The sequence below is a fragment of the Stenella coeruleoalba genome, assembly GCF_951394435.1.
Source record: "Stenella coeruleoalba genome assembly, chromosome: 16".
Classification (NCBI taxonomy): domain Eukaryota; kingdom Metazoa; phylum Chordata; class Mammalia; order Artiodactyla; family Delphinidae; genus Stenella; species Stenella coeruleoalba.
The window spans coordinates 73,408,827-73,540,217 of record NC_137162.1 but is presented as its reverse complement, the minus strand read 5'-3'; the positions used below and the strand labels follow the sequence as shown (position 1 = coordinate 73,540,217).

At 40.7% G+C, this 131,391-nt stretch overlaps 2 protein-coding genes across 4 annotated transcripts; one reads left to right on the top strand and one right to left on the bottom strand.

Annotated features, from left to right (window-relative positions):
* Positions 1–5,217: 5,217 nt before the first annotated feature.
* Positions 5,218–6,012, bottom strand: LOC307175114 (phosphatidylethanolamine-binding protein 1-like). The gene has a single exon (XM_079899990.1). It carries the CDS (start codon positions 5,930–5,932, stop codon positions 5,369–5,371), a length of 564 nt encoding a protein of 187 aa, XP_079756116.1. The 5' UTR covers positions 5,933–6,012; the 3' UTR covers positions 5,218–5,368.
* Positions 6,013–22,395: 16,383 nt separating this feature from the next.
* LOC307175093 (uncharacterized protein) lies at positions 22,396–122,502 on the top strand. 3 transcript variants are annotated; one of them, XM_079899949.1, is made up of 8 exons: positions 22,396–22,742; positions 24,411–24,529; positions 47,384–47,614; positions 48,108–48,285; positions 49,297–49,417; positions 104,597–104,745; positions 121,327–121,427; positions 121,808–122,502. In XM_079899949.1, exons 3-8 carry the CDS (start codon positions 47,560–47,562, stop codon positions 121,918–121,920), a joined length of 717 nt encoding a protein of 238 aa, XP_079756075.1. In that variant the 5' UTR covers positions 22,396–22,742; positions 24,411–24,529; positions 47,384–47,559; the 3' UTR covers positions 121,921–122,502. The 3 variants fall into 3 exon arrangements, with proteins under 3 accessions (XP_079756075.1, XP_079756074.1, XP_079756076.1); XM_079899948.1 differs by lacking the exon at positions 22,396–22,742 and having other exon boundaries at positions 22,979–24,529; XM_079899950.1 differs by lacking the exons at positions 22,396–22,742; positions 24,411–24,529 and adding an exon at positions 42,736–46,659.
* The last annotated feature ends 8,889 nt before the right edge of the window (positions 122,503–131,391 follow it).

Below are 131,391 nucleotides of genomic sequence, written 5' to 3'. Positions count from 1 at the left end.
TCTGTTTCTGGAGAGAAAATGCAAGTAGCTAATCTGAGGCAAATATTCAAATTATACCCCCCCCCCAAAAAAAAGACTTCAGAATTTAGGGACTGAAACCAGGTCCAAGAAGACATGTTCATGCAATCCACTAAGAGGGCCTCTGAGCCATGGGGGCTTTTTTTTTTCTCGGTATGCGGGCTGCTCACTGTTGTGGCATGGGGGCTTTTTGATCCCCTCAGCAAGTCTGACAGTTCTCCAGCATTCATAAATGATGCAGTAATCTTTGAGGCCTTCTGTAATGAAAGAATAGGGCTTTGGCCTGATGATGAGCCTTCCCCTGCTCCTAGGGAGTCCACTACAGTATCTTTTGCAGGTGAGCACCAGCACAGTCACATGTTGGCCCTCGTCCACAGTAAGGGTTGGGGTAGCTCAGACTGGTGTCACAGATCCCAGACCTTTTCCACAGATAGCCATCTCACCTCACCAACTGGAGGATGCTTGCGCACACCCGGTCCACTTGGACCACCTCCTCAGCCGCGGGGCTTTAGAGGCCTCCACCTTTTCTTTTCACCTCTGTGTCCGCAAAAGTGTCTCACCTAAGCTCTGAAATCGAAAAAGACACATTTGTTCGATTCTTACGAGTACCTGCACCGAGGTGCACCTCTACTGTCTGGTTTAAAAACAGTTGAGGGACTTCCCTGGTGGTCCAATGACTAAGACTCTGCCCTCCCAATGCAGGAGGCCCGGGTTCAATTCCTGGTCAGGGAACTAGATCCCACATGCTGCAACAACAACAACAAAAAATCCCTAAGGGGGCTTCCCTGGTGGCGCAGTGGTTGAGAGTCCGCCTGCCGATGCAGGGGACACGGGTTGGTGCCCCGGTCCGGGAAGATCCCACATGCTGCGTAGCGGCTGGGCCTGTGAGCCATGGCCGCTGAGCCTGTGCATCCGGAGCCTGTGCTCCGCAACGGGAGAGGCCACAACAGTGGGAGGCCCACGTACCACAAAAAAAAAAAAAAAAAAAAAATCCCGTATGCAGGAACGAAGATCCCGCGTGCCTCAACTAAGACCTGATGCAGCCAAATAAATAAATAAATATTTTAAAAATAAAGTGAAGTAAAAACAATTGAATTCAGCACAAATGAAAATCACCCCAAGATGTATCCTCTTACAGATTGACCTGCCTGCTTATTTCCTGTTGTTAATATAAACAGATTATTATCACAGATTTAATACCTTTCAATAAGTATTTTTTTAAGTTTTAAAAAATAAGCTCATCTCTGGAAACCACTCGTCCACAACAAATGGTACAGAGGTTTGTATTGTCTAGAATTTTACAACTGGTATCCCTTGAAAGAACAAGTTTCCCTTTAAGCTTTGATACCCCCCTCCCCTTCTTTCCCAGGAGTGCGCCTGGATAGGAAGGATCACCAAGGCTCAGAGGAGGCTCTTACTCAAAATCCCGTTATCTGTCAAACAGCAGTGGCAGTAACAATAGTGAATATGTACTGCACCTTCACTGTGCTTTGCACTATTAGGAGTACTTAATCTCATTTAAGCATCATAGCAACCCACCAGTAGATGTTACTATTATCATCACCACTTAGTAGAAGGATACAGAGGTATAGAGTTGTTAAGGTAACTTTCCTAAGGTCACTCAGCTTGTGGATAGCAGGTCTGACCATTGGGCGAAGGCACTCTATTTCCAGGGTCTTGCACTCGTTAAAATGCTGCACTCTTAAGTGCAGTGAGAGATAGGTCTTTCAGGCTGGCTCCCAAGCCCCTTCTCTGCCTCCCTTTCCCATCTGAAAGAAGGAAAGAATGAAGTGAGAAAACAATTGAACTGCCCAGCCACAGTATAGGTCCAGTCCAAATGTAATGATTCTCCTTTGGTGCTGTAGTAGCCAAGGATGAAGGATAAGATAACCTAGGTGAGATGCCAGCAGGCTCAGCGGTCACAGCCTTGTGTGATCAGTTTTCTTGACCAATACAGAAAAATGTACCTTTGAAGCAGCACCAATGCTTATTCAAGAAGTAAGTCACAATAGCCAGGACATGGAAGCAACCTAAGTGTCCATCAACAGATGAATTGATAAAGAAGATGTGGCACATATAGACAGTGGAATATTAGCCATAAAAAGAAACGAGATTGAGTTATTTGTGGTGAGGTGGATGGACCTAGAGTCTGTCATACAGAGTGAAGTAAGTCAGAAAGAGAAAAACAAATACTGTATGCTAACACATATATATGGACTCTAAAAGAAAAAAATTGTTCTGATGAACCTAGGGGCAGGACAGTAATAAAGACACAGATGTAGAGAATGGACTTGAGGACATGGAGAGGGGGAAGGGTAAGCTGGGATGAAGTGAGAGAGACATATATACACTACCAAATGTAAAGTAGATAGGTAGTTGGAAGCAGCTGTATAGCACAGGGAGATCAGCTTGGTGCTTTGTGACCACCTACAGGAGTGGGATAGGGAGGGTGGGAGGGAGATGCAAGAGGGAGGGGATATGGGGATATAGGTATGCATATAGCTGATTCACTTTGTTATACAGCAGAAACTAACACAACATTGTAAAGCAATTATACTCCAATAAAGATGTTAAAAAAAAAAAGTCACCACCACAGAAGTCTGGACCCCTGGGTTATTTGCAGTTCTTTTCAGATACTTTTCAGTTCTTTCAAACAGCACTTCGTGTTAAACAGTAAAAGAGGGGTTATGGCACCTAATGAGTTTGATGGTTACTTGCTTGAATTGGTTTCCTTGCCTCACCAAAGACTGCAGGGGGACTGGGTGGTACTGGGCAGTGTTGTGTGGCTGCCCTTACTTTGACCATTTCCACAGCAGGCCTGGCCAGCAACAAGGCCTGACTTAAGCTATGTCTAGCTCTGTCACCATGCTGAGTTGTCCCCCTTTAGCTTGATAATGGGCTTTCCCCACCAGAAATATGTACAGTTAGGCTCCTTCACTTCTGCGGGGGCCTCAGGAGAGGCAGAAAACTTCATTTGCATCAAGATGTGCTATTATGTGTCAATTATATCTCAATAAAACTAGAAAAAAAAAGATGTGCTGGGTGCAGGTCAGCTTGCAGCTTTTCTCTTTCTCATTAACCTCCATTTTATAGAAATCATGGAATATTTAAAACATACAGAAAATTACAGATATTGTAAAAATCTAAGAGATAATGCCATTTGATATATTGACTACTTCCTTTCATTGTTTTTGGACCAAAAATTACAGATAAACCAGTGTCTGAGGTGCTTTTCAACTCTTCAACTCTTTAAAAAGCAGTGATTTGAATTCCCTGGTGGTCCAGTGGTTAAGACTCTGCACTTCCACTGCAGGGGGGCACAAGTTCAATTCCTGGTGGGGGAAACTAAGATCCCACATGCCCCGTGGTGCAGCCAAAAAAAAAGCAATTAGTATAATACAATTTTTTTTTTTAATTTTTGGCTGTGTTGGGTCTTGCTGCACGCAGGCTTTCTCTAGTTGCAGCGAGCAGGGGCTACTCTTCGTTGCGGTGCGTGGGCTTCTCATTGTGGTGGCTTCTCTTGTTGGCTCTAGGCATGTGGACTTCAGTAGTTGCAGCATGCAGGCTCAGTAGTTGTGGCACGCGAGCTTAGTTGCTATGCAACATGTGGGATCTTCCCAGACCAGGGATCGAAGTGGTGTCTCCTGCATTGGCAGGCAGATTCTTGACCACTGCGCCACCAGGGAAGTCCTATAATACAATTTTTGAATGATGAAATATTTCAAAAATTGAGAAAAATTTTGAAGATAATATGTACGTACAGTGTGGAGTAATGAAGTCTTGAGAGCAGAAAAGTAACAAAATGTGTAGTCCATTTACATATTTTTTTAAAGACTCTTGCTTCCTGTAGTATAGTTTGTATGGGTAGGTGTGTGCTATCTTGATCCAGTTTTGAGGCCCTAGCTAGAAGCTGGTCAGTTCCTCTTCTTGAACAGCCCATTAAGTCCATACCACCGAACACCACCCTTATTGGGCTCTCACATTCTGGGGCCATCGTATGCTCACCCTAATTGCCCCAGGACTAAATATCAGACAACCAGGGACAGCCCCTGTGCCCCAGAACCTTCTGAAATTATTCAAATTAGCCAGTCCTACATCTGTTTGCTATCTTTCCTTCCAGCAAAACCACAGTAAAGATGCTTGCCCATAGTTCCCCCTTGCTCTGCTGTGAGACTGACCTGGTACTTCCCTTGAGCGGTCATGGGTGGCATACTGTGTCCTCCCCTGAGAGCTGTGAGTACAAAACACTGTAAAACTCTTTCCGTTTTTTTCTCTTGATCTGCATCTGACGGAGCCATGCCTCATCCGAGGTAATATGGTTAAAACAGCTCCTTCCCACTGTGCCTTCTAGTTCAAAACCATCATGGCTGTGTAGGTGGGAGGGAGTCTGTCACTAAATTCCACGCATCTGTCCTCCAGTGCCCCTGAATACTAGCACCTTCTGGGGAGCAGCCCCTCCTGCCTCTGGTTCTTCACAGCAGAGTTTGTGCTCCCCAAGGGCCAATGGGCAAGGAGGCCAGGGATGGCAAGTGGTTCTTTTTTTTTTTTAATAAATTTATTTATTTATTTTTGGCTGCATTGGGTCTTTTTTTTTTTTTTTTAACTATGCAATGTTTTTATTCAACTACAAGCAAATAGCAGAATTAACACAACATTCAGCAACTCCAGACCGGCTTTTCTTACACTGAAGAGTGATCAATTTAACAGGCACAGACTTCCAGATTTCTGATGACCTCTCACTCAGCCCTGCAGCTCATCTAGATGGCCAAGCTTTAACAGCAACTCTCTCCCTATTGCTTTTTTCAGTATTGCTCTTTAAAGGAGCCAGAGCAAGACACTGACACCCACTAACCAGCCTGAGATGTATCACATGGTGGGCTAGTGGACGTGCCGGCCCCTTGTTGTCTTCGTGAGAGACAGGGCTGTGAAAACACATGCCAGAAGATGCCGTCACAGACAATCCTGGGCTCGGGCTCACAAAGGCAGAGGCAATCAACCCTTTCTTTTTTTCTACCTCCCTTAAAGATTCTTTGATGCCCTGCTCTAATACTGCAGACCTGGTCTTTTTACCAGAATTTTTTTCTTCTTTAACGTCTGGGTTGTTATTCTTATATTAACATTTTGATGACCCCATCCTAGTACCAAAATATCCCCCACCAAAACGGAGTTCAAATTTGATCAAAATGTAAACCCCCTAGAATTACAGAGGACAGGCAGAAGGAAAAGTCACCCTAAACCTAAATCTGACCGCTCAGGGGTCAGGCAGGGGGAAGAGGAGAAATCTGCATGCATCACTAAACTGAAACACTGCTTGGGAACTCTGGGACCGTGTCCATCTCCTGGCTTTCCTCTACTTCCCAGAAAGCTGCTCGTACAGTTTGGGCACATAGTCATCCCATTCGGCCTGGTAACACGTGCCAGCCACCGGAGCCCCGAGCTCGTACTTTTTGCGGAAATTTGCCACCTTGAATTTGCCACGGTGGTCTCCAGATCTGTTGCTGAGAATGGGCTCATCACACTTCAGTGGCCTGTCCTGCTCGTAAACCAGCCAGGTGTAGCGGTGAAGGCCTGTGCCCTTGCGAGGCCCAGAGCCCACATAATCGGAGAGGACCGTGCCACTGCTGATGTCGTTGCCCTTCATGTTGACCACCAGGAAATGATGCCATTCCCTGTATTTGGGGTCCTTCCTGCTGGGAGCATCCGGGTCTGTCAAGACCAAGGTATACAGTTTACCTGGATCAAGGCCATCCCATGCAATGCTGGTGGACCGGTTCTTAACCTGGGTGGGTGTCAGCACTTTGCCCAGCTCGTCAACCTCCGCCCCGCCGTATTTGACCTGCCGCGGGTGCTGCGGCCTCTCGTCCACTTCCTGCAGGCTCAAAGGCCCGGACCACTTGCTGAGGTCCACCGGCATCGCGAAGCCGAGAGGATCGGACAGCAGGGAAAGCTGCAGGAGGACTCACGCAGGGTAGCAGCCCAGACTCCCAGCAGTCTGCAAGCGGTACAGAGGCAACTCTGGGTCTTATTTTTAAAATTCATAACAGAAAATATTTATTCAATATTAAGCACAATGGTATTTAGTACAAGTGAATGCTGGTACAAACTTTTTCTTTTTTAGTCTTGATATTTCAGATTATCTTTTTTTTTAACATCTTTATTGGAGTATAATTGCTTTACAATGGTGTGCTAGTTTCCACTGTATAACAAAGTGAATCAGCTATACGTATACATATATCTCCATATCTCCTCCCTCTTGCGTCTCCCCCCCCATCCCACCCCTCTAGGTGGTCACAAAGCACCGAGCTGATCTTGCGTTGGGTCTTCGTTGCTGCGTGTGGGCTTTCTCTAGTTGCGGCTAGTGGGGGCTACTCTTTGTGGCAGTACGCAGAACTCTCATTGCAGTGGCTTCTCTTTATTGCGGAGCATGGGCTCTAGGTGTGCGCGGGCTTCAGTAGTTGTGGCACCTGGGCTCAGTAGTTGTGGCTCATGGGCTCTAGAGCACAGGCTCAGCTGTTGTGGCGCACGGGCTTAGTTGCTCCGCGGCATGCGGGATCTTCCCAGACCAGGGCTCAAACCTGTGTCCCCTGCATTGACAGGTGGATTCTTAACCACTGCGCCACCAGGGAAGTCCATTGGCCAGTGATTCTTGAGCCTCACTCCATGTGGGAAAGATGTTAGGAAAGGACAGAAGTGTGGGCCCAGGCCATGTGGGTTGCAATCCTCCTTCTGAGAGCTCACTAAATGCTAACGATTTTCATTACCTATGTTTTTGTCGGAAGTTTGCTTTTCTATCACTTGGGATTTCTTAAGCAGCAATGTGTCCTAACATTTTCATTTTGACCACTTTATTTATGAAAAGATAAACCCCAAGTTTTATCGTGGAAAATGGAACAAATTTGAGATCTTTATCCTCATAATAGGAGTGCTCAATAATGTTGACTTTGAAAGTTTCTGACCTACAACAGATGAAAAAGGGGGATTGGGGTTTGTAAGTTAACAGTCAGTTGACTAAAGTGGTTTGATGTGTGGGTGGTAATGAGAGAGACAGAGGAAGAAAAGAGAGAGAGAGAGAGAAGGAAAGGATAGGACTTATTCCTCTTCTGTATAGTGAAAGAGAAACCAAAACTTTTCCTGCATCACAGACAGCCTCATATGAGGAATCATTAAAACTACCTAAACTCTTGCTCTTGTCAGGGTATCCCAAGAGGCAGGCCACATCGGGCGCTATAAAGAAACCAGGGGTGGGCTTCCCTGGTGGTGCAGTGGTTGAGAGTCCGCCTGCCGATGCAGGGGACACGAGTTCGTGCCCCGGTCCGGGAAGATCCCACATGCCGCGGAGCGGCTAGGCGCATGAGCCGTGGCCGCTGAGCCTGCGCGTCCAGAGCCTGTGTTCCGCAACGGGAGAGGCCACAGCAGTGAGAAGCCCGCGTACCACACACACACAGAAGAAACCAGGGGGACTTCCCTGGTGGTGCAGTGGTTAAGAATCCGTCTGCCAATGCAGGGGACACGGGTTCGAGCCCTGGTCCGGGAAGATCCCACATGCCGCGGAGCTACTAAGCCCGTGCGCCACAACAGCTGAGCCTGCACTCTAGAGCCCATGAGCCACAACCACCGAGCCCACGAGCCACAACTACTGAAGCCCGCGCACCTAGAGCCTGTACTCCGCGAGAAGGCACCGCAATGAGAAGACCGCGCACCACAACGAAGAGTAACCTCCACTCTCTACAACTAGAGGAAAGCTCCCATGCAGCAACCAAGACCCAACACAGCCAAAAATAAATAAATAAAATAATTTAATTAAAAAACAAAACTATGGTCCCTCCTCATGCACATTCTTAACTAAATGGATCAACTTAACCACAGATAATTTAGCACTCCAATGGCCATTAAGAGAAACTTCTGACCTCCCCAAACTTGTTTTTCTCAGAATGAAATTAGAAGACTGTGGCTCTAAAATTAAACCGATTGAATGGGATGCATATTTTCATTGGTACCTGGAGGCTTCAAATGTATCCAAGATTCTAAAATTGCCACTTTACAAAATACCATTTCTAAATTAACCAAGGTGAAAAAACAATTGAAAGAGGACCATAAAAATCCTCTGAGGCCTCTTTTCCCCCTTCCCCCATCCTCTTTGTCTCTGGAGCCAGCTTCCTCTTTCCCTTCTGTACTGTCCCCGACTCCTCTATACACTCCACTTCCTTATTCTAATCCCCTTACTGAACTTTCCTTTTTCTCTGAACCTTTCCATGTCTCCTCCTCTCCTGAACCTATTAAAATCTGCACCTCTTAAATCAAACCCTCTGAGGATCGAAATGCTAAGCCTTGACTAACACAACATTGTAAAGCAACAATACTCCAATAAAAATGAATTTAAAAAATGCTTTAATTAAAAAAATGCTAAGTCTCTAATTTCTTATGTTCACTGTACTAAAGCTGAACTATGAGCCATGGTCAAAGATTTTCCCGAAGTAACTGAGGATCCCCAGAGATTTGCTGAGGAATTTAATACAGTCATTCAAACGTATCAACTGGGCTTCTCTGAGTTATATCAACTAATTCATATCCTTGTCAGTAAAGGCCAGGCCCACACTGAATGAAAACTGCCAATTGAGATGATCCTGAGAAATCTTTAGAATTACAACCTGGGGACAAAGAAACCCCTGTCGCCTTATTATCAGGCTCATGGAATCACCGAGTGACACCATTTGGCAATTCTTAGGACTTGCCCAAAACCAGTTGATCAGAATAAGATTCAAGCTTGTATCCACAAGCCCAATGAGCTCATGCATGATTATTATACAGCCAGCTCCAAATCGTCTTTAAAGAAAATTCTGGTCTTCCTTTGGGTGCTGAATCTACTTGAGTTGCCTTTAAATCTATGTTGATTAACAGGCTGAACTGAGATCTTTCTCTTCTAGTTAAAAGGACCAGGATATAATGGGAAATTATGTCCACTATAGATTTAGTTAGTTTAGAAACCCAACTCACCCAAACCCTAGATGATTCAACTTAAAGGAAGACTACTAAAATCCTTAATCTTCAATTCCAGAATTGGAGGTCTCTAAACAAAAACAAAATCCTTCTGGTGTCCATGATAATTTCTAAAAGCTAGGACACTGGAAAAATTACTGCTACAAGTTTCAGTACTCCAAGCGCCTTCAATCCTCTAACCAGCCTTACCAATGTCCTCAACCCCAAGGACGCTGAGGAACTACAGGGGATTTCCCCACTTCTTTCTCTTAATTGACTTGAAGAAACTACTCTATAGATTGGGGGCAAATTTCTTTCTGTCCTTTTTGCACCAGAGCTACACTCTTGGTGCTCAGCCCCACTACCATTAAAAAGCCCCTGCCTCAGAGTACTAAAATGCTTCAAATAGTGGGGGTCTCTAATAAACCTCAATAGGTTTTTATCTCTAAAACTATCCCCTTTTGCTTAGGCCCTCTAAGAGGTACTCACTGTTTTTGCCTTTGTTCCTCCACCTCTATTTACTTATTGACCCAAGATATCTTAGAAAAATAACATGCTGGAATTTCTTTCTCCCAAAAGGGAGAAACAATTCTAGAATTTGAGAGGAGCAACCAAAATAGCCAATTAGGTGAATCAAATGGCCCTTCAGCTGCTTTTTCTTTTCTCCATCTCTGACCTGGAGCTAATTCCAAGAACACTAATAATTGGTCCCTATTCGGTCAGCTACCACTCGCCTTATGGGCAAAATCCTCAACTGATATTTGCAGTACCCACATGCACCTCCTATTAAGATCCAAATAGGTCCCTCAAAACTTCTCCACAGGATTAATCAATACCCCAAAATAAAGAGGCCCTTCAAGGCATTAAACCAATAACATAAGGCCCAGGGCCTCATTACCCCCTGCACCAGTCAGTGCAACACTCGCATTTTACCTGTGAAGAAACCAAATAGTTGTGGACGGAGGCTTGTCTAGGACCTGCGAGCCATAAACAGTGTTGTCATCCCTCAACACCCTGTTGCCCCAATCCCTATGCTTCACTAGCCTCCATCCCTACTGAGAGCAAAATTTTTGGTGTGATTTAATTTCTGTAGTGCTTTTTTAAAGTATCCCAGTAGATAAGTCAATATAGTATCTTTCTGTCTTTACTTGGGAAGGCCAGCAATATACCTTTACAGGAATGCCCCAGGGTTTCACTGAAAGCCCTTCTTATTTCTCACAAACTTCATTTATTTATTTATTTTTTGCCACACCAGGCAGCTTGCGGGATCTTAGCTCCCCCACCAGGGTTGGAACCCATACCCCCTGCAGTGGAAGCACAGAGTCCTAACCACTGGACCACCAGGGAAGTCCCCTCACAAAATTTAAAGGCTGGTCTGGGACTTCCCTGGTGGCACAGTGGTTAAGAATCCGCCTGCCAATGCAGGGGACATGGGTTCGAGCCCTGGTCCGGGAAGATCCCGCATGCTGTGGAGCAACTAAGCCCATGCGCCACCACTACTGAGCCTGTGCTCTAGAGCCCGCGAGCCACAACTGCTGAAGCCCCCACATCTAGAGCCCGTGTTCCACAGCAAGAGAAGCCACTGCAAGGAGAAGCCTGCCTACCGCAACGAAGAGTAGCCCCCACTCATCGCAACTAGAGAAAACCCACACACAGCAATGAAGACCCAACACAGCCAAACAAAAAAACAAACAAGAAAAAGATGATATCTAGATGCTTGATCTAGATGATATCAAGTTCTGTGGAGGCTCCACTTTAATAGAATGTGTGGATGACTTAGTTCTCTGCTCCTCATCTTAAGCCTCCTCACAAGAAGAAAACACCCGTTTGCTGAAACTCCTAGCCAAAAAAGGGCGTAAAGTCTCTAAGGAAAAAATTACAATTTGTTCAAATTCAAGTTTGATATTTAGGACATCTATTCTCAGAACAAGGACTGCATCTAGATCCAGACAGACTTCATGGAATCTTGAACTTCCCAAAGCCCCAAATCAAATGCAAACTGCAATGCTTTCTTGGATTGGCAGGCTGTTTTCTCAGCTGGATTCCCCCAAATTTCCCTTACAGCCCAACCTTTATATCCCTTGTTAAAAACTACTAAACCTGACTCTTATCACCTGGGAAGATTCAGGTGACAGGACTTTCCAAATCTTAAAGGAAAATTTAATACCTTCCCCTGTCCTTGGACACCCCAATTATCAACTTCTTCTCTTCCTTTTTGTGTATGAAGAAAGAAGGGAATGCCCTTGGGGTACTCACCCAAAAGTATGGGATCACCACTGACGCATAGGGTATTACAGCCAACAACTAGAACCTGGAACCTGGGGATACCTCCTAACCCCCACCTCAGAGCTGTACCTGCTACTGCCCTCTTTGTAAAGACTGAAGAAATAGTCATGGGATCCTCTTTAACTATCTTTGTGCCACATGCTGTTGAATCTCTTAACCCTCATCATAATCAACATTTTCCAGTAAGCCATCTCACTTCCTATGAAATTCTCCTGTTAACTGCCCCTTAAATCACTTTTCCTACTTTAATAACTTTAACCCTGCTACTCTTCTCCCCTCTTTTACAGATGACACACACACACCCTACTCCCACCCCGTGACTGCTTATAGGAAATGCCCTTAGATAATGTTGACCTCTCATGGTTTACTGATGGTTCTTATTTAAAAGATGAACATGGTAACTATCGTGCTGGATATGCAATGTCAACTCTTCTTTAAGTAACTGAAGTGGCACCTTTGCCTTTGACTACTTTGGCCCAATAAGCCAAACTATGTGCACTCACATGGGCCTGTATCTTAGTCAAGGGCAAAACTGCCAACATGTACACTGACAGTAGCTATGCCTTTGGCGTGGCTCACAATTTGGCAACGTTATAGAAACAGCATGGCTTCCTTACTTTCAGCAGAGATCAAATTAAAAACAGCCTTTATGTTCAGGAATTATTAGAAACCATATTATTACCTGCTGCTTTGTCTATTATTAAGGTTCTGAGGCATGCTACGCTTGACTCTTTAGAAGCTAAAGGAAATCACCTTGTTAATATTTCCGCAAAAAAAAAAGCTGCCCTTTTGGGACCTCCCTGGTGGTTCAGTGGTTAAGGCTCTGCGCTTCCAATGCAGGGGGCTCGGGTTCGATTCCTGGTCGGGGAACTAAGATCCTGAATGCTGCACAGCATGGCCAAAAAAAAAAAAAAAAAAATGCTGCCCTCAAAGGGTTATTGTCCAAAGGAATTTGGACCCTTCTGAATGTTGGATCTGTCATCAGAAAACCCAATCTGTCCATGACAGCCATGACCCTTTAGTCTTCATCTCCACTGTGACAGCTAACTATAGCCACACCCCTTTGGATATTTTTCATCAAGTCAGAACTTCTACAACCAGATTCCTGTACTTTGCTTTGACCTCTTCCATGTCATAGCTCTCAATGCAGCTAACCATACCTATTCCACCTGTACAGTTCTCAACACTAGGTTAGGTCTGCTTGCCGTGGCAAAACAACTCCCTTCTGTATGGCCTTTGAGAACAAAGTCCACAGAACATGATGGTTTCTCCCTAACTGTTCACCAAACACCACTGACCCACTGAAAGGGCTAATAGAATAATCCCAATTAATGGCACTATTAATAATCAAACCCTAGCAGTAGTCTTACATGCACCACCTGATCTTATCTTTGTAACAAATGGGCCTCCTGATGGGCTTATGAATGTTTAGACAGTTGGCAGATTGGAGGCCAATGCTAGTTACTAGTATTTTGAACTGTCCCCTTGGACATTCATAATAAATCTGAAGTCTCCCATTGGTCCTGTCATTCATCTTCTCCATTAAACCTTCATTGCCACCTTAAATGGGAATTCCCAGGAGGTATACATGACTCTAGATTTGCTTTCATTGGAAGGGCACTTATTCATGCCAGTGAACAAATGAATAGAAATCTCTCTGGAGGAACTTCCCTGGCAGTTCAGTGGTTAAGGGAACTAAGACCCCACATGCTGCACAGCGTAGCCAAAAAAAAAAAAAAAAAAAGGAAGAAAGAAAAAAAGAAGTCTCTCTGGAATTGGGAAAACTTGCTGATTCTCCCAATAAGGCAATAGCAGCCCAACAACAATTACTTGACTCATAGGCCAGAGTAGTTTTGGATAATTGCTTAAATCTTAATTACCCAGCATTTGTGTGATTGCAAACATCACCTACTGTGCATGGATAAATTCTTCTGGAGAAGTAGAAACCCCATAGGCATACCTTAGATATATTTTGGGTTTGGTTCTAGACCACCGTAAGAATACGAATATTGCAATAAAACAAGTTACATAAATTTTGATTTCCCAGTGCATATAAAAGTTATGTTTAGGGCTTCCCTGGTGGCACAGTGGTTGATAGTCTGCCTGCCGATTCGGGGGACACGGGTTCGTGCCCCGGTCTGGGAAGATCCCACATGCTGTGGAGTGGCTGGGCCCGTGAGCCATGGCCACTGAGCCTGCACGTCCGGAGCCCGTGCTCTGCAAAGGGAGAGGCCACAGCAGTGAGAGGCCCGTGTACCGCAAAAAAAAAAAAAGTTATGTTTACACTATACTGTAGTATGTTCGGTGTACAATGGCATTATGTCTAAAAAACAATGTACATACCTTAATTAAAAAACACTTTATTGTAAAAGAATGTTAACCGTCGTCTGAGCCTTCAGCGAGTCATAATCTTTTTGCTGGTGGAAGGTTTGAAATATTGTGAGAATTACCAAAATGTGACATAGAGACACAAAATGAGCACATGCTGTCAGAAAAATGGTGCCAATAGACTTGGTCAATGCAGAGTTTCCATAAACCTTCAAGTTGTAAAAAAAAACCCTCTATATCTACTAAGCACAATAAAGTGAAGTGTAGTAAAATGAGGTATGCCTGTACATAAAGTTAGGGAACAAGCATATTGGCTACAACAAATTTCACTGACAATCCATGGTCCTTTGATTTGCTTTTGGCTTAAAATCCCAATTTTTAGTGGTCTTTTATTGATATAGAAATATTCAGTAATTTACACAATATTTTAAAAATTATTTTTATCAGTTTCTAAGTTACTGTGTAAGATTTAACTTAATGTACCAGTTAATGGTCTATCAGAAGATTATATTCTTCTGCCTGGAAGTCTTCATTAAGAAAAAGGAGATTTTTGGGGGGGGGAACTTCCCTGGTGTGCAGTGGTTAAGACTCTGCACTCCCAATGCAGGGGATCCAGGTTCGATCCCCGGTCAGGGAACTAGATCTCACATGCATGCTGTAACTAAGAGCTTGCATGCCACAATTCTAAGGAGCCCATATGCCGCAACTAAGGAGGCTGCCTGCTGCAACTAAGACCCAGCGCAACCAAAATAAATATTTTTAAAAAAGGAAAAGGACTTCCCTGGTGGTGCAGTGGTTAAGAATCTGCCTGCCAGTGTAAGGGACATGGGTTCGAGCCCTGGTCTGGGAAGATCCCACATGCCACGGAGCAACTAAGTCCGTGTGCCACAACTACTGAGCTCTGCGCTCTACAGCCCGTAAGCCACAACTACTGAGCCCACGTGCCACAACTACTGAAGCCTGTGCGCCTAGAGCCTGTGCTCTGCAACAAGAGAAGCTACCACAATGAGAAGCCCGCGCACCGCAACGAAGAGTAGCCCCTGCTCACTGCAACTAGAGAAAGCCTGTGTGCAGCAACAAAGACCCAACACAGCCAAAATTAAATAAATAAAATAAATTGATTTAAAAAAAGGATATTTTTTGATGTTTTATAATACAATAATATCAAAACAAAACTCATTTAAAAAAAACTTGTTTTATTATGGAAAATTTCAAAACTACAGAAAAATAAAGAGAATAGTATAATTTAAAAAAAAGAGAGAGAACTGACCAACAAAGATGAAAATGCAGCAAATAAATGAAAAGTGATAATGCTGGGAGTGAAACTGGAATTGAGTATAAATGGAGTTACAGAAGAACTAGCTAAATGGGGGAATGTTGACACTGCCGCTGTTCAGGAGACTAGATCTGCAGCCAGAGGAACCTGTTGAAGGGGAACTGATCAACAGAAATGAGGAAAGACCCAACACAGTCAAAAATAAATAATAAATAAATAAATAAATTTTTTTAAAAGTGGAAAGGATACAATGTTGCAAGCTGATCCAAATTTATAAAGGCGTATGACAGTTCACCAAGGCATTGAAAAAATGCTCGTTCTATTATTTGTAAATTATACAATGAAAAGAAGAAGCAAGCATTCTTCAGACTACTCTTGGAAAGTTTTTACAAATAAAACACTTTAGGGAATTCCTTGGCGGTCCAGTGGTTAGGACTCCGAGCTTCCACTGCAGGGGGCACGGTTTGATTCCTGGTCGTGGAATTAAGATCCTGCAGGCCACACGGAGTGCCCAAAAAAAAAAAAAAAATAGAAAAAGTTAAAAAAAACCCCACTTTAACGCAGACATAGAGAATGGACTTGAGGACATGGGGAGGGGGAAGGGTAAGCTGGGATGAAGTGAGAGAGTGGCATGGACATATATACAACTACCAAATGTAAAGTAGATAGCTAGTGGGAAGCAGCTGCATAGCACAGGGAGATCAGCTCGGTGCTTTGTGACCATCTAGAGGGGTGGGATAGGGAGGGTGGGAGGGAGACGTAAGAGGGATGGGATATGGGGATATATGTATACATATAGCTGATTCACTTTGTTATACAGCAGAAACTAACACAACATTGTAAAGCTACAATAAAGATGTTAAAAAAAAACCCACGTTAATGCTTAAGTTTTCTAATAAGCTATAGAACACAAAATAAATATCATTTTTTGTATTGTTTTAATTTCCCAATACACTTTTTTTTTTGGTGTGGGGAGAACTAGCTCACCTTTTAATTGAGAGTGTGAGAAGGAAAGAGTAAACATGTTAACTTTAGCAGCAAGAATGCTGCTCTAAGGATTATGAAAGGCAAGTTGGCTTTTATCCCATTTGATGCCAATATATGTGTATACAAGTCATAATCCACAAGGAGTGTTTAAGGGCAAAAATGTAGCTTCTTAGCATACAACAGCTAATGAGCATTTGAAAAATATTTGAACTTGGAAATTAAATAAAACCTTAGTAACAGGGCTGTGTGCGAGTCTGGTGATATCTGCTCAAGGACGGCCCTATGCTGGCACCAGAAGAACATTGCTTGTCTAGGTGTTTTTATACTGCAGAGCTGGTTGGAAGACAGGTTACAACTGGAAAAGCCAAAGAAAAGCTTCCATTAACTTCATCTTATTTTAGGGTTCTGGTTCTTGGAACGCTTCAGCTTCCATCTAAGAATGTTGGTCTGTGTCTTCCAAACGGAGAATATTTTTCTTGATTGAGCTTTTCTTTTTATTTTTATTTTATCTCCACCACTTTATGAGCTCTTTCAGCCCATCACTTTTTCCAGAAATCCTGGAAGAGGACCACCACAATTACTATTCTGACCATCAGTGCACAAGCTGAGCCGATGGCCAGAGCAAGGAAGTGGATCTCAGAGACACGTACAGTGTGCACGATGCTGAGCCAGATCTCCCCTATCAGCACATCAACATCACGTGGGTTCTTCACCTTGCAGGTTTATGTCCCACTGTCATCAAACTGCAGCTTACAGAGGATGATGGAGACATCATACCGGCTCGGGGTTCCCATCCCAGACCACCCGGTCCTTGAAACGCCCACTCATGGGTTTGAAGGGATCCACATGGTAGTCGAAAACAAACTGCTCAGACACCCCCACCTCCAGGTCACTGTTAGTGCATCAGCCATAGGGGCAAAGCTGGAGAAAGTGCACAGAAGATAAAGAGAATTAAATTGTCCTGTTCTTGCGTTTAGAGAGTGTACCATAAAGCTCAGGGAATTTTATTCTCTTTTTTTTTTTTGTTTGGTACGCGGGCCTCTCACTGTTGTGGCCTCTCCCGTTGCGGAGCACAGGCTCCGGACGCGCAGGCTCAGCGGCCATGGCTCACGGGCCCAGCCGCTCCGCGGCATGTGGGATCTTCGCGGACCGGGGCACGAACCCGTGTCCCCTGCATCGGCAGGCGGACTCTCAACCACTGCGCCACCAGGGAAGCCCAGGGATTTTTATTCTTAAGAATAAAAATTCTCGGGAGTTCCCTGGCAGTCCAGTGGTTAGGACTCCATGCTTTCACTGCCGAGGGCCTGGGTTCGATCCCTGGTCTGGGAACTAAGATCCCACAAGCTGTGTGGCGCAGCCAAGGGAAAAAAAACGAATAAAGATTCTCAGGAGTCACATGTAACTAAAGACTCTGAGAATAGAAAATTTGATTAAATCACGTAGTAATCAAATACAAAGATTACTACAAAAACAATACAGCTCCAGTCAATCCTTGTCTAAAATATATTATCAAGCACCTGTGAGCAACCCTAAATTGTACTGAAAACCACAGTACACTTAGGCCCTAGAGGGAAAGTCAGAAGCAAACCTTGATAATGCTTTCTGTCACTCCTTCACCCTAAGATTTTGAATGTCTGTGCTCTTCATAAATGAGACTTTATAAAAGCTGCTTTTAAATTTCAGACGTTGGATCACAGTAAATTCAGTGTGAAATAATCCACTGTGGGATAAAAGTTCACAGGGGTGACAAATGGAGTTAAGGGAGTCTCTGGTGCCTTCCTTCTGAGAAATACTACACCCACAGTTACAGTGGATGGCTAGCACCTCAGAAGGCTACACTTCCTCTGTATACAAGTGAAACTGCCTCAAGGAAACAGAAGCTTTTTTTCTGAAGTGATTAGTATGAGTACCACACCTAAGACTTAAATAACAGGTTCTAACCCCTCCAGGTGGAGTGAAGAAAGGCAGTGGCTTAGAGCAGGGACAGAGCCCCAGGGCAACCCTTTCAGAGTGGTAGCTGAAGATAGTAGGATTTCTGGTTCTCTTTTCCCTTCATCTAAAGCTGCACTGTGTGATAACGGGGCCATTTAGCCACATAGGCTTGTTGAACACTGGAAATGTGGCTAGTATGACTGAGGACCTGACTTTTTACTTTGTCAAGTACACAACATAACATTTACCATCTTAAACATTTCTAAGTTCAGTAGTGTTAAGTACATTTGGTATTGTGCAACCAATCTCCATAGTTCATTTTTATCTTGAAAACCTGAAACTCTCTGCTTATTAACAACTTCCCATTTCCTGCCTCCCCCCAGTGTCTGGCAGCATCACCATTCTAATTTCTGGCTCTATGAATCTGACTACTTTTGATACTTCATGTAAGTGGAATCACACAATACTTGTCTTTTTGTGACTGGCTTATTTCACGTAGCATAAGGTCCTCAAATTCATGTTCCAGAATTTCCTCCCTTTGTAAAAAGGCTGAGTAATATTCCCTTGTCTGTATATACCACATTTTGTTTATTCATTCATCTGGCAATGGACACTTGGGTTGCTTCCAACTTTTGACTATTGTAAATAATGCTGTTATGAACATTGGTGTACAACTATCTCTTGAGACTGTGCCTTCAATTCTTTCAGTTACATATCCAGAAAACAGAACTGCTGGATCATATGGTAATTCTTTTTAAATTTTTTCCACAGCAGCTGCAACATTTTACATTCCTATCAGCAACACACAGAGTTCCAATTTCTCCACATCCCTGCCTTAATGTGAATTTAAAACTCATAATTCAGTTATGGAAAAACTTTTAAGTATGTTTGGAACAACATGGATATAGGAATCTGCTTTTTCAACTCTAAATTTTATGAAATCTAAATATACATTAAGTATTCCTAATAAAAATTAAAATTCCTGACTTAAAAAAATATATGGAGATGTGCTGTAGGTGGAAGACACACACCAGGCTTCAAAGAATAAAAAAAGAACATAAAATGTCTCATTGATAATGTTATATATTGACTACATACGAGATATTTTGGATATGTTGATCCAAATAAAACTATTAAAATTAATATTACCTGTGCTTTTACTTTTGTAAATGTGGCTACTAGAAAAAATTTAAATTACATTTGCAGCTCACATTATATTTCTATTGGACAGCACTGCTATAGAGGTAGCTACTACCACTCGTACCACATAATGAAAGGCATCAGATTCTGGAAGACAAGCTCCTTCTGCAGTCCAAATTGTTTTAAGTCAAGCAAGCTCTTTTTTTCTTTTTTTTTAAAATAAATTTATTTATTTACTTTTGGCTGTGCTGGGTTTTCGTTGCTGCGCGCGGGCTTTCCTTAGTTGCGGCGAGTGGGGGCTACTCTTCGTTGCGCTGCAGGGGCTTCTCATTGCAGTGGCTTCTCTTCTTGTAGCACATGGGCTTCAGTAGTTGTGGCACACGGGCTCAGTAGTTGTGGCTTGCAGGCTCTAGAGCTCAGGCTCAGTAGTCATGTCGCACAGTCTTAGTTGCTCCGCCCGCACCAGGGTTCGAACCCGTGTCCCCTGCATTGGTAGGCGGATTCTTAACCACTGCGCCACCAGGGAAGTGCTCAAGCAAGCCTTTTTCAACCTCTCTTCTGCCCTTGACATCTATATGTATCTTTCTTTTACTACAGGAGGATTACCTGAATGAAAATTTCTATCCACTGTTACTGTGAAAAGCTGGGCTATTATACTTAGTCCCTCAGTGACTATCTGGGGTCCAGGCTTGAGTATCCTATATTCTCTGTTTTGTTGGTGTATCATAGCCTGATGCCTTCCATTACAGTATCAATTAACTCCTGTGCCTGCGTCATGGCTGGGGGCTGTGTGACAACACCACACCACAGAAAGCTCAGGAGATGTGTCCATGTGTTTGCAGAGTCGAAAGAGGCATTTTAATTTCTTCTTCTTCGACTTGACAGTGCTTCCTTGACACAACTTCTCCTCCTGTATCTTTGTGATTCTTACCCACTTACAGCTTACTTCCACTCTGAAAGCAGTCAGGAATCTTACTTTTGTCTATGTGATGACAAAATAGTGGGGCAGGACCTAGACCAGGTGTGGTCACTTTCAGTGACTGTGGCTACAATCCCAGAGGGATGGAGGGGAGGGGAGGGGGGGCTATGGCGGGGCCCCAGGAAGGAACCCTGAAATGTCAGGTAGGGAAGATCCAGAAGCTGGAATTGAGGCAGAAGAGCTGTTGTGACTAGAGCTGTTGCTCTTGACTACACGTCTTCTCATTTCTGTTGCTCATACTGGGGTCACTCTAGATACAATAACCATCACCCCAGTTCAAAGCAAAAATAATCCTTCTCCCTAAAGGGTAAATTGGGCATAAGCTTTTTTTTTTTAATGTTTTTTAAAAAATTTATTTATTTGGCTATATCAGGTCTTAGTTGCGGCACATGGGCTCTTCATTGTGGCGTGAAGGCTCCAGAATGCACAGGCTTAGCTGCCTCACAGCTTGTGAGATCTTAGTTCCCCGACCAGGGATCAAACCTGTGTCCCCTGTATTGGAAGGTGGATTCTTAACCACTGGACCACCAGGGAAGTCCCTGGGCATAAGCTTTTTTTAAATAAAATTTTTATTTTGGAATAATTTTAAGTCTACAGATAAGTTGCAAAGATAGTACAGGGAGCTCCTGTATACCCTTTACTTTTTTTTCCTGTATTTAATGTCTATATAACCATGTCACATTTGTCAAGACTAAGAAATTCACATTGGTATAATACTCTTAATTAACCTATAGACTTTAGTCTGATTTTACCGTTTATGTCCTTCTACCGTTCTAGAATCCAAACCACAATCCCACATGGCATTTAGCATACAAGCCTTTCATATACCAAGATCTTGCCCCATTTTATCATTCACATTAATGTTTGTTTTGATTTCTCGTTAGAGTATAGGCTCTAAAGTTTTGTATGGCTATGTATAATTCATAAATATAAGTTTATTCATACTGGTGATGCCCACCAAAGACTACCGAAACATAGTTATGGTCAAACAATGAAGGGTTAACTGCTATAGTGAGGGAGACCTGACACTATGGGCAACCATGCATCTCAGGAAATGGGTGTTAAAGAGGGCTTATTATATAGTGCTTGGGCTTGTGTTAGGTGATTTGGGGGCAGGCCCAAGGAAACAGGGGTCTGCTCTGGTGCTGTCAGAAAGCGGGGCAATTCAGTGATTCGCTTAATAGTTTTTATCTGGAAAGCAAGAAAAATGGATCATCACTGAAGCAATAGTCATTCATGTTAGCTAGGGAAGGGATGTTTGGTCATCTTTTTGTGGTTGCAGTGTCCATCTGTTTAGGCACGATTAGTCTTATTTTCTTCACCTTCCATCTCGTCAGAGATCTCATCTGACATCAAAATTCCATGACGTCGCTTATGTGTATCAGGGCATTCAGGCCAGCTACCAACGGTAGCTCTGGGGGCTCCTTTACTTCTTAGAGCTGAACCTGATCATAATTAAGATGGAAAGCAAAAGGAGATTGCTTAGCAGTTTTTACTACAGGATATGACAACTGTTGGAAACTGACACTGCTAATTCGACACTGTACATGTGCTTAACAAATAACTCGTCGCCAAGGGCTGGAAAGTTCGATCTGTCTTTTTCAGAGCAGAAACACGGCTGGTTTGGATGTAGCAGGAACTCAAATGACACTGAACTGGCGTACGTGTTTCTTCCAGAAGTGAAGGTCTTAGTGGTGGCATCCTCTGCCCCAGCACTTTGTCTCTGAGGACCAGGCCTGAACCGAAAGCCCTGCGGACCTGAAGCAAGGGTCACCAACCCCCTGGGGCCGCTACCAGTCCCTATCCTGTTAGGAACCCGGCCACACAGCAGGAGGTGAGCGGCAGGCAACGAAACTTCATCTGCTGCTCCCCATCGCTCACATTACCGCCTGAACCATCGCTGGAATTACTGCCAGAACCATCCCCCCCACCACTCGCATTACCGCCTGAAACTCCACCCCCCCAAAATTGTCTTAAACAGTCCCTGGTGCCAAAAAGGTTGGGGACCACTGGTCTGAAGGAACAAGCCGAGGGAGCCAGGCGAGGTCCCGTGACCCTGCGGAGCAGCGACCCAAGACCTGACAGCACAGCCTGCGGCCGCTCCTCAAGTTCTGCCTCTAGAGCCGCCATTAACGGTCTCCGCTGTTCCCGGTTCCCTCCCTCCTTCTCAACAGGAAATGAGTCTCATTTCCTTCTACCACGCTGGTCTTCAATCCAGGCGTCGTCTGGGCTCACTGTTTGGGGGACTCTCCCAGTCAGCAACTTTAGAAGCTCAGGCGTGCCTCACAAGCCCTTCCCTACCCCCGAGGAGGGATCACGTAGATCCCTCGCCTCCCGTCCCAGCAACGCCCGGCTCTGCAAGCCCCGGCCCCGCCCTGCGCCTGGCCGACCAATCCCCGGCTCCGCTCCGGATGCGTCACAATGGCGCCCTCGTGGCCCCGACCCCGGACGCCCTCCTCGGAGACCCCGCCCCGGCGCGGTCTTTGCGTCCTTCCGGCTCGCTTTCGGAAGTAGGATTGCGCCGCGTCTTCCTGGAGAAGAAGGTGGGGTTTGGCGAGAACCCGGAAGCGGGGCGGGGGCGCGGGTTCCTGGGGCTGTAGTTCCCTGATGCTTGGGCACAGGACCGACAGAGGGCAGAACACGCCGAGAGCCGAAGGGCTTTCGGAGGCGATGCATGCGCACGACGTGCGGGAGTTGTAGACTCCGGCCAGCCGAGCTCCTGACCACGCCCCTCGGAAGCCTCGCCCAGGGGTTTCCATGGTGATGTTAAACCAGCCTCAACTGCGACTGCAGAATTTGCCGCGTTTCACCCTCCTCTAGGTTCGCAGAGGGATAGGGACGACCGAGGTGCCGGATGTGGAGAAGAGCGGGAGCATGGAGACTCAGAACCCTAAGTGAAGGGTGGGACGGGGGCGGGACAGAAGGGGACGAGTTTGGGGAAAATCCCTTTTTTAGGGCAGGGATGTCTGGGAGTCCTGGACGGGTCCGCATCCTAGGACCCGGGGGTATGAGAGGTCTGCGCCAACATGTAGGGACACCTTTAAGGGTGTAGACGTGGTTGGAAGAAAGCTCTTTTTACTTTAGTTTGTTTTATTTCTTAAGGCAGTACATTCACATAGTTAAAGACTCACAAACTTGCAGAAGGCTTTATTACTCAGAAAATTTTCTCCTACCCATTTCCTGTACTCTGAGGAAATGTTTTCAAACCTTTGAATTTTTCTTCTCCAGAAGTTTTATTTCTTCCTTTTGTATCTGCATCTCTTCTCTGTATTTTTCCTTCATCAGCTTCACTAAATTTGAATACTTCAATCTGAAATATTTCCTGATTGATTTCCTTTGCCTCCTGGTCACACTTTGCTGCAGCATGTGTGTAGTCAGCCATTTGCTCTTCTCTTTTTCTAGTCATACCCTTGACTACATTTTGCACTGGTTCCTTTTTGACATCTCATTTTGGAATGAACCTGAATTCAGCAGGTTGTGGGAGTGGGTCCAGGGCTTTGTCTCACGCTCTCACATTTTTCTTTATTATAAAGATTTGATTGTAGTTATGTTTTCCCACTTTAAAAATATGACATATACGAGATATATTGTAAAACATATCTCGAAGGTGTAAAGAATACAACTCAATCCGGGATCTGTGTATCCACCACTAATCTTAAGATGTAGTACTCTACCCGGTCCCCTTTCCCATTAGATCTGAACACTGCTCTTAGTGGTCATAAAGGGAGGAATAGTAGGAATGAAGCTGTCCTCACAGTGCTTGTAGTCTGCTATATAGCATGTGGGCTAGTTTCAAACAAGGTGTAATTCTCTTAGAACTTGTTTCCTCCTCCCCTGTAACATGGCATAATCTTAGGCTTAAAGGGAGGCTGTATGTGAAGCTTGGGCAGTTGGTACAGTGATTGCTGACTGGTATTTCTGTATTTGGGAGGGATTTATCAACGGCTTTCTTGACTCTTGATTGAAAGTGTTCCTTTTTCCTAAGATCTGTTACCAGTAAAGCTGCATTCATCTGTGACTGTGGATCTATAGAGTTGGGAGGGAAACTTTATGGGAAGACACAAGCTAAGAGATAATAGGCTCTTTTATGTGGAAACCTTGACCTTTTGTGGGTTTTTTTGTTGTTGTTGTTGTTAATGTTGGTACCTGGCATATAAGTGAACCAATAAAAGACTCCTGGATGTAAAAAACAAAGAAAGAAATAGAACTCCACCTTTTTTCTTATGACCCTTTGTGTGATCCCGATCATCACAGCTCCCCTCATCATTGTCTTGGATTTTATGTTTGTCAATTACTTGCTTTTCTTTATAATTTGATTAAAATTGTATCCCACAGAAAAATGTATTGAATAGTTTTGCATGTCTTTGGATTCTGTATATGTTGTTTTCATACTTTATGTTTTCTTCTGTGCCTTTCTTTAGTTAAGACCTTGTGTTAACCTTGTCTTTACTTAAGACCTTGTCTTAACCTTGTCTGTTGTCTTCACAGGAGTATTCCAAGACCAAGCGTAAAGCTCGAACCCATGTCCCCTGCATTGGCAGGTGGATGCTTAACCACTGCGCCACCAGGGAAGTCCCAATTTTTGCTGTTTTATAGTATTCCATTTAGTAAGTGGTCAACAACTTATTTCTCCAGTATTCTGTTAAGTGACTTATATGTAGGTTGTTTCCAGTTTTTGGTATTATAAACAGTGATGCTTTGAGTCAGCACATATCTTCTGGGGCACATGTGCCAGACTTAGTATTGGGTTCTATACATGTAATGCAATGTCATGTCATTGCATGAGGGATATTGCTCTACTGTTCTTTTTTTATGTTTTTGGTATAAGGGTGTACCTGACCTCATTAAATGAGTTGGGGCAGTGTTTCCTCCTCTTCCACTTTCTGAAAGATATTGTTTAAAGTTGGTTTTAATTCTTCTCTAAATATTTGGCATAACTTTTCAGCAAAACCATCTGGTCTAGAGATTTTGGGGAGAGTTTTTAAATTCAATTTTAAATTTATTATTTATTTATTTAAAAAATCTAAGTACAGTCACTATTATATGTTTACAGCTCATTTTTAAATGAATTTATTTATTTGTTTTTGGCTGTGCTGGGTCTTTGTTGCTGCATGCGGGCTTTCTCTGGTTGCAGCAAGCAGGGGCTACTCTTCGTTGTGGTGGGTGGGCTTCTCATTGTGGTGGCTTATTTTGTTGCGGAGCACGGGCTCTAGGCACGTAGGCTTCAGTAGTTGTGGCACACAGGCCTCAGTGGTTGTGGCGCACAAGCTTAGTTGCTCCGTGGCATGTGGGATCTTCCCGGACCAGGGCTTGAACCCATGTCCCCTGCATTGGCAGGCAGATTCTTAACCACTGCGCCACCAGGGAAGTCTGCAAATTCAATTATTTAATAGTTATAGGGCTGTTCAAATTATCTATTTCATATTGGGGGAGCTGTGGTAGTAGCTTTTTGAGGAGTTGGTACATTTCATCTAAGTTGCCAAATTTATGTGAGTAGAGTTCTTTATAGTTTTCCCATATTACCCTTTGAGGTTGTTTTGCCAAAATTGGAGTATTTTCGGTCATTATTTGTTCGGATACTTTCCAGGACCACACTCTTTTTTTTCCCTCCTGGGATCCCATGATGTGAACGTTAACTCTTTTGTTATAGTCCCACAGGTTCTGGAGGCGTTGTTCACTTTTGATGCTCTATTTTCTCTCTCATTCAGATTGGATAATTTCTATTGTTCTTTATTCAAGTTCTCTGACGTTCCCCCCTCTGTTGGCTCCATTCTGCTTTTGAGCCCATCTAGTGAGTTTTTAATTTTGGTAATTACATTTTTCAGTTCTAGAATTTTTACTTGGGTCTTTAAATCTTCTGTTTCTTTGATGAGTTGTACCTTTTCACTTGTTTCAAACATGTTCATAATTGCTCATTGAAGCATTTTTGTGATGGCTGCTTTAAACTCCTTGTCAGATATTCCAAATATTAGTGTTCATGTCTTCTGGTTTCCTTTGTTTTTTGTTTGTTTTTGCCACGCCACGTGGCTTGTGGTGTCTAGTTCCCTGATCAGGGATCAAACCCAGGCCCCCTGCAGTGGGAGTGTGGAGTCTTATCCACTGCACCACCAGGGAAGTCCCTGATGATTTTTTTTGATACTGGACACTTTCAGCATTTTCATGAGACTCTGGCTCTTACCCAAATCTGCTCTTTTTAGCAGGTTTTCTCTGACACCACACTGGCAAAGGAAAGGGAGATGCTACCTCATTACTGCCAGGTAGGGTGGAAGTTCAGGTTCTCCATTCGGCTTCTGTTGACTGTCTGGGGATGGGCAATGGGAGAGGTGCCTCATTCTAGGGAACTGGGGCGGCTGTCAGGTTCTCTACTGGACCTTCAATGACAGCAGCTTGGCTGGGAGGGTGAGATGTGTGTGTTGCAGTCTGGTGAGGGGAAGTCTAGGCTTCCTGTTGGGCCTTGGCTGACATGGGTGAGGGTGGCATCACACTTTTTTTCTGTGGAGCTTGGCTGGAGTAGGGTAGTTATTGTCCAAAAGTTTTGTCTTACAAGGCTGCCCCTTTCCTCATCCTTTGGCTCAGAAGAGCAGGCTTCTCTTAGCACCCATTGATGTTTTCATACTGCTGCCTTCTCAAACACCCAGTGTAGAATACATGAGGCAAAAAGAAAACCCAGGAGCCCAATGTCATGTCATTTCTTGGGCCCCAAGATCCCTTCTTGGTCTGCTGTTTTCTCTCCACCTTGTTATGTTTATTTATATAATATTCAGGATGTTTAGCTGTATTTAATGGGAGGAATATGAAGCACACCTTCTTTATCTTGTCCTGAACTGGAAGGTTTGCCTTCGGTTTTGAAAGGTATTTTTGCTCTCTCTGAAATTAGAGTCTGACAGTTTTTTCTTTCAGGACTTTAAAGATGTCATTCCACAGTCTTCTCTGTTGTATTGTTTCCAGTGAGAAATTTGATGTCATCCTTATATATGTTCTTTATTTAACATGTCTGTTTTTCTGGCTAAGATTTTTTTAAAATCACTTGTTTTGAGCAATTTGATTCTGATGTTATTTGGTGTCTTTTTTTTTGTGTTTCTTTAGGTTAGGGTTCATTGAGCTTCTTGGAACTGTAGGTTTATAGGTTTTTTTAAGTGTGGAAAGTTTTAGGCCATCATTTTGTTACCGAACAGAGTTCGTGTGCCTGATGCACAGTGAGGCCAAACAAATCAAAATGTTGGCGTTTGGAGCAGGGAAAGGTTTATTGCAGGACCAAGCAAGGAGAACGGGTGGCTAATGCTCAAAAGCCCTGAACTTCCCTATGGTTTTAGGGGAGAAGTTTTTATAGGCAAAATTTGGGTGAGGGCTGCAGGGTGTGTGACTTTTTTGATTGGTTGGTGGTGAGGTAGCATAGCTGAAATTCAGTGTTTGTGCGCTGGTACCGAACTGAATCTTGGAGACAGAGTTTTGGGCAAAGTACAAAAGAATAGCTTTATTGCTTTGCCAGGCAAAGGGGGCCACAGCAGGCTAATGCTCTCAAAACTGTGTGTCCAACCCGGAGGTGGTAGTGAGGAGTTTTATAGTAATGGTTCACAGAGGAGGGCGTGATCAGCTTGTGGACGTTCTTCTCATTGGTTGGTGGTGAGGTAATTGGGAGTCAGCATCATCAAACTTCTGGTTCCAACCTGTCTGGGGTCTACGTGCTTGTGGGCAGCATACCATTAACTTCTTCCGCCTGGTGGGGGTTTTGGTATCTGCAAAACAGCTCAAAGATATTGTTACGTGTATCCCTTGATGGGGAACCAGGACCCTGCCCCAAGGCTGCACTATTGTTTCTTGACTGCTCCTCCTCTTGTCTGAATCCCCTCCCTTCCCTGATTAGCAGTTGTTTGAACCTGCCCTTTGGAACTCAGGGAAGGTCATGGAGGCTGAATGAAGCCTATTTCCTACAAATAAGAAATGGGGGACACAGAAAGACTTTTGTGCCTGGGAGCCCACAGAGTCCTGCTCAGTTACAAAACCAGGATCAGATTCCAGAACCAAGAGATTAGAGTAAAGAACATCATCCACCTGGAGTCTGAAGTTCATCCTCTGCCCCCTCAAGCTGCACCACATGGCTTGTGGGATCTTAGTTTCCCAGTCGGGGATTGAATCCATGCCCCCTGCAGTGGAAGCAAGGAGGCCTAACCACTGGACCGCCAGGGAATTCCCCCAGAACCTGTCTTCAGCAAATTAAAATAAGAATCATCTGCAAAACACGTAAAATGCAAATTCCTGGGTGTCTCAGTAGGTCAACAAGAAGCTCAAATGATTCTGCTGCAAATGAAATATTGATTGTAATTTGAGAAATACCAATGAGACTATCAGAAAGACCAATTTAATGAAGAATCAGCAGGCTCCTAGGAGATATATTCTCTCGTTTTAGGACGGATTTTTTTTTTTTTTTTTTTTTTTTGGTGTGGACCATTTTTAAAGTCTTTATTGAATTTGTTACAATATTGCTTCTGTTTTTTGTTCTGTTTTTTTTGGGTCCAAGGCATGTGGGTTACTAGCTCCCTGACCAGGGATTGAACCTGCACTCCCTATGTTGGAAGCCGAAGTCTTCTACTGGACAGCCAAGGAAGTCCCTAGGACAGATCTTAATATATGAATGGAGATTGGGGTTATCTACCAGGAGTAGAGCCATACCAGATAGATCTTTAGCTAGTCCTATCTGAAAAAGTGGTTGTTGATCTGGTATAGTTGAGAGGGAAGGCTGGCAATTTCCCCCTTAGAACATTTGGCTTTTGTAGACACTTTGATTGTCATGACTACGGGCAGTACTATTGGTATTCAGTGGATAGAGCACAAGGTTCCTGCTAAACATACATTGTGCAGGATAGTCCCCCAAACAAAAAAATTATCTGGTCCCAAGTGTCAATTTTGCTGCTGTTGAGAAAGCCTACTCTAAATCCTGTGTTGCCTGAAAACTGGGTTCTCCTCTTGGTGGGTGTTGAGTCAAAAGACACAACCAAGCCAAAGATCGGGAGAAGGATTTATTACTTGCAGCAAGTGAGGAGAACACCGGGGATCTTTCCCAAAGCACTGTCCCCCTAAACAGCAAAACTGGGAAAGTTTCAAGCTAAGGGTACATGCATATCCTTGAAGGGGCTTGAACAGGTGAATTCGGCATAGAATTGGGGCACAGGGTGAGAAAGTCCAAACTTCAGTTAATTGAAGTTGTGAAGGTCAGAAAAGGTCAACATCATCATCCCTTAGGTTCCAGTTGAGCTGGTGGTTGAGCTCTCAAGCGGGGTTTAAATTCAGCAAAGCAGTTCAAGAAAGTGCCTCAAGCTAATCTTTGTCATTGAAACAGAACTGGGAGACTTTGCAACTGATTTACTATCTTTGCTATTGTTATCTCTCTTGCCTGATAACAGGTTGTTCTTTTGTTCCCTTAAATCATTATTACTGAGACCTGTTCAAGGGCAAGCATTGTGGCCAGGCTTAGATTCCAAAATGGCTTAGGCCAAAAATGGCTTCTCTTATGACAAGAAAGCCATGCCTAGTTCTTTTTCTCCTGGGATCCCCTACCCAATCTTCTTACACCTGGACTAAGAAAAGATCTTGGAATAAAGAGAAGAGTAATTGCTGGCAAGATTTAAGAGACATGGCTAAAGTAGTTCTAACTCATTTTCTTTGGGAGTTGCTACCGTTAGCAATACCCACACCACCACCAAAAGAAATACTAAGCTTTGTGGCAAGAGAAGGATTAAGGGAAGAGTATACAATGGCCCAGGAAAGCCCCAGGAGCTCCCCTTACATCTGTGCTGTGAAGACTGATCCACGTTGATGACTATTTGCATGGTCTTGGAGGTCCTTGTAGAAAGCGACCAGCAAGGAGAGCTTGTATGTGTAAAGCACTTAGGTTTATGAAGCACTTATACATTCCTTAGCTTCTTTTCCTTGGGAGGTAACCAGAGTATATCAGTTTCTTGTGGCTGATGTAACAAATTACCACACTTGACAATTGAAAACGATAGAAATTTATTCTCTGATAGCACTGGAGGCTAGAAGTCTGAAATCAAGGGTTTGGTGGGGCTGCAATCCCTCTGAAATCTTTAGGGGAGAATCTGTTCCTTGCTTCTTCCAGCTTCCGGTGGCTGTCAGCATTTTTTGGCATGTAGTAGCAGTATTTCTCTCTGCTCTGTCTTCTTATCAACTTTACTTATGTGTATGTTTCAAAACTCCCTCTACCTTTCTCTCACCGGCAAACGTGATTGCATTTATGGTCTACTCAGATAATTCAGGATAAGGTTCTCCTCTCCAGATCCTTAATTTAATCAAGTCTTTTGCCATGTAAGGTAATATTCATGGGCCCCAGGGATTAGGATGTGAACTTTTCCTTCAGAAGAGTACAATTCAGTCCACTACACAGGGCAACAGCGACCCCCATTTTACATTATTTTACTAGGTCACATGGCTAATTAATTGTGGAATTTGGCTTTAAGCCCAAATCTTAGTCCCATCTTTTATGACTATACTGTAAATCATAACAAGAAACAAGAGTGAGAAAGATAATAGCTAAGGCACAAAAGGAGAACAGAGGAGAAATAGAGAAGTAGAAAATAAAATTAAATTGCAGACTTGAGATTTTGGACAGTAAGACAAAAGAAATACTGCTGTGAAAAAAGGCCAGTAGATGAGCCCAGGGGCAGTTGCCATTAATGAATAATTACTGCCCTCTGGGGGTTTTCTTTGTCACCACACCTGTGGGTTAATGTTTCAGGCCGGGAACTATCTACAGTGGAGATAATGCTACCATTTACTTAGAACAGTGGCTCAGTGCCTTGCAAATAATAGCATTTCATCCTTGGAAGGCACCATAGGTACCAGCCATGGTCATCAGTTAACATTTTTGTGCTTAAGTTCCATAAGGACTGTTGATTTGATATTTTTATAAACCTTGAAAATAGTTATTTGCCAGATGACTAATACTCTCAAACAGTAAACTGTGTAGCTCTCATTTTTTCTACTCCTTGTGTACCGAGAGAGAATACTATTTTCATACTAGCTGTTATCAACTTTGGGTGCACTTTAGAATCACCTGGGGAACTTTAAAAACCATGATGTTCCTGCCCACCCCAGATCAATGAAAGAGGAACCTTTAGGAACAGGACCGAGAGAAGGGGTACTCAAATTTTTTCCTACTATTTTTTAATTTTCACATTAACATTTTAAAATTGATACCTAAAATTTTATAAGTTTAAAGAGTTGTAAAGTATTAAATTTCTGGCATATTGTAAATATTGACTTCAAAAGATAAAAGTCACATTACTTCTTTAAATAATAGGTTGTAATTACCATGGTGCAACATGTAATAAACTTCTTACCAGTGGGAAATTTCCCATCATTCTTTTCCATTCCACTCCCTCCATAGAATTTTATCCTACTAATATATTTTCATGCTTTAGTGTCTTTTATGACCGTCTCATAATTCTCTGGAGCAAAAATATGTATATAAATTTGGATTGAACTTTTAAGATTTCCTGTGTCCACAGGCTTTAAGTACTTAACGGTTCTGGATTGTGGGATCATTATAATACCTATTAAAACATAATTAATAAAAGCAGCATTAATATATTACAGTTTTAAAAAAATTTTATTGGAGTATAGTTGATTTACAATGTTGTGTTAGTTTCAGGTGTACAGCAAAGTGAATCAATTATACATGTACATATATCCATTCTTTTTTTAGATTCTTTTCCTATATAGGCCATTACAGAGTACTGAGTAGAGATCCCTGTGCTATATGGTGAGTCCTTATTAGTTATCTATTTTATATATAGTAGTGTGTATATGTCAATCCTTATCCCCCAATTTATCCCTTCCCCCTGGTAACCATAAGTTTGTTTTCTACATCTGTGACTCTACTTCTGTTTTGTAAATAAGTTCATTTGTAACCTTATTTTATTTTATTTTATTTTATTTATTTATTTTTTTGCGGTACACAGGCCTCTCACTGCTGTGGCCTCTCCCGTTGCGGAGCACAGGCTCCGGACGCGCAGGCTCAGCGGCCATGGCTCACAGGCCCAGCCGCTCTGTGGCATGTGGGATCTTCCTGGACCGGGGCACGAACCCGTGTCCCCTGCATCGGCAGGCGGACTCTCAACCACTGTGCCACCAGGGAAGCCCTGTAGCCTTTTTTTAGATTCCACATATAAGCGATATCATATGATATTTGTCTTTCTCTGTCTGACTTATTTCACGCAGTATGACAATCTCTAGGTCCATTATATTACAGTTTTGAGGGGACAAAACCTAAATTTCCTTCACTAAGTGAGAGGATAGGGATTTACCTGGTGGTCCAGTGGTTAAGACATGGGCTTTCACTGCTGTGGACCAGAGTTCGATCCCTGGTTGGGGAACTAAGATCCCACAAGCCATGCAGTGCGGCCAAAAAAAAAAAAAAAAAAAAAAGGATAAAGTAAATATGGTATATTTATACAATGGAATGCACAGCAATAAAAAGGAATGAAATACTTATATATACATTAGTATGGATGAATTTGAAAAGCATCATGCTGAGTGAAAGAAGCCAGACAAAAGAATATATACTCTATGATACCGTTTCTATAAAAATCCTAGAAAATGCAAACCAAATCTGTGGTGATAAAAAGCAGGCTTGTAGTTGCTTGGGGCTGGCAGTGGAGGGAAGCACGGATTGTAAAGGGTTATTGGAGAACTCTTAGGGATGATGGAAATGTTCTGGAACTTGAGTGTAGTGGTGAGGTCACAGGTGTAATCATTTACCAAAATTCATCGAATTGTACAATTTAAATTATACATCAATAAGGTCGACGAAAATGTATTCCAAGTTGTTGTTTTTTTAAAATATTTATTTATTTATTTGGCTGTGCCAGGTCTTAGTTGCAGCACGCAAACTCTTAGCTGCAGCATGCGGGATCTAGTTCCCTGACCAGGGATGGAACCTGGGCCCCCTGCATTGGGAGTGTGGAGTCTTAGCCACTGGACCACCAGGGAAGTCCCTGTTCTAAGTTTTAATAGACAGTAAACAGTACACTTTTATTGGAAATATGCAGAAGAATAAATCCCTACTCAGGAATTAAAAGAGACTAAAAGTCTCTCTTTATCTCTCTCTCTTTTTTTTTTTGGCTGTGCTGTGCTGCTTGCGGGATCTTAGTTCCCTGACCAGGGATTGAACCCGGGCCCTTGGCAGTGAGCGTGTGGAGTCCTAACCACTGGACCGCCAGGGAATTCCCAAAAGTCTCTCATTTTTGAACCAAAGCCTATTTTGAATAATAGGCTACTGTAGATTCACACCTTCCCCCACCTCCCCATTTCCCTATCTGATCTCATTTCCTGTTCTACCCCTAACTCACCTCATTCCACTCATGTCTCACCCATATATGCACATTTGTGGGGTGTGCTTCTCTTCCTTCCTTTAAGTCTTTTCTCAAATGTCATCTTTCCAGGGAAGCCCGTTCTGAACACTCTCTGAACTGGTAGTTTCCATCCCTATACTCCCATCTTTTCTATCCCTTCTTATTTTTCTTTATTCTGTAGACATTAATTCCTTTAAGTACTATATAATTTACTCATTATGTTTAGTATTTATTGCCATTAGGATATAAACTCCATGAGGGCAGCAAACTTTCTTTTGTTCTCTTTTGTACCTGGAATTGTGCCTGGCCCATACTTAGCCCTTAGTAAGTGTTGAATAAAAGAATGGATGAAAGTAGACTTAAAATGGAAGGCTTTCAGGTTAATACATATTTGGGTCAATAGGATCTCTCCTTAAACATTTTAAACCCTTCTCGGGATTTCTATGGGGGTACCCTGTCTGAAACAAAACCAAAACCAAACAACCTTCAGTTCGAAGAGGTTGACTCATTGTTTTTGAGATAAAACAAACAGGTTATATGGAATTCCATGGTGGTCCAATGGTTAGGACTCTGCGCTTCCATTGCCAGGGTCATGGGTTCGATCCCTGATTGGGGAATTCAGATCCCACAAGCTTCGAGGTGCGGCTAAAAACAAAACAAAACAAAAAACAAGCAGGTTATGAATACTATGGAATTCAGGAGTACTCAGTATAGCCATCTGATGAAGTAACACAGGGTCTTGGATTCTCCAAAGCTCAGTGCTCACTCTTCTTCCTCACAAGGAGAGTGCCAGACTTAGGAGGAAAAGTAAATTTGAGGGAAAGTAAATTTAGGATGGTTGTATAGGAGTGTTGAGGTGCCCAACTTGAAGTAAAATACCATTATCTGGGGGAACAAAATTTGTACAGCCTCTAAATAGATGGTTCTTCATATGAACTGAAACAGCAGACCAGATGTGAAGCAGAATAGGAGACATCTCTGAAGCAGGAGGGGTGCGGCCAAGGATGTTGAACTTCCTACGGGGCTTCTGTTACATTTCTTTAAAAAAATTTTTTTTTGGTATTGTAATTATTGGTTGGATTTTATTTTCCATCTTGATATTTGTTTTCTTTTTCTTTCTTTCTATTTTTTTTTTTTTTTCCACACCGTGTAGCATGTGGGATCTTAGTTCCCTGACCAGGGTTCGAACCTGTGCCCCCTGTAGTAGAAGCATGGAGTCTTAACCACTGGACCGCCAGGGAAGATTACATTTCAGCTCTGTTACATTTCAGCTCCTTCCTTGTATAACATGAGAACTTTGCGCTTTCAGTCACATCACTGAAACCTAGTTTCTCAGAGCCTTTAATATTTTCCAAAGCAGAGGAACCTCCACCTTTGACACAAAAGTGTCATAGCTTAGGTAGATTTCTATACTATATATGTTAAGCACCCAAAATCTGTACATGGACATAAAAAGTCAGAACTGGGTCAGGAGAAACTGGCCCAGCTGTGAGGTTATTGTCAGCATTTAAAGGGCCTACTGAACTCTGGAATAGATCAAGTAGACAACAGTCTCTAGGAGGTCAGACCCATTAGCCCAATTAAGGGTGGGATGAAGATGAAATGTACAGTATTCAGAGGGAATGGAGACAACAGGCAATACTCAGAGACAAGTAGAAGCAACAGTTATGCCTCAGGAAGCCAGTTCCTAGGTTTCTAGGGCAAAGGCTGGGCTGCATGTCAAGAAGGGTGGGGTGCAAGCAAGGACCCCAGTTCCAGCAGAACTATCAAGACACAATGTAGTTGTAGGGACTGACCTGGAGCAGTGTGATATGTAGGGAAGATTCTTCTGACAGCGCTGGGGAGGCCACTGAGCATTCAGATTTTGAGACCACTTAACTCTTGAATTAGATAGTATGGGGAGATTTCAGTTGAATATGGATTTCAATTAGGGTCAGAAGTCTAACTTTGACAGCAATACTGAGAGTCAAAATGGCGTTGTGAGAATAGCACTTATAGTCTTGTTTGAAGATTAAATTAGTTATAAAGCATTTAGAACAGTACCTTACGTAGTGAGCACTACTTATCAGGAAACGGGTCTTATGTAGAACAAAATTTTTGAAAATGCATTGTCTAAGTTCTCACTCATTTAGTATGTAACATTGTACTTTCCTGAATAAAATATAAATTTACGGGACTTCCCTGGCGGTCCAGTGATTAAGACTCTGCTCCCAATGCAGAGGGCATGGGTTTGATCTCTGGTCGGGAAACTAAGATCCCACATGCCGCATGGCACGGCCAGAAAAAAAAAAAAAGTATCTAAATTTAAGAAGTTGATATTTTAAAAGTATTTATTTCATTTTTGGCTGCTTTGGGTCTTAGTTGCGGCACATGGGATCTTTGTTGCGGCACACGGGATCATCCTTATAGTGCACGGGCTTCTCTCTAGTTGTGGCCCGTGGGCTCCAGAGCGCACTGGCTCAGTAGTTGCAGCACATGGGCTCTCTAGTTGTGGTGCGCGGGCTCCAAAGTGCATGGACTCTGTAGTCGCAGCACATGGGCTTAGTTGCCCTGCAGCATGTGGGATCTTAGTTCCCTGACCAGAGATGAAACCCGTGTCCCCTGCATTGGAAGGCAGATTCTTAACTACTGGACCACTAGGGAAGTCCCCAGAAGTAGATTGAGTAATTTGAACTTTTAAAATTGTAAGCGAGGGCTTCCCTGGTGGTACAGTGGTTAAAAATCCGCCTGCTAATGCAGGGGACCACGGGTGCGAGCCCTGGTCCGGGAAGATCCCACATGCAGCGGAGCAACTAAGCCTGTGCGCCCCAGCTACTGAGCCTGTGCTCTAGAGCCCGCGAGCCACAGCTAATGAGTTCGCGTGCCACAACTCCTGAAGCCCGTGCGCCTAGAGCCCGTGCTCCGCAACAAGAGAAGCCACCGCAATGAGAAGCCCACGCATCATAACGAAGAGTAGCCCCGGCTTGCCACAATTAGAGAAAGCAGCAACGAAGACCCAACGCAGCCAAAACTAAAATAAATAAAAATTTTAAATTGTAAGCGAAACTGTGAATCTTGATGGATTTGAAAAATATTACACGGCTGATGAAAAGAATGATGAGAGTGGTATAAGAAAAACGTATAAATGTTGCATATGTATTTACACTTCTATTTTATCTGAATCACATCTAAAAATAACAAAAGAAGTTAAGTAAAAAACAAATGGCAAAGGACAACTAATGAAGGAATAGATTTAAAGAAAAGAAATAAAGGTAATCGACAAAACAATGAAGCTACGATACTCATGCATTATGCGCGTGAACTACAGTATATATAATACGTAGAAGTGTATGAATGATCATTTAAGGGAATATCTATCTCATGTTGTTCACTGAGAAGAAAAGTGTCGTCATCTAAATAGAAGTAGTTAAAACATCCTTAAGCCATAAACTGGGCAGCCAATTGTTTTGTGCTCATAAATCCAGCTTTCCATCTGTGAATAACTCTGGGTGACCAGCAGTTACCTCTGTTGGATTTCCATTTTAATTATTAGAAAATGATATAGATAGCCTCAAGCTCAAAAGGACCAAAATATGAATATTTGTGGAAGGGCTTGTTTCTGTGAACAAATTTGTCAGAGAACAATAGCCAAATTTTAGGGCTCTTTTGAGCTTGAACTTGAGGCTAAATGGGTTGGCTGGGTTCCCCTCTCATAGGTCCTCATCGATTCAGCACAGTGAGAAGACTTTAGTTCATCCCAGATGCTGGTTCTCTGGTTACTATAGCACAGTTTCTCAGAGACTGGACCAAGGATCTGCTGCATCAGAATCACCTTTTGTGCTTGTTAAAAAAAAAAATGCCAGTGGGCCAAAGACCTTAACAGATACCACACCAAAGAAGATATACACATGGTAAATAAGCCCATGAAAAGATGCTCCTCATTATACGTCTTCAGGAAAATGCAAAATAAAACAATGAGATATCACTACGTAACTACTAGAATCTGAAAAGGCTACATACTGTATGATTCCAACTACATGACATTCTGGAAAAGGGAAAACTATGGAGACAGTTAAAAGATCAGTTTCCAGGGTTTAGGAGGGATAAAAAGGTAGAGCATAGAGGATTGTTGGGGCAGTGAAACAGCTCTGTATGATATTATAATGGTGGATACACATTATTATACATTTGTTCAAACCTATAGAATGTGCAACACCAAGACTGAACTGTAATGTAAACTATAGATTTTGGGTGATAATGACTGATGTGTCAATGTTCGTTTATCAGTTATAACAAAAGTACCACTCTGGCAGGGAATGTTAATAATGGGGGAGGCTGTGCATGAGTTGGAGCGGGAAGTATATGGAAAACCGCCATACCTTCCTCTCAATTCTGCTGTGAACCTAAAACTGCTCTAAATAGAAAGTCTATTTATTATTAATTAATTAATTAATTATTTATTTGGCTGTGTTGGGTCTTGGTTGCTGCGCGCGGGCTTTCTCTAGTTGTGGCGAGCGGGGGCTCCTCTTGGTTGGGGTGCACGGGCTTCTCATTGCGGTGGCTTCTCGTTGCGGAGCGTGGGCTCTTGGTGCGTGGGCTTCAGTAGTTGTGGCTCGCGGGCCTTAGAGCACAGGCTCAGTAGTTGTGACACACGGGCTTAGCTGCTCCGCAGCATGTGGGATCTTCCTGGATCAGGGATCGAACCCGTGTCCCCTGCATTGGCAGGCGGATTCTTAACCACTGCACCACCAGGGAAGCCTAGAAAGTCTATTTAAAAGACAAAAATCCCTTCCAATTCCAGGGTCCAACCCCAGACCTACTGAGTCACAATCTCTAAGGATAAATCCCTTGGGACTTCCCTGGTGGTCCAGTGGTAAAACTCCGTGCTTCCACTGCAGGGGGTGTGGGTTCGATCCCTCATCAGGGAACTAAGATCCCGCATGCCGCGCGGTGGTGCAGCCAAAAAAAAAAAAAAGGATAGATCCCTTAAATTTTCATTGTCAGCAAGTAACTCAGATGATTCCTATGCCCACTAAAATTTAAAATCTACTTCACTAGAGGACATAGATATGCTTGTTCCTCAGATGAGGCTGCCCAGTTCAGGAATAGCTCAGTACCCAGCTGGGTGATGTGAAGGCATCAGAGGCTGACAACAAATACTTCCTTCCAGCAAATACTCTTCCCCCCTCTTCCTTGCTTTATTAACCTCAAATGGTCGTGTAATACACATATTATTCTGTAGCTTGATTTTTTTTTTTGCTATTGTTTTGCATTTAGCAATGTATTGGGACATAGAGAACTTTTTTTTTTTAACTGCCCTGTATTCCACTGTATGGCTGTACCATAACTTTTATTTATTTATTTATTTAAAAAATATTTATTTTCTTTTTTTATTTTCTTGATTTTTTAGCTGCGTCAGGTCTTTGTTGCGGCGCTCTGGCTTCTCTCTAGTTGCGGTGCGCAGGTTTCTCTCTAGTTGTGGCGTGCGGGTTTTCTTTCTCTAGTTGTGGCGCACAGGCTCCAGGGTGCATGGGCTCTGTAGTTTGCGGCATGCAGGCTCTCTTGTTGAGGCCCGCGAGCTCAGTAGTTGTGGTGCACGGGCTTAGCTGCCCCACGGCACGTGGGAACCTAGTTCCCTGACCAGTGATCAAACCCGCGTCCCCTGCATTGGAAGGTGGATTCTTTACCACTGGACCACTAGGGAAGTCCCCCATAACTTTTAAAATATGTTCCCTAATGATGGTTCCTAAACATTTGCCATTACAAAAAATGCTGCCATAAATAATCTTGTACATTCATGTATGTACATATCATTTTGCACCTCTTTGAATATATCTGGAGGATAAATTCCTCCAAGTGGAATATGCTGGATTAGGAGTATATGCATTTGCAGTTTCCATCTGTGGTGCCAAGTTACCCTCCATAGAGGTAGTACCAATTACATACCCACCAGGAATATGTGTGTCCTACATTATTTTTTAATGGCTGCGTATTATTCTATTGTAGGGATTACCATAATTTGTTTAATCTGTCTACTGTTTGTGAACATTGAAATTGTTTCTCTATCCCACATTTCTTTAGCTCTCAAAGCCACACTATTTGATTGTCCTATGACTAAACTACCCAGCATGAAGGATTTGACAATCTTGGGAGGATCCTTGTGGTTGACTTATTATTGTTGTGATTATCGTAACAACAGCACTACAGACTTCTAAGTGTGTCTCCACCTATGATCTCACTTCTGTGGTTAGACCTCACCTCTAGCCCCTGGGAATTTCTTCTGTGAACCCAGCAGGATGACATCCCTTAAGTCAAATTCCAAAGCTTTGAAGCAGATCAGCAGATCAGGGCCCCCTAATGACTGATTACACACAGCTCTGACCCTACACAGCTTCAAGCTTGTTGTTTTCTGCAGCCTTTCATCCCTGCATCCTGAAGATGAGTCCATTTCTTCCCCAGTGGGAAAGCAAACAGTGGAGTGGGAAGAGTGGTGATGCATGTCCCCCAGGCTATGCAAAGGGGGAACACTCTGATCTCTGCAGTGACTTGTTTGCAAATGCCTTTCCCTTCATGCCAGAGGACCCAAGAGAGAAGTGGGAGTGCGGACAGCTCTGGCACCTGGAAACTGAAGTTTTATCTGCGTGAAGCAATACACGAAGTGGTTTCTGCTCAGCATCTTCAGCTTGTTGTATTTTAGTACTGCTGTAGCCTCAAACTTGGATAGTTTCATACTGTTTGTGAAAGAGTTCTAAAATATTTAGAGGTTCTCAGAGATAGTGGTCTTGGGGTGGAGACACTTCTCCGAAAAGAGTGCTACAATTCCAGCCATGATGGCCTTTTCTCGTTAATCTCCTTGTTTTCTCTATCCTGTATCCGGTTAGAAATCAGAGTGAGATTGAAATGCTACTAGAAATTATTTTGGCCAGAGACACATGAATATTTAATCCTACCAAAGAATAACCAAGAAAGGCATATAGTCAAGGAAGGTTAGCAGAGGAAAACAGAGTAACACTTGATTGGTAAATTTGCTTTTGGCCCCTAATCCCAATATAGACAACTCACATGAAGTTGTCTATAAAGAGGAGGCCTATTCCCACCCAACTTCACCATCCAAAGATCCCAAACCATAGTACTGGTGTACCATGAAATGGCCATGAAGAAATAAGACGGAAGAGAAGGATATGACTACAACTTACTTCCTGTGAGCATGGACCCAGGACCTTATCACTTTAGCAGCTTGGAAAGAAGACAAAATAGGGCTTCCCTGATGGCGCAGTGGTTGAGAGTCCGCCTGCCGATGCAGGGGACACGGGTTCGTGCCCCGGTCTGGGAAGATCCCACGTGCCGTGGAGTGGCTGGGCCCGTGAGCCATGGCCGCTGAGCCTGCGCATCCGGAGCTTGTGCTCCGCAACGGGAGAGGCCACAACAGTGAGAGGCCCGCGTACCACAAAAAAAAAAAAAAAAAAAAAAGACAAAATAGCCACACTTCTATGGATGCACTATTGGGAAAAAGCATGTCCTAAGCAGGGAGAAGGTAAGGGCACCGAGGCACAAACATACTTGCTATGCCCAAGGGACAGCTTCTAATCCATGGATTTTATTATTTAATCCATGATTCTAGCAGGTGTTTTGGATTGCAGTTGATAGCTGTGGACTTAATAATTTTAAACGTAGCAGCCTTCATTTCTTGGTTGCACCAGGACTGTTAAGCACTTTGTTTTGTTTTGCTGACATACACTTATTCCTCTTGGCATATAAAATTCTGAACATCAGTGATATCATTCTTTTCCTAATCACCAACTGTGATGGTGGTATGGTCGGGGGGGACCTTGTAAAGATACATAACAAAGCAAGAAAATCAAATTAATACTGGCAATAAATTAAATACTTTGTTGGAAGTCTCTCGGGTTCATAATTTGTGTAAATGATTTATAATTTAATTGATCATCTGCTTTCCTGATTATTACATGAACCACAAGGAATACTTAAAACTACCCCACTCTGTTATGGAGAAAAAAATAACCCATATCAAGAGGTCTGAGTCAATAATATCTTGGCAAAACTTGATCTGAATGTCAATTGGCCGCATCATTTGGAAGCAGTTTTGGTGTCCAGTTCAGTGGATTTTTTCCAGTTTCCATGAAATACAGATATCCATAGCTCTTCATCCTGGAAAACTGCAGCTAGATGTGTTCTGTTTCAGCGTTTCTCAAAAGTAGTTTATTCCACAAACATTAGAGGGCAGCATTTGATAGGGATTTCAAAAAGGCCGAAAATTCTCCACATCAAACCCGCCTGAATGCTCCATTGGGCTAGGCTTTTCTTTCTTCTTTTCTGGTTCCACTTTGATTTCAAGCCAGGAAATGCCTTTCCCTGTGGCTTTCACTGTCCACTGTCCTCTTCTTCCTCAAGGGACACAGCGAGCTGGCTGGGGTTCATAGTGGATTAGTGCTCAGCATCTCTTTTCCCTCCTTTTAGGATGGGGCCAAAGGAATGCCAAAACTCTATCTCCCAATTCCCTTATAGTTAAGATTCCAGATGTGATTTAAGTTTGTCCAGTCAGATGCGCTTTTGGGATATTTGAAAGACGGATATGTACCTGGAGGGGCACTGTTGCTGCTTCTGTTTCCTGCAGGCAAGCCTGGTGCGGAGGGGTTGGGCTTTCTGGAGTAGCATGACCATGTCCAGTCACTAGCTTCATGGGGGTCATGGCGAGGGGTCTGAACATGCAGTTTTTGCTGATGCCAGTGTAGCAGTGTGACTTTGAAAGCAACAGCAGCAGCGGTGGGGCATTGTGATTCCGATTGCTTTGGGCTGTGAGTTTCTGTAGCTAACAGTTCCAGGGCAGTTTCTGATCGTATCTTCTTGATTTTACCTGGTTCCTTGGCAGACAGTTCTGTTGTCTGGGAGCCATTTCTGGAGGCGTTGCCTCAAATTTGCTTCTCCAGATCTTCCAGATTTTTCCTTTTTTTTTCTTTCATTCATTTATTTATTTAATACCTGTATACATGTAGTAGTTTCAGAATTGTTTATGTACACTTGTCTTTAGACTTGCAGTTTCTACTCATTCCCCAAGTTACTTAGGTCAGTTCTCTTTACCCCCATACTCTTCCATGAGATTTATCATAGTTTATTTATTTATTTAAAATTGAAGTATAGTTGGTTTACAATGTTGTGTTAGTTTCTAGTGTATAGCAAAGTGATTCAGTTTTATATATATATATATATACACACACACACACACACACATACACATATGCATATATATGTGTATGTATATATATTCTTTTTCAGATTCTTTTCTTTTTTAAAAATAAATTTATTTATTTTATTTATTATTTTTGGCTGTGTTGGGTCTTCGTTGCTGCACGCGGGCTTTCTGTAGTTGCAGCGAGCGGGGGCTACTCTTTGTTGCAGTGTGCGGGCTTCTCATTGCAGTGGCTTCTCTTGTTGTGGAGCACGGGCTCTAGGTGCCTGGGCTTCAGTAGATGTGGCTTGCGGGCTTCAGTAGTTGTGGCTCACGGGCTTAGTTGCTCCATGGCATGTGGGGTCTTCCCGGACCAGGGCTCGAACCTGTGTCCCCTGCATTGGCAGGCGGATTCTTAACCACTGTGCCACCAGGGAAGCCCCCAGATTCTTTTCCATTATAGGTTATTGAATATAGATCCCTGTGCTATACAGTAGGTCCTTGTTGTTTATCGGTTTTATATATAGTAGTGTGTGTCTGTTAATCCCAGACTCCTAATTTATTCTTCCCCCCGCTTCCCCTTTGGTAACCATAAGTTTGTTTTTGCTGTCTGTGAGTCTATTTCTGTTAAATAAGTTCATTTATATCATTTTTTTAGATTCCACATATAAATGATGTCATATGGTATTTGTCTTTCTCTGTCTGACTTACTTCACTTAGTATGATAATCTCTAGGTCTATCCATGTTGCTGCAAATGGCATTATTTCATTTTTTTTATGGCTGAGTAATATTCTATTGTGTATATATAGCACATCTTCTTTATTCATTCATCTGTCGATGGACATTTAGGTTGCTTCCATGTCTTGGCTATTGTAAATAATGCTGCTATGAACATTGGGGTGCATGTATCTTTTCAAATTAGAGTTTTTAAGTGTTTTATACTCACCCAATTCTCTGCATTTCTTAAATGCCTTCCTGCTTAAAATAGCTAAACTGGTTTCTGTTTTTCTAAAAGTGACCCATGAATGATACATTGGCTGAAGGTAAGCAAAAGCTACAGCCCAAGAATAACACTGTCATCCATATCTCTATGATCTTTGTAGCCTTCAGGTGAACAGATGAAAAACCACCATGAAATCTCAGGAGTAATGAGTTACTTCTTCCTGTGTTCCTTGCCCCACTTCTAAAGTACATAATTATATCCCACCACTGCTACTATTATAATGGATGTGAGGTGGTAATCTCTTGGACTGCATGTTGGCAATCAAGCTCACAGCCATAATTCATTCAAAAATCGTTTACCAAGCAGATGACAGTGAGCCAGTCTGGAAAGGCTTGTTAGGAACTAACCACACTAACATTAGTGTAGTGTGGCTTCCCAGGTCCCACAGACCCACTGGCTGATGCATTCTGATATCACTGGCTTAAGGAATCTACAGATCTGAGGATGCCTGCCAAGTTCCTCAACTATTCTGCATACTTTCCTTGTGAATGAGGCACAGCTGGGATGGGTTCCCTGACATTATCCACACACTAGTATGAGAAATATCTAAGCCCTTTCGACCTCATAGGATTGGCTGTAAACAAGACACATTCTACTTATTTATGCTTTTCAACAACTGCTCTTCCAGTCCAAGGGCACTTTACATGAATATGCAGTATACCAGCCACTCTTAGAATGACATTGTTACTCCAGATGGTGTATCATATACAGAGTCTCTGGTAAGTGGATTCTTTACTGATAAATGTCCAGATTTTCACATAAGATACTTGATAAGATTTCAAACTGAACCTACAGTGTACAAAATTAACCTCAGAGTTTGATTTTCAGGGAGTCACAAACTGAAATTCCTCAATTTTCTATGACCAGTATGCTACGAGAATCCCTAACTTTTGTAGCTGCAGGGTTGAGATTGCTATAAGAATGAGAAAAGGAATCAGAGATTTCCAAGTACTCAATCTCTCTTAAAAACCCACCATTGAAATTTCACTGCATAAGGAAGCCCTCTACCTTCTTTGTCCATAGAAACTGTTTTTTGCCATCCTGAGAGCTCCCTTCCAGGAGGAAGCTGATACTCCCCCCTCACATCTGCTGTCAGCAGGCCAGGCACTAGGACCAGGTCCCATTTTTCCCTGGGGTCATATGCAAAACCAGACATTTCAAAAGGAAGTTTATGTTTTGAAAACATTGCAAGAATTGCTTAATTTTTATCAACCAAAAAAAATAAAAAGCAAACTTTTTACAAATTGATGTTGAGCCTATTTGGCTCAGAAGCACGGCTGATACTTTCAGATGGGGTTAAATTTGTTTCCAGGGGTGACAATTCCCTGGTCTTTACCCTACAACTTGCTCCCTGGAACCAATTTTCGTAACTGTTAGGATTCTTCAGTTGTAACAACATAAATCAACTCTGGATAACTGGATTGTTGTAGTGGTTAATAGCTTAGGCTTTCCTAAGGTACAAATTCTGACTCTCTAACTTACTAATTGTCACTGGACAATCAAACTAATCTCCATTTGCTCTCTGCAAAAGGGAATAATAAAAATACTACATACTTCATAAGGCCTTGTGAAGAACAAGTGGGAAATTACATTTGAAGTTTTGGTACATGGTAACAATTGGGTAGATTTTAATTATAATTTTATTTCTAGCTGGCCCTTCATTTCTTGAAAGAATCATAATGATCATTAAATAAATCCCTGCTGCCTCTCACCCTGGAGTCCACCACGCAGAGTTGTTGATGTAATAAATAAGTTGTTTCCGAATGAGCACTTGTACTTTGCAGTGTCAGCCCTCGTGGCGTTAAATTTGGAGCTTATGCTTGAAATCGTTTGTGTTAGTCCTAGAGTGAGCAGACCTTGACACAAAGTTGGGAATGCAAGAGGTTTATTGGGAGGTAATAAAAGAAGTGGGATCACCTTCAGACTGTGATGTAAACTCTGGTGGCAGCGAAGGGAGAGGAGGAGGAAGCAGGATTGGGGAAGGAGAGCCTCAGACTGTGATGCAGAGATGACAGAACTTCAGCCAACCCAATGCGGAGCTCTAGAGCAAAGATTGCTCTTAGAGGAATATGCAGAAATGGCCAGGCCCTGATGTCCCTGCTGTGCTGTCATTGGCTGGGGGATGCCTTGGAAGAGAATGGTTTCAGCCTGGAAGTTAATGGCAGATCCCAAAAGCATGCACAGCTGAGGCTGCCAGCAAGTTCTTCCTTGAAGGGAGTTCTGAGTGGTCAGCCTCTATGGCTGTCGTGGTCCACCCCTTGTGCTGCATGGCAGCAGCTTCTCTAGGGTTTCAATGAGCCTCTCTTCCTAATGGCGAAGTTATGGGTTCCAGCTGGTATTCACTGTTCCCCTCCGGTGTCCATTCTAAATTCCTCTCTCCCTCATCTACCCCCTCTCTGTCCTTAGTGGCTTATCGATTGGTTTGACACCCATGTGCTAATTCTAAGGACTCTGAACCCCTAGGAACCATACTCTTCGTCTTCTCAGATCAGGATGGCTGCGCTTGTCCATTTACAGTTACGATTGGACAAGGGAATAACCAGAAGTACCCCAGTGGGTCACCTGAGTTCCACACATATTCCTGCCTGTCCCAGTTGTGTCACAGCAGCCCTGCCTCCTATGGATCGAGCTCAGTAACTCCTGTTAAGGCAGTAACTCCTGTTCTTGCCTGCTGGTCCTAAATATAAAGAGACCAAAGTTCCCAGATGGCAGCCGTGTCTTACAGATTAATGGAAAACTTGCTATGTCCCTTTGCAAGGGTATGTCCCCTTTTGGAATCAGGACCTGTAATCCCGCAGAGCCCAGAGCTGTTTGGACAGAAAGCACAAAGTCCCCTGATGGGTCATTGCAAATGATGTTAAGTGGGGCCACTCCTGCTTGGTTCCTGGATCCATGAATTCTTCCTGTTGGGGATGTGGAATCAATAGGTCTCTGATTCAGTGTGTGCACTGCATCCTGGAGGATGGTACCCCATCCTTGCAGAGTATTACCTAGGAGTTAGTACTTCTGTAGGTCATTTCATTATTCTAACAGGTTGGCAGCTTCTGGATGGAGCAATATATGATATGACCATTGGAGCTCATGGTCTTGGCCCCTCCCATCCCTCCTTCTTTTCCCTACCTGATTGGATGCTATACTGTGTAGGGCTTTAAGACTGTGGATCAGGTGCTCCCTAGCCATGCCCTCCAAATCTGTTCTAGGTAAGTCATATAAGTGACAAATAACACAATATTTGTTCTTCTGTATCTGGCTTATTTCACTTAGTATAATGTCTTCAATGTTCATCCATGTTGTAGCATGTGTGAGAAGATGACTTTTTAAAAAGCTTTTTTTTTTAAAAAGCTTTTAATTGAAGTATAACATACAAAGAGAAAAGTGAGTAACTCCTCCCAAGTTGAACACATCAGGGTAAGCAGCACCTAGATAAGAAACCTAGTAACTGGCACCACAGAAGACCCCCCATGCTCCCTTCCAGTCCTAACCCCAGTGATAAGCTCTATCCTAACTTCTAAGAATACAGATTAATTTCACCTAGTATTTAACTTTATATAAATGAAACCATGCAATATTTATTCTTTTTCTGTCTGCTTTCTTTTGCTCAGTATTATGTTTGTGGCATTCATCCATATTGTTGTGTATAGTTATAGTTTTTTTATTCTTGTTGCAATATATGAATATTCTCATTGCTATGTGTGAAGAGTCTCATTCTGTTGTATGAATATACCACAATTTATTTATCCTTTATACTGTCGATGGTACTTAGGTAGTTTCTGTTTTTAGCTCTTATAAATGGTGCTGCTATGAACATTCTTGAACATGTCTTTTGGTGAACCCATGAGTAGATTTATATTATTTATATGCATATGTAATATATGTTGAATATATGGTATATAATGTGAATATGTAATATGAACCTATATACAGGTTTCCCCTGTTATCTGAAAGCAGAGTATTCTTATGAAACCTTTTGTAAGCCAAAATGGCGAAGTGAAGAAACAATTACCTAAGGACACATCTTGCTAATGGATGCACAGGATAAATGGAACTAAAGCACAGATGCTCACAGACACAGTTCAAAGCTATGGCAGCTTGATGCTGAGATGCTGAGCGTAGCTCCCAGGGAAGGAGCTTGGCGGGGCCACTCTCATTACTCAGGTGAGCACTGCCTCTAGAATGGCTCCCTGTAAAACAAACACTGAACACTGTTTTCACTTTTCACCTTTTTTTTTTCAAAAGCAATAATCCTCTTCAGATTTCTTTCAGTTAGCAAAAACAGGTACTAATGTAGCTCTTTCATTAAAGTGAAGGGGTATAAAACAAACTTTCTAAAATGGGGGATATCTGTATATGCAATATACATACTCATTCAGTGGAAATGCTGGGCCACAGGGTATGTGTATGTTCAGCTTCAGGAGCTTTCCAAAGTGCTTTACCCGTTTAGAAAGGATCACATTCCAGCAGAGGCCCGAAGGACAAAGGGGGATGGAAGCTGCATTGAGATTTCTCTCCTAACATCTCCACGGCTGTTCTGCCAAAAAAGTGTCTTTTCTTAAAGTGGTTAGACCAAACGGGAGAAGTCCCCCACCTCCTTTCTGCTGTGGTCTCCCAGTGACACTTTGGTGAGAGGAGCCTCTGTCATTTTGGTCAGACTCAGGGCGACAGGAGATGATGACTGATGACTCAGCCTCCGTGGCTCCACTTCCCAGAGCTCCACTCACCACATCAGTAAGCCTGGCACTGAGGGGGAGACAGAATCACAACACGTGTTGCTGTCCATTCTCGCAGAGATGTCAAGAGCCAAGGCCCGAGAAGAGGAGAGAACTGGGGTAAATACGTCAGTGGGAAAAAGACCAAGCTAGGGACCTGAAATTCATGTCTAAAGAATTAAGTAACAGTGGCAAATGAAAACAAAAGGCCCGACTGCTAAAATAACCCATGGTACCTGTCTCAGATTCCCAGGCATCTCTATGTTTTGGGGAGGTCTTGGGACTCAGGGCTTGGCCAAATGTGTGGCCTGGGAGGAAAGCCATCAATAGAAGTTGGAATTTGGGCTTTCTTCTCGACAGAAATGAAAGGAGGCAGAAAAAAACAAAAAAACAAAAACCTGGCCACAGTAATGCCTGTAAATGGTGTGTGGGTGTGAGGCCCTGCCTCTTTGTCCTGGTTCAGGAAGTATGAACAAAACTAGTAGAAATGGGTCATTTTGGGAAAAAGTTTCCAGTGTGAAAAAAGAGTATAGTTGCTTTGCCCTCCGATGTTTTATTAGAGTTTCCTCTGGGTACAGAGAGATGCCAGTGTGCTGTTTTCAGATGGTGCTCATAAAGTCCTGTCTTTTAAAGAAAAGAAACAGTAAAAATGATTGGTGCGTCAAGGTGAGGTTTCCTTTTACACACATGTGGCCACAAGTGGCTGATCCTTTTCTGAACTGCATGCAGTGTCTTTAAGGTGGCTAAGCAGGTGTGCAGCAAACTGCCCTTAGTCACAGTGCCCAGGGCTATAAAGGGCTGAGTCTTATGCCAAAATCTCTTTTGGTTATTTTTCTTTATTTAGTAGGTACAAAAAGTGAGATTTTGAAAGTAGCACAGGCTCATCATTTTGAACTTTAGTTGAGTGTTCATGTTTATAGATTAGAGCTGTAGATGTAGAAAGCATTAAAGACTGGAATGTATATATCCTGTCACAGTTGTGTGTATGTGTGTTCTAAGAAAATTTCTTGTATGAGATAAGTCTCTTCCATTTATTTGTTTTCCCTAAGAGTTTTCTGGGAAAATAATGGTTAAATTAGCTAAGAAAATTCTGATTAGTTGAGTTTCACTTATATCAGTTTCCTTCTATAGGCATAAAGGAAAGAAGAAAGGGATAAATGGCCCATTTAAACATGGGGCCCCATGTGGTCCAGTCTGTATGACATGTCACATTCAACTAACCACAGGTTTGACAACTGAGACAAATCAGAAGGTAATTCATACATTTACTGAGACTCTCAAAGAATGTCAAAAGAGTAGAAATCCTTAAAATTATTTCTTCATCTCTTGTTCTATTTCCCACCCACTCTAAAGTTCTTTCCAAAGACTTTCTCAACTCATCAAATCTCTTTCTCATCCCTGCATGCACTCAGAGTTCTTGTCTTTCCCCCCTTTTTTCTCCCCCAACAAAGTAAGTTTCCACCCCCCCCACTTCTAAGGTTAAAATTATATGCATCCTCAGTTTGTCTATTGTCTTCTAATATTCAGATCTTTCTTTTTAAAAATTTTATTGAAGTATAGTTGATTTACAATGTGTTAATTTCTGCTGTACAGCAAAGTGATTCAGTTATACATATATATATCCTTTTTCATATTCTTTTCCATTATGGTTTGTCACCGTTTGTTGAGTACAGTTCCCTCTGCTATACAGTAGGACCTTGTTGTTTATCCATCCTCTATATAATAGTTTGCATCTGCTAATCCCAAACTCCCAGTCCTTCCCTCCCCTTCCTGCCTCCACTTTGGCCACCACAAGTCTGTTCTCTATATCTGTGAGTCTGTTTCTGTTTCATAGGTATGTTCATATGTGTTGTATTTTAGATTCCACACACAAGTGATATCATTTGGTATTTGTCTTTCTCTTTCTGACGTACTCGCTTAGCGTGATAATCTCTAGATCCATCCATATTGCTGCTAATGGCATTATTTCATTCTTTTTTATGGCTGAGTAGTATTCTAGATCTTTCTATTCATTGTTCTGATTAGCTTCACAGAAGTCCTGGAGACAAGCACACAGTCACAGAGGGGCAAAGTTGTAAACTCTTATACATTAATGGTTTTGGTGCCACTTGCTCAGTAATTTTTAATATAATCCACGTAACAGGAAGGGATGAGGGAAAGGGTTGAAATGTGGAACAAGATGAGCACGGCTTTGAGCAGAGAAATAATTCTGCCTAGACCCACCTCTTCCCCTCCTGTGTTGACATCACATATGCCCATACTTTTCCCTGGAAGCCCCATTTCTTGAAACCTGATAATCATAAACCAATAAACCATCCCCTTGGAAATGTGGCTACTTTTTGATGGTTATTTGATCAGAAGAAGAAACCTAAAAGGGAGAGAACAGAACTTCAAGGTCAAGTTTAGCCATTTCTCTGGTATCTCATGTCTAATGCCTGAGAGTTTCTTCATTAAGACTCATTTCTTTATTAAAATCAAACAGTATCTGGACTTTCCTGGTGGTGCAGTGGTTAAGAATCTGCCTGCCGATGCAGGGTTCGAGCCCTGGTCTGGGAAGCTCCCCTATGCCACGGAGCAACTAAGCCTGCGGGCCACAACTACTGAGCCTGCGCTCTAGAGCCCGGAGGCCACAACTATTCAGCCTGCGCACCTAGAGCCCGTGCTTTGCAGCAAGAGAAGCCACCGCAATGAGAAGCCCGCGCACCACAACAAAGAGTAGCCTCCACTCGCTGCAACTAGAGAAAGCCCGCGCGCAGCAAAGAAGACCCAACACAGCCAAAAATAAAGGAAAAAAACCATATAAGTATATGATTTGATAAGATAAAAGCATGACAAAAAGTTAGACTAGAAAAAATACTAAATACATACTCAATATATACTCAACATTCCTAAGAGATTGTCAGATAAGAATTTTTATAGTGTGACAGAACAAAAAAATACTTCCTCAATGACTAGTATATTTAGAAAATTTCCATGTCATTTGTACTTGTCTAGAAAGAGCTATTTCAAAAGCATCTAGCTGTCTTGAGATTAAACTTGTCTGCCCTTGGAGAAAGAAGCAATTGCCTGTTCACTCATTCATTAACTCAAAATATATTTAAATAGAATTCACCATGTACCAAGCACAGTATTAGGTACTAGGAGTAGGACAGAGAATAACATGGGGGACTTCCCTGGTGGCGTAGTGGTTAAGAATCTGCCTGCTAATGCAGGGGACACGGGTTCGAGCCCTGGTCCGGGAAGATCCTACATGCCATGGAGCAACTAAGCCCGCGGGCCACAACTACTGAGCCTGTGCTCTAGAGCCCGCCTGCCACAACTACTGAAGCCCATGTGCCTAGAGCCTGTGCTTAGCAACAAAGAGAAGCCACTGCAATGAGAAGCCCGCGCACCGAAACGAAGGGTAGCCCCCGCTCGCTGCAACTAGAGAGAAAGCCCGCGAGCAGCAACGAAGAGCCACGCATCCAAAAATAAATAAATAAATAAATTTATATACATAAAAAAAGACTAACATGGTCCTTACCCTCAGGTAGCTTACAATGTAATAGGGAAAGCAGACATTGAGTAGGTTATTACTCATTCAGACATTGAATGTGTGCATTGAGAGTTATGATGGAGAAGTACATGGTGCTATTGAAGCTAGTCAGTCAGGGAAGGCTTTAGGAAGAATATGATTTTAAATAAAAGAGGACAGAGTTGCCTTCCTTTCTTTGGCATATTAAACCATATGAATATCTGTTGAGCGATCCAGGTGCTACTGCTGCCACCTCTGGGCATGTCTTTCTCCTTTGCCTGAAAAGAATACATTAACCTCAGATTAAGCAAAGAGCTCATAAAATGCCTGATGGCACACCGACCAATCAAAACATACCAAGCATTCTTCTCCAGAGGATTGGGAAAGAGATTCATTTTGAAATAATTATCTGGCAATAGGTTCAACCTGAAAAAAATAAACATGAAGCCATAATTATTTTTCAACAGAACTAGAGACATTCATCCTAGTTTTTGAAACTGTATATCTATTTCAGAGCACTGGAAGCTCAATACTATGTTTTATGTTCTAAGGGTAAAAACATGATGTCTGTTTTATTTCACAACATGAATTGAAAGCATTTGTGGGACACGATGTTGTTTTGGTTCAATAGATTGTTCAAGGTTCCTTAGGAGTTTTATCCAGTAACTGCTTTCAGCTTTAAGATATTAATGTTTCCTTTTGGTTTTCAAATCCAAAGACTGTGTAAGCAGATTTTTCTGTTTTTGATGCCTTAGTCTACTGCTAGGGTGGTTTAAGGTCATCAATCACATAACTGAGAGTAATAAAGAACTCTGGCTAAGAGTTTTTACACAAATAAAACTTGCATTGGTTTGAGTAGGGATGGAGATTATTCAAGGATTGCGGGAATAGCTTGGAGTCAAACCTCAAAAATGTCCCAGGTTTGCAGCTCATGCGCTGGTTGGGAAGGCTGCCCCTCACGTTAATTCAGGTAGGATGCTGGCCAGGCTCAAGTTAGGAAAATGAGAGGACCTGATGGGAACAATAAAGGGATTGATACCCTTGGGCTATTCAGCAAGTCTTGGGAATCTTTTTGCCAAGAAAACCTGCTCTCTCTCCTTTCTTTCTCTGGGGATCCAAGTCCAGGGTTTGTGTTTAGGAACACAATGAACTAAGTCAAGTTTGTCATAGACTGTTTTCTCTCAGGACCCTTTTCCCCTTCCCGGATCTGTTATTTTTATCTTCCCGTGCTCAGAATTTTCCTACTGCCCTATAGAGGCCCAGAGTTCACCACTGTGGAGCCCTATTTGGTCTGCCCTACTTGGCCCAATATTGCTACCTGTTTTGGTATTTTCCCCCCAATTTTACACTTCCCCACTATTTCAGTTTCCTATTGTTGCAAACAAGTTCCTACAAACTTAGGGCTTAAAACAACACAAATTTATTATTTTACACGTCTGGAGGTCAGAAGTCTGAAATGGTCTCATTGTGTTAAAATCAAAGTCAGCAGGGCTGTGTTGCTTTCTGGAGACTCTAGGGGAGAATCCATTATCCTGTCTTTGCTAGTTTCTATAAGCGTCCTTTCATCTTCAAAGCCAGCAATGGCTGGTTGACTCTTTCTCGCATGATATATCTCTAACTTTGCTTTTGTCATCACATTCTATTCTGACTCTTAACTCTCCTAGTATTTCCCTTTCCAATCATAACACTCTTCCATACCATTGGAGGTAACCATTGAAGTAACTTTTACGGGTTCATTACCTTTTCATTTTAGTTTTGCCACCCAGTTACATATACCTAAACAATATATTTTTATCTTTGAACTTTATATAAGTGAAATCACACACTACCTATTTTATTGTGGTTGACTTTCTTTCTCCACTTAAAATTTTTTTTGAAATAAACTCAAATTTATAGAAAAGTTGAAAATATGGGTCAAAACTTTTTTTTTCCTTGCACTATTTGAGATAGATTGCTAACATAATGCCCCATCATTTTAGAATTTTTTAGTTCTTTTATAAACAAGAACATTCTGCTGCACAACCTCAATGCAACCATCAAAAGCAGGCAATTAGTCTTGGTGCAGTAACATCTACTCCTTAGATTCCATTCAAGTTTTGTAAATTGTCCTGTTAAAGTCATATATAGCTAACAGACCCCATTCAGAACCACATGTTGCATTTATTTGTCCTCTATCTTTAGTCTCCTGCAATCCAAAATAGTTCCTCAAATTTTCCTTGACTTTCAGGACCATGACACTTTTACAGATTATAGGTCAGTTATTTTGTGGAATGTCCCTTAATTGAAGCTTATCTGATGTTTCCTCTTGACCAGATTTAATTTATGCATCTTGGCAGAAAAACTATAGAAGTGATATTATGTTCTTTGCATTCTACCAGGTGGCACATAATTTCAGTTTGTTCCATATTGATGTTGTCCATTTTGGTCATTTGATTAAGCTAAGTCTGCTAGGCTTCTCAGCTGTAGATTTACTCTTTTCCCCTTTATAATTAATAGATATTTTATGGGAAGATTTTTTATGATATTGAAGTACCTCATTTAAATATACCACAAAACTTTCAGCTTATTCATTTTAAAATGTATATTAAATTTGGGTCATGGTTTCCAATTTTACTCAATGGGTTATAATGCTTTAATATATTACTTATTGTGATGCTCAAATCATCCCAGACGGGGTCCCTTCAAGATAGTTCTTTGCCCCTTTGACATATCACCATCATTCTTTGAGAAATTTCTCATTTTCTGGCACAAGAAGAAAGAATGTTCCAGGATTGTCTTCTACTTTCCCTGCCTCTACCCTGGAACCAGCTATACCTCTGAGAAATTTAACTCCAAGATTCCATTTAATGGATATTTAGAGAACAAGATCCGGGCACTATGTGTGCTCACTGCTACTGAGGGTACTGCTGCTCCCATGCCCTTTTAGTGGACACAGCTCGAGAGTATATGTATGTGTATACATACATTTATATGTATATATGCATATATACCTCATATGTATATATATAATATTCATACATAACAATATTCATTTATATCTGTATTTATTTCTCTATCAATCTATGTGTTAAAAACTATGAGTCCACAATGATAACTCTAATTTTAATTGAATACCACAGGGTTTATTCTAGTTTTCCCTTTCCATATTTTTACTCCCTTTCTCTGAACAATTAGAAAGCTGCTTCCCATTATTCTTAACAAATTTACTTAATCGATGAATCCTTTTTGTACAACCAATCTCCCATCACAGCTGCTGGTCCCTCCCCTACTTTTCTGCTCTCATCATTTTACTGGTGCTCTGACACCATGCAATGGGCCTGTGACCACCCTTATGACCCTTTGTAATCCCTCCAACTTGCTCTTTCCTAAGCAACCACTTATTTCTATCTCAGTAGATTAGTTCAAATTTTCCATTGTAAGTGGAATCATACAGTGTGTACTCTTTCATTCAGCCTAATTAATTTAAGATTTATCCATGTTGTTGTGTTACTAGTTCATTCCTTGTTATTGCTGAGCTGTATACCATTGTATGGATATATAAAAAATTTGTTTATCTGTTCACCTGTTGATGGACATTTGTGTTGTTTCCACTTTTTGGCTAATAAAAATAAAGCTGCCATAAACATTCATGTGCAAGTCTTTGTATGGATATATATCTCCTTTTCTCTTGGGTATATACCTATGAATCAGATGACTAGATAATATTATAGGTATATGTTTAACTTCTAAAGAAACTGCCAAAATATTTTCCAAAGTGGTGTACCATTTACATTTCTACCAGCAGTGTGTGAAAGTTTCAGGTTTTCTACATCCTTGTCCAAACTCAGTAAGGTCAGTCTTTTTTTTTTAAATAAATTTATGTATTTATTTATTTTTGGCTGCATTGGGTCTTTGTTGCTGCACGCGGGCTTTCTCTAGTTGCAGTGAGTGGGGGCTACTCTTAGTTGCGGTGTGCGGGCTTCTCATTGCGGTGGCTTCTCTTGTTGTGGAGCACGGACTCTAGGCACGCAGGCTTCAATAGTTGTGGCTTGTGGGCTGTAGAGCGCAGGCTCAGTAGTTGTGGCGCACATCCTTAGTTGCTCCGCAGCATGTGAGATCTTCCCTGACCAGCGATCAAACCTGTGTCCCCTGCATTGGCAGGAGGATTCTTTTTTTTTTTTCATCTTTATTGGAATATAATTGCTTTACAATGTCATGTTAGTTTCTGCTTTATAACAAAGTGAATCAGTTATACATATACATATGTTCCCATAGCTCTTCCCTCTTGCGTCTCCCTCCCTCCCACCCTCCCTATCCCACCCCTCTAGGTGGTCACAAACCACCTAGCTGATCTCCCTGTGCTATGCGGCTACTTCCCACTAGCTATCTATTTTACATTTGGCAGTATATATATGTCCATGCCACTCTCTGGCAGGAGGATTCTTAACCACTGCACCACCAGGAAGTCCCAAGGTCAGTCTTTTTTAATTTTAGCCATTGTAATAGGTATGTAGTACCTCATTGTGCTTTTAATTTGCATTTCCCTGATGACTAATGATGTTGAACTTACTTTCATATGCCCTCTGTATATCTTCTTTTTTTAAAAAAATATTGATTTATTTATTTGGCTGTGCTGGGGCTTAGTTGCAGCACGCGAGATCTTTGTTGAGGCATGTGGGATCTTTATTATTTTTTTAGTTGTGGCATGTGGGATCTAGTTCCCTGACCAGGAATGGAACCCAGGCCCCCTGCATTGGGAGTGCGGGGTCTTATCCACTGGACCACCAGGGAAGTCTCTGTATATCTTCTTTGGTGAAGTATTTGATTAAATCTTTTGCCTAATTTTTAGTTTTGTTGTTTGTTCTCTTATAGTTGAGTTTTGAGAGTTCTTTGTATATTCTGGTTACAAGTGTTTTATCAGGTATATACTTTGCAAAGATTTTTTCCCAGTATGTGGCTTGCTTTTTCATTCACATTTGTTAATTTCATTTCATTTTCATTCTTTCATTTAAGAATGTTTCTTAAAGAGCAAAAATTTTTAAACTTTGATGAAGTCCAGTTTATGAATTTCCTTGTTATGAATTATCTTTTTGGCATCATATCTAAGAAATCTTTACTTAACCCAAGTTTACCGTAAGTATTTAATATTTTTGCTGCTGTTATAAATGGTAAGCCGTTTCAATTTCAATATCCAGATCTTTGTTGCTAGTATATAGGTGTAATGCTATTTAGTTCCTCTCCATCATGTTTGGAGGCACATAATGACTGGTTTCCCACTCTTAGTCATGCTAAGATTTTTAAAAAAATAAATTTATATTTATTTATTTATTTGTTTTTATTTTTGGCTGTGTTGGGTCTTTGTTGCCGCGTGCGGGCTTTCTCTAGTTGTGGCAAGCGGAGGCTACTCTTTGTTGCAGTGCGCGGACTTCTCATTGCGGTGGCTTCTCTTGTTGTGGAGCATGGGCTCTAGGCGCGCAGGCTTCAGTAGTTTTGGAACGCTGGCTCAGTAGTTGTGGCTCACGAGCTTAGTTGCTCCGCAACATGTGGGATCTTCCTGGACCAGGGCTCGAACCTGTGTCCCCTGCATTTGCAGGCAGATTCTTAACCACTGTGCCACCAGGGAAGTCCCAGTCATGCTAAGATTTGAATTGAGATAGTGTAATCAATATGATCTACAGTATCCATGAAAATGTTACCCATCAACCTTTCACCTAATATTTCTGGACCAAAAAACATTGCCTAAATGATCTATTTTCATTAGGGGTTGCAAACTGATGATATTCTAATGCTATTGTTTTTCTTGCATTTACTAGCTGTGATTCATTTATAAAGAAGAAATTTCCTTGGTCATTTATTTTGTTAGCCTGAAGTAGTGTATCAGGAAACAATATAAAAACTTGATTCTTTTTTTTTTTTTTTGCGGTACACGGGCCTCTCACTGTTGCGGCCTCTCCCGTTGCGGAGCACAGGCTCCAGACATGCAGGCTCAGCGGCCATGGCTCACGGGCCCAGCCGCTCCGTGGCATGTGGGATCTTCCCGGACCAGGGCACGAACCTGTGTCCCCTGCATCGGCAGGTGGACTCTCAACCATTGCGCCACCAGGGAAGCCCTGATTCTTTCTTTTTATTGATCATTTTTAGAATAAAGATTTCATGCTCTAGCAACTTCTAAAAGTGATGAATGAGGACTTCCCTAGTGGTCCAGTGGTTAAGAATCTGCCTTCCAATGCAGGGGATGTGGGTTTGATCCTTGGTCAGGGAACTAAGATCCCACGCGCTACAACTAGTGAGCCTGTGTGCTGCAACTACAGAGCCCATGTGCTCTGGAGCCCACATGCCACAACTAGAGAGAAGCCCACATGCCGCAACAAAAGATCCTGTGTTCTGCAAATAAACCCGTTGCAGCCAAAAATAAATAAGTATTAAAAAATAAAAATAAAGTGATGAATGAGTTTTTATTTTTGGATTATCATTATGAACACATGTTTTTGTATATATTTCACATACTTCAGCTTATCAAGGCTATTATATTTTAGATGCTGGAATTGTCCCATCTTGGCCAGTATGAGACCCCTTCTAATTGGCTCCTGTGTTCTTTCAGTATGACTCTAGTAGTAACTGATAACTTTCTTGCTTTCAGGCCAGACAAGATGTCTCAGATTCATCCTGCATATTTCCTATTACAGATTTGGAACTGCCATTTCTATAAGGTGCCCTGGGTCCCTTCTTAGAGAAATGGTATAGAGAGATCACAATCTAGATGCTAGGGGCACTTATTGCTCTGGGATTGTCATTGTTTCTTTCAGTGGTGAATGTTCATAAGCAGAAGTATTTAATTTAATTTTTGTCAAATTTATTAATTTTTTGGGGGGTGTCGTGCCACATGTCTTGAGGGATCTTATTTCCCCAACTAGGGATTGAACCCGGGCCACTGGAGTGAAAGCACGGAGTCCTAACCACTGGACTGCCAGGGAATTCCCCATATTTTTCTTTTTTTAAAAAATTGATTAATTAAATTTTGCCTGCGTTGGGCCTTCGTTGCTGCAGACAGGCTTTCTCTAGTTGCAGCGAGCGGGGCCTACTCTTTGTTGCGGTGCGCAAACTTCTCATTGCGGTGGCTTCTCTTGTTGCGGAGCACAGGATCTAGGCGTAGGCTTCAGTTGTGGCTTGTGGGCTGTAGAGCGCGGCCTCAGTAGCTGTGGCACACAGGCTTAGTTGCTCCATGGCATGTGGGATCTTCCGGGACCAGGGCTCAAACCCATGTCCTCTGCATTGGCAGGTGGATTCTTAACCATTGCGCCACCAGGGAAGTCCCCCGTATTTTTCTTAATATTAACCTTATATTTTTTGTGTGTGTCTTGTTTGAGAATATTTCCTTACCCTGAAGTTCTAAAAATGTTCTCCTATATCATCTTCTAAAATGGTTTATTGTCCTGCCTTTCGTACTCAGTGCCATGAGCTAACTGGAATTGATTTCGTTGCATGGTAAGTGTTCCAATATCATTTTCCTCCTAAATACTGCTCAACTTTCCTGTCATTATGTATTGAAAAGTTCACCCATTTCTAATTACTCTGCAGTACTACCTTTGTCCTAAATCATCTATCCATATATGTGTAGGTCAGTTTCTGGAGCACACATACTTTATGCTATTGGTCTAGTTGTCTGTCTGTGCACCACTATTATAGTTTAATGTCAATTTCCAGTAGAGTCAATCTTCCAACTGTAATTATTTCTTGTGTATTCTAGGCTTTTTGTATTTTATACATATTTTAAAATTGGTTTGTTAATATCTCTCTGAAAACCTATGGAGATTTTTATTGGATTGCATTGAAATTTTAGATAAAATTGTTGAGAACTGTTATCTTTATGCTTTTGCATCTTCCAATCCATGTGCATATACCTCTTTATTTCTTTAGGTCTCTTAATTTTCTTTATTAAAATTTTGCAGTTTTTGCTGTATAAATTGTAAAAATCTTAAGTTATAGTTATTCCTAGTTACTTAATATTTTGATATTATAATAAATGGAATATTCTTTTAACTTCTGTTTTCTAAATGTTTGCTGCTCATATACAGAAGTAACAAAAATTATTGTATAAGTTTCAGGTACAGCATTATAATTTGATATCTATAACACTACAAATTGATCACCAGCACAAGTCTAGTTACCATCCATCACCAACAGTTGACCCCCTTTACCAATTTCATGCATCTCCCAGTTCCCTTCCTCTCTGGTAACCACTAATGTGATCTCTGTATCTATGAGTTTGTTTTTGTTTTATTTTACTTGTTCATTTTGTTTTTGTTTTAGATTCCACATGAGTGAACATATATGGTATTTGTCTTTCTCCATCTGACTTATTTCACTTAGCATAATGCTCTCAAGTTCCATCCATGTTGTTGCAAATGTCAGAATATCATTCTTTTTTATGGGAGAGTAGTATTCCATTGTGTGTGTGTATCACTGTCACATCTTTTTTTATACGTTCATCCATCAATGGACACTTAGGTTGTTTCCCTATCTTGGCTAATGTAAATAATGCTGCTGTGAATGTAGGGGTGCATATATCTTTTCATGTGTTTTGTGTAAACACCCAGAAGTGGAATAACTGGATCATATGGTAGCTCTATTCTTAATTGTTTTAGGAATCTCTGTACTATTTTCCATAGTGGATAAACCAATTTATAGTTCCACCAGCAGTGCACTAGGGTTGCCTGTTTCCCACATCCTCTCCTACATTTGTTATTTCTTTCTTTCTTTTTTTTGGTAAAATGCCATTCCAACAGGTATTAGCTGTGAGGTGATATCTCACTGTGGTTTTGATTTGCATTTCCCTAATGATTAGTGATGTCGAACATCTTTTCATGTGTCTGTTGGCCATCTGTATGTCTTCTTTGGAAGAATGTTTATTCAGATTTTCTGCCCATTTTTAAATTGGGTTTTTTTTGGTTAAGTTAATGAGTTCTTTATACCTTTTGGATATTATTCCCTTATAAAATGTACGGTTTGCAAATGTTTTCTTCCATTCAGTAGTCATCTTTTCACTTTGTTGATGGTTTCCTTTGTAGTGCAGCAGCTTTTTAGTTTGATATAGTCCCATTTGTTTATTTTTGCTTTTGTTTCCTTTGCCTTTGTAGTCAGATCCATAAAAACATCACTAAAACAGATGTCAGTGAGGTTACTGCCTATGTTTTCTTCTAGGAATTTTATGGTTTCAGGTCTTACATTCAAGTGTTTAATCCATTCCTAGTTAATTTTTGTGCATGGTGTAAGATAGTGGTCTACTTTCATTCTTTTGTGTGTGGCTCTTCAGTTTTCCCAACACCATTAAATGAAAAGATTGTCCTTTCTCCATTTTACGATCTTTGCTCCTTTGTCATAAATTGTCCATATAATTGTGGGCATATTTCTGGGCTCTCAATTCTGATCCATTGATTGGTGTGTCTGATTTTGTGCCAGTACCATACTGTTTTGATTACTGCAGCTTTTAAGTAGAGTTTGAAATCAGGGAGTGTGATACTGCCAGCTGTGTTCATTTTTCTCTCAAGATTGTTTTGGCTATTTGGAATCTTCTGTGGTTCATACAAAATTTAAAATTATTCATTCTAGTTCTGTGAAAAATGTCATAGGGATTTTGATAGGGATCATATTGAACCTGTAGATTGCTTTGGGTAGTATGGATATTTTAACAATATTAATTCTTCCAATCCATGATCATGGATTTCCTTTTATTTGTGTCTTCTTTAACTTCTTTCATCCATGCCTTATAGTTTTCAGAGTACAGATCTTTCACCTCTTGGTTAAATTTATTCCTAGGTAGTTTATTCTTTTTAATGCAATTATAAGTGGAATTACATTTTTTTCTCTTGCTTATAGTGCATTATTAGTGTACAGAAATACCACAAATTTCTGTATATTGATTTTGTGTCCTGCCATTTTACTGAATTCATCTGTTATTCCTGAGAGTTTTTTGGTGAAGTCTTTAGGGTTTTCTACATATAGTATCATGTTATCCATAAATAGTGACATTTACTTCTTTCTTTCTGATTTGGATGACTTTTATTTCTTTTTCTTGACTAATTGCTGAGTCTAGGACTTCCAGTACTGTGTTGAATAGAAGTGGTGAGAGTGGGCAACCTTGTCTTGTTCCTGATTAGAGGAAAATCTTTCAGCTTTTCACCATTGAGTATGATGTTAGCAGTCAGCTTGTCCTATATGGCCTTTATTATGTTGAGGTATTCTCTATACCCACTTTGTTGAGATTTTTCATCATAAATGGATGTTGAATTTATAAAATGCTTTTGTTTTGCATCTGTTGAGATGATCATATGATTTTTGTCTTTCATTTTGTTAATGTGATGTATCACATTGATTGATTTGCAGATGTTGAACCATCCTTGCATCCCACTTGAATGTGGTGTATGATCTTTTTAATGTATTGTTGGATTCGGTTTGCTAATATTTTGTTGAGTATTTTGCATTTAGGTTCATTAAGGATATTGGTTAATAATTTTCTTTTTTTTTTTTTTTTTTCCAGTATCCTTGGCTGGTTTTGGTGTCAGGGTAGTGCTGGCTTCATAAAATGTGTTTGGAAGGTTTCCCTTTCTTCAGTTTTTTCTTTGAAAGACTTTGAGGGGCTTCCCTGGTGGTGCAGTGGTTGAGAGTCCGCCTGCCGATGCAGGGGACACGGGTTCATGCCCTGGTCCGGGAAGATCCCACATGCCGCGGAGTGGCTGGGTCTGTGAGCCATGGCAGCTGAGCCTGCACGTCCGGAGCCTGCGGGAGAGGCCACACCAGTGAGAGGCCTGCGTACCAAAAAAAACAAAAAACAAACAAACAAAAAAACTGTATGAAAGACTTTGAGAAGGATAGGTATTAAATCTTCCTTGCGTGTTTTGTAGAATTTGCCAGTGAAGCTATCTGGTTCTGGGCTTTTGTTTGTTGGGAGATGTTTGATTACTGTTTCAATTTCCTTACTAGTAATTTGTCTATTCAGATTTTCTATGAAATAACAGATTTTTGTATTGATTTTGTATCTAGCAATCTTGCTAAACTGAATTAATAATTTATTTCTAGATTATTTTTGTATTTCTATATATAAAATCATATCACCTGCAAATAATGACATTTTTGTGTCCAACCCTAATATATTTCTTTTTTTTGAATTTTATTTTATTTTTTTATACAGCAGGTTCTTATTAACTATCCATTTTATACATATTAGTGTATATATGTCAATCCCAATCTCCCAATTCATCATACCACCCCCACCGCTTTTCCCCCTTGGTCTCCATACGTTTGTTCTCTACATCTGTGTCTCAGTTTCTGCCCTGCAAACCAGTTCATCTGTACCATTTTTCTAGGTTCCACATATATGCATTAATATATGATATTTGTTTTTCTCTTTCTGACTTATTTCACTCTGTATGACAGCCTCTAGATTCATCCACATCTCTACAAATGACCCAATTTTGTTCCTTTATATGGCCGAGTAATATTCCATTGTATATATGTACCACATCTTCTTTATCCATTTGTCTGTCGATGGGCATTTAGGTTGTTTCCATGACCTGGCTATTGTAAATAGTGCTGCAATGAACATTGGGGTGTGTGTGTCTTTTTGTATTATGATTTTGTCCGGGTATATGTCCAGTAGTGGGATTGCTGGGTCATGTGGTAATTCTATTTTTAGTTTTTTAAGGAACCTCCATACTGCTCTCCATAGTGGCTGTACCAATTCACATTCCCACCAACAATGCAAGAGGGTTCCCTTTTCTCCACACCCTCTCCAGCATTTATTGTTTCTAGATTTTTTGATGATGGCCATTCTGACTGGTGTGAGATGATATCTCATTGTAGTTTTGATTTGCATTTCTCTAATGATTAATGACGCTGAGCATTCTTTCATGTGTTTGCTGGCAATCTGTATGTCTTCTTTGGAGAAATGTCTATTTAGGTCTTCTGCCCATTTTTGGATTGGGTTGTTTGCTTTTTAATATTGAGCAGCATGAGCTGTTTATATATTTTGGAGATTAATCTTTTGTCTGTTGATTCATTTGCAAATATTTTCTCCCATTCTGAGGGTTGTCTTTTCGTCTTGTTTATGGTTTCCTTTGCTTTGCAAAACCTTTTAAGTTTCATTAGGTCCCATTTGTTGATTTTTGTTTTTATTTCCATTTTCTAGGAGGTGGATCAAAAAAAATCTTGCTGTGATTTATGTCAAAGAGTGTTCTTCCTGTGTTTTCCTCTAAGAGTTTGATAGTTTCTGGCCTTACATTTAGGTCTTTAATCCATTTTGAGCTTATTTTTGTGTATGGTGTTAGGGAGTGTTCTAATCTCATAATTTTACATGTACCTGTCCAGTTTTCCCAGCACCACTTATTGAAGAGGCTGTCCTTTCTCCACTGTACATTCTTCCCTCCTTTGTCAAAGATAAGATGACCATATGTCTGTGGGTTTATCTCTGGGCTTTCTATCCTGTTCCATTGATCTATATTTCTGTTTTTGTGCCAGTACCATACTGTCTCAATTACTGTAGCTTTGTAGTATAGTCTGAAGCCAGGGAGCCTGATTCCTCCAGCTCCGTTTTGCGTTCTTAATATTGTTTTGGCTATTCAGGGTCTTTGTGTTTCCATACAAATTGTTAAATTTTTTTGTTCTAGTTCTGTGAAAAATGCCAGTGGTAGTTTGATAGGGATTGCATTGAATCTGTAGATTGCTTTGGGTAGTGGAGTCATTTTCACAATGTTGATTCTTCCAATCCAAGAACATGGTATATCTCTCCATCTATTTGTATCATCTTTAATTTCTTTCATCAGTGTCTTATAATTTTCTGCATACAGGTCTTTTGTCTCCTTAGGTAGGTTTATTCCTAGATATTTTATTCTTTTTGTTGCAGTGGTAAATGGGAGTGTTTTCTAAATTTCTCTTTCAGATTTTTCATCATTAGTGTATAGGAATGCCAGAGATTTCTGTGCATTAATTTTGTATCCTGCTACTTTACCAAATTCATTGATTAGCTCTAGTAGTTTTCTGGTAGCATCTTTAGGATTCTCTATGTATAGTATCCTGTCATCTGCAAACAGTGACAGCTTTACTTCTTCTTTTCCAATTTGGATTCCTTTTATTTCCTTTTCTTCTCTGATTGCTGTGGCTAAAACTTCCAAAACTATGTTGAATAACAGTGGTGAGAGTGGGCAACCTTGTTTTGTTCCTGATCTTAGTGGAAATGCTTTCAGTTTTTCACCATTGAGGACAATGTTGGCTGTGGTTTTGTCATATATAGCCTTTATTATGTTGCAGAAAGTTCCCTCTGTGCCTACTTTCTACAGGGTTTTTATCATAAATGGGTGTTGAATTTTGTGGAAAGCTTTCTCTGCATCTATTGAGATGATCATATGGTTTTTCTCCTTTAATTTGTTAATATGGTGTATCACGTTGATTGATTTGTGTATATTTAAGAATCCTTGCATTCCTGGGATAAACCCCACTTGATCATGGTGTATGATCCTTTTAATGTGCTGTTGGATTCTGTTTGCTAGTATTTTGTTGAGGAATTTTGCACCTATGTTCATCAGTGATATTGGCCTGTAGTTTTCTTTCTTTGTGACATCCTTGTCTGGTTTTGGTATCAGGGTGCTGGTGGCTTCGTAGAATGAGTTTGGGAGTGTTCCTCCCTCTGCTATGTTTTGGAAGAGTTTGAGAAGTATAGGTGTTAGCTCTTCTCTAAATGTTTGATAGAATTCGCCTGTGAAGCCATCTGGTCCTGGGCTTTTGTTTCTTGGAAGATTTTTAATCACAGTTTCTATTTCAGTGCTTGAGATTGGTCTGTTCATATTTTCTATTTCTTCCTGATTCAGTCTTGGCAGGTTGTGCATTTCCAAGAATTTGTCCATTTCTTCCAAGTTGTCCATTTTATTGGCATAGAGTTGTTTGCAGTAATCTCTCATGATCTTTTGTATTTCTGCAGTGTCAGTTGTTACTTCTCCTTTTTCATTTCTAATTCTATTGATTTGAGTCTTCTCCCTTTTTTTCTTGATGAGCCTGGCTAATGGTTTATCAATTTTGTTTATCTTCTCCATGAACCAGCTTTTAGTTTTATTGATCTTTGCTATCATTTCCTTCAGTTCTTTTTCATTTATTTCTGATCTGATCTTTGTGATTTCTTTCTTTCTCCTAACTTTGGGGTTTTTTTTGTTCTTCTTTCTCTGATTGCTTTAGGTGCAAGTTTAGGTTGTTTATTCGAGATGTTTCCTGTTTCTTAAGGTAGGATTGTATTGCTATAAACTTCCCTCTTAGAACTGCTTTTGCTGCATCCCATAGGTTTTGGGTCACAACAGATTTCTGTGCATTAATTTTGTATCCTGCAACTTTATGAAATTCATTGATTAGCTCTAGTAGTTTTCTGGTGTCATCTTTAGCATTCTCTATGTTTAGTGTCATGTCATCTGCAAACAGTGACAGTTTTACTTCTTCTTTTCCAATCTGTATTCCTTTTATTTCTTTTTCTTCTTTGATTGCCGTGTCTAGGACTTCCAAAACTATGTTGAATAATAGTGGTGAGAGTGGACATCCTTGTCTTGTTCCTGATCTTAGAGGAAATGCTTTCAGTTTTGCACCATTGAGATTGATGTTTGCTGTGGGTTTGTCATATATGGCCTTTAGTATGTTGAGGTAGGTTCCCTCTATGCCCACTTTCTGGAGAGTGTTTAAAATAAATGGTGTTGAATTTTGTTGAAAGCTTTTCCTGCATCTATTGAGATGATCATATAGTTTTTCTTCTTCAATTTGTTAATATGGTATATCACATTGATTGATTTGTGTATACTGAAGAATCCTTGCATCCCTGGGATAAATCCCACTTGATCATGGTGTATGATTCTTTTAATGTGTTGTTGGATTCTGTTTGCTAGTATTTTGTGAGGATTTTTGCATCTATGTTCATCAGTGATACTGGTCTGTAATTTTCTTTTTTTGTAGTATCTGTCTGGTTTCGATATCAGGGTGATGGTCGCCTCATAGAATGAGTTTGGGAGTATTCCTTCCTCTGCAATTTTTTGGAAGAGTTTGAGAAGGATGGGTGTTAGCTCTTCTCTAAATGTTCAATAGAATTCACCTGTGAAGCCATCTGGTCCTGGACTTACATTTGTTGGAAGGTTTTTAATCACAGTTTCAATTTCATTACTTGTGATTGGTCTGTTCATATTTTCTATTTCTTCCTGGTTCAGTCTCAGAAGATTATACCTATCTAAGAATTTGTCCATTTCTTCCAGATTGTCCATTTTATTGGCATAGAGTTGCTTGTAGCAGTCTCTTAGGATGCTTTGTATTTCTGTGGTTTCTCTTGTAACTTCTCCCTTTTCATGTCTAATTTTATTGATTTGAGTCCTTTCCCTCTTTTTCTTGATGAGTTTGGCTAGTGGTTTATCAATTTTGTTTATCTTCTCAAAGAACCAGCTTTTAGTTTTATTGATCTTGGCTATTGTTTTCTTTGTTTCTACTTCATTTATTTCTGCTCTGATCTTTATGATTTCTTTCCTTCTGCTAACTTTGGGTTTTGTTTGTTCTTCTTTCTCTAGTTCCTTTAGGTTTAAGGGTAGATTGTTTATTTGAGATTTTTTCTGTCTCTTGAGATAGGCTTGTATTGCTATAAAATTCCCTCTTAGAACTGCTTTTGCTGCATCCCATAGGTTTTGGATCCTCGTGTTTTCATTGCCATTTGTCTCTAGGTATTTTTTGATTTCTTCAGTGATCTCTTGGTTGTTTTGTAACATATTGTTTAGCCTCCATGTGTTTGTGTTTTTTCCCTATAATTGATTTCTAATCTCATAGCGTTGTGGTTAGAAAAGATGCTTGATATGATTTCAATTTTTTAAAATTTACTGAGGCTTGATTTGTGACCCAAGCTGTGATCTATCCTGGAGAATGTTCCGTGCACACTTGAGAAGAAAGTGTAATCTGCTGTTTTCGGATGAAATGTCCTATAAATATCAATTAAATCTGGTCTATTGTGTCATTTAAAGCTTGTGTTTCCTTATTAATTTTCTGTTTGGATGATCTGTCCATTGGTTTAAGTGAGGTGTTAAAGTCCCCCACTATTATTGTGTTACTGTCGATTTCCTCTTTTATAGCTGTTAGCAGTTGCCTTATGTATTGAGGTGCTCCTATGTTGGGTGCATATATATTTATAATTATTATATCTTCTTCTTTGATTGATCCCTTGATCATTATGTAGTGTCCTTCCTTGTCTCTTGTAACATTCTTTATTTTAAAATCTATTTTTTCTCATATGAATATTGGTACTCCAGCTTTCTTTTGATTTCCATTTGCATGCAATATCTTTTTCCATCCCCTCACTTTCAATATGTATGTGTCCCTAGGTCTGAAGTGGGTCTCTTGTACACAGCATGTAGATGGGTCTTGTTTTTGTATCCATTCAGCGAGCCTGTGTCTTTTGGTTGGAGCATTTAATTCATTCACATTTAAGGTAATTATCAATATGTATGTTCCTATTACCATTTTTTAATTGTTTTGGGTTTGTTTTTGTAGGTCCTTTTCTTCTCTTGTGTTTCCCACTTAGAGAAGTTCCTTTAGCATTTGTTGTAGAGCTGGTTTGGTGTTTCTGAATTCTCTTAGCTTTTGCTTGTCTGTAAAGCTTTTGATTTTTCCATGGAATCTGAATGAGATCTTTGCCGGGTAGAGTGATCTTCGTTGTAGGTTCTTCCCTTTTAGCACTTTAAGTATATCATGCCACTCCCTTCTGGCTTGTAGAGTTTCTGCTGAGAAATCAGCTGTTAATCTTATGACAGTTCCCTTGTATGTTATTTGTCATTTTTCCCTTGCTGCTTTCAATAATTTTTCTTTGTCTTTAATTTTTGCCAATTTGATTACTGTGTGTCTTGGCGTGTTTCTCCTTGAGTTTTTCCTGTATGGGACTCTCTGCACTTCCTGGTCTTGGGTGGCTATTTCCTTTCCCATGTTAGGGAAGTTTTTGACTATAATCTCTTCAAGTATTTTCTCAGTCCTTTCTCTCTCTCTTCTCCTTCTGGTACCCGTATAGTGCGAATGTTGTTGCGTTTAATGTCCCAGAGGTCTCTTAGGCTGTCTTCATTTCTTTTCATTCGTTTTTCTTTATTCTGTTCTGCAGCAGTGAATTCCACCATTCTGTCTTCCAGGTCATTTATCTGTTCTTCTGCCTCAGTTTTTCTGCCATTGATTCTTCTAGTGTATTTTTCACTTCAGTTATTTTGTTGTTCATCTCTGTTTGTTTGTTCTTTAATTCTTCTGGATCTTTGTTAAACATTTCTTGCATCTTCTCAAACTTTGCCTCCATTCTTTTTCTGAGGTCCTGGATCATCTTCACTATCATTATTCTGAATTCTTTTTCTGGAATGTTTCCTATCTCCACTTCATTTAGTTGTTTTTCTGGGGTTTTATCTTGTTCCTTCATCTGGTGCATAGCCCCCTGCCTTTTCATCTTGTCTGTGTTTCTGTGAATGTGGTTTTTGTTCCATAGGCTGCAGGATTGTAGTTCTTCTTGTTTCTGCTGTCTGCTCTCTGTATATCATATTTCTTTGTCTTGCTTAATAGTTTTGGCTAGGACTCCTAGGGCAATGTTGACAAGAAGTGGGACAGTGGCATCCTTATTTTGTTCCTTATATTAAACAGATAACTTTCAGTGTTTCCTCATTAAAACTTGTTTACTTATGGGTTTTTATTTTTATTTTTGAAAATATTTATTTATTTAGTTTTGGCTGCGCTGGGTCTTAGTTGCGGCACGTGGGATCTTCATTGAGGCATGTGGGATCTTTAGTTGCAGCCTGCGGGGTCCTTAGTTGCGGCACGTGGACTTCTTAGTTGTGGCATGCATGTGGGATCTAGTTCCCCAAACAGGGATCGAATCCAGGCCCCCTGCATTGGGAGTGCAGAGTCTTACCCACTGGACCACCAGGGAAGTCCCTGCTTATGGATTTTTAAACTTTATTTTTATTTATTATTTTCACATAAGGAGGATCCATTCTATTCCTAGTGTGCTGAGCTTTTTCTTTTTAACTACAAAAGAATATTGAATTTCCCCTTTTTTCTCCGTCTATTGAATTTTTGTTTTTCTTCTTGAACTTCTTAAAATGGCAAATTACATTGGTTGATTATTTTCAAGTGTTAAACCAAAACACAGTGTGAATTGCTGGTAAAAACCCTTCCTGGTTTATATCATTTAGCTATACTGCCAATTCAGGTTGCCACTTTAGTGGGGTTTCAAGGATGAGTGAAAGTAGGTGCATGTTTTCAGTGTGCCATCTTTACATGCAAGTTAGTAGTCAGTAATTTTTGCCAGCTGATTTACTATGTTGGCACCTTCACTTCTATGCAGTATTCCTTGCCACCCTTCTACCCCGAATCCTGCCATTGCTATTTGCATTGCCTTCTGGTTGTAAATGTAATATGAAGGTTGCCAGCATTGTGCTTATACTACATTGCAAATATTTTATTTGTGCTGATTTTCCTTTATTGGCAGTGAACTCCTTGATATCCCAATCTTGCATCTTTGTCTTTGTGCTATCAGATGCCTCACACAGTACATGTCTAGTAAATTTTGATGAAAGAGACTGGACAGGAAACTCCATCTTTCCCTGATATGTATCAAAAAATCCCTTACTGCCACATTACCATTTGCTGACTGCTAAGAATGACAGCTGCCAAATGGTGTACAAGAATGGGTTTAAATGCCCCATGAGGTGTAGTAAATTACACTAGTATAGAGCCATTCTATTTAATCTTTCAAAGCATTTTCACAATTATCCTCTTCTTTGATCCTCATAGCAACTGTGAAATAGGTAAATTAGTAGCTCTAGCCTTGCTTTACACATAAGTAAATAGGACCCAGGGAGACTAAATATTTATCCAAGACCATTTGGCTAATGTTTGGTCAAATTTGGGTTAGAATCCAGGTCTCCAGCCATTTAAACTTGGGCTCTTCTCAATAGACCAGTGGTTCTGAAACTGTGGGTCTCAGGGGTTGGCACTGAATGGGGCTGGGAGATAGGATGGAGGGTGAATGATCAGGGATCTGAGCCCTCCACCGCTCTCACAGTTCTGCTTTTGTCCCCTTTACACGTTACTCTTCCAAATAATTTTTCTTTTTGAAAATAGCTCTGTTGCTGATTACAACCTGAATTTACTAGTCTTTAAGCACATAATTGCTTTCTGGCACTATGTGATGTTTCAGTTTTACTTTGTACATTCCTTATCCTAGACTTGGTATCAACCATTTCTCCAAGGAGTCCTGGTTCCTTTTGTGGGGAATGAAATTTAGAATATAATAACTGGGCTCTAGGTGTGCTTATTGCTACTCGTGCCTCATTATTTCTAACTCTTTCCAGGGACAGTACTGGGAAATTATCTTTTTTAAAAATCCCGAGTTGTTACTGATACATCTAATTCAAATCTAATGCCACAGTGTTTCTTATCTTCTCCCATTCCATTCTTGTACTGCCCTTCTCCCGTTATGAAAACCCTGCTTCCCAAATAACACTGCAAACAGTATTTACTCATTTTCTCTATCCTGAAATGCACACAAAACAGTATTAGAACAATGCCACCAGTACCCTTATTCAAAACAAAACTACTAAACAGAGTTCAAATTTTCTTTGTGGTTCTTTTTTTATCCTTAGACTATATCATAGTAAGTGTGAACAGTCAGAGAATTGTGTGCAAAATTTACTTGAATTAATTATTTTCCCTGTGTGATTAAGTGTCCTATCAACTTGATGTATCGGTAGAGTCATTTGTTTTTGTTTGTATTCAATTTTAGAGTTTGGGTTTTAAAAATACATTTTGATTTAACTTAAAAATATTTATAATATTTACATGTTTTATGGGTGAATATATATATTTACTCAGAGAAGTCCTGATCCCTATTTCTTCATTCTTCACCCCGTTTCCACCTACTCCACTCCATATAGATAATCATTTTCATCTGTTGTCTATCTTTTCTCTGCTTCTGTATACACACTCTTTTTTCTTCTTTCTTATAGAAATGGTAGAATAGTCCATACTCACCCTATTGTACCTAGCTTTAAACTTTTAAAAATATGTTTGAATTTATCAATTTATAACTTTAGTACTTTTTGTTTCTTGTTTAAGAATCCTTAACTTCCCAAAGGTCATGAAAATTTTCTACTATATTATCCTTTAAATTTTTAAAGTTTTGCCTCTTTCATTTAAGTCTTTAATCAATCTAGAGTTGATTTTACATATGGTGTGAGAGAGCGATCCATTTTTTTTTTTTTGCTGTTGTTTATTTTGTTCTTCAGTATGAATGTCCATTCATCCCATATAGTTTGTTGAGTAGTCTGTTTTTTACCCATTGATCTTTAATGTCGGTTTAGTTATATGTCAAGTTGATGTACTTTCATGGATTTGCTTTTGGGCTTTTTTATAAATTTACTTATTTTTATTTATTTATTATCTTGGCTGTGTTGGGTCTTCGTTGCTGCACGTGGGCTTTCTCTAGTTACAGCAAGTGGGGGCTACTCTTCTTTGCAGTGCACGGGCTTCTCATTGCGGTGTCTTTTCTTGTTGCGGAGCACGGGCTCTAGGGTCTGCAGGCTTCAGTAGATACAGCACGTGGGCTCAATAGCTGTAGCTTGTGGGCTCTAGAGCGCAGGCTCAGTAGTTGTGGCACATGGGCTTAGTTGCTCCGTGGCATGTGGGATCTTCCCGGACCAGGGCTCGAACCTGTGGCCCCTGCATTGGTGGCAGATTCTTAACCACTGTTCCACCAGGGAAGCCCTGGGCTTTTTTTTTTTCTGTTTTACCTGTTATTTCATCTATTTCTGAGAAAAATCTCTTATTTTTAAATTTCAGACATATTTTTTCATTCTACTATTTCCATTTTTAAAAATAGTTACTGTTTCTCTGCTGGAGGATTTTCTACTGTTCATTCATTTGAATGTTTTTCGTCTATGTTCTTGAGGATACTTACAATAAAATCTTTGCTAATTCTAACAAATGGTCAGTCAGTCTCCACTGATTACCTTTTCTCTTGAATGTGCATCACGTTATTCTATTTCTTTATATGTCTAGCAATTTTGAAATATATCCTGGATGCTGTAAAGGCATTTTGTAGACTCTGAATTCTGTTATATTCCTCTGAGAATGTTGATTTTGCAGGCAATTAACTTTGCTGAACTCAGACTCCTAAATACGTCTACTTTGCCAGTGAAATCTCTGCTTAACTACTCTAGCCTTAGCAGAGCTGCTTAGAGTCTGTTCCACACATGCACAGTTCAGGGATCAGCCAGAGATTTGGGAAGAATTTATATACAGAATTTGGGACTTTCCCTTTTCAGCTCTCTTCTTTGCTGGATTTCTCCCCTCAGTTTTTAGCTATTGTTTCTGCCCAAACTCTGTCCTTTGGTTTTTCAAGCCACTGACATTACAGACTGAGTTTCAGCCAACTAATTCCTGCCCTCAAATAAAAATCCACTTGAAAATGGAAAACTCACCCAGTTCTGTTACCTTTATCTAAGTGTAGACTCCTACCCAGTTTCTGCCTGCTTTTATTTTGTTATTATTTTTTTATTTTGAAAGACATTTCTTTTTTTAAATTAATTTTTATTGGAGTATAGTTGATTTACAATGTTGTCTTAGTTTCAGGTGTACAGCAAAGTGAATCAGTTATGCATATACATATATCCACTCTTTTTTAGATTCTGTTCCCATAGAGGTCATTTACAGAGTATTGAGTACAGTTTCCTGTGCTATACAGTAGGTTCTTATTAGTTAGCTATTTAATATATAGTACTGTGTATATGTCAATCCCAATCTCCCAATTTATCCCTCCCCTCCCCCTTTCCCCCTTGGTAACTATAAGTATGTTTTCTACATCTGTGACTCTATATCACAAAAAGTGGAGTTTTGTAAATAGGTCCATTTGTACCATGTTTTAGATTCCACATATAAGCTACCTGCTTTTAGTTGCTTTCGAGTTCTTTCAGGAAGTTGTCTTTTATATTTATTCTAGAATTTTAGTTCGTATATGTGGAGAGTTAGTCTGATAGGAGCTACTCAGTCATTATTAGGAACAGAGTACCCACACTATTTTATTTATTTTGGCTTTTAATTAAACTCATATCTTGTATAACAAGTCCCCTCACCTTAGTCTAATTCTTCAGAAATGAATTAGATGTTCTTGTGTTGAACCTGAAGACTTACATAGTAACGCTTCTGCCTCCCAAGTATGAATGGACGGACTTCAGAATTAGTCATGCCGAAGAAAGGATATGTGAAATATAGGGAAGGAAGTTGTTTGTTTATGCATTGTACATGCAACTCTAATGTCAGGGATGATGACAGCCTGAGACACAGGCATGATATACATGTGCATGTCTGGGGTGCTCAGGGAAGGTCATTTAATCACCAGGACAGAATATTTGAGGACAGTAAGTATTTTAGTTGAATGCAGAAACACCTGGGAAGTCTGAAAATGGAGACATGGGTGATTTAGTAGGCTATGGGAGGAGTCAGGTGAACTGAGAAGCTGAACCAAAGCAGTGTCAATCAGAATGCAGAAAGGGACCAGATTTGAAAGAGAATTAAAAACTGATAAACCTTGTATTCAGTGATATGGTGCTGAAGGAAATATTTATAAGGGTAAGACACATTTTCTCCATTACTCAAATCACAGCATGCATTAACCTCTTACTTGGCTTACACATGTAATAACACTCTAGAAAGTCTAGAAAAAGAGGAAAAATCACCCCAAATTCTACTATCCTTATAAAATAACAAATATTTTATATCCCCTTCCAGGCCTTATTCAGAAACAAAAGTATATTTTTCAAATATGTAATCATACCCCATGTTGAATGTCCTTGATAATTTTGTATTATTTCTATCATCTCAGTGAATAAGAAAATTTCATCTTGCTCATCTTCATAATTACATCATTTTTAATGTCTGCATATTATTCCATTATTTCACACACCCCAACTTTCTGTACCATTATTCAATTTCTTGGACATTTATATTGCCACTAACACTACTGTAAATAATACTCCATGGGAATTCCCTGGCGGTCCAGTGGTGAGGACTCCGTGCTTCCGCTGCATGGGGCCAGAGTTTGATCCCTCGTCGGGAAACAGATCCCACAAGCTGCGCAGCGCAGCCAAAGGAAAAAAAAAAAGCTCCATGAACATGTTTATGTATATAATTAGTCTTTCCCTTTTGTGGGAGATTGATTGTCAGCATTAAGGTATCTGTAGTAGAGTTGATACATTTAATATTGTTTCATGTATTGTAATATTTACTCCCTAGAGCCCTGACATTACAAAGCCCTTAGAGTGATATGTGTGAGATCTTTATATTCTAGATCATTACTAAGAGAAGGGATTTTGCCTGTTGATGACTGTAGCATCTAGCATAGTGCCTATTATTAAGAGTCATAAGAGCTGTGTTCTGAATGAGTAAATCAGTGAATAAATTAGTTCAGTTGTCTTCTGTGGAGAGTTGAACTCATTTCTCGCCATCTGGATGCAGTTTGATTTCAGGTGTACCCTGTGATATTGGCAAGGTCTGGAGAGCCATTTAGATAGTCACTCCTGCAATCTGGATTTTACAGAAGTCTGGAATGTTGCCCTGAGAACACAATCTGCAACAGCCTCTGTCTGGGAATTTTACTTTTGCTTCCCGGATCACTACAGACCCAAGTATTTCCATGGGCTTCCTTCTGGAAAACAAAACAAAGAATGTGCTCTTTTCTTTCTGGAGGAAACTTTCCCATTAGTTTCTACCTCAGTGGGACAGGTCCTTGTAGGGCAGGCTAAACTTGGGCCAGAACGTTTGGAAATCTTGACTCTATTCTCTCCTTGGCTTCAGAAAACAACTGGGATCACGCTCAGCTTAGACTGGATAAGTTTCTGTTTTGTTGCTGATGCTTTTTCTTTTTTTTCTTTTTTTGTAAAGGGAGCGAAACAATTTTGGTTCAGATCAGTGTGTAAAAAAGAAGGTTGGTAATCAGAATCATAAAATTATAGAATAGAGAGCTTCTATCGATGTCATTTTTCTTTTACTAAAAATAATAATGACTACTTATGGCATTTTGTGCCAGGCCTTGTTCTAGCACTTTCCTTACATGACTTCACTTAATTTAATCATCACAACAACCCAGCCTTATGAAGTAGGTATTATGATTTCCACTCTATAAATTAGGAAAATGCTGAAAGATTTTTTTTAATTGAAGTATAGTTGATTTACAATGTTTTGTTAATTTCTGCTCTATGGCAAAGTGACTCAATTATACATCTATATACATTCTCTGTTATATTCTTTTCCATTATGGTTTATCCCAAGATATTGAATATAGTTCCCTGTGCTTAAAGATCTTAAGTCATCTTTTCATAAGCACACACAAGTGGTGGAGTAAGAATTCAAAAATAGGTCTGGCTGATACCAATGTTCATGCCTGTATATCCATTTGCAAAGCATTTTCCTTTCGATTCTGCTCTCTAAATCACAGCTGCAGCATCAGGAAGGAGACTGATTAGTCCTGTGAGGCAGAGGTGGAGACAGAGATTCAGAGATCATGTTCTTTGCCATCCAAGTTCTCACAGGAAAGAATGATAAGAGCCAGGCTGTACATGTGGACTGTCTCATTCCCTGTCCTATACCCTTTCCACTGCTCCCCCTGGAGAGCTCTCTGAATCTTCCCATTATAGTTGAGGAAACTGGGGCCCAGAGTATTGCAGTGATTTACCAAGCTCATACAGCTGGCTAGCAAACTAAGACTGGAGCCCAGATTTTCTGCCTCCCAAGCTAGTGTCTTTATTATTATGTCTACATGGCAAACAAAAGCTAGTTGTTAAAGAATATTCAATGTGAGTTATATTCCAAATCAGAAAAGACATTAACGCAGTCCCTCCAGTGCAGAGACATTTAACTCATCATCTTCATTGTGTTAAAATCTCCTCCATCATATGAGATACCTAGTCGATCTGTTAATCATCAAGTATGTACTGAGTGACTAATATAAATGTGCTTAGCACTGGGAACAGCCCCTGAGTGGGGTCTCCATGGTCAGTCTATGAAAAGTCTCAGGATTAGCAGCTCTCCCTCCTCCAGTATAGACCTCAAAAGAGTCAAAGTAAATAGAATTTTCTGCCTCAACAGCTGTATTTATTTTGGGCTGTTTCTCCACCTACAACGCCCATTTGCTGTCCTTGGAGCTTCTGAACCTGTTTATTTTCAACCTCCCAGAGGCAGCCAGCTGTTGTATTCCTGTGTCATGGCAGAGAGAAGTCTTCTGGAGGGAAGCAAGCCATTTCAAAAGCATAAAGGAAATAACCCAAAGTAGAGTTTACCAACTGAGGCTATTTCCTGAGCAGGACACCAACCCTGCTCTCAAATATCTTATTCAAATAGCTTAACAAGACATAACTGGAGACAGAACTTGAGCACCGAAAATTACACAATAAAATAAAAAGAGCTAAGGAGTAATATAAACTCAGGTCTTAAGTGATATCAAGTGAATGTGATTGAACAGTCTCCTAGTCAGTTAGACGGGACTAAACTCAGAGAAATATTTTGTTTGGGCTACAAGTTTGCTTCTTTATGTGCTTGCTTTTTAGTGACCCAATATTTAAAAACTGAGAGCATTTACCTAAAAATCCAGATTTCTGACTCCTTCTGAAAAAAAATGGAAGGTCTACTAATATGTGTTTGTCCTCATGTGGGGTAACTATGGGCTGGAGAGGTGGGTGTGTTAGGTGAAACACACACTCCCCAGTTTGCCACAGTCCTCAGAGGTAGTGTGACAAGCACTGTGGCAGGCATGACAGCTCATTGACTACCCACAGAAGACTCTACTAGGTAGGTATTATCCTTCCTATTTTATAAATGGGAAAAGCAAGGCTCAGAAAGGTTATGAGGTCAGCCGGAAGCCACCTACTTAGTGAATAGCTAGGATTCACACCCATGGCTGCTTGGGTACGTCCCTTCTAGATGCTGCCTCCCAGAGAACTAGGAAGTGATAAAGCTGGGTCTTGAATCCAGACTGACTCCAAGCCTACTGGCCATTCTAAAATGTCATACTATGTCAGAGGCACAGACCCTGCTACATGCAATGGAAGCTAGCAAGTATGTCACGATGAACCAAGAAGAAAAGAACCATTCCTACTGGGAAATGACTTACAAGTCCAGGAATAACTTCTGAAGATAATACATTGTGATAGAAAAATTATAAATAGGCCAGACTATCACCAAACATTTGACCGGTGCTTCTTAGGTAGGTTGAAAGTTTTGGCCATTAGCAGCATACTAGAGTTACTCGAAAGCACTGTTCGGTATTTTTATGGGAAGGATTGAATCCTGTGAGGAAGCTAAACAAGGAGTACAAATTCCAAATGGCCTGGGCAGAGTAAAGGAGCAGGAAGACCTGTATTTTAGGCCTTGGAGGGCAGATCTAGGCCCACCGTCCCCTGGGCAGTGGCCACCAAGGGCTGGACCTCAAAGAGACTGAAGCACCATGTCAAAACTCATCACTTTGCCTAAAGCTTATTCTGAGTAGTGGAAATACAAAAGATTTAAATGTCAGTTATTCTGTTTTGTATTTTTTTTTTTTTTTTTTTTTTTTTGCGGTACGCGGGCCTCTAGCTGTAGTGGACTCTCTCCCGTTGCGGAGCACAGGCTCCGGATGCGCAGGCTCAGCGGCCATGGCTCGCGGGCCCAGCCGCTCCACGGCATGTGGGATCTTCCCGGACCGGGGCACGAACCCGTGTCCCCTCCATTGGCAGGCAGACTCTCATCCACTGTGCCACCAGGGAAGCCCTGTTTTGTATTTTTTTTTAAAAAAGTGTTCATAAGTTGCAAAGCTTGGAATCAAGTCCAGGACTTCTTGGGTTCTCTCTACTATATATCACCTTCCAGAAAACAGATGGTAGAGAGGGGAGGGGAAGGTATTCCAGGTAGGGGGATGCTGTGTTAGGAAATTTCAGATTCTGTTTGGATAGAGAAGGAAAGAAAATAATAGAGGTTGAAGCCTCTGACAATAGTCACCAGATTTATCACTTACCCTTTTATCACAGGTTGCAGAGGACTGATCATGCTGTCACCAGTGAGATGCCCAAGGGCCGTATCTCTAATGACCACTCTGCCCTTTTTACTCTCCTTTCCTTGGCCATTTAGCCCCACTGCAGGCCATTTAGCCTCCCTACTCCAAGTTCCTGGATCAGTCTTCTTCCTGATCAAGGTAAGTTATAGGCTGGTGGGTAAACCGTGAACCGGCTGTAATGGGAGTAATGTGTAATAACAGCAACAAAATCCAAAATGATAATTGCTATAACAGTAATAACAGCAGTTACTTTTACTGAGCCATTTCTGCATTCTAAACACTTTGTTAGGGCTTCCCTGGTGGCGCAGTGGTTGAGAGTCTGCCTGCTGATGCAGGGGACACGGGTTCGTGCCCCGATCCGGGAAGATCCCACATGCCACAGAGTGGCTGGGCCTGTGAGCCATGGCCGCTGAGCCTGTGCGTCTGGAGCCTGTGCTCCGCAACGGGAGAGGCCACAACAGTGAGAGGCCCGCGTACCAAAAAAAACACAAAAAACAAAAAACACTTTGTTAAATAACTTACATGCTTTAAACCATTTAACTATTATATCGTCCTGTAAAGTCTCTATTATGAGGAGACAATTCTCTGAGGGTCTCTTGCATTTCTGCACATCTTGTGAGCAAGGCACTGGCTCCCCTTTGTTCCAGACTAACTTTAAAAAAATTTTATTTACTTATTTTTGGCTGCCTTGGGTCTTCGTTGCTGCACACAGGCTTTCTCTAGTTGCAGTGAGCGGGGGCTACTCTTTGTTGCAGTGCGCAGGCTTCTTATTGTGGTGGCTTCTCTTGTTGCGGAGCATAGGCTCTAGGCGTGTGGGCTTCAGTAGTTGTGGCACGTGGGCTCAGTAGTTGTGGCTCCCAGCCTCTAGAGTGCAGTCTCGGTAGTTGTGGCTCACGGGCTTAGTTGCTCCGGGGCATTTGGGATCTTCCGGACCAGGGCTCAAACCCGTGTCCCCTGCATTGGCAGGCGGATTCCCAACCACTTCGCCACCAGGGAAGTCCCCCAGACTAACTTTTGAAGGATGCTTGTATAACAAACAGCCTTGGAAGATAGAGATGGTGTTTCCTGTCAGAGCGAAGGACAGACATGTTTATTGACCATTATAAATGATTCATGTTCCTTAAACTCAGGGTTCTTCTTTTGTAACACAACCTTCTTTGCATCTCCATGTGGGAAATGGGGCTTGGGGAGCCAGCACAGAAATGGCTGATCCTCTGGCTACTGCTGTTGCCGTTAAGTAACTGTCCTTTGCCTCTGACCCAGGAATTTTATGTCTTCTACTAGCACCCATGAAACTGTGGCAGGCTAATCTATTAGTTTGCAAGTAAGGCAGTGTCTCAGAGTCTACATGGTCTTTGAAAGATTTTATTATTCCCATTTTACAGATTAGAAACTGAGGTTGTTGGAGGTGTTTTCAACTGCTCGTATTTATTATATCTGATCCTATACTTCAGTCTGTTGCCTGGATATTTGGCTTTTAGAGATTAAGTCTCCATTTTGAAGCATATTTCTGGCACCCAAGTCCCAGTTTTATTCTATGTTCCTGAGATAGTCGTCTATTCATCTATCCCAGTGTTTATTCAGTGCATAATATCTGCGTTGTTCTCGTCAGTTCTCCTAGGGAATGAAATCTTTCCTTGAACTCCAACTCCCATATCTCATAGTATTGTGGTGGAAATTAAGTAAAAATAATGGATGTAAAAGCACCTAACACAAATGATTCTCAAACTTTAGGTGGTATCTGAAATACTGGCATATTTCTCTTAAAATGCAGAACCCCAGACCTCATCCCAAGAGATTCTGAATCAGTAGATCTAGATTAAAATAAAAAAAACAGGATTTCCATTATCTTAGTCCTTGCTTACTTCTTGTCCTGTCCTTCCTTACCCTGTGCTTTATGTTCTAGTGACTGCTAGCCATGTGTAATTCTCTCTGCCTCTGTTCTTCTGTACTTTGGCCATCTTTCTTCTCTAACTAGAAGAGCTAACCCCTCCTTATCCTTTAGCTCAGGTGTCTCCTCCTTTAGGAAGCCTTCCCCATCTAATGAGGGGATATCATTTCTTCATCCTCCCAAAGCTTTCTGTTGCTTACCTCTATCATTTACTTGTACCTTTTATTAAGATTATGTGTGTCTCCACCAGCAGACTCTCAACTCCTTGAGGGCAGGTAATTTGTCCTATTCACTTTTACACTTTACATGGGAAGCCTTTTATGGAATAGTAGAGTATCTGGTTCACAACAGGTACTGGGCTTTGAAATCAATTTTTGTTGAATGAATAAAAGAACGGGGCTTCCCTGGTGGCGCAGTGGTTAAGAATCCGCCTGCCGATGCAGGGGACGCAGGTTCGAGCCCTGGTCCTGGAAGATCCCACATGCCGCGGAGCAACTAAGCCCGTGCGCCACAACTGCTGAGCCTGTGCTCTAGAACCCGCACGTCACAACTACTGAATTCTGCATGCCTGGAGCCCATGCTCCACAACAAGAGAAGCCACCGCCGTGGGAAGCCCACGCACTGCAGCAAAGAGTAGCCCCCGCTAGCTGCAACTAGAGAAAGCCCGTGTGCAGCAAAGAAGACCCATGTCAACCAAAAATAAAATAAATTAATTAAAAAAAAAAAAAGAAAGAAGCCATTTGTTTGCAGAAAGCTTTCAATATAAAATCCCATTGGGACTTTCCTGGCAGTCCAGTTGTTAAGACTCCATGCTTCCACTGCAGGGGGCGTGAGTTCAATCCCTGGTCAGGGAACTAAGATCCTACATGCTGTGCAGCCTGACCAAAAAATTTTAAAAAAGTCTATTAATGATAATACTCTTGATTTTCTTAAAAACATTTATTTCATGTGAGGTAAGACCAGAAATATGAGGAAAGAGAGAGAAAGCAAGAAGTTGAATTTTAGCATGGGTAGAGAGAGTAAAATATAATATAGCCTGGCCTCCTCATTGTTTTTTCTTTTCCATTATGGTTTATTAGAGGATATTGAATATAATTCCCTGTACTACACAGTAAGACCTTGTTGTTTATCCATCCCATATATAATAGTTTGCATCTGCTAACCCCAAACTCCCAGTCCCTTCTTCCCCCACTCCTCCTCCGCCTTGGCAACCACAAGTCTGTTCTCTATGTCTGTGAGTCTGTTTCTGTTTCGTAGATAAGTTCATTTGTGTCATATTTTAGATTCCACATATAAGTAATATCATATGGTATTTGTCTTTCTCTTTCTGACTTGCTTCACTTAGTATGATAATCTCTAGGTCCATCCGTGTTGCTGCAAATGGCATTATTTCATTCTTTTTAATGTCTGAGTAGTATTCCATTGTATATATACCAGATCTTCGTTTCTTTTTAATTTAAAAAAAAATTATATTTATTTATTTATTTATTTCTGGCCGTGTTGGGTCTTCATTGCTGCATGTGGGCTTTTCTCAGTTGCGGTGAGCGGGGGCGACTCTTTGTTGTGGTGTGCGGGCTTCTCCTTGTGGTGGCTTCTCCTGTTGCGGAGCACGAGATCTAGGCTTGCGGGCTTCAGTAGTTGGCATGCAGGCTCAGTAGTTGTGGCTCGTGGGCTCTAGAGCGCAGGCTCAGTAGTTGTGGCAGACAGGCTTTGTTGCTTCACAGCATGTGGGATCTTCCCGGACCAGGGATCTGAACCCGTTTCTCCTGCATTGGCAGGTAGATTCTTAACCACTGTGCCTCCAGGGAAGTTCTTTTTAAATTTTTACTGGAGTATAGTTGATTTACAATGTTTTGTTAGTTTTGGGTGTACAGCAAATTGATTCAGTTATACATATACATATATCCACTCTTTTTTAGATTCTTTTCCCATATAGGTCATTACAGACTATTGAGTAGAGTTCCCTGTGCCATACAGTAAGTCCTTATTAGTTATCTATTTTATATATAGCAGTGTGTATATGTCAATCCCAATCTCCCAATTTATCCCTCCCCTCCCTTTCCACCCTGGGAACCATGAGTTTGTTTTCTACATCTGTGACTCTATTTCTGTTTTGTGAATAAGTTCATTTGTACCATTTAAAAAAAATTTACTTATTTTTATTTATTTATTTTTGGCTGCGTTGGGTCTTCGTTGCCATGTGCAGGCTTTCTCTAGTTGCGGTGAGCAGGGGCTACTCTTTGTTGCAGTGTGCGGGCTTCTCATTGCGGCGGCTTCTCTTGTTAAGGAGCATGGGCTCTAGGTATATGGGCTTCAGTAGTTGTGGCATGTGGGCTCTAGAGCACAGGCTCAGTAGTTGTGGCACCTGGGCTTAGTTGCTCCATGGTATGTGGTATCTTCCCAGACCAGGGCTCGAACCCATGTCCCCTGCATTGGCAGGCGGATTCTTAACCACTGTTCTACCAGGAAAGTCCCTGTACCCTTTTTTTAGATTTCACATGTAAGCGATATCATATGATATTTGTCTTTCTCTGTCTGACTTACTTCACACATCTCTAGGTCTATCCATGTTGCTACAAATGGCATTATTTTGTTCTTTTTTATTGATGAGTAATATTCCATTGTATATATGTACCACATCTTCTTTATCCATTCCTCTGTTGATGGACATTTAGGTTACTTCCATATTCTGACCCTTGTAAATAGTGCTGCAATGTATTTTGGGGTGCGTGTATCTTTTTGAAGTATGGTTTTCTCCGGATATATGCCCAGGAGTGGGATTGCTGGATCATATGGTAGCTCTATTTTTAGTTTTTTTAAGGAACCTCCATACTGTTTTCCATAGTGGCTGCACCAATTTACATTCCCACCAACAGTGTAGGAGGGTTCCCTTTTCTCCACACCCTCTCCAGCATTTGTTATTTGTAGACTTTTTAATGATGGCCATTCTGACCAGAATGAGGTGATACCTCATTGTAGTTTTGATTTGCATTTCTCTAATAATTAGTGATGATGAGCATCTTTTCATGTGCCTATTGCTGGCCTCCTCATTTTACTGAGAAGGAAACTGAGATTAGAGAGAATAAGAATAACATCACATAGCTTGTTAGTGGCAAAGCGAGACTGGAAGCTTCATCTCTGGTTTTTCAGTCTTAAGCTCTCTAGACTAATCATGGTCCCTCCCTTCCACTAAGTTATGACCCTACCCAAAGCCCAGCTAAGGTTTTCACCATCCTGGCTTTTATTGACCTCATCTGATATTAATAATGCTGTTATTTCACATTATCTGAACAATTACTACACCATGTTTTCTTTACGTAAATTTTGTTTTCTCTGATGTATACCCAGTGTTGTGGGGTATTTTTTAAAAGCTTTTATTGTGTTTATCTTCGATGTTTAATTAGAGTTTTGCTTCTGTATCCTGTGAATCAAATTTGCCTCCCCATCTTGACTGACTAGTTTTGATCTAATAGGTTTTTCTAGAAAAATGACTCTTTCACTAGTATTTAGGGGAGGAAAATGTGGTATAACATTAAAAAAAATAAGCCTCCTTGGCTTCCCAAATTTCATCCAAAATGTAATCATCTCCATGTGTGTTTCTTCTCTCACTTTTATAATCAGATGTGGAAAATATTTAACATCCCATTGAGTCCTCCAGTTTCAATCAGTACACATGATAAATTGCATGGGGGTGTTTAATTTGCCTTGCAATGGAAACCTTTATCTTTGCCCTGTGGCCTGACTGTAGTTTAATAAAAGAAAGGCCCTTTGAATAGGTCTTGTGCAATGTGGGGTCCCAACCAGGTCTATGAATAATTTATTAGGCATGGATCTTGTTTCTGTTTATGAAATACTATTCTGGAGACCGTTAGGGCTAGACCTGTGCAGTAGTCACAAAGTTCTTCTTGAGTTCCAGCTAGAAATATGCAGAAAATTATTGTTGCTGTAACTCCTCAAGCATATGGCTAGGTTCAGGGCAATCTGTTAACTTCTTGTGTTGTGTCCAAAAGTTTCCAGTTATCAACAAAAGATGGCATACCAGCCCGATTACTCCTGATGTATTCCAGTCAAGGATTCCAAGTAACCATAGTTGTGTGGGCGTATGTGGTCTGAAATAACAGGAATCAGTGAAAATTTCAAGTGTAAATACACAACGGAGATCATTTACATATCACAACCAGATGAACGTATCCCACTGAGCTGAGTGTGCTTTCCACAGGAAGCAGGAATTTTTGGGCCACCTCCCAACCCCTGATTCTCAGCGGTTGTAAACTATTTGAGATACATTTTGTTTCGAGTTTTGCAACAGACTTCTCTAACAGCTTATTTGCTTCATGTGTCAACAAACTTGAAAAACTAGCCTCTTACATAAGATAATGAGAAATGTGAAAAGCTATTGTTAGTGACCTGGTTCCCCCCAAAACTTGGTCAAAGATATTACAGACTGTGACATGGAAGTGGGCTTATCTTGATGGGTCTTAGTATGTCCCTTCAGTTCCTAGGTAACTCTTATGCTCATTGGAATGAATTGGCTTGGGATCCTTTTCAAGGATGTTTATATTTAGTGACTCCGTGAGGCAAAAAATAACAGAGTAAGAGAGGGAAAAGTGGACTTTGCATCATTCCAGGAAAATAGTTGCTGCCTGCTTTGGAGGCAAGTTATCCCCAGGGATGAGGCCACAGGGAGATCCCGGAGAGCAAAGTCCTGACCGCCCAGGTCCTGTGACCACACTCAACACTTTCTTCATCTGCTCAGATATTAGCAGAAACTACCAAGCCTGTCTGTGAAAGTGGCAAAAGTTCAAGCTTGATCTTCCCAAAATGCAGCTCAGATGAAGTCGCTGAATTTTTACCGGTTCTCCATCATTTATAAAATTAAGTGCCAACTCCTCAGCATGGCTCTCAATACCCTCCCCAAATAATTATCCAATCTTATCTTCCATTAATCACACAGATTCTGAGAAAACTAGATTACTGGCTAGTCCATGAAACAGCCCCTATCTTTTCTATTTTGTTGTCTTTGTTCATGCCGTATGACAAACACTATTGATATCGGTACAGTTACTAACTCTAGTATTTGTTGAGTACTGACTGTGTACCAGGCACCATGTGATGACTGTCCATGCATTGTCTTATTTAATTCTCATAACAGTCTGGACACAGACTTACTAATTAATTGCTTAAGATCACAGAACCTGCAAGTGGCAGAGTAAGGATTTTGATCCCCTCATGTCATATGTCTGACACGAGAGCCCTCATTATACTGCATCTGGACTTCCATAAAAAATCTTATCTCTGAGAGAGATCATTTTCTCTACCTTTTTTTTATAATATGTAATTTTATTTGTTAATTGTCCTTTCGAATGCATTTTTGAGGTGGCCGAAATGTAAAGGAAAAAGTAAATCAGCAGAAAAGACAAGAAAAGGTTAATCCAAAGCATCAGTGCTATCATTTAGCTGAATGGCTATACGGTGAAGTACTTTCATAATATATTTTTAAAAAATTTTATTGGAGTATAGTTGATTTACAATGTTGTGTTAGTTTTAGGTGTACAGCAAAGTGAATCAGTTATACATTCTCTACCAATTTTGAAACTAATCACCTAGCAATCGTCTGACCTCTTCCCTAACTACATCATGACTCTGTATTTTCTACATCCCATGCAACACTGTGGTCTTGCTCAGAGTAGGTCTTCATTTGTTCTAGGCAACTCTCTGATTATCTGGGGATCAGCACAGGATCCTGAAAAGGAAAGCATACTAGACCAAAAGGAGGATTTGGTGAGGTTGATCTCTGTCATCCCAGCCTCTCTCTTTTCTTCCTGAGGGAAGGTCCCGTTCTCCAGTGCACCTTTCTAAACTTTGTGTTTAGAGACGTAACACTGGAAACTTGAAATTGGCCGAGTGGGAGTATTTACACTATGGAAATCAGCTGACACTGCAAATTAGGACCCCTGCCCCCCACCAAGGAGCTGACTTGCCAGTATGCTAGGGTCTGCCCAAAGATGTGAGGGACACGTGATTCCAGTTGCCTCTAGCCTTTTCCCTGCTCCCTTTGACCCTCTCAACTTTTGGACCCACAGAACTTTGTTAAGTGCCTTCTATAAGCAGATACTCTGCCAGGTGATATGAAGAATACTATGATTACTGCCATCTAATTCCTCACGAGGAAAGTAACAGGTACATGAATAACATGAATAATTGCTAACTGATAACCTTATTTGTTTTTTTCTCTTGATTTGTTTTAAAATTAAAAGTATACATATTTACATATATGAAAGTATAGAAAAAATGTAAGTGCCATGAGGATAGGAACTTTACTTTTCACTACTTCTGCCCAAATGCTAGAACAGGGTGAGGCGTGTGCTAGGTGTTAAACAGTGAATGAATTTCATTACAGATTAAAAAACTGAAAAGAATATACTAAAACACTAACAATGCTTATCTATGAATAGTGGGATCATGGGTCATTTAAATTTTATCCTTCCTCTTCCTCCTCTTCTTCTTCCTCCTCCTCCTCTTCTTCTCTTTCTTTTTCTTCCTCTTCCCTCTCCTCCTCCTCCTCCTCCTCCTCCCCCCTCCCCCTCCCCTTCTCCTCCTTCTTCTTCCTCTTCCTCTCCTTCTTCCTTCTTCTTGTTTTTCCTTCTTATTCTTCCTCTTCCTCTCCTTCTTTCTTTTTCCTTCTTCTTCTTCCTCTTCCTCCTCCTCTTCCCCTTCCCCTCCCCTTTCCCTTCACCTCCTTTTCTTCTTCTCCTTCTTCTTGCCTTATCTGTATTTTGCAAAATTTTAATAATGTGCTTGTATTATGTTGGAAGACAAATAAAAATAAAAGAAAAAACAACTGGAATTATGCAACGTAGCAAACATTAAGAGGCAGAAGGCACAGAAACATAAGACTTATTGAAGTCTAGTTTCAGGAGAGTCTTGTGGGAAGGCTTCTTCAAGGAAAAGGGGCTTGAGGTGCATTTAAAATCTCTTTCCCTTATAGTCATTTTAAGCTAGCTATCACAGGGGAAGAACCAGGTAAAATAGTTTACACTAAGGGCTGAGTGACTGGCAGCTGATGACACCATCCCTCCCAGGAACTGAAAATCCAAACAGGGGGACTGTGCAGTAAAATCTTCTAGAACTTTACCATTTTTTTTCATTTGCTTCTTTATCAATTACGGAGAAATGTACATTAATATCTCTTACTATGGTAGCAGATTTGTCAGTCACTCCTTCAAATAAAGTGCTTCATTCTGTGTAATTTTTTCAGATCTATTTTCCAGGTCACTAGTTTTCCTTTCATCTGTGTCTAAACCAATATTTAAACCTTCCATTGAGGTTCAAATTTTAACTATTAATTTTTAATCTTTAGACATTTAAAAATTTGGTCTTTTTCCACTTTGTCTCATCAATTTTGATATTTTAAATACTTTTGTACAGTTCTTTAAACTTAGTTTGTATTTGGTATCTGGTAATTCCAGCATCTGCTGTCTGTTTAAAGCTGACCCTACAGTTTAGTTATTTCATGATGATGATGTTGATGATGATGATGATGACTTGTTTCCAGATACGCTCAGCAACTTTTAAAATTGTGTACCAATTCCTCTGGCATCCTTAAGGCCTGTCTTTAAGCATGTTCTTCAAGAGAGGATTGGTTTTTGCTTCTGTCAGGTGTTTTATGATGCTATCAACCTGAAGCTGGTTAGATGGTATGAGTTTTAGCTCCAAACCTGCATGAGGGTGGGCTCATGGTGAGTTAGGAATTATCAGGGGAGATTTTTTTCTTTTGTTCTGCTTCATCTAGAGCTAAGGCTGAAATAGCCTTAGCTCTATAGTGTTCCCATTACCCCATCCTCTTATGAATTTTTTTCCTGTTTATCCACTGACCTCATTATCTTTTAGGGGCTCCTGAATTTATATGGTGGTCTATAATACAACCTCTTACATTGCAGTGGTCTCAGGATTTGTCTTTTGCCACTTGAGCTTAGGCCATTAAACCCAAACTGTCATCTACTAGAGACTTGTAAAATGACCCTCAGTGAAAGGTGGTTCCAGTGCTTACTTTCTTCTTTGGACTTGTACTTTCTTGTTATTTCTTCCTCTTTCTCACCAGTTCTGCTATGTATTTAAAAATAAGAATTTTATATTTTAGAAAAAGTTTTCAGGTGTTCTGTACTTGGGGATCCTGTCTGGAATCCAGATTGCCTTAGGGCCAAAAATAGATTTCCTGTGTCCAGGCAACAACTTGCCATCCCAGTTAAGAGGAAACACTGCCCTTATTACCTTTCCCCTCCTCCACAAATTTTATTCATCCTCATCCTCTCCTCATTATCTTATCTATCCCAACTAATAAATAATAAGAGCTCCATTTATCTGAACGCTTGCTATGTGCCAGTCACTGCTGTAAGTTCCTTACAAGCTTTATTTCATTTAGAATTTAGAGTAGTCCTGTGATGTAGGTAAAGTTTCAATCTTTATCTTGTGGAAGAGGAGCCTGAGGTTCAGAAAAGTTAAGCTGTGTGCCCACAGACGTCTGTGTGCTTGTCCACCAAACTGTACTGTTTGTCATGACTGATAGGCAAACTGATGTGACATTCTCAATCAGTGTTTTGAACTCAAATATGTTTAGGAAACGCAGTTAGTTAAAATTAAAGGGCCTTCTTTGCAGAGGAATCTCCGAGCCTTCAGTACGTTAAATGAGCGCAGTGAGTCGTTAAGGGAGTAATGTGGGTGGCTCTCCCCAGACCCCTCTGAGCACAGAACTCTTTTCCAGGGGAACATCTGCAGCAGGTGTCACAGAACACATTTTGGGAAATCTGGGTCTAAAATAATGAAATTTATCCCTCTCCTTCTGTACATTTAAGCATCAAAAATTTTGGAAACTTCAGAGAAAGATGAAAAAGTCTTTATAGTGACGATGATGATCCTCACGTACACCAAATGGAGGTACCTAGCTTGATCGTTCTTCTAATCAAGTAAAGACAAATCAAATCAGATTTGTCTTCAAGTGACTTTTCCAGTATTCAAAACTAGCCTCACATGACTTATCACCAAGGGCATTCAAAGGACTATGTCACAATATATACACTACCAAATGTAAAGTAGATAGCTAGTGGGAAGCAGCCGCATAGCACAGGGAGATCAGCTCGGTGCTTTGCGATGACCTAGAGGGGTGGGATAGGGAGGGTGGGAGGGAGGCTCAAGAAGGGGGGGATATGGGGACATATGTATGCATATGGCCGATTCACTTTGTTGTACAACAGAAGCTAACACAGTATTGTGAAGCAATTAGACTCCAATAAAGATCTATTAAAAAAAAAGACTATGTCACAGTCTACAGGGACTTAGTTATCAGTGGGGATTTGCCAACTCCCTACTATATGGACAGCGTTGTTGGCACAGGTGTGAGCGTCAGAGAGATATTAAAGGGGCAACCCTCACTGGGAGTTGTATGTTCAGCGATACTAAAAGCCCAGCAGTCTCACCAAAGGAATACACAAAAGTGTTAACAGTGATTATGATTGTTATTTTTCTTTAAATGTATCTGTATTTTTAAGTGGCTACAATATTATTTTTATAATAAGAAAAGTACTTTTTAATTGAGATGTAATTGACATATAACATTATGTTAGTTTCAGCTGTACAACATAATGATTTAAGAAAAGTATTTTTTAAAAAGGAATCTTGTAACCACTTAAAAGGGCAAATGCATTTTAAAAATTTCAGAATCTGAAACTCAGGGAGGAAAGTGACTTTTCCCAAGTCATGCAGTCTGTCAGAGGTCAAATTGGAATTCTTAACTCCCTGGTCAGGACACTCCTCAGGATACTCTAAATGACCCCATAGTCACCCAGGGTGAGGCAGTGCCGGGACTGCCCCTCCTCAGGAAAGGAGTCCCCCAAAGAAGAAAAACATGTATCTTCTGGGTGGATGGGTTCCCTCCCTCCCTCCCTCTCTGGGCAAACAGGAAGCATACTGCCAATTCCACGGATTCTCTTGTCCATGCTTCAGGGTTGCGACCATTTTTCTCGCCAGAGGGGTGTCATGAAAGGAAGGAGAAGGGTTTGCATTAGGAGTGTGGGAGAATTCGTCTCTCTCTCCAGGACGCCATCCTATAATCCGCGGAGCTGCTGTTTTTTTTCCCAGGCTGTTTATTCCTGTTGAGCACCCCCGGAAGACGTGGAGAAAGAATGTTACTTGGCTTCCCCTCTAGGGAGGAGTGGCTGGAGCCACCTAATGTGAACGTTTGGGGAATCTTTGGTTGCTGAGGTTGAGAGATTGGGAGGTCTGTGGTGATTCTGGAACTCATTTTACAAAATAGACAATGAAGTAATTGATTGATTCACTGTTTTCCATTAAGACTGCATTTTTGTGGTTTTTCTTGTGGAAATAAGAGCTCAGAGGGATGATGGTATAACACTGGAGAAAGGATGTTGGAACCTCACATACCTGTATTTGCCTTCCCGTACAACTTGAGCAGTGGAAGTTGGAAAGTGGGTGATGAAATGAGGACTGAGAGCATAGATCCTCTCACAGTGGCATAGAACTGGAAGGAGTACCCAGAAAGCCTTGGTGTCTCCTCAGTTTTCACATGGGGAAACTAAATTTTACAGAAGAGGCAATGGTAGATATTTAAGCATCCATTGAATATCTAGTATGTACTAGAGACTGAGCTAGGCATTGAAGGAAGATCAAAAACCAATATAGATGAGTCCCTGCCCTCTGCAATCTAGAGACCCAGGAGGCGAAATGACAAAACAAACCCCAAACCAGAATCTAGATCTTTTAGGTCCCAATTGGTGATCTTTCTTACATTTTCCATCTATTATACTTTAGGCACCTAAGTCTTCAATATGATTTTGGGCAACTCACTAAACATACGCAGGCTTCAGTTTTGCTAACATACGAAAAGAAACTTACACATTTATTCGTTCATTATTAATTTATCAAATATTTACTGAGAACCATCTATATCCTAGGTGTATAGAACTCAGAATAGGATCTCTCTTTTTTAACTTTTAATTTTATATTGGTGATTAACAATGTTGTGTTAGTTTCAGGTGTACAGCAAAGTGGTTCAGTTATACATATACATGTATCTAGAATAGGATCTTTTTTTAAAAATATTTATTTATTTATTTATTTGGCTGCGCCAGGTCTTTAGTTGAGGCATGCAGGATCTTTGTTGCCACATGTGTGATCTTTTAGTTGCGGCACGCGGGATCTTTGGTTGGGGTATGTGGAATCTAGTTCCCTGACCAGAGATTGAACCCAGGCCCACTGCATTGGGAGCGCACAGCCTTAACCGCCAGACCACCAGGGAAGCCCCTAGAATGGGATCTTTTTGCTGAGAGTTAATTTCCATCTGTCAGTGAGCAATTCTTTCCAAACAGTAACCAATAGGTAGCTGGAAATTCCAGAGTTGGCTTTATTTTCTTTTTGCCTTTCGAAGTTGTCTTACTCCTCCAAGTATCTGAATCCCAACTTGGATATCTTACTCCCTCTCTCTCTCTCCCTCCCTCCATTCTTTTCTCTCTTGTTTGTTTCTATCCATCCATCTTCCTTCTACCTGATGTGTAAAACAATACCAGTAAATTGATTTACAATAAAATTTCAAGGTCATAAAGCTGAACACTTGCACTGGCACAGTTTGCTGCTGCTCCACATTGTGACTTTTATTTATTATTCCTAAGTGAGAACTTCTCTTAAATCTCAAGATTTTATTTAACATAGGGAAGGTCAATACTGGATTATATCCACCACCCTATCAGGAAAACATGTTGCTGGCATTAATCCCAAAGAGGGCAAGGTTGAGGGAGAGAAAAAGGAAAAATGCAAAATGACATGACTGATTCTTGACAAGTCCAGATAAAAAGGAAGAAAAAAGCACTGGTCATTATCAGAGCAAATAGTGTTATCTCCCAAAGTACATAAGAATTTCCAATATTAACCAACCTGTACCCTTCAAAAGACATTTTCTCATAGCTGAAGAATCCCATTCATGTTGGCAGCGGATTAATAAAGGCAGGAATGTGTTTCCTTGGACCTCATTAAAATGGAGAATGTGTAGAAATAAGTGGTGCTCATCTGTTTGTTTTTTCAGTTCCCTTGCATGTACGTTTTTGTTTCAACTTTCAGGAGATTATTGGATAGTAGTTACCTGAAATTAGTAAGTTTATGGGCGTAGTTCTAAACACTGCATAGTAGCCCTTTCAGGGTCTTATTTCAATAAGTAAACAAGGTGAATCTGCATACTTTTTTTTTTTTTTATTTTGCGGTACGCGGGCCTCTCCCTGTTGTGGCCTCTCCCGTTGCGGAGCACAGGCTCCGGACGCGCAGGCTCAGCGGCCATGGCTCACAGGCCCAGCCGCTCCGCGGCATGTGGCATCTTCCCGGACCGGGGCACGAACCCGTGTCCCCTGCATCGGCAGGCAGACTCTCAACCACTGCACCACCAGGGAAGCCCTGCATACTTTTTTTGAAGATCATTGTTAATCAGCATAAAGACTGAGCATCTCACTGAAGCATTCCTCCTGTTAAGCTGGTAGCTCTCCCAGGCACTCTGTGTCCATTCACTGCTCATGGTGTGTGTGTGTGTGTGTGTGTGTGTGTGTGTGTGTGTGTGTGTGTGTGTGTGTGTGTGTGTGTGTGTGTGTGTGTGTGTGTGTGTGTGTGTGTGTGTGTGTGTGTGTGTGTGTGTGTGTGTGTGTGTGTGTTTCAGAAGGCCCTGGGAGACCTCAGCAAGTAAAGTACAGGTGATGGATCTGTAGTCTAATTGGTAAAAAAGACGAGTCCTAACTGGAGAAGCACAATCTGTACCTCTCTTTTGGTAGGATCTTGATGCTGCTAGGACTTGGCTTTTCGCAGGCTGGGAGCACTTTCCTGGAGACCAGTTATGTGCCATTTCAGGCATTTTCCTATGGGTGGGAAAAAATGGCAATGTTTTTAGTTTTAGTCTATCCAGAACAAGAGGATCACAGCCAAACAGTAGGCTGGGAAGAAAACTGTTCTCCAGAAAATCCCACTTGATACTCCATTTCACTGTTTTGTTTTGTTTTGACCTCGTGTCTGTACTTCTGTTTCTTCTATTGGGATGGCCAAAACGTTTGTTTGGGTTTTTCCGTAAGGTCTCACCAAAAAAATTACAGAAAACCTGAACGAACTTTTTGGCCAACCCAATACAATACTGTGCTGCCCATTGCAAATGTAAGTGTTTTGCAGAGTGCCGCAGATAAGTGCTTTGTATCTCTTAGCCACAATTCTTTTTTTTTTTTTTTTTTTTTTGGCTGCACCACACAGCATGTGGGATCTTAGTTCCCCAGCCAGGGATCGAACATGTGCCCCCTGCGTTGGGAATGCAGAGTCTTAACCACTGGACCGCCAGGGAAGTCCCATAGTTATTATTATTATACTAGTTTTACTAGTTATTATTATATACTACTACCACACACCACCACTAATGATTGCTGCCACTCTTTTATAATTACTAGTCTGGGTCATCTCAATATTGTATTTGGACACTCAACAACTATAGTATTATTTTGAACCCCAGAAAATTATGTTTTAGAAGTCTGTCTTTGTGCTTCCCTGTGGCACAGTGGTTAAGAATCTGCCTGCCAGTGCAGGGGACACGGGTTTGAGCCCTGGTCTGGGAAGATCCCACATGCCGCGGAGCAACTAAGTCCGTGTGCCATAACTACTGAGCCTGCGCTCTAGGGCCCGCGAGCCACAACTGCTGAGCCTGCGTGCCACAACTACTGAAGCCTGCGTGCCTAGAGGCTGTGCTCTGCAACAAGAGAAGCCACCGCAGTGGGAAGCCCAAACACCACAACGAAGAGTAGCCCCCGCTTGCTGCAACTAGAGAAAGCCCACGTGTAGCAACGAAACCTAACACAGCCAAAAATAAATAAAATAAATAAAATTTTTAAAAAAGCCTGTCTTTAAGTAACAGAAAATTCAGCTCAAATTGGTGTTTAAAAAAAAAAAACCCACTAGAGTTGCACTGCTGGCAATACAGTGAACTCAGAGAACCTGAAATCTTCCCACTACAAACAAAAAGAAGTGCTGGATAATTTGTTTCTAGATTTTAAACCATGAATTCAATTTCTTAAATAGTTTTGGGCTATTCACATTATTTGTTTCATCATGGATAAGTTTTAGTATTTGTGGTTTTTGAGGAACTGGTCATAGTATTTGTGGTTTTTGAGGAACTGGTCAGTTTCATCTAAGTTGTCAAATTTTTGTGTGTAGTGTTGCGCACAGTATTGCTTTATTTTTTCTTATGTGCAGGGTCTATAGTGATATTTTCTCTTCTATTCCCGATATCAGGATTTATGTCTTTTTTCTTTTTTTGTAGGTTTCGCTATAGGTTAATTTGTATTTTATCGAACAAGATTTTGGTTGTTTTGACTTTATTATTTTTCTTTTTTCAATTTTATTTACGTCTGCCTTTATGATTTCATTCTTTCTGCTTGCATTGGATTTAGTTTGCTCTTCTTTGTCTAGTTTCTTAAGGTTCTTTCTGTAAGCATTTAATGGTATAAATTTCACTCTAAGCATTGCTTTTAATCATCACACAAATTTTGATGTGTTGTATTTTCATTTTTGTTCAGTTTAAAATATTTTCTAATTTCCCGTGAGATTTATTTGATAAATGGGTTTATTTAGAAGGGTGTTTCAAATTTCCAAGTGTTAGGAGGTTTCCTGTTATCTTTCTATAATTATTTCTATTTTTATTCTGTTATAGTCAGAGAGCATACTTTATTTGATTTCAGTTCTTTTAAATGTGTTGCAATTTGCTTCATGACCAGAAATAGAGTCTGTCTTAGAAACTGTGCCACATGCACTTGAAAAAAATGTGTATTTTGCTGTCGGAGGCAGAAGATTCTAAAAATTTCAGTGAGATCCACTTGTTTGATGGTTTTCGGTTCGTCTACATCCTTGCTCATTTCCTATTAGTTCTATTGGTTACTGAGAGAGGCAAATTGAAGTCTTTAACTATACTTGTGGATTTGTCTATTTCTATCGTAGTTCCATCAGTTTTTGATTCATGCCTTTTGAAGTCCAGATAAAGGTACAAACATGTTTAGAATTGCTATGTCTTCTTGGTGAAATGAGCCTTTTATCATTATGGGGTGCCCTTCTTGATCCCTAGTAAATTATTTTGCTTTGCAGTTTACTTTTATATTAATGCAGCCACTCCAGCTTTCTTCTTCTTTTTTTTTTTTTTTTTTTTTAAGCGGTACGCGGGCCTCTCCCTGTTGTGGCCTCTCCCGTTGCAGAGCACAGGCTCCGGACAAGCAGGCTCAGCGGCCATGGCTCACGGGCCCAGCCGCTCCGCGGCATGTGGGATCTTCCCGGACCGGGGCACGAACCCGTGTCCCCTGCATCGGCAGGTGGACTCTCAACCACTGCACCACCAGGGAAGCCCCCAGCTTTCTTTTGATTAGCGTTTGCCTAGAACCTCTTTTTCCATCCTTTTTCTTTTAACCTGCCTATGTCATTACATTTGAAGTAAGTTTCTGAAAGACAGCATGGAGTTGGGTTATATTTTTTCATCTACTCTGACATTCTCTTTTTTTTAGTTAGTGTGTCTCAACTGAAGATGATTTTATGGCATAGTTGTGACAACCCAAAATTTCTCCAGATACTGCCAAATCTCTCTCTCTCTCTCTCTCTCTCAATACTTCTCTCTCTCTCCTTCTCTGTCAGCTATCTACCTGTCTATCTATCTATCTATCTATCTGCCAAATGTCTCTTGATGGGTAAGATTGCTCCCAGCTGAGTGCCATTGCCCTGGAGACTTCAATACACATCCTTAATTCATTACAGTCTCCCTCGCCAGTACATTTCCTGGAGAATGTAAGAATCTTCTAACTTGATTCCATTTGCCACGTCCTACCTTTTGTGCTGTTGTTGTCATATATTTTATATTATAGGTTTTAAACTCTAAAAGGTGTTACTATCACTGTTGATTTAAAGAGTTAGTATTCTTTTATGTTTTTCCACAAGTGTATACTCTTTTCAGTGCTTTTCATTTCCTCACAATTTTCTTTGTTTCTACCTGGGAAAATTTCCCATCTGTCTAAAGAAGTCTCTGTAGTACTTACATCAACGGTGTGCTGCTGGCAATAAATTTTCTTTGTTTTTGTTTGACAAAAATATTTTCAGTGGTAAATAATTCTAGATTGGCAGGGTTTTTTTTTTCTTTCACCACTTTAAAGAAATTGTCTTCTGATTTCCATAGTGTGTTCTATGAGAAGGAAACGTTTTTTTCTCTACTTCTGTGTCTCAATTTCTGCTCTGCAAACCGGTTCATCTGTACCATTTTCTAGGTTCCACATATATGGGTTAATATACGATACTTGTTTTTCTCTTTCTGACTTACTTCACTCTGTATGACAGTCTCTAGATGCATCCACGTCTCTACAAATGACCCAATTTCATTCCTTTTTATGGCTGAGTAATATTCCATTGTATATATGGACATACTGTTTCTTTCCAGTTTAGTTTCTCTCTGTGGTTCAATTTGCATAGTTACTATTGATTGATCTTTGAATTCACCAATCCTGACTTTTATGTCCTGTTTGCTCTTAAGGCAACCCAATGAGTTCTTAAATCCAGAAATTCTATTTTTCAGTTCTAAAATATACATTTGTTTTATTTTGTGGATTCTGGTTCTCTCTTTAAATCCTTTGTCATTTCTTTTGTTTTCTTTAACATATTAGGCATACTTACTGTATTGTACTTTAATTATAAGTTCATTATCCTAATCCTCTGGGTTTGTGTTTATTTTATTTTATTTATTTCTTAAAATATTTATTTACTTATTTATTTGGTTGCATCAGCTCTTAGTTGAGTCAGGTGGGCTCCTCAGTTGTGGCTCGTGGGCCCCCCAGCTGCAGCACACCGGCTCCTTAGTTGTGGCATGTGAACTCCTAGTCGCAGCATGCATGTGGGATCTGGTTCCCTAACCAGGGATTGAACCAGGGCCCCCTGCATTGGGAGTATGGAGTCCTATCCACTGCACTACCAGGGAGGTCCCTATTTTATTTTTTGATTGTCGATCACTATTCCTGCTTTTTTCAATATATGATACATTTCGACTGTATGCTGGGCATTGTGTATAAAAGAACAGCAGACCCTTCTGATGATATCTTTCACTAGAGAGGTATCTCCTTTTTTCTTTTTTAGGAAAGTAAGGCCAGGGGCTAATTACCTCAATTCAGTCATAGACTGAGTTGCGGTAGGGCTGGATTTACAATTTTAGCAAGATTCTATCAGTCCCTGGTTTTTCTCTGTCCTTTAGGACAGGCTTTTGATTGAGAGCCTGGAGTATCTATGTCTTCCCAGCCCTAAGAAGGGCTTTTCCCTCTGGACTTTTACTTCATCCAATTCTCCACAGCTCTTTGATGCCTTTAACATGTTTCTTTCCATTTATTCATTTGTTTTCAGTTGTTGCAGCAAGAGCTTTGACCTCCTGTGACCTCTCCTACATTGTAACCAGGAGCAGAAGTGTCTCAAACCTGTTATTCTTACTAATAGTATCACAACAAATAATCTTATAATGCTTCATTTCATACAAATGTGGTACAGCTATAGAACAAATTCTTAGATCAAAGACATGTACAGTTCATAATTTTAATAGACATTTAGAAATCCTCTCCTTAGAGACTGTACCAATTTACACTTCCACCAGCAATATATGAAAGTGCCTGTTTCACAGCACCGTTACCAATGCTGTGTGTTAACTTTACAGGTCTTTGTGCACAAAATGACATAACCAGAGCTTTGCATTAAGAAGGTTAATTCAGTGACAGTTTGATAGATGGATAGGAAAAGGCTGAGGACAAAGTTTACTTACCCCATAGTTTCATTTTGTTTCTAATGATCTACCAAGTGAAAGCCGACTGTATTCATGCTTGAACACATTCCCAAACTTTTCCTATCAGGCTTCTTTATAGCTGAAGAGTTCATGGCTCAAAGTCTTTTCATGGACTCAATACAAATGTTAGGAGATTTTTTAATGGCTGCGGTATAGTACATCTGTTTGTCACGCCAATCTCAGCATTGGAGTCGGGAACAACCAGTTTTGTGATTCAAGAATAGAAGGGACAGAGATGACTGTGGTTTCCCCTTAGGGCTCTAGCAGAGGAGACAATCTAGGGACAGTAAAGACATGAGATGATGTCTCTGTTAAGAAGAAATCTGTTCCTGCCTCATTCTTGGCCCAAACAGCCATAAGCCTGATAAAACAATATTGCATGTTAGTTTCAGGAATGTAACTCAGCCATTTCAGTGTTTCCTTTCTGGGTCTCTGTGGACTTCTAACCCTCACTTTAACAGTAAGGCTATATTATCCTCATTTTCTCCTGCCATCACTCAGCTGTTTTTCTTTCTCCTGCGTTCAGTGAGTCATTTCCTCAAGTCTTCCCTGGTTTGGCTTCAAAAATTTAGGATAATCATCAAGAGCTGTCCTCTTCTTCCCTTCAGGCTTAAATTCCTCTCAGTGTCCGAGACCTTTCGCTTCCCAGTGTGTGAGGTGGGTGGGCTCCAGCTAATATCCTTCCTTAAATCTTAGTATGTGTGCTAGAGAGAGCCCCACAGAATGATCGTAAGAAAGAGGTAACAAAATGAATGTTACAGAGAGAGAGAGAGAGAGGCAGACCCATGCCTCATCCAAATTGCTGATATAGATGCATTGTTAAAATATATAAACTACTGGAAGTTTCCTTCAGAATAACATGGAAACATTAAACGCTTTGTGAGAAACTTCACACAGTTTCTATTCTGCCTTTTAGGTATTTATATTCTTTTATCTGATGTTGTTAAGCACACTTGAGTCCTTAAGTGAGATGGATCTGGGTTCAAATACAGAAAATACCACCTCCTAGCTGTCTGACCATTGGCAGGTTATTTGACCTGCCTGTGTTTTTCATTTTTTTATCGGAAAACATGGAGAGCATATAGTATCCATCTCACGGGACCGGTGGAGCAATTAAGTGAGGAAAGTCACATAGGAAGTGCTTTATAAATTGTAGCCATGATTACTATCACTCCTGTGGGAATTTAATTGATGCCCACTATTTGCTCATATGTTTTTCTGGGATGTTCACATGGTGTTTAATAAATAACTAGGTCTAGATCAGGTGTTGAAAAACTGCAACCTACTGGCCAAGTCTGGCCCACACCTTGTATTTGTAAATAAAGTTTTATTGGAATAAAGCCATATCCATGTGTTTATATATTGTCTATGGCTGCTTTTGTTCTACAGTGGCAGAGTTGAGTATTACAACAGAGACCATATGGCCCTCGACACCAAAAATATTCACTAGATGGCCCTTTGCCAAGCCCTGGTCTAGATAGTCATATTTTAAGTGTCTTAAGGTATATAAATAAATAGATGTGGACAAATTTGTAATTCTGTGTCTCAGTTTCTCTAACTGAAAAATGCATATATTAGGTAAGATGACTCCTAAATAGGATCTTTCTAGAACTATTCAGTTATCATTGTAACTTGTGGAATCTGGGAATTTGCAGTTGGTTTGTTCTTTCTGGTGGGCTCTTCTATAAGCTGTAAGGAGAGAGAAAAAGCAGAAGACAACCCTCAGTGACTCAGATGTCAAATATCACCGTGAATCACGAGAAGCGATTTATCAGAGAGGGGAGGGCACTCTTGTGAGGCTTTTACTTTTCTCTCTCTGCTGCCAGGTGCAGGAGATCTTGGTAACCACTGGGCCCCTTCCTGGCTGATTTAACAATTTCGCCAATTCTTTGGTTTCAAAACACCCCCTTCTTCTGTCTCCTCACTGCCTGCCCTCCGTAACACTTCCTCTGCAGGCTGGCCCCTGACTTTTTGTCTTCCTCTAGCCTGACTTATTCTCCAATGGTTTCTCAGCCCTTGGTTCTCCACTCCCTCCCCCAAATGTGATGAAGGCGGGCTGCCAAGTCTCCTGGCCTCCCTCAGCTATGCCAATGGTCCTGCCTCCAGCAGGGCCTCCAGCTCAGGGCCTGAACTTCCAGCAGCAGGGGGACCAGCAAGTCCTATGAAAGGGAAATACCACCAACCAGTAATCTTGTGTCCTTTGAACTTTTGGATTGGGAAGCAGGGAAGGCTGGGAGATGTCTGACGATTTCCATTGAGCACCTAGGGAACAGCCTTAGACAGTGAGTCATGACCCCGTCTCAGCTCTGCCCCAAACCCAGTGTGAAGTCTTTGGGCTAGTCCCTTAGCTTCCCTGAGTCTCAGTTTCTCTGTGTAAAATGAAAACAGTTCCTTTCCTGCTCTCCTCACAGGGCTTTATGCTGGTCACATGTATGTGAAAGAGCTTTCTTTTTTTCTTTTTAAAATAAATGTTTGATTTATATTTTTTCCATTTCAAAATTACCTCATGCTCAATGGAATATTATTCAGCCATCAAAAGGAATGAAATAATGCCATTTGCAGCAACATAACCTAGAGATTATCATACTAAGTGAAGTAAGTCAGAAAGAGAAAGACAAATACCATATGATATTACTTATATGTGGAATCTAAAATACGAAACATATCAACATATCTGTGAAACAAAAATAGACTCACAGACATAGAGAACAGACTTGTGGTTGCCAAGGGGGAGGGGGTGGGGGAGGGAAGGAGTGGGAGTTTGGAATTAGCAGAGGGAAACTATTACATATAGGATGGATAAACAACAAGCTTCTACTGTATAGCACAGGGAACTATATTCAGTATTCTGTGACAAACCATAATGGAAAAAAATATGAAAAAAAATTGCCTGATGATTATGTGCTATAAGAACATGTGTCATTTTATGGCCACCCAGCAGCATACACACCCTTCATTACACAGCCTGATTTCCTCTGGGAGAGTCAGCCTACAACCATTGTGTATCATCTTGATGAGATTAAAAAAGTTCAGCTGCCTGTGCTCTGAGGGCTCAGATTCTTTCTTTCTTTCTTTCTTTCTTTTTTTTTAAAAATTTTTATTGGAGTATAGTTGATTTACAACATTGTGTTAGTTTCAGATGTACAGCAAAGTGATTCAGTTATACATATACCTATTATCCACTCTTTTTTAGATTCTTTTCCCATATAGGCCATTACAGAGTAGTGAGTAGTGTTCCCTGTGCTATACAGTAGGTCCTTATTATATCTGTTTTTTATATAGTTGTGTGTATATGTCAATCCCAATCTCTCAATTTATCCCTCCCCCCTTTCCCCACTGGTAACCATAAGTTTGTTCTCTACATCTGTGACTCTATTTCTGTTTTGTAAATAAGTTCATTTGTATCATTTTTTTAGATTCCACACATAAGTGATATCATATGATATTTGTCTTTGTCTGTCTGACTACTTCACTTAGTATGATCATCTCTAGGTCCATCCATGTTGCTGCAAATGGCATTGTTTTGTTCTTTCTGATGGCTGAGTAGTATTCCATTGTATATATGTACCACATCTTCTTTATCCACTCCTCTGCCAATGGGCATGTAAGTTGCTTCCATGTCCTGGCTGTTGTAACTAGTGCTGCTGTGAACATTGGGGTGCAGATTGTTTCTTTCCTGCCTCCTGTGGCCAGAAGGTGGGCTGTGGCTTCAGCTCAGCCCATAGAAGCTCTCTGCTGGGACTTTGATTTTGAATGTGTGAAATTGGTCAGTGAAGGGATTGGCATTCTTTTATCAGGGCAGCAATGTCTCTACCAGGCTGCTCCACTACAAGACCAGTCCTGTAATTCCTGCTTTCTAGCACCTGAAGCTAAAGTGGTTTCTGCCTATTTCTGGTTGGAGGCCTAGCTCTCCAACTTCCCTGCATTATTTTCAATAAATTTTGTTTAAGTTGGTCAAAATTTATTTCTGTTACCTGTAATCAAAACCCCCAAATGACACACATGTTGAGAACCATTTATGGAGCACTTATTATATGTAGGGCCATGTACTTAGGGCTCTGCATCCATTATTTAAATTAATCTTCCTAAGAACTGGACATTATTATTTCTACATAACATAGGAAACTGAGGGTTTGTGAGGCTGAATAACCTACGCACGTTTGTGTAAGGAGCAAGTGACAGAACTGGGAACCAAGGAACCAACGTTTGAACCAAGATGTCTTTGACTCTAAACATTTTAAACTTTATACTATGTGAAAATGGTATAATAGCGAGAGTCTTGTTTTGTAACCTGTGTTTTTGGTTTAGAAATTTATTATGAACTTCTCCATGTCAATAATATTCTTGAACAATATGACAATAATGGCTACCTAATAATCCGTTGTTTGGATTCACTAACACTTACCTAACCAAATTCATATTGATTGAATTATAAAATGCACTTCACGAATATTCTTAAACTTTACTTTTCTACCTATCTCAGATTTTCTCCTTAAAATAAGATCTTAGATATGAAACTTCTGGGTTTAAAATTCCTGCATAATATTAAGGTTTTTGATGCATATTGACACAGTGCCCATCAGAGAAATCTTATCAAGTTTTGTTCCCATTAAGCAGTGTGTTTGGGTACCAACGAAAGGGTTTTTCAATGGGGAAAATTGCTAAAAAGTTACAAAGAGCTCATAAATTAATGCCCCTCTTATTTAAAAAAAAAGGTAAAATGCACTTCTAAGTTATATCTACCACAGGGAAATAATATAGAAATAAAAATAAATAAGGATGCAAATTAAGGTACAACCCGAAATGCAATTAGTATTCAAAGTGTCGGCATTGGGTTCCTATACAGATCCTTGGAGAAAGGAAATTAATTTTGAGGGGTTTTTTAAAGGAGCGAAATCAAAGAGGGAAACAGGAGGATGATCATGATGCTGACGATGATAGAGGGGAGGAGGGAGAGGCGGATGGTCATAGTAGCTGCTTAGATTTTCTTTATTTCTGAGGCTTTGCATCTGCATTCCTGCAGGAGACAAAGGAAAGTGAGGTTTCTCAGACTTTTGGTAGCCCCTGTGGTAAGAAGGCCACCCAGACTTACATATTTGAGGCAATAAATGGTGATCAAACAGTATGACTTAAAGGGAACAAAACTCTTCTTCTCCATATACCACCCTTTTTATTCCTCAATAAATACACATTGGTTTCTTTTGTAAGAACGCCTACATTAAGATGAAAAGCTGACATCTGAAAATTTTATTGCCCATCATGAAAACTCTAGCTGTAATTACGTCATAAATTTTATTCCAATCATTTAACAAGACCTAAGAGAATGAGATACAGGACTGAATTATTTTCAAAGGGACAGGGGAGCTAGAAAAGTTAAAAATTATCATAATGAGGAGGAAGAGATACTTCTAGGAAGTTCTGGAGACATTTGGGAAACAGATGGGAGCTTGAGGCTTCAGGGAGCCTGGAGTGAGGGTATGAAGAGCCATCAATAGATAGGAAGTGGGATGTATCACAGGGAGAAATAAGAATGAACTTTGCACTATTTGATAGAGTAGTACAGGTATGTTGTAGCAAATGCTAGTAATATGTCAGGGTTTAACGTGAGAAGTGAGTCTCCCAGCACCTCAGTGTATTTCATAGATTTTAGGATCCAGCCAAATATCTTTGAAAGTGGGATGCATCTTACAATCAATGGTGCATATTAAAATCTATGATGTCTTCAGCTTGTGTGTGTGTGCCTGTGTGTGTGAGAGAGAGAGAGAGAGAGAGAGAGAGAGAGAGAGATAGTGAGAGAGAGAGAATACTCTTCATAACAGGAAATGTCTGACAGAATATATATTGACTACTTATTCCATTTACATTAATAGTTGCTGTCCGCTTAGGTTTCATTTATTCTTTTTTTTTGAGAAAGGACCTTATAGTTCTGAACCTGGTGTCTTCATTCTACCAAAGAGGAAATGGCTCTGAGGTATTAGGTGACTTTGTCCCTATCACATGTGTTTTGCGAGCAGTGGTCTGAGTGAGCATTCAGAGCATCACTTCTCAAAAATGACTTTTGAATTACAGGGGGTTGGGAGCCCCAAGCAATCCGATCTGTTTGGAGCTGGAAGGACCAAGAGTGGTGAGGGCTGTGCTGTGTGGAAAGTGCTCCTTGATAGCAGCAAACCACGGAAGGGGAGGGAGATGAAGACACTGATCATGGCCTGGGGCAGTCGGTAAGTATGAGAGTGGTGGGACTTCCCTGGTGGCACAGTGGGCAAGAATCTGCCTGCCAATGCAGGGGACATGGGTTTGATCCCTGGTCCGGGAAGATCCCACATTCCGCGGAGCAACTAAACCCGTGCGCCACAACTACCGAGCCTACGCTCTAGAGCCTGCGAACCACAGCTACTGAGCCCACATGTCACAACTACTGAAGCCCGGGTGCATAGCGCCCATGCTCCACAAGAGAAGCCACCACAATGAGAAGCCCCTGCACCGCAACGAAGAGTAGCCCCCGCTTGACACAACTAGAGAAAACCTGCACACAGTAACAAAGACCCAACGCAGCCAAAAAAAAAAAAAAGAGTGGTTCCGTTTTACTGACTTTTTCTCCTTCCTCCCTCCCTCCCTCCCTGCCTTCCTTCCTTCCTTCCTTCCCTCCCTTCCCTCGCTTCCTCCCTCCCTTCTCCATCCCCCTCACTTTAAAAGGCTGTGAGGCATGATAAGATAGTGAGTTCATTTATCCCTTTGAATGAGGAGGGTGCCTCTTGCCTTCTTGGCCATGGAAGAGACACCTGTTCTGTGTTCTCTCCCTAACTTATGGGAATCAGAGTTGCACTTGTTATTTAAGTATAGATTTGTGTTCAGGTGGGCCTGGACGAAGCAGACTGGTCACATTTTTCCCTCCTGAAGGCCCTAAAATTGTCGCACCTCATTTTTAGCCCCCTTACTGATATTGTACACTCCCTTCCCACAATTTTCTCTCTCTCCAATTAAATGATATTCTGACCATCCTCAGGTCTAATTGGGACACAGCTGAGTAGTATTTTCAGGAACTCTTTTCCAGTCACTATCTTCTTTGAGTCTTAGTGCTGCCATTTGAGCCATGTGACCTTGGGAATGTTGAACCACAGTTTGCTCATCACATGTAGGGATAGTGAGAAGATGAAATGAAATAATGCACACAAAGTCTTTTCATTTCTCAATGTCAGATGCATCACTTACATTCAGTAAATGATAGCAATTTTTATGATTTTTTTGTGGTAGCCCCACTTCCCCTTCATCAAGCACTATATTACAATTCTTTCACCATTATAGCAAATTGATTCTCTATAAAGTATAGCTTTTAATATTAATTCATGGTATTTGTGTAATTTTGAGTTGTTACTCTCCCAAGAGTGTTTGCACTTTTCAATTTTGTTTTTTCAGAGCGTAATGGCCCTTCTTATATTGAAAGAAGTTCAGTGAAGTCATTTCCTGGGGTACGCTACTGGGGAGGAGAGGAGGGATGCCTTCCTATCCCCTTTCTCTCCTACTTCCACCTTTAGTTAAGGCTGATCTTATTGTCTACATAAGCATTTCCCCTGGTTCTAAATGCCCTCTTTGTGACAGTCCCAGTCTTGTGTACACTGATTCTAGTCGTGGTCTTCCTGAAGGCCCGTCCCGTTTAACTTATCTGTTCCAGAAAACCATTCTACACCTTTGAAAGCAGGGACTCTTTTCTTTTTCTTTCTTTCCTTCCTTCCTTCCTTCTTTCTTTCTTTCTTTCTTTCTTTCTTTCTTTCTTTCTTCCTTCCTTCCTTTCTTTCTTCCTTTCTTTTCTTTCCTCCCTTCCTTCCTTCCTTCCCTTCTCTCTCTCTCTCTCTTTTCTTTTTCTACTACCACTTCCTTCCTTTCTCCTGGTAGTGATACATTGGATACCCCAGCCAAGCTACATTTCGGATATTTCCACCTCGGACAACTCTCTCCCATGTCTCAAATCCTTGTTAGATCTCTCTCTCTTCCCATGTCTGTATAATAAAATATACTCTTTCTTCTATTTGTGAATCTAAAAATGACTATGATCATAAATCATAAGTATAGGAGACAACAGTGTCCAGTAAAAGGAAGCTGTAAAGATTTTTGTCTTTTTATTGCATTTATTCAGATTATAAAAGTAAGACAGAGTGGCTTAAAAAGTTTGACGGATTTAAAAAATTGTGTGAAAGAGAGTCTCATATAACTTCACCTACAAGAGGCAACCTCTGATAACAGTTTGGGGCATACTGGTTCAGGTTTTTGTTTTTGTTTTGTTTTGTTTTCCTGGTGGTGTTAAATTTTGAGGTGTATTTAGGCATAATGAAGAAGAGTTGGTTTCCTGAAACTCTAAAAAAATTTTGAGGTGTATTTAGGCATAATGAGGAAGAGTTGGTTTCCTGAAACTCTTAAAAGCCTTTGAAAATACCCAGACCTGCTCTTAGGAATCTGCATTAAATCTCCAATAAAATCTGGTCTTCCTCAAACTGAACATTCAAAATACATAAAAAGAATTCTTACTCAATTTACTATTTTGTTTAATAACTACCATTGCTAAAGTATTGTATTGCACTATTTTCTTAATAAACGAAGTGGGGTTCAGATTCATGATAGGTAAAACAGGCCTAATCTTGAAACTTGGCCATCTTAAAATATTATTTCTGTAAGAAAATGTGTACCAACAAACTTTGGGAAGATAATTTGGGAACAGCTAGTATTTACTTCAAAGGGAACGAAGATTTTGGTCAGAAGCATGCAGAAAAGGACCAGATTTGGAGCAGATTCCACTTCATTAGGTGGCAAAGGAAACCTGGCTTAGGATCCAGCTCTGGCTCAGATGATAAAACCTTGGGCAAGTCAGTGAACTTTGCTTGGCTGTCTGGACCTTGCTAGGTAATATTGCAGCAGATATCAGCTGTATGCATGAACATTGCATTGTGGCTGCCAGGAAGGCAACAAATAATGGCTTGAGAATGGAAAATGGGACTGTTTTGTTAAAAAAAAAAAGTGCAGTCAAGTTATTTTAGAGAAAAAAAGAGTTGATTTTTAGGGCTAACACTAGCAAAGGGCAGCAAATTAAGAACAGCTGAGTTAAACAGGCAGTGAAAGTGAAAACTGGGGAATTGAGGCTATACCATTACTTTTCAAAGGCAGCAGGATCTGCATTCTTGTGCTCTTCTCTGAACACTGGCTATCGCTGCTCTCCCATAATTTTGCCTTCCAGGTGATGGGTCTGGCTGTGAGCTTGACTCTGAGCCAAATTTTAATGTCCTTGAAACTTGTCTCCTCCAGCTAATTGAGCCTGTCTTTCAGTGTCCCAATGGCAAAGTCCCAGAATGGAAAAATCTGATTGGCCCGGATTATTGTCAAGTGTCCCTCCATCATCCAATCAGCTGTAACTGGAGATGCAGTGAGCACTGGGGTTGGGAGTAGATTCCCTCAGAAAAAAGCTGTGGCAGCACTGGCTGCCATCTTTGACATAACAGGAAAAGAAATGGGGCTTTGTAACTTCTAATTGTTCCTTGACAGCTTTTATTTCAATTTAATTCCATTCAAAAAATACTCAAATCTCTTCAATTCTAAAGACATGCTTTTTCATAAGTTAATGTATCTGATATCTAGTCATGCCCCACAATCATTGTGTTCATTTAATGATGTATGTTGTAGTATTTCTTCTTCCTCCTCCCCTCCCACAGCCAAAAACTATTATTAAACTGATGAGATTTTTAAACCGAGGGAATATTGCATGTATTATCGACAGGGCATCCATTGCTTTCCATGGAAGATATAATGCCCCTAGATATAGGGCAGGGTTGGAAGATGGGGAAATATTACAGTGTCTTCTTTCCACCACATCTTTTTTTTTTTTAAATGGCAGTGCCACACTTTTATTTTTTAAAATCAATTAATTTATTTGTTTTTGGCTGCGTTGGGTCTTCATTGCTGCACGCGGGCTTTCTCTAGTTACGGTGAGTGGGGGCTACTCTTTGTTGCGGTGCGCGGGCTACTCATCGCGGTGGCTTCTCTTGTTGCGGAACACGGGCTCTAGGTGCGCAGGCTCAGTAGCTGTGGCTTGTGGGCTCAGTAGTTGTGGTTCGTGGGCTCTAGAGCACAGGCTCAGTAGTTGTGGCGCAGGGGCTTAGTTGCTCCGGGGCATGTGGGATCTTCCTGGACTAGGGCTCGAACCCGTGTCCCCTGCATTGGCAGGCGGATTCTTAACCACTGTACCACCAGGGAAACCCTCCACCACACCTTAAATCCTGCACCAAAAGAAAAAGGAGACTGTTTTCCTCTTTGCTATAAGAGATGAAGTTCATTAAAGATTCTGAGGTGGTCTCAGGATTTATAGCCCTGAGAAGCAAACATTTATTTTATAGAATAATAACTATCAGTGCTGACTGAGCAGGAAACCAACACTAGAGCACGTGTGGGCACAAAATGTAGCTTTGTATGCAACCAAATTCCAGGCAATTGCCTCGTCTAATTCACTCAGAATTTTTTTTTAATGCTTCCTTTGGAACTGAAGTTCTTTCTGTTTGGTTTCAGCCCAAAGGTGAGCATTTTTTTTGAGAAGGTTAAATCTTTTCAGATGTTTCTGAGGTGTACAAAGAGGAAAAGCTAAACCATCTTCTATTTTGCATACTTCTAGCTTCCATTGCCCAAATGGGTTTGAACTTTACTATTTTTATTCTATTTTGAGTCTCATGATCTGCTCAAAAAGTAGCTTATGGAAAAAAGTTCTTCTCAGATCAGTCCTGAAAATAGCTACTTTTGTATTTGCTTAGGTGAGTAAACTTTTCAAACTATGTGAGAGGCCCACATAAGGCCTATATATAGAAATTCATCAACTGGAAAACTGGCAGAATGAATCTATTAAAATCCAGAAAAAACTTGAATCAAGTTTTTAAAAAATAGTTAATCTTTAAAGCATCCATGAATTGGCAAGCCTTCAAGCAAATTATTGAGGCAGCATATATAGTGGGTCAGCTTTGATGCTTATTAGCTGTGTGTGGTTGGTTAAATTGCTTCCCCTTTCTGTGTTTTAGGTTTCTCATTTATAAGAGCGTGATAATAAAAGAAATTATTTCAAAAGATTGTTGTGAGCAATAAATCAGATAATAAACCCAAAGCACACAGAACAGTGAGTGACATTATAAGCTATCAATAAACTGTTTTCTATTCATTACATTGAGACCACCTTAAGATAGCTACAGAGCTTCCCTGGTGCCCCAGTGGTTAAGGATCCGCCTGCCAATGCAGGGGACACGGGTTTGAGCCCTGATCCTGGAAGATCCCACATGCCGTGGAGCAGCTAAGCCCGTGTGCCACAACTACTGAGCCTGCGCTCTAGAGCCTGGGAGCCAAAACTACTGAGCCTGCAAGCCACAACTACTGAGCCCACAAGCCACAAGTACTGAAGCCTGTGTGCCTACAGCCCGTGCTCTGCAACAAGAGAAGCCACAACAATGAGAAGCCCGCACACTGCAATGAAGAGTAGCCCCTGCTCGCCAAAAGTCGAGAAGGCCCATGTGCAGCAGCGAAGACCCAACACAGCCAAAAATAAAAACAGATAAATAAATTTATAAAAAAAAAGATAGCTACAAATACCATTTAATTAAGAAATCAGCATTGCCATTTTAGTGATCACTTGGTGTTTCAACTCATTATTTTCAAACTCAATTGAAATTTTTTTTTCTTATTTCAATGATTTCAAGTGTTTCTTTACAGTTGAAGCGACTTGCCAAATGCAGATGGATTGGGCCGTTTGGAAATGGGACAGTTTCTGAGTATGAGCATTCAATATGCATAGTAAAAATTCCATGCTACTCACTCGACAGCACATTTGGAGATACTCTTTCTGACATTTAATATGTCTCTGGAAAAACAAAAGATGACTCATGTAGAAATAGTAGATTCTGTTGGCTCCCAGCAGATCCTCCTCGGCCCATCCACACCCCACCACCCCCGGTGTTAGCTTTGCCTAAGAACCATACAACGTGGGGTATCACTGTGATGCCACCAACAGTTTTTAAACGGCTTAATACACTTCTTTTGTATGATGCTAATGGATTCCTGGTATTTCATTTTAAGGCTGGCTAGGCCAGAGCTCCACGCTTACCATCAGTGACCATTTCACAAAGTGCCTGGAAACAAGGCAGACACTCGATTTGTTCAATGTGTAATAAGCAAAGGACAGATTTCCACTACAGATGAATTTTGATTTCCATGTTATATATGTTCCTAAAATTTGTGCTGTCAACTAATTTTTTATAAATTGAATATTCATCATATTGCCTTTTTCATAGACTTATAATTTCAGATACCTTTTTACTCATCTACAGATATTTAACACTTAAGGTTTAAGTGTTTCTTCCCTCTTCCGATTTCACAGCTTTCTAACACCCACTCCCTCTTAACTGTAAGAAATTAATGGTATGTGGGCATCTCTTTTGAATAGAATAATCAGCTGCCCCCCCCAGCGTACTGCTTGCAAATTTTAATTCCCAAGGATAGGTTATCTTCAAGTCAGGGCATACTTATAAATACGTTTATTTCACCATCAGGAGGCAAATAGAAAATAAATTTCAAAGGTAGATAATGTCTCAAATTTTATAACCCTAAAATTAGTGATTAGAGACAATACCAAGCCTGAGAAAATAAAAGATGAAAATTTTGGGTTAAAATCTCTTAAATGTAACAAAAAACCTTGTTACATTTATGACTCAAAAACCAAGGTACCTATTTTCCCTTGGCATAAATAATATGTTGGCTAGCTAGGAATGGTTGTAATTATGTGGTATACAATAAAGGGCTCTATAGATGCCAAAAACAGAAAAATGGAACCAGACCAGAAATCATGTACTGGGTAAACAGCTTCCCAGACAAATGAATTTGGCTGATTTTTTTAAAACTAGTTTCTCTTACTTTCAGTTTTATGATCTTTATTGATAGATCCAAATTCTTTATTTAAAAATTGAGGTACAAGAGTTAGTATCATATACTTCATTCCATGAAATAGTGTAGTCACATATTTAACGGAATAAATTGACCAGACTTTGGGATACTACTTTTAGTACTTTAAATACCAAGCAACTTAAAGCTAACCTTTGTACAAGTTATAAAATAGAGTAGGAAGCTACTTTCTTGATTGATATCTTGAGATTTTTTGTTTTTGCTTTTTGGGTTTTTGTTTTCATCTCAGGAGAAAAATTTAATTCAATTTAAATTTTAATTCAACTTTAAATTCTCTTTGGTAGGAAGATGTCCAATAATTATGATTGTGAGTGTGAGAAATGTCTAATATTTTTTAATTTATAATATTTTCACCCAGAGATAATCACTCTTATCTTCAATATGAATATACCCCTCCTCTTATTCCCCCACCATTTACAATCAAGATTTTTTTTTTTTTTTTTTTTTTCAGTACGTGGGCCTCTCACTGTTGCGGCCTCTCCCATTGCGGAGCACAGGCTCCAGACGCGCAGGCTCAGCGGCCATGGCTCACGGGCCCAGCCGCTCCACGGCATGTGGGATCCTCCCGGACCGGGGCACGAACCCGTGTCCCCTGCATCGGCAGGCGGACTCCCAACCGCTGCGCCGCCAGGGAAGCCCTGGCATTTCTTATTTATGTGTAGGACCCAGCCAGTCCAGGAGAATTGATGGCTTTGGAGGCATCCAGTTACTGTAGACTTGGCAAAGACATTGGCATTGAGATGTCTTCAGAGCAGTTTTACGAGAAGTGGAAATGAATAAGTGGGAGCTGGAACATTACTTTGTGGATGTCTCATAATGGATTGTGCTAATAGATTGATGTGTGACAATGTATAATGTCCTCTTTGAGGATTCCTTTGATGTGGCACTAAACTGCTGCTTTAGCTGGTAAATAAGTGCTTGGCTAAAGATAGATGTAACCCTTATTTGCAGTCAGTCTGATGAAGGGGAAGCAGATATCCTTGTTTCCTTAAGTATGAACGATGCATTAACCACCACAGTCAAACAAGACATCAGAGCCCAGTCAAGAAAACAAAAAACACACTAGTTATTTTTAACAAAGAGAATTTTTTTGACCATTTCATCCAATAGGTATTTTATTTATTGATGATCTGCTAGAGCACCCCACTGATTATTTTTCATACATTTCATATTTAATCATCATAACAACCCTGTAACCTAAGTATTTTTCCTATTTATTTATTTAGCTATATGAATTTCAGGTGTACAACAGTGATTCAATGTTTTTTCCAAAATATTTATTTATTTATTTATTTGTGTTGTGCTGGGTCTTAGTTGCAGTAGGCAGGCTTCTTTGTTGTGGCTGGTGGGCTCCTTAGTTGTGGCTCGCCAGCTCCTTAGTGTGGCATGCGAACTCTTAGTTGTGGCATGCATCTGGGATCTAGTTCCCTGACCAGGGATCAAACCTGGGCCCCCTCCATTGGGAGTGCAGAGTCTTAACCATTGCACCACCGGGGAAGTCCCTTAATATCTTCATAGATTATATTCCATTTAAAGTTATTATAAAATGTTGGCTATATTTCCTGTACTATAGAATATATCCTTGTAGCTTATTGATTTTATACATAGTAGTTTGTACCTCTTTTTTTTTTTAGTAATTATGGCGCCCGGGTTTAGTTGCTCCGCGGCATGTGGGATCTTCCCGGATCAGGGCTCAAACCCGTGTCCCCTGCATTGGCAGGCAGGTTCTTAACCACTGCGCCTCCAGGGAAGCCCTAGTTTGTACCTGTTAATCCACTTCACCTGTCTTGCACCTCCCAGCTTCTCTCTACCTCCCAATCCTGTAACCACTAGTTTGTTCTCTTTATCTGTAACTCTGCTTCTGTTTTGTTATATTCATTCATTTCATATGTTAGATTTCACATATAAGTGATGACATTTGGTATTTGTCTTTTTCTGACTTATTTCACTAAACATAATATCCTCCAAGTCAATCCACATTGTTGCAAATGGCAAAATTCCATTCCTTTTTTTTTTTTAACATCTTTATTGGAGTATAATTGCTTTACAATGGTGTGTTAGTTTCTGCTTTATAACAAAGTGAATCAGCTATACATATACATATATCCCCATATCTCCTCCCTCTTGTGTCTCCCTCCCTCCCTCCCTATCCCACCCCTCTAGGTGGTCACAAAGCACCGAGCTGAGCTCCCTGTGCTATGCAGCTGCTTCCCACTAGCTATCTATTTTATATTTGGTAGTGTGTATATGTCCATGCCACTCTCTCACTTCATCCCAGCTTATCCTTCATTCAATGCAATCTCTATCAAACTACCAATGGCATTTTTCACAGAACTAGAACAAAAAATTTCACAATTTGCATGGAAACACAAAAGATCCTGAATAGCCAAAGCAATATTGAGAAAGAAAAACGGAGCTGGAGGAATCAGGCTCCCTGACTTCAGACTATACTACAAAGCTACAGTAATCAAGACAGTATGGTACTGGCACAAAAACAGAAATATAGATCAATGAAACAGGATAGAAAGCCCAGAGATAAACCCACGCACATATGGTCACTTTATCTTTGATAAAGTAGGCAAGAATATACAATGGATAAAAGACGGCCTCTCCATTCTTTTTTTAATGGCTGAGTAGTATTCCATTATGTAGGTATGTGTATGTATATGTATGTAAATATGTGTGTGTGTGTATGTATATATCTTCTTTATCTTTATCCATCTTCTTTATCCATTCATCTCTTGATGGACACTTAGGTTGTTTTCATAGCTTGACTATTGTAAATAAGGCTGGCTGCTATGAACATTGGGTTCATGTATCTTTTCAAATTAGTGTTTTTATTTTCTTCAGGTATATACCCAGCAGAGGAATCACTGGATCATATGGTAACTCTATTTTTAGTTTTTTGAGGAATCTCTATGCTATTTTCCATAGTGCCTGCACCAATTTACATTTCCACCAACAGTGTATGAGGGTTCCCTTTTCTTCACATCCCCTCCAGCTTTCATTATCTGTAGAATTTTTGATGATAGCCATTCTGACCAGTGTGAGGTGATTACCTCATTGAGATTTTGATTTGCATTTCTCTAATAATTAGCAATGTTGAGCATCTTTTCATGTGCTTGTTAGCCATCTGTATGTCTTCTTTGGAAAAATACTGCTTTAGGTCTTCTGCCTATTTTTTGATTGGGACTTTTCTTTTAATATATATATTGAGTCATATGAGCTGTTTGTATATTTTGGATATTAACACCTTGTAGGTTGCATCATTTGCCAATATTTTCTCCAATTCCATCGGTTGTCTTTTAACTTCTTACTCTCTTCATTCAATCTTCTCCTGAGTTCTCTGATCATCTTTGCTATCATTACCTTGAAGTCTTTATCAGGTAGATTGCCTATCTCCACTTCACTTAGTTCTTCCGGGGTTTTATCTTGTTCCTTCATTTGGAACATGTTCCTTTGTTGCCCCATTTTGTCTAATTTGCTCTTTTTATTTCTATGTATTTGGTAGGTTTGTTATATTTTCCGACCTTGAAGAAGTAACCTCTTGTAGGAGATGTCCTGTGTGTCCCAGCAGTGCACTCCCCCCTGGCCACCAGAGTTATAAGCCCTGTATGGGCTGCATGGGTCCTTCTGTTGCAGCAGGCTGACTACTGTGGGCAGGCTGGTAGATGTGGCTGGCCCCCAGTCTGGTTGGTTGCTGGGCTCTGCCTTCTGCAGAGGCCGCTGGCTGCTGGTTGGCATGGCCAGGTTCACAAGACAGATGGCTGCAGGGCCCCACAACTGCCTTATTATGCTGGTCCACTATCCTGGGATTAGGTGGTTACAGGGCCTGGGTTCCCAGTGGCTGCCTGCTGGGGGGGGAGCCAGTTTCTGACACAGCTGGCTCTGGGTTCTGGGGTGTCCCAAAGCTGGTGCTGGCCTGCTGGTGAGTAAGGCTGTATCCCAGGGCAGCTGGCCAAGGGGTCTAAGGTGTCTCAGAGCTGGTGTTGGTCTGGTGGTGGGTGGGACTGAGGCCCAGGGGTCATGAGGCTAGTGCTGTCACTGGTGGGTGGAACTGGGTCCTGTTATATCTGGCTGTGGGGCCCTGGGGTTTGGGGGCTAGGGCTAGTGCACTGGTGTGTGTGGCCAGGTCCTAGGCCCTCTGGTGGACAGGGCTGTGCCCCAGAGTGGGATCAAGGATCTTAAAAAGCAGCCTGCTTACTGGGGAATAGGGTATGTCCTTGCAGGGCTAATTGCTTGGCCTGGGGCATCCCAGTACCAGTGAGGACAGACTGGTGCGGGGGGCTGGGTCCTGGTGCTGATAGGCTCGAGGGAGGGTTCCAAAATGACGCTCCCCAGCACCACTGTCCACCTGGTAGTAGGAGCTCCCCCAAATGGCTGCAGCCAGTGTCTGTGTCCCTGGGGTGACCTCCAGGTTCCTCCTGCCTCTCTAGGAGTCTCTCCAAGATCAGGAGGTGGCTCTGACCCAGGCTCCTTTCAAATTATTTCTTCTGTTCTGGGTCCTGGAGCATGTGGATTTTGTGTGCATCCTTTAAGAGTGGAGTCTCTACTTCCCACAGCCCTCTGGCTCTCCCCAAAGTAAGCCCTGCTGCGGCCTTCAAATCCAAACATTCTGGGGGTTCATCTTCCTGGTGCAGGACCCCTGGGCTGGGGAGCCCAGTGGGGACCTCAGACCCCTCACTCTTTGGGGGAGAACCTCTGCAGTTGTAATTCTCGTCCCATATGTGAGTCACCTGTGGGTATGGGTCTTGACTATACCGTGTCTCCTACCCATCTTGTTGTGTTTCCTTCTTTATATCCTTAGTTGTAGAAGACCTTTTCGGCTTTTTCCCAGTCTTTCTCGTCAATAGTTGCTATGTAAATAGTTGTAATTTTGGTGTGCCCATGAGAGGAGGGGAGCTCGGCGTCTTCCTACTCCACCATCTTGCCCACCACTCCAACAGAGAAAATTTAATAAAGGAAATTGATTAAATAGTATTGGATGTAGGCAAAAAGGGAACATTAAGGTAATGCAGGTAAACACTTTCAGGGAGTAACTGTGACCCCCATGGCTGGGGGAACAAAAGGAAGAGTTAGATGTGCAAAATCTGCAAGCTTGGAGGGGCCCTAAGAAGATGGGTATACGACCTCCACAGAGGGGGTGCCGCCACCTGCTCTTGGCACATTACTGGGGGAGTGATGACATTGGCAAAAGGGATGGAGCAAATCCCTTCTTCCTCCTCCAGGCTTTTTGTCTCCCTCTACTGTTCCCATTCACAGAACCTAACAGAAAATGCTCTCGCAAAAGAGAAATGCCAGTCCCAGCATCATGGAGCATGTATACAAGGGTGGGTTTGTAGCTGAGAGACGGGAGCTTAATCCCTCACAGAGAGTGCTAAATGAGATCTGGACATTCCTGTTCCTCTGGTTATGAGTTATTAATCCATAACCACAAGCAAAGAAGCCTATGAAAAAGACAAGTTGTCTAACTAAGTAAGCCTAAATTCATGGTAATTGAGTTCTCCATTAATCTATCCTTAGTAAGGAAATACAATTGATTTTGTCAATAAACAAATAGCTGTAGTTTCCAAAATTATTTTAAAAACCTTTCTGAGAGAAAAACTTAAAATTGAAGAAATTCATATATCAATTTGGTATTTTTAAATAAATTTGGGGGAAATGTTGCATTATTCACTTGAGAATTTGAACAACTCTGCATTCTACCAGACATATTTAGAACCAGCATCAAACTGGTAGTAAATGGCTGTAAAGTGTAAATAGACACCATATATCAAGGGCTAGTACACTTTTTCTGCTTCTGTTATTTAATCCCTTCCTTGAAGTAGCTCTCCTTTTAAAGTCCTTGAAAATAATCATGTAAAAGCCATGTATATATGTCAAAACAGCCAGTCACTTAAGAAAAAGGGCAGGAGAGAAATCATGTTGGTTATTGTGCTTGAGCAGAACTCCTGATTGTTTTATTTTTTTCGCTTTTTATTCAGTTTTGTTGGAAAGTAGAACATTAATTCATTCACTTTATTTAGTGCCTCCAGTGTGTTAACTTTGTTTAGTGCTGGGGATATAAAGATAGAGAGATTGAGTCTGCTTTTTTTGTTTTTTTGGCTACACTACCGCGCGTCATGCTTGACCTTAGTTCCCCAGCTAGGGATCGAACCTGTGCCCCCTGCAGCGGAAGCATGGATTCTTAACCACTGGGCAGCCATTGAAGTCCTGAGCCTGTTCTTAAGAGATTTAATGATTAATAGACAAAGATGGGTATGTATACAGTAACTGAATTATCAGATACCATGATAGAATCAGGTAGTCTGTGCCATAAAGACACTTGAGGAGTGGTCAGTTCTGCCTTTGGGATGGGGATAGATAGGAAAGTCTCCCCTGAGGAAGTGACATTTGAGTCTTAAAAGTGTGAACATGGGGCTTCCCTGGTGGCGCAGTGGTTGAGAGTCCGCCTGCCGATGCAGGGGACAAGGGTTCGTGCCCTGGTCCGGGAAGATCCCACATGCTGCGGAGCGGGCTGGGCCCGTGAGCCATGGCCGCTGAGCCTGCGCGTCCAGAGCCTAAAAAAGTGTGAACACGGAGATCAATCAAGTAGATAGTGAACATAGGTAAACAGCCTCCATCGATTCTTTTTCTTTCCATCCCCTGCCATTTTTTTTTTTTTGTCGATCAGATATAGTATGTGGAAATGTCAGAGATATTGTACCAATGGAAGAGTAAGAACAAACCACAGTGGTAACAGGGCCAAAAGAAGAAAGAATTCAAAAAATATAAAGATTTTTGCCAAGATGAGTAAATTTGTTTTATTGTTGTTTTGACCTTGAGCTTTTACAATACACTATTTCCTCTTCTATCTACCTGATCACATGCTCCCTTTAAATGTTATTGTAGCCATATTGCCTTTGGCCTTATAAAATGCAAATTATACTATGCAAAAGCAATTTTAATATAGGAATTAAATACAGACTCCATTTGTTTTCACTAAGTATGTGCTATAATCAGGGAATATTGATCTGTATAACTGATGGTAGAATTTAGCTTGGAGTTAAAATATGGCAGAAACTGAAACATATTTGAGGGAGGAATTCAATCACAAATATGTGGGGTTTGGGTGGTTTGGATTTTTGAATAATGTATTTGAACATGGGTTGAAGGATGGGTCTGGGAGTTTTTTTTTTGTTGATTTTTAAGAGGAAAAATATCATCTAAGTGTTTAATTTATCTTTTTATTTAAAAAAAGAATATGTAATTGGATACCTTATTACTTCAGTGAAAGGCATATGCAGGGACTGACTGTATTCCACTGTCATTTGTGTTCCAGTCACCAAGACCCAACTGTAGAGAAAAGGGATTACACCTGCACACAGAGATTATGTTTTGTTGGAGTAACAATTTAGAATAGTGATTTTCAAATGACTTCTGGATCTTCCGGAAAACATCTTAATGTGTAGATTTTCAAGCACTCTTCCTCCATCTCCCACTGTGAGATTCAGATATAGCTGGTCTGGGAAGAGTCCCATAAATCTGCATTTTTAATAAGTACTCCAAGTGATTCTGATATAGATGACCTTGGATTATACTTTAAGAAAGACACCGTAGGGAATTCCTGGCGGTCCAGTGGTTAGGACTTGGCACTTTCACTGCTGTGGCCCCGACTTCAGTCCCTGGTCAGGGAACTAAGATCCCACAAGCCATGCAGTGCAGCCAAAAGAAAAAAAAAAAAGGGACCATAGAAATTTCATTCTGAAATTTTTCATATATGAAATTTCATAATGCAGAATATAGAGCTATTAAAAGGCAAAAGGCTTGGAACAGTTCTTATAGATATTCTTCTTACTGACTTCTGCTAAAGAAAGATGACTTCCCTAACTTAATTAATGTCTGTAAGCATGAGGGTGATGATTATATATGGTATTGTTCGTTAACCTGTTCTTTTTCTTCTCTCTTTCTCACTCTCTCTTTTTTAAGATTTTTCTATTTTTCATATCCTCTCCTGATTTTTCCTCCTGTCTTTCAGTTGTTCTGTATCTACATTGAAAATATATAGAGACATTGCATACTATACTATCTCCTTTATAATCATAAGTTAGCCTTAGGTCTTAATCATAATTTAATGTTCAGTCCTTATGTTGGATATCTCCCAAATCATTTTGTGTGATGAGAGCTTGAAGTAGATTCTTTAGAAGACTCTGTAAGAAGGGCTCATGGGAGCAATATTTCCTAAGTATATTCATAACAGTTTATCTGTAGCCTTGTTATACTAGTGAACAAGTTTAGCTGGCTATAGAATCCTTGATATGGGAATTTTCTTATTTTTTTCTTGAATGCCTCAATTTTTCTCTTCTTGAATACTTAAAATATATTATTTCTTTGTCTTGTGGCATAAGTATAGCTGCTGGAAAGTCTAATTGCAATCTTATTATTTTTCCTTATAAATGACTTCATCTTTTCTGCCTGGTAGTCCAAAGAATTTTTATCTTTTCATTTAAAATATAATACCTTTTACTAGAATAATCTGAGGGTTGGCTATTTTAAGTTGATTGCCCTAAGTTCGGGAAATTTGATTTAAATATGTAGATTTATATCATCTTTTATTTCGTAACCATTTCTTTAAATTTATTTATTTATTTATTTATTTATTTATTTATTTATTTATTTATTTATTTATGGCTGTGCTGGGTCTTAGTTGTGGCGTGCAGAATCTTTGTTGTGGCATGCAGCATTTTCTTAAATTACAGTTTTTAGTGTTGTTCTGCCCCATTGCTTTGCTTTTCTTCTTCAGAGACTCCTATTATGTAGAAGTCCCCCTCCCCTTGTTCTATCACTTTCTTTCAAATCTCTTTAAAAACATATTTCTATTTTTTACCTAAAATATTTTTTCCATTTTCCATTTCTCTTCAGGCATTATTCATTGTGTTCATTTACTCTTTAGTTTCTTCTAGTTTAGTGTTAACTTCTTAATTTAAACTTGTTTGATTCTTTCCTGAGTCCTTTATCCTCTCTTTCAAACCTCCATTTCCTCCATTCATATTAGAGTTTTTTCAATTCTGATTTGTTTCTTCTTTTATAGTTCCTATTATTTAAAAACATTTCTTTTCACTTGTTTTGAAATTTTAAGTTCCAGTTTTCAGCTTTTTGTAGGGATGTCTGACATGTTTTCATTATCTCTAGGGATATCTTCTACATTAGTTAAATTCTCTTTCCTTTTTTTCCCCCATCATAATTCAATCTCAATTTATTTCTGTTGCTCATTTTAAAGTGAAAGTAGATTTCTTTAGCAAAGAGGTAAAAACACATGGCCCCATACTCTTAAGATTTGCTTCCTCTGTTCCCTTCCTCCATTTGTGTCTTGAACTTCTCTTTCCTTTGCCCCATTTCTCTGTGCTCCTTAATTTGATCCTATTTCCAGAAGTTTCTCCTCAATACAGGGATTTGACTTGAAAAAGAGTTTTGTTCACAGGGGCCAGACTGCTTCAGCACCAACACTCAGACCTATCGCCATCCCATCACCTACAGACTGGATCCTGCAGGACTCCCACCTGGTTTCAGCTGAGTTCAGATTAGCTTTCTGTACTTTCTAACGAGTCCTTGATGGTAGTTTTGCGGTTCTCCTGATGCTGTCCCCACTAGCCTCTATTCTGAGGTTTGAGGGAATATGTAGTCATCTAGTTTTCTTGTGTATGTTCTTGGTGAGTTTTTGATTTTGCAGACTAATTGTTCTGTCTGGGTGTTTTTGGAGGGGGAGCAGGGCAGGGAAGAGGATTCACAGAGTTTCAGAAAATAAACCACTAACCCCACCTCAATCTTCTTTTATTTATATTTTTCAGGTATGTGAATATGTCTTCTCAAGTAGATTTCTCAATTTCTCTACAGAAAACAATTTTTAGAAATGATACCCACCATTTATTGAGTACTTACTACATTCCAGGTACTGAACGAATTAAATGTTTTATAAAGTATTCATTGAGTTTTACAACAACCTTTGGATGTAGTTACTTTATGCCCATTAAATAAGGGTAACCACAGTTTAAAAAGCTAAAATATTTGATCCCAGGTTGGGGTAGGCAGCTTCTAAGTTGGCACTAATGAACCCTGCCTCCTGGTGTTCATGTGCTTATGTGATCCCTTTCCCTCCGCGTGGATGGGATCAAGTGACTTGCTTGTAATAAACAGAGTATGGAAAACATGATGGTATGTCACTTCTGAAATCAGCCCACAGGAAGACTGTGGCTCAAGCACTCACTCTCTCTGGCTTGCTTGCTTGCTCATCCTGATGGAAGCCAGCTGCCATGCTGTGTGTTGCCTTAGGAGAGGCCCATGTAGAAGGATCTGAGGGATGCTTCCAGACAACAGCCAGCAAGGAACTGAAGCCCTCCGCCCAACAGCCCGTGAGGAACTGGATACAGCTAACAACCACATGAATGAGTTGGAAGTGGATCATGGAGCCTTTGAATGAGACCACAACTCCAGCTGACAATTTTTTTTAAATTAAATTTTATTGGAATATAGTTGCTTTACAATGTTGTGTTAGTTTCTGCTGTACAGCAGAATGAATCAGCCATACATATACGTCCAGCTGACATTTTGATTGCAGTCTTGTGAGAGATTTTGAGCCAGAGGCACCTGGCTAAGTTATACTAGGATTCTGGACCCACAAAAATCCAGAGATAATGTTTGTTGTTTTAAGCTGTTAATTTGGAGGTAATTTATTATACAGCAAGAAATAATTAATGCACAGGTCATAGAAGTAATAAGTGTTCCAGTTGACCTTGAACACAGGGGTTCTCATTCCAGGGTCTATATTCACCTCTTTGTGACACTGACTTTGAGTAGCCTTTAACTTTATGAGCTACTATTTCTACCACATTGAATTTGACGGTCTTCCTGCTCTTCCTTTGTTCTATTAATTTTTCTTTAAAAGAACCTCTTCTGCGTAGAAACTGCCTGTTGCTGAACTGAGTAGTAAGTGAGCACTTTCTTTAAGTCATGGAAATTTGGAGTTAGAAGGAACTTGAAAATTCATATAGTCCAGACCAACCTGTTCCCAGTTTTTACAGGTAAGGAAATTAGGTCCAGCAAAATTAAGAGACTTGCCTAAAGTTACAGAATTAGTGAAAGAATGGAGATTAAAATCCAGGTCTCCTGATGTCCAGTTTAGGACTGTGGGCAGGTACATACTGGTAGTTCTACATGGTCGTAGCTCACAGCACGTTCTGAATGTGCAGTAGATTCAATTTGATTCCCATTCATTTTCTCTGTACAAAAACAGAGGGATCATGAAGGGAACAGCCGATGATGAGTAGGATATTTACTTCCTTTGCTCTTAGGCTCACCTTCTCTGAAGGAGAGGTCAACAGTCTGAGTCCAACTGAATGACTATTCGTCTTCCAATCCCTTAACCACAGCACTGGCTCCAACATGGCAATGAAGTTTCATATTCAGAGCCAGCTTCAAATGATTTGTCTTGGCTCTTTGGATTCATTGAGAAGCATTTCCTGAGCTGGAGTGGAAGGGGCTGTGATCAACTAGTAATGTCAGCCATGAGTGGAGGTTGAGGGTGTGGTAGACTTTGTGCCATGTATTTGCCCACTGGTGTTTCTGTAGTTTTGGGCCTGGTCCTTCCCTTGGATGACCCATGCTTTTCCTGCTATGAACGATTCTTGCCACACAAGCTGCCCACGAAAGCCCTCGTTTCTGGGCTCTTTTTCTTCTCATTTGATGTGAGGTTTAGCACATAAGTGACATTGGTGAAATTTACCTTGTAACTGAGTATAGTGTTAGAAGAGGAGCCAGTTCTCACATCCCTGAAGGCTGGATGCTTTTATGGCTCCATTTCTGGCTAGATCTGAAAATCACATTGCCAGCAACCTGCCAGTCCATCAAAAAAAAAAAAAAAAAAAATGCAGGAAGGTACAGTTTTGCACATGCTTACTCTATTGTCTTTTGCTAAACATTCCCTCTTCTTCAGTCCCAGGGGCTCATGAGGATAAATTTGCACGTTAGTGTTAGTCTGGTTATCCTGGACGATAGGGTAAAATATTGGTATTGTAGATCAAAAGCACAATTAACATGTGCCTTGGAACTTGGACAGAAACTTGTAGGAGCTGTGAGGCTGAGGCTTATACATCTCCGTGGGTGGTAGTTTCAACATGGCACTGCTAGCTTTTTTTTTTTTTTTTTTTCCCCTTTCCCATTTTGGTAAGTGGAATATTGGGCAATGTTGGAATTCAGTGACTGGGAAAGTTTGTTTCCTCCTTCTATTCTTCTATCTGCTGTTTAACTTTCTTCTTCCATTTGGATTCATTCTATTCTGTTTTCAGTGACCTACGTTTTCTCTTTTCCTTTTCAGCATTGGGGTATTGAAGCCCCAATGAAAATGTTTACTTTTCATAATATTCTTTATCAGAAGCCTATTTTATTGAAATAGTGATAGAATCCAACATGCCCTCTGGCGACTAGATAGTCTCTGCCCTTGACTTCCGGAAAACACAAAACCATTCCTTTCCTGATGAGAAAGCTGTAAAAACTTGAACATGCCTTGATGCTTTGAGCTGTGGAATTTAGGCGAGTCACTTTTGTTCTATATGCTTTATTTGTACCCAGATATAAATGTGTGTGCCTGTGTGTGTGTGTGTGTGTGTGTGTGTGTGAGAGAGAGAAAGAGAGATCAGTAGTTTTGTGAGCCTTTGGAACCCTGGGATCATGGAAGGAAAAGGTGAAAATTGAGCTAGTAAGAATCCCCTATCCTTTTTCGACCAGAATAACTCTGTTATTATTAGTTTTCTATAAGAGCTTTCTGCATTAGAGTTTATGTGAAACACAGATTCTGTTTTTTAAATGTGAAAACTACCAGCATCAATGAGCCTCAGATTCCTTCCACCACTAACAGTTTGCATTACCTCCATGTAATCAGGCCCAGACAGGAGAGAAAGCCAGTGTGATGGAACATCATTTCTGTCAGGTGTCTCTGTATTTCAGTCACAACCACTCCAGACTGTGGGTCTCCAGGCGTGTTATCCTCGTGAGGTATTAGCTATTCTCTTCTGTAAAATGGAGATGATAGTTGTACCAACCTTATAGGATTGTGGTGAGAAACAAATGAGATAATTAGCAGTGTCCAGCAAATTAGAAATACTCAATAAGTGTTAGGCGTTACTGTTAGTCTGAAAAGACTAAAAGACATGCTACATGGCATGCTCATCTTCTTTTATTACTTCATTTGTGTTTATGTCAAGTAAACCTCCTCCTAGAACCAAATATAAAGGTATTAAAATAGAATATCAAATACTTTGCTGCTCTTTTGACACTACAGGGAAATTTTATATAATTTTAGAATGTTCACTTAAGATCTCTAAAATATACTGTACCATACCATGGCTATAATTTTGGGCCAAAAAGTTGCAGTGAAAAGTTAAAGTGAAAAAAAATGAGATGGAACAAATAGTTTCTTGGGTGATGCTTTGCTGAAAATCAACTTTTTCATAAGTTTTAAGCATATCTTTGCACAACTTCATTTTTCTTTGAGTTTTTAGGTCTCAATTTTTTGAACTGTGAAGTAAAAGGACTGGACCAGATAATTTTTCAGGTTCAACATTGATGCTTCTCAGTTGATTTTCACATAATCTGGCACTCTAATCAGTTTGTCTCATTTCTCCAGACCTCCGTTTCCTCAGCTGCAAATTAAGAAGAGAACGTTCCTACCTATCAGCTGGTTTTAATTCTAGCATCAGAGTTTTCTAACTTTTCTATTTATGCTCTTCTTCAACTTGGTTACTCTCTGGTTACATAATCATCCAAACTGTATCACAAAATAATTTCTAAACATATGTTTCTATGTGCATGGTTAAAAGCTTGTTAGACTATATAGTACCAGGCAATTGCTGGGTGTTGGAGACACAGTGATGTAAAGATACATTTCTTGCCTTCGGGAACTCAGTCATCAGATGTATAATCATGATGATGATAAAGACAATAAATGCAAAGATAATTGCTTTAATGGGAATGAGCACAGTATTCATTGAAAACAAAAGGTAAGGAGAACCTAGATCAGCCTGATTGTGAGGTGTTTGTGAAGGTCAGACAAACAAAAGGGGAGAGAGTGTTCCAGCTGGAGGAATACTATTTGCAAAGCACAGAGCTCCAGATGAGAGAGCAGGACTAGACAAGGAATTACAAATTGCTCTGCACTGTTGGAGTGTGAAATGTACAAAGAGAATGAGTTGGGATTGCTAAGCGAGGGGACTTCCAAGAGCTTTGTAGGCCATTGAATTGAGTAATATCTGTCCGTGTATTGAGATTATTCAAATGTAAGTGAAATGCCAAGGTTTTAAATTTAAATTGAAAAGTAGTTATTAATATAAATTTCTGAAACTCTTACAAAAATACATCAGTTTAGGATCAATAGTTTTGTATTTTGTCTTAGAAGAAACGAATTCAGGGAAACTAATTAAGAGAATCTGGAAAAGAACACCAATCCATTTTACTTTAAAAGTTCTCAGAGGGGGCTTCCCTGGTGGCACAGTGGTTGAGAGTCTGCCTGCCGATGCTAGGGGACGCGGGTACGTGCCCCGGTCCCGGAAGATCCCACGTGCTGTGGAGCGGCTGGGCCCGTGAGCCATGGCTGCTGAGCCTGCGTGTCCGGAGCCTGTGCTCCGCAACGGGAGAGGCCACAACAGTGAGAGGCCCGCGTACCGCCAAAAAATAAAATAAAATAAAATAAGTTCTCAGAGGAGTTTTTTCATTAGATGACCACTAATCAAAGTTCGGCATGCATTTCTAAAGTAAATGTAAGATAACACTCCTTTTTTTTTTTTTAAAGTCTTATGGATTTTCATATTTTGTAAACTTGAAGATTTAAGGTGATCTTAGTTATTTAAGTTTTTCACAGGGATTTAAAAAATTATTTATTTATTTGGTTGCTGTGGGTCTTAGTTGCAGCAGTCAGACTCCTTAGTTGTGGCATGCAAACTCTTAGTTGCAGCATGCGTGTGGGATCTAGTTCCCTGACCAGGGATCGAACCCTGGGCCCCCTGCACTGGGAGTGTGGAGTCTTATACACTGCGCCACCAGGGAAGTCCCAGACTTTTCTTTTTGAGAGTTTTACTCCATTAAAAAAAAAAAAAATCTGCACGATCACCTGGCATCTGATCTGTTCCTATCCTTCCGAGTAACTGAAATTTATTCTTTTCTTGAATGATATAGGAAGATAAAGACAAAAAAAAACAAATATACTTAACGGAAACAAAGATTTTCAATTATTCAAACTGTTGTTCAATTTTTGTAGAAAGAGCACAGCACTCAATGTTGTGAATTCAAGGTTCTGTTATTTATATACCATTTCAATAATGGTATTATGTATTACTTCATTACCTTTTCTATAATCAAAGTTATACATCCATATGGTTTAAAGAATCAACTTGTTCTAGAAGACTTGTGTAATAACCAGAAGTATAACATATGCCTTCCCTCCATTTCCCATTTCCTACAGGCAACCACTTCCAACACTTTCAGCTCCATTCTATTTTTACCTCATATCTCCAAATAACATGCTTATATTGCTACTTCTTGATTTTAGAAAAGCTTTAGTCATTATCTATTGGTGTTCCCCTAGAGCAGATGAGGTCTCACTTTTTTACTACTGCCTCCCCAAAGCCCCCACTACCCACATGTATACTTCCCAATCCTCAAATTCCTAATCTAGTTATATTTATAATTTAGGTTAGATCAGTATCCAGAGTTTACATCATTACAACTACGTAAATACTAGTTACAGCTCAGCCATGGAGAATACTGTAATTTTTCAGCACAATGTCTTGTTATATCAATACTTGGAGTTATTAATAGTTTTCTATGAACCAATCATGAATTTAACCCCAAAGTCTCCGAAAACTTTCTTAATCTCTGAATATGTTCATAGTCAAGAATTCTATCTATTTAATCTAGAAGAAATCTCAACCCTGGAGATGTCTGACCTATTGCAATTTTTGTTCTCCTTTCACCATCATTCTGAGGGGGCCCTTTGCCTCTATCATGTGCTGGATCTCTTATTTCCCACGTTCCATGTTTTCCTCTTCATCTTGATTTACTCTTTTGTTTTGGTGGCACACAACCTTCAGCAGCTTGTTCAGGTAGAGTATAAGGAGAGGTCTTTGAGACCCCTCTTATGGATGCATGAATTCGTCCTTGTGTTTGATTGATAGTTTTGCTGGATTCTACTTCTACGTTGGAGAAGTTTCAACTTCTACATTGAAAATTATTTGCCATCAGGCACTGTTCCATTGCCTTCTAGCTCCTGGTGTTTCACCTGTTTGGCAGGACTCCTATGTTTTCTCTGTGCCTGCACCCATGAAGCTTAGTACTGGTGGAGAAAGTCAGGACAAGCAGACTGATGCCATTATAAATTTATGACTACCAACATGAACTGGACTCTCAACAGTACCAATTTATTCTTTTAAAAAATTTGATTGAAGTATAGTTGATTTAAAGCAGCAGCATTCCAATTCATTCTTTTACAGATGCAAAAGCTATTTTAAAACCTCTAAACACACACACACACACATGCACACACACACCCCTCCCTACTTTTCTCAAACCTCTGGCAGCTCTTCTCCCCACTCTCAACAGATAACTTCGACTTTTACTTTTTCTGGAAAATAAAAGCCATCAGATGGGATGCCCTTGTGTTCCAGAGATGATGTTTCTCCTCTACTTGTATCTTAAAGTCTATTCTGTTCCTGTTTTCAAAGCCCTATAATAATGATGACTCCTTTTTTTTAATATACGTTCCATTTCTGTCAACTGGACCATGTATAGTGGTTTTTCCAGTGCTCAAACCTCACCCATTAAATCATCATCCAACCTAACAGCCAACCAACCCGATAAACAAGAAACATCTACCCACATTATCCTTCAGCTACTACTATTTCCTCCCGTTCTTAGCCAAACTTCTCCCAGATTGCTGTCTTTACTCCTCATTTCATTAGCTATATTCACTTCTCTACCACACCATTCTGGCTTTCTTACTAGGGTTCCAGTGACCTCCATCAAAACTTTTTGATCTCTCTTAGTGCACAAAGATGATCACACTTTCCTGTTTGGAACAGAATCATTCCTGGGCTTACATGATAAAACTTTGTTTTGTTTTTTCTTCTCATTACTTTTTCTATTACATTTCCCATTATACTGTCATCTACTTGATCACTTAATGTTAGAATTTGTGAAAGGCTCTTTGCTTGGTTCTCTTTAATTCTCTTCTCATTCCTTAGACGGCCGTACCCATGCATATGACTAGAATTACTCCCTATAAACAAATTAAATAACACATTTTAATCTATAGCCAAGATCTCTTTTCTGAACTCCAGACCCATATATCCAGTTGCTTACTTGACACATCTTTTTGGAGGTTTCAGTGGCACCGTAATCTCAGTATATCCATTTCAAGGTCATCTTTCCTCCAAGGTAGCCAGTCCTTTTCCAGTGTTTCCTATTTCAGTTAATGGTACCTCTCTCTCTCCAATTATGTTAGCCAGAACCCTAGAGTCATTCTTGGCATTTCCCTTCCTACTACTCCATATCCAATCCTTCACCCATCTAGCTGATGATATTTACAATCAAAGTGTTTCTCAAATCCTCTCACATTTCTCCATCTTCACCACTCTAGGTAAGCTACCAGCATTTCTTATCTAAACTTCCGGGGTAGTCTCTTAATTGACCTAACTACTTCTATCAGGTCTCTCAATCTGTTTTCCATATTATAGCCACCGTCATCTTTTTAAAATGTAAATCTAAGTACATCATCCTTTGCTTAAAGCCTCTACATGGCTTCCTTCTGCTCTAGGGATAAAAACAAAAACTCCCTGACTTGGTCTGAAGGGTTTACAAGCTGTACTCCTTACATACTTCTGTCTTGGCAAACACCATCTAATTTCTCATTCTCTTGTACCAGCTGTGCTGGTTTTCTTTTAGCTCCCCACACTGTGATCCAATTGAGAGCCAATACAGCTTGGCCGCTAAGCATGGCACACTTCACGCCTAATTTTCAAGGGAGATTGCCCGGGTTCAAATCCCGATTCTACAATTTACTTATTTGTGCAAACTTGGGCAAGTTACTTTATCTCCTGTGCCTCAGTTTCCTCAACTGGAAAATAAGGATAATTGTAATAGATTTGATCATAATCGTGTTATTATGATCAAATGATCATTTTCAGGGAAGGCTCTTTCCTCCCCTTTCTTGCCCAGTTAATTTCTTCTCAAACTTCTGTTCTCAGCTCCAGAGTCACCTTCTCAGAGAAGCCTCCACTGACCTCTCTGACTGAATCCAATTACTTCTTTACAGCTTTTCTCATATGTTGAGTCTCTTAATTGGAATGCTTAATACAGGTGCAATTTTGTATCTTTCTGAGTGATTTATGTATTTATTTTTGGTTAACGTTCTGTCTTTCTCGCTGAAATGTCAGCTCCAGGAACCTAGGGATAGTGTTTGTTTTTTGTCACTATTCTTCATGCCTAACACAGTGTTCATTACTTAGTAGGTTTCCCCCCAAAATGTTCGTTGACACAAAAAATGGTAAACATCTCTGATGCAAGGCTCTTTGATAACCTCTTTTGCTGCTTAAATTAGTGCTCTGCACGGTAAGTAATAAGTTCTGAGAAGGAACACGGATGGTGAATCAAAGACCGGTTAAGTTGTACGTCTGCTCCTGCTTCTTCAGGAGGTGGCTCTGAGCAGGAGGGTTCCCTGTTCAACAAGGCAGGGTTTTGTGGAGATTATGTGCCGGATACCCAGACCTGGGTTCAATTCTTGGCTCCATTATCTGCTGCTGTGTGACCTTAATCATGTCACTTGACTTCTTACAGTCCGAGTGTCCTCATCTGTCAAATCACATCAGAGTACTCAGCGCAGAGTCAATTCTTGTTAACTAGGCAACGGAACTGATAAGAATCTCACTTAATTAAGCACAGTACATGATTATCCACAGGCTCATGCCAACGATATGGCTTGCCCCTTATGTAGGCCAGTAAGTCTCCTGTGGTCGGTGACAAACAGCTATCCCATCCCCTGCCCCTAAAAATGTCAAAAAAAAATTTGTGCTTTTGGTCACAAGAGAGTAAGAATCAATGTGAACTGGAAAAACAGAGTTCCAACAGGATTTCCTGGTGCTTCAAGTTCAAGTTTGAGAGTGGCAGTGGGTGAGCCGGCTTGGTCAGGTAGGCTCAGAGGTTCGTTTGCTGGAGGGACTGACCTTGGGAACAGAGAAAAGCCTTCAGTCCCTGACAAGACAGCCCTGCCCAGATGCCAGTGGGACCCAGCTAACCGCCACTGCAATCTCAGAGCCTCTTTTTTCCTGAGCCCTCCTTGTTTTTTTTTTTTTTTAAATCAGCTGAATCCACTCCTTGAGAATCACATAGAAAATGACTCCCTCCTCACCTCATTCAAGAAAAAAAAAATCCCATTCCTCACAATAAAAAGAGTAAGCCTCTTGTCCGCCTCTTGTGCCGCTGGCCACTTTGCTGAGATGAGAGGAGAAATCTGGTTTTAACATTTGGTGGACGAGTGAGCTGCCTGGAAGCAAGGACCACAGTGATGTGTGAGAGAGATGGACGTTGTTTCTTCCGCAATCCTTCTCTTTTTCTCCTTCCTCCTGTTTCAAACTTGTGGGACCGACTGGGGCTGTGAATTTTAGGGTGTAGTGTGTGTACGTCAATAGAAGGGGCATTGTGTGTGTACTTCGAGCGCGTTCAGGAGAGTGCTGTGCTTGAACTTGCGAGTGTCTGTGACGGAAGAACTATGAAAGCATGTGTGTGGGACAAGATTTAGACGTGTAAGCGCAGGAAAGTGGTAGCGTGTACGTGGTGAGTGTGTGCGCGCGAGTAAGTGCGCGAGCCAGGGGCCG

Coding starts and splice junctions, on each gene's coding strand:
- LOC307175114 (XM_079899990.1), bottom strand. CDS start 5,932: ATGCCGGTGGACCTCAGCAAGTGGTCCGGGCCTTTGAGCCTGCAGGAA.
- LOC307175093 (XM_079899949.1), top strand. CDS start 47,560: ATGCTGAGCGTAGCTCCCAGGGAAGGAGCTTGGCGGGGCCACTCTCAT. Junction 48,286..49,296: donor GAGAAGAGGAGAGAACTGGG/GTAAATACGTCA, acceptor TTCCTTCTATAG/GCATAAAGGAAAGAAGAAAG. Junction 104,746..121,326: donor ATCATGGCCTGGGGCAGTCG/GTAAGTATGAGA, acceptor TATATTTTTCAG/GTATGTGAATATGTCTTCTC.